The sequence below is a fragment of the Hippocampus guttulatus genome, chromosome 2 (genome assembly GCF_054856545.1).
Source record: "Hippocampus guttulatus isolate MCC_2025c chromosome 2, RoL_Hgut_1.0, whole genome shotgun sequence".
NCBI classification, from domain to species: Eukaryota; Metazoa; Chordata; class Actinopteri; order Syngnathiformes; family Syngnathidae; genus Hippocampus; species Hippocampus guttulatus.
The window spans coordinates 1,249,187-1,393,365 of NC_141262.1; positions in this window are offsets into that span (position 1 = coordinate 1,249,187).

Genomic DNA, 144,179 nt, shown 5'->3' on the forward strand with positions numbered 1-144,179 from the left:
CTGAACTAAATACATGTTGAAGTGTGTGCATAAGTCCTTTGGTTTAGGCGTGACACTCCATTTGAGTTTTTATTGCTTTAAATGCATTTTCAGTCCGAGCTGAGCGCGCTTTCTGACTTTGAATGTATCTTCATAGGAATGAGTTGTGTGGTCAAATTATTGCTCATTTAGGCTTCAGGAGGTCATCCTGAACAAAATACATCTTGAAGTGTGTGCATAAGTCCTTCGGTTTAGGCGTGACACTCAATTTGAGTTTTTATTGCTTTAAATGCATTTTCAGCCCGAGCTGAGCACGTTTTGTGAGTTTGAATGTATCTTCATAGGAATGAGTTGTGTGGTCAAATTAATGCTCATTTAGGCTTCAGGTGGTCATCCTGAACAAAATACATGTTGAAGTGTGTGCATAAGTCCTTTGGTTTAGGCGTGACACTCAATTTGAGTTTTTATTGCTTTAAATGCATTTTCAGCCCGAGCTGAGCACGTTTTGTGAGTTTGAATGTAGCTTCATAGGAATTAGTTGTGTGGTCAAACTATTGCTCATTTAGGCTTCAGGAGGTCATCCTGAACAAAATACACGTTGAAGTGTGTGCATAAGTCCTTTGGTTGAGGCGTGACACTCAATTTGAGTTTTTATTGCTTTAAATGCATTTTCAGCCCGAGTTGAGCACGTTTTGTGAGTTTGAATGTATCTTCATAGGAATGAGTTGTGTGGTCAAATTAATGCTCATTTAGGCTTCAGGTGGTCATCCTGAACAAAATACATGTTGAAGTGTGTGCATAAGTCCTTTGGTTTAGGCGTGACACTCAATTTGAGTTTTTATTGCTTTAAATGCATTTTCAGCCCGAGCTGAGCATGTTTTGTGAGTTTGAATGTATCTTCATAGGAATGAGTTGTGTGGTCAAATTAATGCTCATATAGGCTTCAGGAGGCCATCCTGAACAAAATACATGTTGAAGTGTGTGCATAATCCTTTGGTTTAGGTGTGACACTCAATTTGAGTTTTTATTGCTTTAAATGCATTTTCATTCCGAGCTGAGCACGTTTTGTGAGTTTGAATGTATCTTCATAGGAATGAGTTGTGTGGTCAAATTAATGCTCATTTAGGCTTCAGGTGGTCCTTCTGAACAAAATACATGTTAAAGTGTGTGCATAAATCCTTTGGTTTAGGCGTGACACTCAATTTGAGTTTTTATTGCTTTAAATGCATTTTCAGCCCGAGCTGAGCACGTTTTGTGAGTTTGAATGTATCTTTATAGGAATGAGTTGTGTGGTCAAATTAAAGCTCATATAGGCTTCAGGAGGTCATCCTGAACAAAATACATGTTGAATGTGTGCATAAGTCTTTTGGTTTAGGTGTGACACTCTTTTTGAGTTTTTATTGCTTTAAATGCATTTTCAGCCCGAGCTTGAGCGCGCTTTCTGACTTTGAATGTATCTTCATAGGAATGAGTTGTGTAGTCAAATTAATGCTCATTTAGGCTTCAGGAGGACATCCTGAACAAAATACATGTTGAAGTGTGTGCATAAATCCTCTGGTTTAGGCGTGACACTCAATTTGAGTTTTTATTGCTTTAAATGCATTTGTAGCCTGAGCTGAGCGCGCTTTCTGACTTTGAATGTATCTTCATAGGAATGAGTTGTGTGGTCAAATGAATGCTCATTTAGGCTTCAGGTGGTCATCCTGAACAAAATACATGTTGAAGTGTGTCCATAAGTCCTTTGGTTTAGGTGTGACACTCAATTTGAGTTTTTATTGCTTTAAATGCATTTTCAGCCCGAGCTGAGCACGTTTTGTGAGTTTGAATGTATCTTCATAGGCATGAGTTGTGTGATCAAATTAATGCTCATTTAGGCTTCAGGAGGTCATCCTGAACAAAATACAAGTTGAAGTGTGTGCATAAGTCCTTTGGTAATCAAACAGCACGAAGGTCCGGGACCGAACGGATGCCACCCGCTTGGCCCCGCCGGAGCAGAAGTAAGATCGGGCGGCCCGAGCCCGAGCCCGAGCCCTACCCCTACCCGAACCCGACCGCCCTAAAATGTCCCTCATTGCTTCGGGTTCGGGGCGCACGGCACCCGTACGGCGGAGAGTATCCAGGGTTACCAGTGAAGCGGAGGAACATCTCACGCCCACCCGCGCGAAATGTCGTACCGAGTTGTTTATGCCCACGGCACCGCCGATGCTGCACCGTTTCGGCGCGAGGGACGCTCCAAACGAGGAGTTTGGGTCGAATGTGAATTAAAGTGTTAGGTTTCGTGAGAGATCAATACAAGAACCACACACAGACACCAAAAACGAAGAGGGGTTTTATTGCCAGAAAGTTGGTCAGGTCGAGGTGTAAACAACTGAAAGCTAGTCAAAATGATCACGTTGAGGAGTGCAGAAATGCTGGAGCGTAACGGCGTGGCAGCAGCTAGCTCGGCAGGAAGGATCGCTGACGAACTGGCAACGGGTGGCTGTTCACGCTGTCTTTTATGGTGCAAGTGGCAGATGAGATGAAGACTCGCACGTGTGTAGGGGAGGCAGGTGCACTGATTCGAGAGGCGCCCAGCCCACACTGAAAAAGAGACAAAAAAAGGGAGGGGCGGCACCGTGGACACACAATGGTTTCGAACGCAAAGGGCAGAAAACGTCGGCTTCCAGCCGCGCGACGTTCCGCGAACGAATACTGAATCGTATTGAGACACGTTATCCGTGGCATCATAAACTCCGCGAATTTAAGTCAACATCTCTCTGCTCCCAAATAAAACAATCATCCCTATTCAGTCAACTGTAAACGAAGAAGTCAAGTCTGGGATTTTTTTTATGACCCTCTAAAAATAAGCAACAACATAAAATGTCCGCCCTGTGAACATGAGCTGAAATCGAATCTCAAACCAAATACATGTGAAAGCAAAAAAAATCGAAATATATCAATTTAGAATTCAAAGAACGTCGTGTCCCCATCACACTTTTTAATTGTCTTTTTTCTTTTTTCTTTTTTTTTTTGCATCGACACGCCTCAAAATCCTTCTGATGTGAGCGTTTTTAAAAAATCTTGGCTCTTTTGACTTTTTTGGGGGGTTCTTGGGACGGAAAAAATTGACGATGAATTGACAATATTTGCTGCTCAGAGCTGATGCCACGTTGTGTCACTCTTGTGCTTTCTGAAATGCGAGAGCCCTATTTGTCCATGCACGGCCAGCACTTTACGATAGCCTCTGCTGGTGAGAGTTGGCCATTGCAGCCTTCCATATGATTTCCTGTGACCCTCTAAAAATAATGAGATAAAATGTGCGTTGTGTGAACATGAGCTGCGCTTGAAACTACACCCAAATACAAGGAAAAGCAAAAAACAAAAATCTAAACGCACCAATTCAAAAGATAAATGAATGCCACGCCACCATCACACTTTTTCATGATGATTATTACAATTATTATTAATATCACTGCATAGGCAAGGCTCAAAATCCGCCTCATGTGAGCGTTTTTTCAAAAGATTTTCTTAATCTTGCTACTTCGGACTGGGCTTTTTTTTTGGGATATTGGGACAGAGAAACTTTATTATGTATTGACAGTGTTTGCTCTTCATCTCTTTTTCAACCTGGTGGACGCCCTCTCTTTGGCCGAGCATGACCTGATTTGTAGTCAGACGCCTCATGCATTGCGCCACGAACTCCACGAAATCAAACCACTATTTCTCTGTTCTCCTGTGGGGGAATTTGCCGCTCCCAAAAAGTTATTGTTACCTTTTTCAGTGTGGGATGGGCGCTTCTCTAATCAGTGCACCTGCCTCCCCGACACACCTGCGAGTCATTATCTCATCTGCCACTTGCAGCATAAAAGCCAGCCTGAAGAGCCACCCATTGGCACTTCGTCAGAGATCCTTCCTGCCGTGTCGACGACGCCGTACCGCTCCAGGATTCCTGCACTCCTCGAATTGATCATTTTGACTACCTTTCAGTTGTGACCACCTCGGCCTGTCTCGCTTACTGGCAATAAAACCCTTCTGTGCTTTTTGTGTCTGCGCGTGGTTCCTCTCTTCATCTCTCACGAAGCCGAACACTTTGCTTAACACCCGCGGTTCTCCCAGCGCTCCGCCCCAACATCCTCGTCGGAACAGCCTGAGCGCCGCAGCGGAGCAACTCCGGCTCGGCCGTGGGCAAAAACGGCTCTGTCCGAAATTTCTCACGGGCGGGCGCGAGCTGTTCCTCCGCTTCGCTTATCACACACACCACTCTCGGCCCTACCTGCCCCGCGCAACTCCGGCAGGGCCAAGCGGGTGGCATCGGTTCGGTCCCGGACCTTCGCGCGGTTTGATTCCCAAGTTTTTCTTCCCTTTGATTGCACACCGCGCCCCCTGTCCCTCAAAGCGAGGTGCATCTCTGGCGGAGCCGAGCGGGCAGCAGCTTTGCTCCCGGCAGGTCGTGTTGGTGTGCGCGAGGTCTTCCACCTCTTCGCTTGCAACACTCGCCTTTGCCGGCCCGCCAGGCACGGCGCAGCTCTGGCGGGGCCAAGCGACAGCGTCGGTTAGGTCCCGGGCGCAAAATCAAAAGGGAGGGTCGACACTGTGGACAAACAATGGACCCTAACACAAAGGGCAGAAAACTTCGACGCACACCCGCGCGACATTCTGTGAAGGAAAATACGCCACCCGCCTGACCTCGCCGGAGTTTCGCCGCGCCCGTCGGTCCAACGTGGCCCGGGTTGCAAGCGAAGTGGGTGAAAAGCTCACGGCCATCCTCGCGAAATATCGTACAATGCCGCTGCAAAACACGGCCCGGGCGCGGCTGCTCCTAGCGGATCGCAATGCAGCTCTGATCAGGGGGATCTTGCGGGAAGCCGGGAGGGGCGCGGGTGTCAAGCAACGGGCTAATAAACCTCGTCGAATACGCCCGCGACGGGCCGGTATAGAAGCGATGCCGCCAGTTTGTCCCCGCCGGAGCTCCTCCAAGCCAGGCAGGCCGAAAGTGGCGCGGGTTGACAACACAGGGTCCAAAACTTCAACGCACAACCAAGCGATCGTCCAGCTTTATGCAGCCTTGTACAAATTGTGTTTTCAAATTGTTCGCCCGAAACAGTTTTGTCACTCCCACAAGACAAACAAGCTATTTTTTTTCAGATGGCAGTGGAACTGATGAAGGCCTTCCCCAGACATTCCGTGCATCAATTTTAGAACATTATGTGGCGATGGAAAATAAGAGAACAAGACAATCGTCAGAAATACTGACCACAGCAGGTTTATTGGATGATGATCACCCATGCAAAAAATGTTTAATTGTGGCATCCAGAAATGATGCCAAAGATATATTTTGTTTCAAACTACTTCATGAAGAGGAAGTGTTGATACCAGGGATGAATTCTGAAAGCTTATGAGAAAGTCATTTTTTATGACTTGTACCACAACGAAAAATCTCGTGTTATTCACTGCTCCGATGAAAATAAAATGTCAAGATAAAATTTCAATCCCATATTTACACACTGTGAATTTTAAGTTTAATGTTCACTGATATTCCGTCATGTTGTCGTATTTGTTCTCGCCATGCACTGTGGCATGCTCTAAATGGCAAAACCACCTGGAAAAGGTCCTCTGACAAAACGAGTGATTTTTACAATGGAAGAACACACAATTTATCTTGCATCGACATTGTCTTCATGATGCTTTGCATGCATCATTGAAATTGGGTTGGTTCAAGTAAAAGAAAAAATTTGAATTTTAAAAGCAACTTAGAGTTATCCTGATTGAAATTTCCGAACATATAATCTTGCGATGTTAGGGTTCTCTCCCCCCGGCCCCCTTTTGACGAGACCCAGTGCGAAAGGTGGTACCATGAGCAGTGTCTTGAGAAGAATTTGCATGAATTGAGCGGCCGAAGACTGGTATTGCTGCTGTGAGTGCACATCACAATGTTGGAAGTCATGTAGACCTATATCTAATTTTGTGAGTGTTGTTCTGGAAAAAAATTAATTCTCACAAGAAAATGACAGACATGTCAGCTGCTCAACCCGTATTGTTTTGTGTTTTTTGTTATTGTAAAGTGTCCTTGGGTGTCTTGAAAGGCGCTTATCAATAAAATGTATTATTAGTATTATTATTATTATTAAGTTGCCTACACTGGTAAAGTTTTTTAAAATTTGAGTTTTTATTGCTTTAAATGCATTTTCAGCCCGAGTTGAGCACGTTTTGTGAGTTTGAATGTATCTTCATAGGAATGAGTTGTGTGGTCAAATTAATGCTCATTTAGGCTTCAGGTGGTCATCCTGAACAAAATACATGTTGAAGTGTGTGCATAAGTCCTTTGGTTTAGGCGTGACACTCAATTTGAGTTTTTATTGCTTTAAATGCATTTTCAGCCCGAGCTGAGCACGTTTTGTGAGTTTGAATGTAGCTTCATAGGAATTAGTTGTGTGGTCAAATTAATGCTCATTTAGGCTTCAGGTGGTCATCCTGAACTAAATAAATATTGAAGTGTGTGCATAAGTTCTTTGGTTTGGGCGTGACACTCAATTTGAGTTTTTATTGCTTTAAATGCATTTTCAGCCCGAGTTGAGCACGTTTTGTGAGTTTGAATGTATCTTCATAGGAATGAGTTGTGTGGTCAAATTAATGCTCATTTAGGCTTCAGGTGGTCATCCTGAACAAAATACATGTTGAAGTGTGTGCATAAGTCCTTTGGTTTAGGCGTGACACTCAATTTGAGTTTTTATTGCTTTAAATGCATTTTCAGCCCGAGCTGAGCATGTTTTGTGAGTTTGAATGTATCTTCATAAGAATGAGTTGTGTGGTCAAATTAATGCTCATTTCGGCTTCAGGTGGTCATCCTGAACTAAATACATGTTGAAGTGTGTGCATAAGTCCTTTGGTTTAGGCGTGACACTCCATTTGAGTTTTTATTGCTTTAAATGCATTTTCAGTCCGAGCTGAGCGCGCTTTCTGACTTTGAATGTATCTTCATAGGAATGAGTTGTGTGGTCAAATTATTGCTCATTTAGGCTTCAGGAGGTCATCCTGAACAAAATACATCTTGAAGTGTGTGCATAAGTCCTTCGGTTTAGGCGTGACACTCAATTTGAGTTTTTATTGCTTTAAATGCATTTTCAGCCCGAGCTGAGCACGTTTTGTGAGTTTGAATGTATCTTCATAGGAATGAGTTGTGTGGTCAAATTAATGCTCATTTAGGCTTCAGGTGGTCATCCTGAACAAAATACATGTTGAAGTGTGTGCATAAGTCCTTTGGTTTAGGCGTGACACTCAATTTGAGTTTTTATTGCTTTAAATGCATTTTCAGCCCGAGCTGAGCACGTTTTGTGAGTTTGAATGTAGCTTCATAGGAATTAGTTGTGTGGTCAAACTATTGCTCATTTAGGCTTCAGGAGGTCATCCTGAACAAAATACACGTTGAAGTGTGTGCATAAGTCCTTTGGTTGAGGCGTGACACTCAATTTGAGTTTTTATTGCTTTAAATGCATTTTCAGCCCGAGTTGAGCACGTTTTGTGAGTTTGAATGTATCTTCATAGGAATGAGTTGTGTGGTCAAATTAATGCTCATTTAGGCTTCAGGTGGTCATCCTGAACAAAATACATGTTGAAGTGTGTGCATAAGTCCTTTGGTTTAGGCGTGACACTCAATTTGAGTTTTTATTGCTTTAAATGCATTTTCAGCCCGAGCTGAGCACGTTTTGTGAGTTTGAATGTATCTTCATAGGAATGAGTTGTGTGGTCAAATTAATTCTCATATGGGCTTCAGGAGGTCATCCTGAACAAAATACATGTTGAAGTGTGTGCATAAGTCCTTTGGTTTAGGCCTTACACTCAATTTGAGTTTTGATTGCTTTAAATGCATTTTCAGCCCGAGCTGAGCACGTTTTGTGAGTTTGAATGTATCTTCATAGGAATGAGTTGTGTGGTCAAATTAATGCTCATTTAGGCTTCAGGTGGTCATCCTGAACAAAATACATGTAGAAGTGTATGCATAAGTCCTTTGGTTTAGGCGTGACACTCAATTTGAGTTTTTATTGCTTTAAATGCATTTTCAGCCCGAGTTGAGCACGTTTTGTGAGTTTGAATGTATCTTCATAGGAATGAGTTGTGTGGTCAAATTAATGCTCATTTAGGCTTCAGGTGGTCATCCTGAACAAAATACATGTTGAAGTGTATGCATAAGTCCTTTGGTTTAGGCGTGACACTCAATTTGAGTTTTTATTGCTTTAAATGCATTTTCAGCCCGAGTTGAGCACGTTTTGTGAGTTTGAATGTATCTTCATAGGAATGAGTTGTGTGGTCAAATTAATGCTCATTTAGGCTTCAGGTGGTCATCCTGAACAAAATACATGTTGAAGTGTGTGCATAAGTCCTTTGGTTTAGGCGTGACACTCAATTTGAGTTTTTATTGCTTTAAATGCATTTTCAGCCCGAGCTGAGCACGTTTTGTGAGTTTGAATGTAGCTTCATAGGAATTAGTTGTGTGGTCAAATTAATGCTCATTTAGGCTTCAGGTGGTCATCCTGAACAAAATACATGTTGAAGTGTGTGCATAAGTCCTTTGGTTTAGGCGTGACACTCAATTTGAGTTTTTATTGCTTTAAATGCATTTTCAGCCCGAGTTGAGCACGTTTTGTGAGTTTGAATGTATCTTCATAGGAATGAGTTGTGTGGTCAAATTAATGCTCATATAGGCTTCAGGAGGCCATCCTGAACAAAATACATGTTGAAGTGTGTGCATAATCCTTTGGTTTAGGTGTGACACTCAATTTGAGTTTTTATTGCTTTAAATGCATTTTCATTCCGAGCTGAGCGCGCTTTCTGACTTTGAATGTATCTTCATAGGAATGATTTGTTTAGTCAAATTAATGCTCTTTTAGGCTTCAGGAGGCCATCCTGAACAAAATACATGATGAAGTGTGTGCATAAGTCCTTTGGTTTAGGTGTGACACTCAATTTGAGTTTTTATTGCTTTAAATGCATTTTCAGCCCGAGCTGAGCACGTTTTGTGAGTTTGAATGCATCTTCATAGGCATGAATTGTGTGATCAAATTAATGCTCATTTAGGCTTCAGGTGGTCCTTCTGAACAAAATACATGTTAAAGTGTGTGCATAAATCCTTTGGTTTAGGCGTGACACTCAATTTGAGTTTTTATTGCTTTAAATGCATTTTCAGCCCGAGCTGAGCACGTTTTGTGAGTTTGAATGTATCTTTATAGGAATGAGTTGTGTGGTCAAATTAAAGCTCATATAGGCTTCAGGAGGTCATCCTGAACAAAATACATGTTGAATGTGTGCATAAGTCCTTTGGTTTAGGTGTGACACTCTTTTTGAGTTTTTATTGCTTTAAATGCATTTTCAGCCCGAGCTTGAGCGCGCTTTCTGACTTTGAATGTATCTTCATAGGAATGAGTTGTGTAGTCAAATTAATGCTCATTTAGGCTTCAGGAGGACATCCTGAACAAAATACATGTTGAAGTGTGTGCATAAATCCTCTGGTTTAGGCGTGACACTCAATTTGAGTTTTTATTGCTTTAAATGCATTTGTAGCCTGAGCTGAGCGCGCTTTCTGACTTTGAATGTATCTTCATAGGAATGAGTTGTGTGGTCAAATGAATGCTCATTTAGGCTTCAGGTGGTCATCCTGAACAAAATACATGTTGAAGTGTGTCCATAAGTCCTTTGGTTTAGGTGTGACACTCAATTTGAGTTTTTATTGCTTTAAATGCATTTTCAGCCCGAGCTGAGCACGTTTTGTGAGTTTGAATGCATCTTCATAGGCATGAATTGTGTGATCAAATTAATGCTCATTTAGGCTTCAGGTGGTCCTTCTGAACAAAATACATGTTAAAGTGTGTGCATAAATCCTTTGGTTTAGGCGTGACACTCAATTTGAGTTTTTATTGCTTTAAATGCATTTTCAGCCCGAGCTGAGCACGTTTTGTGAGTTTGAATGTATCTTCATAGGAATGAGTTGTGTGGTCAAATTAAAGCTCATATAGGCTTCAGGAGGTCATCCTGAACAAAATACATGTTGAATGTGTGCATAAGTCCTTTGGTTTAGGTGTGACACTCAATTTGAGTTTTTATTGCTTTAAATGCATTTTCAGCCCGAGCTTGAGCGCGCTTTCTGACTTTGAATGTATCTTCATAGGAATGAGTTGTGTGGTCAAATGAATGCTCATTTAGGCTTCAGGTGGTCATCCTGAACAAAATACATGTTGAAGTGTGTCCATAAGTCCTTTGGTTTAGGTGTGACACTCAATTTGAGTTTTTATTGCTTTAAATGCATTTTCAGCCCGAGCTGAGCACGTTTTGTGAGTTTGAATGTATCTTCATAGGAATTAGTTGTGTGGTCAAATTAATGCTCATTTAGGCTTCAGGTGGTCATCCTGAACTAAATAAATATTGAAGGTTGTGCATAAGTTCTTTGGTTTGGGCGTGACACTCAATTTGAGTTTTTATTGCTTTAAATGCATTTTCAGCCCGAGCTGAGCACTTTTTGTGAGTTTGAATGTATCTTCAGAGGAATGAGTTGTGTGGTCAAATTAATGCTCATTTAGGCTTCAGGAGGACATCCTGAACTAAATACATGTTGAAGTGTGTGCATAAGTCCTTTGGTTTAGGCGTGACACTCAATTTGAGTTTTTATTGCTTTAAATGCATTTTCAGCCCGAGTTGAGCACGTTTTGTGAGTTTGAATGTATCTTCATAGGAATGAGTTGTGTGGTCAAATTAATGCTCATTTAGGCTTCAGGTGGTCATCCTGAACAAAATACATGTTGAAGTGTGTGCATAAGTCCTTTGGTTTAGGCGTGACACTCCATTTGAGTTTTTATTGCTTTAAATGCATTTTCAGTCCGAGCTGAGCATGTTTTGTGAGTTTGAATGTATCTTCATAAGAATGAGTTGTGTGGTCAAATTAATGCTCATTTCGGCTTCAGGTGGTCATCCTGAACTAAATACATGTTGAAGTGTGTGCATAAGTCCTTTGGTTTAGGCGTGACACTCCATTTGAGTTTTTATTGCTATAAATGCATTTTCAGTCCGAGCTGAGCGCGCTTTCTGACTTTGAATGTATCTTCATAGGAATGAGTTGTGTGGTCAAATTAATGCTCATTTAGGCTTCAGGTGGTCATCCTGAACAAAATACATGTTGAAGTGTGTGCATAAGTCCTTCGGTTTAGGCGTGACACTCAATTTGAGTTTTTATTGCTTTAAATGCATTTTCAGCCCGAGCTGAGCACCTTTTGTGAGTTTGAATGTATCTTCATAGGAATGAGTTGTGTGGTCAAATTAATGCTCATATAGGCTTCAGGAGGCCATCCTGAACAAAATACATGTTGAAGTGTGTGCATAATCCTTTGGTTTAGGTGTGACACTCAATTTGAGTTTTTATTGCTTTAAATGCATTTTCAGCCCGAGCTGAGCGCGCTTTCTGACTTTGAATGTATCTTCATAGGAATGATTTGTTTAGTCAAATTAATGCTCTTTTAGGCTTCAGGAGGCCATCCTGAACAAAATACATGATGAAGTGTGTGCATAAGTCCTTTGGTTTAGGTGTGACACTCAATTTGAGTTTTTATTGCTTTAAATGCATTTTCAGCCCGAGCTGAGCACGTTTTGTGAGTTTGAATTAATCTTCATAGGAATGAGTTGTGTGGTCAAATTAAAGCTCAGAGAGGCTTCAGGAGGTCATCCTGAACAAAATACATGTTGAATGTGTGCATAAGTCCTTTGGTTTAGGTGTGACACTCAATTTGAGTTTTTATTGCTTTAAATGCATTTTCAGCCCGAGCTTGAGCGCGCTTTCTGACTTTGAATGTATCTTCATAGGAATGAGTTGTGTAGTCAAATTAATGCTCATTTAGGCTTCAGGAGGACATCCTGAACAAAATACATGTTGAAGTGTGTGCATAAATCCTCTGGTTTAGGCGTGACACTCAATTTGAGTTTTTATTGCTTTAAATGCATTTGTAGCCTGAGCTGAGCGCGCTTTCTGACTTTGAATGTATCTTCATAGGAATGAGTTGTGTGGTCAAATGAATGCTCATTTAGGCTTCAGGTGGTCATCCTGAACAAAATACATGTTGAAGTGTGTCCATAAGTCCTTTGGTTTAGGTGTGACACTCAATTTGAGTTTTTATTGCTTTAAATGCATTTTCAGCCCGAGCTGAGCACGTTTTATGAGTTTGAATGTATCTTCATAGGCATGAGTTGTGTGATCAAATTAATGCTCATTTAGGCTTCAGGAGGTCATCCTGAACAAAATACAAGTTGAAGTGTGTGCATAAGTCCTTTGGTAATCAAACAGCACGAAGGTCCGGGACCGAATGGATGCCACCCGCTTGGCCCCGCCGGAGCAGAAGTAAGATCGGGCGGCCCGAGCCCGAGCCCGAGCCCTACCCCTACCCGAACCCGACCGCCCTAAAATGTCCCTCATTGCTTCGGGTTCGGGGCGCACGGCACCCGTACGGCGGAGAGTATCCAGGGTTACCAGTGAAGCGGAGGAACATCTCACGCCCACCCGCGCGAAATGTCGTACCGAGTTGTTTATGCCCACGGCACCGCCGATGCTGCACCGTTTCGGCGCGAGGGACGCTCCAAACGAGGAGTTTGGGTCGAATGTGAATTAAAGTGTTAGGTTTCGTGAGAGATCAATACAAGAACCACACACAGACACCAAAAACGAAGAGGGGTTTTATTGCCAGAAAGTTGGTCAGGGCGAGGTGTAAACAACTGAAAGCTAGTCAAAATGATCACGTTGAGGAGTGCAGAAATGCTGGAGCGTAACGGCGTGGCAGCAGCTAGCTCGGCAGGAAGGATCGCTGACGAACTGGCAACGGGTGGCTGTTCACGCTGTCTTTTATGGTGCAAGTGGCAGATGAGATGAAGACTCGCACGTGTGTAGGGGAGGCAGGTGCACTGATTCGAGAGGCGCCCAGCCCACACTGAAAAAGAGACAAAAAAAGGGAGGGGCGGCACCGTGGACACACAATGGTTTCGAACGCAAAGGGCAGAAAACGTCGGCTTCCAGCCGCGCGACGTTCCGCGAACGAATACTGAATCGTATTGAGACACGTTATCCGTGGCATCATAAACTCCGCGAATTTAAGTCAACATCTCTCTGCTCCCAAATAAAACAATCATCCCTATTCAGTCAACTGTAAACGAAGAAGTCAAGTCTGGGATTTTTTTTATGACCCTCTAAAAATAAGCAACAACATAAAATGTCCGCCCTGTGAACATGAGCTGAAATCGAATCTCAAACCAAATACATGTGAAAGCAAAAAAAATCGAAATATATCAATTTAGAATTCAAAGAACGTCGTGTCCCCATCACACTTTTTAATTGTCTTTTTTCTTTTTTCTTTTTTTTTTGCATCGACACGCCTCAAAATCCTTCTGATGTGAGCGTTTTTAAAAAATCTTGGCTCTTTTGACTTTTTTGGGGGGTTCTTGGGACGGAAAAAATTGACGATGAATTGACAATATTTGCTGCTCAGAGCTGATGCCACGTTGTGTCACTCTTGTGCTTTCTGAAATGCGAGAGCCCTATTTGTCCATGCACGGCCAGCACTTTACGATAGCCTCTGCTGGTGAGAGTTGGCCATTGCAGCCTTCCATATGATTTCCTGTGACCCTCTAAAAATAATGAGATAAAATGTGCGTTGTGTGAACATGAGCTGCGCTTGAAACTACACCCAAATACAAGGAAAAGCAAAAAACAAAAATCTAAACGCACCAATTCAAAAGATAAATGAATGCCACGCCACCATCACACTTTTTCATGATTATTATTACAATTATTATTAATATCACTGCATAGGCAAGGCTCAAAATCCGCCTCATGTGAGCGTTTTTTCAAAAGATTTTCTTAATCTTGCTACTTCGGACTGGGCTTTTTTTTGGGGATATTGGGACAGAGAAACATTATTATGTATTGACAGTGTTTGCTCTTCATCTCTTTTTCAACCTGGTGGACGCCCTCTCTTTGGCCGAGCATGACCTGATTTGTAGTCAGACGCCTCATGCATTGCGCCACGAACTCCACGAAATCAAACCACTATTTCTCTGTTCTCCTGTGGGGGAATTTGCCGCTCCCAAAAAGTTATTGTTACCTTTTTCAGTGTGGGATGGGCGCTTCTCTAATCAGTGCACCTGCCTCCCCGACACACCTGCGAGTCATTATCTCATCTGCCACTTGCAGCATAAAAGCCAGCCTGAAGAGCCACCCATTGTCACTTCGTCAGAGATCCTTCCTGCCGTGTCGACGACGCCGTACCGCTCCAGGATTCCTGCACTCCTCGAATTGATCATTTTGACTACCTTTCAGTTGTGACCACCTCGGCCTGTCTCGCTTACTGGCAATAAAACCCTTCTGTGCTTTTTGTGTCTGCGCGTGGTTCCTCTCTTCATCTCTCACGAAGCCGAACACTTTGCTTAACACCCGCGGTTCTCCCAGCGCTCCGCCCCAACATCCTCGTCGGAACAGCCTGAGCGCCGCAGCGGAGCAACTCCGGCTCGGCCGTGGGCAAAAACGGCTCTGTCCGAAATTTCTCACGGGCGGGCGTGAGCTGTTCCTCCGCTTCGCTTATCACACACACCACTCTCGGCCCTACCTGCCCCGCGCAACTCCGGCAGGGCCAAGCGGGTGGCATCGGTTCGGTCCCGGACCTTCGCGCGGTTTGATTCCCAAGTTTTTCTTCCCTTTGATTGCACACCGCGCCCCCTGTCCCTCAAAGCGAGGTGCATCTCTGGCGGAGCCGAGCGGGCAGCAGCTTTGCTCCCGGCAGGTCGTGTTGGTGTGCGCGAGGTCTTCCACCTCTTCGCTTGCAACACTCGCCTTTGCCGGCCCGCCAGGCACGGCGCAGCTCTGGCGGGGCCAAGCGACAGCGTCGGTTAGGTCCCGGGCGCAAAATCAAAAGGGAGGGTCGACACTGTGGACAAACAATGGACCCTAACACAAAGGGCAGAAAACTTCGACGCACACCCGCGCGACATTCTGTGAAGGAAAATACGCCACCCGCCTGACCTCGCCGGAGTTCCGCCGCGCCCGTCGGTCCAACGTGGCCCGGGTTGCAAGCGAAGTGGGTGAAAAGCTCACGGCCATCCTCGCGAAATATCGTACAATGCCGCTGCAAAACACGGCCCGGGCGCGGCTGCTCCTAGCGGATCGCAATGCAGCTCTGATCAGGGGGATCTTGCGGGAAGCCGGGAGGGGCGCGGGTGTCAAGCAACGGGCTAATAAACCTCGTCGAATACGCCCGCGACGGGCCGGTATAGAAGCGATGCCGCCAGTTTGTCCCCGCCGGAGCTCCTCCAAGCCAGGCAGGCCGAAAGTGGCGCGGGTTGACAACACAGGGTCCAAAACTTCAACGCACAACCAAGCGATCGTCCAGCTTTATGCAGCCTTGTACAAATTGTGTTTTCAAATTGTTCGCCCGAAACAGTTTTGTCACTCCCACAAGACAAACAAGCTATTTTTTTTCAGATGGCAGTGGAACTGATGAAGGCCTTCCCCAGACATTCCGTGCATCAATTTTAGAACATTATGTGGCGATGGAAAATAAGAGAACAAGACAATCGTCAGAAATACTGACCACAGCAGGTTTATTGGATGATGATCACCCATGCAAAAAATGTTTAATTGTGGCATCCAGAAATGATGCCAAAGATATATTTTGTTTCAAACTACTTCATGAAGAGGAAGTGTTGATACCAGGGATGAATTCTGAAAGCTTATGAGAAAGTCATTTTTTATGACTTGTACCACAACGAAAAATCTCGTGTTATTCACTGCTCCGATGAAAATAAAATGTCAAGATAAAATTTCAATCCCATATTTACACACTGTGAATTTTAAGTTTAATGTTCACTGATATTCCGTCATGTTGTCGTATTTGTTCTCGCCATGCACTGTGGCATGCTCTAAATGGCAAAACCACCTGGAAAAGGTCCTCTGACAAAACGAGTGATTTTTACAATGGAAGAACACACAATTTATCTTGCATCGACATTGTCTTCATGATGCTTTGCATGCATCATTGAAATTGGGTTGGTTCAAGTAAAAGAAAAAATTTGAATTTTAAAAGCAACTTAGAGTTATCCTGATTGAAATTTCCGAACATATAATCTTGCGATGTTAGGGTTCTCTCCCCCCGGCCCCCTTTTGACGAGACCCAGTGCGAAAGGTGGTACCATGAGCAGTGTCTTGAGAAGAATTTGCATGAATTGAGCGGCCGAAGACTGGTATTGCTGCTGTGAGTGCACATCACAATGTTGGAAGTCATGTAGACCTATATCTAATTTTGTGAGTGTTGTTCTGGAAAAAAATTAATTCTCACAAGAAAATGACAGACATGTCAGCTGCTCAACCCGTATTGTTTTGTGTTTTTTGTTATTGTAAAGTGTCCTTGGGTGTCTTGAAAGGCGCTTATCAATAAAATGTATTATTAGTATTATTATTATTATTAAGTTGCCTACACTGGTAAAGTTTTTTAAAATTTGAGTTTTTATTGCTTTAAATGCATTTTCAGCCCGAGTTGAGCACGTTTTGTGAGTTTGAATGTATCTTCATAGGAATGAGTTGTGTGGTCAAATTAATGCTCATTTAGGCTTCAGGTGGTCATCCTGAACAAAATACATGTTGAAGTGTGTGCATAAGTCCTTTGGTTTAGGCGTGACACTCAATTTGAGTTTTTATTGCTTTAAATGCATTTTCAGCCCGAGCTGAGCACGTTTTGTGAGTTTGAATGTATCTTCATAGGAATCAGTTGTGTGGTCAAATTAATGCTCATTTAGGCTTCAGGTGGTCATCCTGAACTAAATAAATATTGAAGTGTGTGCATAAGTTCTTTGGTTTGGGCGTGACACTCAATTTGAGTTTGTATTGCTTTAAATGCATTTTCAGCCCGAGCTGAGCACTTTTTGTGAGTTTGAATGTATCTTCATAGGAATGAGTTGTGTGGTCAAATTAATGCTCATTTAGGCTTCAGGAGGACATCCTGAACTAAATACATGTTGAAGTGTGTGCATAAGTCCTTTGGTTTAGGCGTGACACTCAATTTGAGTTTTTATTGCTTTAAATGCATTTTCAGCCCGAGCTGAGCATGTTTTGTGAGTTTGAATGTATCTTCATAAGAATGAGTTGTGTGGTCAAATTAATGCTCATTTCGGCTTCAGGTGGTCATCCTGAACTAAATACATGTTGAAGTGTGTGCATAAGTCCTTTGGTTTAGGCGTGACACTCCATTTGAGTTTTTATTGCTTTAAATGCATTTTCAGTCCGAGCTGAGCGCGCTTTCTGACTTTGAATGTATCTTCATAGGAATGAGTTGTGTGGTCAAATTATTGCTCATTTAGGCTTCAGGAGGTCATCCTGAACAAAATACATCTTGAAGTGTGTGCATAAGTCCTTCGGTTTAGGCGTGACACTCAATTTGAGTTTTTATTGCTTTAAATGCATTTTCAGCCCGAGCTGAGCACGTTTTGTGAGTTTGAATGTATCTTCATAGGAATGAGTTGTGTGGTCAAATTAATGCTCATTTAGGCTTCAGGTGGTCATCCTGAACAAAATACATGTTGAAGTGTGTGCATAAGTCCTTTGGTTTAGGCGTGACACTCAATTTGAGTTGTTATTGCTTTAAATGCATTTTCAGCCCGAGCTGAGCACGTTTTGTGAGTTTGAATGTAGCTTCATAGGAATTAGTTGTGTGGTCAAACTATTGCTCATTTAGGCTTCAGGAGGTCATCCTGAACAAAATACATGTTGAAGTGTGTGCATAAGTCCTTTGGTTGAGGCGTGACACTCAATTTGAGTTTTTATTGCTTTAAATGCATTTTCAGCCCGAGTTGAGCACGTTTTGTGAGTTTGAATGTATCTTCATAGGAATGAGTTGTGTGGTCAAATTAATGCTCATTTAGGCTTCAGGTGGTCATCCTGAACAAAATACATGTTGAAGTGTGTGCATAAGTCCTTTGGTTTAGGCGTGACACTCAATTTGAGTTTTTATTGCTTTAAATGCATTTTCAGCCCGAGCTGAGCACGTTTTGTGAGTTTGAATGTATCTTCATAGGAATGAGTTGTGTGGTCAAATTAATTCTCATATGGGCTTCAGGAGGTCATCCTGAACAAAATACATGTTGAAGTGTGTGCATAAGTCCTTTGGTTTAGGCCTTACACTCAATTTGAGTTTTGATTGCTTTAAATGCATTTTCAGCCCGAGCTGAGCACGTTTTGTGAGTTTGAATGTATCTTCATAGGAATGAGTTGTGTGGTCAAATTAATGCTCATTTAGGCTTCAGGTGGTCATCCTGAACAAAATACATGTTGAAGTGTATGCATAAGTCCTTTGGTTTAGGCGTGACACTCAATTTGAGTTTTTATTGCTTTAAATGCATTTTCAGCCCGAGTTGAGCACGTTTTGTGAGTTTGAATGTATCTTCATAGGAATGAGTTGTGTGGTCAAATTAATGCTCATTTAGGCTTCAGGTGGTCATCCTGAACAAAATACATGTTGAAGTGTGTGCATAAGTCCTTTGGTTTAGGCGTGACACTCAATTTGAGTTTTTATTGCTTTAAATGCATTTTCAGCCCGAGCTGATTATGTTTTGTGAGTTTGAATGTATCTTCATAGGAATGAGTTGTGTGGTCAAATTAATGCTCATATAGGCTTCAGGAGGCCATCCTGAACAAAATACATGTTGAAGTGTGTGCATAATCCTTTGGTTTAGGTGTGACACTCAATTTGAGTTTTTATTGCTTTAAATGCATTTTCATTCCGAGCTGAGCGCGCTTTCTGACTTTGAATGTATCTTCATAGGAATGATTTGTTTAGTCAAATTAATGCTCTTTTAGGCTTCAGGAGGCCATCCTGAACAAAATACATGATGAAGTGTGTGCATAAGTCCTTTGGTTTAGGTGTGACACTCAATTTGAGTTTTTATTGCTTTAAATTTATTTTCAGCCCGAGCTGAGCACGTTTTGTGAGTTTGAATGCATCTTCATAGGCATGAATTGTGTGATCAAATTAATGCTCATTTAGGCTTCAGGTGGTCCTTCTGAACAAAATACATGTTAAAGTGTGTGCATAAATCCTTTGGTTTAGGCGTGACACTCAATTTGAGTTTTTATTGCTTTAAATGCATTTTCAGCCCGAGCTGAGCACGTTTTGTGAGTTTGAATGTATCTTCATAGGAATGAGTTGTGTGGTCAAATTAAAGCTCATATAGGCTTCAGGAGGTCATCCTGAACAAAATACATGTTGAATGTGTGCATAAGTCCTTTGGTTTAGGTGTGACACTCAATTTGAGTTTTTATTGCTTTAAATGCATTTTCAGCCCGAGCTTGAGCGCGCTTTCTGACTTTGAATGTATCTTCATAGGAATGAGTTGTGTAGTCAAACTAATGCTCATTTAGGCTTCAGGAGGACATCCTGAACAAAATACATGTTGAAGTGTGTGCATAAATCCTCTGGTTTAGGCGTGACACTCAATTTGAGTTTTTATTGCTTTAAATGCATTTGTAGCCTGAGCTGAGCGCGCTTTCTGACTTTGAATGTATCTTCATAGGAATGAGTTGTGTGGTCAAATGAATGCTCATTTAGGCTTCAGGTGGTCATCCTGAACAAAATACATGTTGAAGTGTGTCCATAAGTCCTTTGGTTTAGGTGTGACACTCAATTTGAGTTTTTATTGCTTTAAATGCATTTTCAGCCCGAGCTGAGCACGTTTTGTGAGTTTGAATGTATCTTCATAGGCATGAGTTGTGTGATCAAATTAATGCTCATTTAGGCTTCAGGAGGTCATCCTGAACAAAATACAAGTTGAAGTGTGTGCATAAGTCCTTTGGTTTAGGCCTTACACTCAATTTGAGTTTTGATTGCTTTAAATGCATTTTCAGCCCGAGCTGAGCACGTTTTGTGAGTTTGAATGTATCTTCATAGGAATTAGTTGTGTGGTCAAATTAATGCTCATTTAGGCTTCAGGTGGTCATCCTGAACAAAATACATGTTGAAGTGTATGCATAAATCCTCTGGTTTAGGCGTGACACTCAATTTGAGTTTTTATTGCTTTAAATGCATTTGTAGCCTGAGCTGAGCGCGCTTTCTGACTTTGAATGTATCTTCATAGGAATGAGTTGTGTGGTCAAATTAATGCTCATTTAGGCTTCAGGTGGTCATCCTGAACAAAATACATGTTGAAGTGTATGCATAAGTCCTTTGCTTTAGGCGTGACACTCAATTTGAGTTTTTATTGCTTTAAATGCATTTTCAGCCCGAGTTGAGCACGTTTTGTGAGTTTGAATGTATCTTCATAGGAATGAGTTGTGTGGTCAAATTAATGCTCATATAGGCTTCAGGAGGCCATCCTGAACAAAATACATGTTGAAGTGTGTGCATAATCCTTTGGTTTAGGTGTGACACTCAATTTGAGTTTTTATTGCTTTAAATGCATTTTCATTCCGAGCTGAGCGCGCTTTCTGACTTTGAATGTATCTTCATAGGAATGAGTTGTGTGGTCAAATTAATGCTCTTTTAGGCTTCAGGAGGCCATCCTGAACAAAATACATGATGAAGTGTGTGCATAAGTCCTTTGGTTTAGGTGTGACACTCAATTTGAGTTTTTATTGCTTTAAATGCATTTTCAGCCCGAGCTGAGCGCGCTTTCTGACTTTGAATGTATCTTCATAGGAATGAGTTGTGTGGTCAAATTAATGCTCATTTAGGCTTCAGGTGGTCATCCTGAACAAAATACATGTTGAAGTATGTGCATAAGTCCTTTGGTTTAGGCGTGACACTCAATTTGAGTTTTTATTGCTTTAAATGCATTTTCAGCCCGAGCTGAGCACGTTTTGTGAGTTTGAATGTAGCTTCATAGGAATTAGTTGTGTGGTCAAATTAATGCTCATTTAGGCTTCAGGTGGTCATCCTGAACAAAATACATGTTGAAGTGTGTGCATAAGTCCTTTGGTTTAGGCGTGACACTCAATTTGAGTTTTTATTGCTTTAAATGCATTTTCAGCCCGAGCTGAGCACGTTTTGTGAGTTTGAATGTATCTTCATAGGAATTAGTTGTGTGGTCAAATTAATGCTCATTTAGGCTTCAGGTGGTCATCCTGAACAAAATACATGTTGAAGTGTGTGCATAAGTCCTTTGGTTTAGGCGTGACACTCAATTTGAGTTTTTATTGCTTTAAATGCATTTTCAGTCCGAGCTGAGCGCGCTTTCTGACTTTGAATGTATCTTCATAGGAATGAGTTGTGTGGTCAAATTATTGCTCATTTAGGCTTCAGGAGGTCATCCTGAACAAAATACATCTTGAAGTGTGTGCATAAGTCCTTCGGTTTAGGCGTGACACTCAATTTGAGTTTTTATTGCTTTAAATGCATTTTCAGCCCGAGCTGAGCACGTTTTGTGAGTTTGAATGTATCTTCATAGGAATGAGTTGTGTGGTCAAATTAATGCTCATTTAGGCTTCAGGAGATCATCCTGAACAAAATACATGTTGAAGTGTGTGCATAAGTCCTTCGGTTTAGGCGTGACACTCAATTTGAGTTTTTATTGCTTTAAATGCATTTTCAGCCCGAGCTGAGCACGTTTTGTGAGTTTGAATGTATCTTCATAGGAATGAGTTGTGTGGTCAAATTAATGCTCATTTAGGCTTCAGGAGATCATCCTGAACAAAATACATGTTGAAGTGTGTGCATAAGTCCTTTGGTTGAGGCGTGACACTCAATTTGAGTTTTTATTGCTTTAAATGCATTTTCAGCCCGAGTTGAGCACGTTTTGTGAGTTTGAATGTATCTTCATAGGAATGAGTTGTGTGGTCAAATTAATGCTCATTTAGGCTTCAGGTGGTCATCCTGAACAAAATACATGTTGAAGTGTGTGCATAAGTCCTTTGGTTTAGGCGTGACACTCAATTTGAGTTTTTATTGCTTTAAATGCATTTTCAGCCCGAGCTGAGCACGTTTTGTGAGTTTGAATGTATCTTCATAGGAATGAGTTGTGTGGTCAAATTAATGCTCATTTAGGCTTCAGGAGATCATCCTGAACAAAATACATGTTGAAGTGTGTGCATAAGTCCTTTGGTTGAGGCGTGACACTCAATTTGAGTTTTTATTGCTTTAAATGCATTTTCAGCCCGAGCTGAGCACGTTTTGTGAGTTTGAATGTATCTTCATAGGAATGAGTTGTGTGGTCAAATTAATGCTCATTTAGGCTTCAGGAGATCATCCTGAACAAAATACATGTTGAAGTGTGTGCATAAGTCCTTTGGTTGAGGCGTGACACTCAATTTGAGTTTTTATTGCTTTAAATGCATTTTCAGCCCGAGCTGAGCACGTTTTGTGAGTTTGAATGTAGCTTCATAGGAATTAGTTGTGTGGTCAAATTAATGCTCATTTAGGCTTCAGGTGGTCATCCTGAACTAAATAAATATTGAAGTGTGTGCATAAGTTCTTTGGTTTGGGCGTGACACTCAATTTGAGTTTTTATTGCTTTAAATGCATTTTCAGCCCGAGCTGAGCACTTTTTGTGAGTTTGAATGTATCTTCATAGGAATGAGTTGTGTGGTCAAATTAATGCTCATTTAGGCTTCAGGAGGACATCCTGAACTAAATACATGTTGAAGTGTGTGCATAAGTCCTTTGGTTTAGGCGTGACACTCAATTTGAGTTTTTATTGCTTTAAATGCATTTTCAGCCCGAGTTGAGCACGTTTTGTGAGTTTGAATGTATCTTCATAGGAATGAGTTGTGTGGTCAAATTAATGCTCATTTAGGCTTCAGGTGGTCATCCTGAACAAAATACATGTTGAAGTGTGTGCATAAGTCCTTTGGTTTAGGCGTGACACTCAATTTGAGTTTTTATTGCTTTAAATGCATTTTCAGCCCGAGCTGAGCACGTTTTGTGAGTTTGAATGTATCTTCATAGGAATGAGTTGTGTGGTCAAATTAATGCTCATTTAGGCTTCAGGAGGTCATCCTGAACAAAATACATGTTGAAGTGTGTGCATAAGTCCTTTGGTTTAGGCCTTACACTCAATTTGAGTTTTGATTGCTTTAAATGCATTTTCAGCCCGAGCTGAGCACGTTTTGTGAGTTTGAATGTATCTTCATAGGAATGAGTTGTGTGGTCAAATTAATGCTCATTTAGGCTTCAGGTGGTCATCCTGAACAAAATACATGTTGAAGTGTGTGCATAAGTCCTTTGGTTTAGGCGTGACACTCAATTTGAGTTTTTATTGCTTTAAATGCATTTTCAGCCCGAGCTGAGCACGTTTTGTGAGTTTGAATGTATCTTCATAGGAATGAGTTGTGTGGTCAAATTAATGCTCATTTAGGCTTCAGGAGGTCATCCTGAACAAAATACATGTTGAAGTGTGTGCATAAGTCCTTTGGTTTAGGCCTTACACTCAATTTGAGTTTTGATTGCTTTAAATGCATTTTCAGCCCGAGCTGAGCACGTTTTGTGAGTTTGAATGTATCTTCATAGGAATGAGTTGTGTGGTCAAATTAATGCTCATTTAGGCTTCAGGTGGTCATCCTGAACAAAATACATGTTGAAGTGTGTGCATAAGTCCTTTGGTTTAGGCGTGACACTCAATTTGAGTTTTTATTGCTTTAAATGCATTTTCAGCCCGAGCTGAGCACGTTTTGTGAGTTTGAATGTATCTTCATAGGAATGAGTTGTGTGGTCAAATTAATGCTCATTTAGGCTTCAGGAGATCATCCTGAACAAAATACATGTTGAAGTGTGTGCATAAGTCCTTTGGTTGAGGCGTGACACTCAATTTGAGTTTTTATTGCTTTAAATGCATTTTCAGCCCGAGTTGAGCACGTTTTGTGAGTTTGAATGTATCTTCATAGGAATGAGTTGTGTGGTCAAATTAATGCTCATTTAGGCTTCAGGTGGTCATCCTGAACAAAATACATGTTGAAGTGTGTGCATAAGTCCTTTGGTTTAGGCGTGACACTCAATTTGAGTTTTTATTGCTTTAAATGCATTTTCAGCCCGAGCTGAGCACGTTTTGTGAGTTTGAATGTATCTTCATAGGAATGAGTTGTGTGGTCAAATTAATGCTCATTTAGGCTTCAGGAGGTCATCCTGAACAAAATACATGTTGAAGTGTGTGCATAAGTCCTTTGGTTTAGGCCTTACACTCAATTTGAGTTTTGATTGCTTTAAATGCATTTTCAGCCCGAGCTGAGCACGTTTTGTGAGTTTGAATGTATCTTCATAGGAATGAGTTGTGTGGTCAAATTAATGCTCATTTAGGCTTCAGGTGGTCATCCTGAACAAAATACATGTTGAAGTGTGTGCATAAGTCCTTTGGTTTAGGCGTGACACTCAATTTGAGTTTTTATTGCTTTAAATGCATTTTCAGCCCGAGCTGAGCACGTTTTGTGAGTTTGAATGTATCTTCATAGGAATCAGTTGTGTGGTCAAATTAATGCTCATATGGGCTTCAGGAGGTCATCCTGAACAAAATACATGTTGAAGTGTGTGCATAAGTCCTTTGGTTTAGGCCTTACACTCAATTTGAGTTTTGATTGCTTTAAATGCATTTTCAGCCCGAGCTGAGCACGTTTTGTGAGTTTGAATGTATCTTCATAGGAATGAGTTGTGTGGTCAAATTAATGCTCATTTAGGCTTCAGGTGGTCATCCTGAACAAAATACATGTTGAAGTGTGTGCATAAGTCCTTTGGTTTAGGCGTGACACTCAATTTGAGTTTTTATTGCTTTAAATGCATTTTCAGCCCGAGTTGAGCACGTTTTGTGAGTTTGAATGTATCTTCATAGGAATGAGTTGTGTGGTCAAATTAATGCTCATTTAGGCTTCAGGTGGTCATCCTGAACAAAATACATGTTGAAGTGTGTGCATAAGTCCTTTGGTTTAGGCGTGACACTCAATTTGAGTTTTTATTGCTTTAAATGCATTTTCAGCCCGAGCTGAGCACGTTTTGTGAGTTTGAATGTAGCTTCATAGGAATTAGTTGTGTGGTCAAATTAATGCTCATTTAGGCTTCAGGTGGTCATCCTGAACTAAATAAATATTGAAGTGTGTGCATAAGTTCTTTGGTTTGGGCGTGACACTCAATTTGAGTTTTTATTGCTTTAAATGCATTTTCAGCCCGAGCTGAGCACTTTTTGTGAGTTTGAATGTATCTTCATAGGAATGAGTTGTGTGGTCAAATTAATGCTCATTTAGGCTTCAGGAGGACATCCTGAACTAAATACATGTTGAAGTGTGTGCATAAGTCCTTTGGTTTAGGCGTGACACTCAATTTGAGTTTTTATTGCTTTAAATGCATTTTCAGCCCGAGTTGAGCACGTTTTGTGAGTTTGAATGTATCTTCATAGGAATGAGTTGTGTGGTCAAATTAATGCTCATTTAGGCTTCAGGTGGTCATCCTGAACAAAATACATGTTGAAGTGTGTGCATAAGTCCTTTGGTTTAGGCGTGACACTCAATTTGAGTTTTTATTGCTTTAAATGCATTTTCAGCCCGAGCTGAGCATGTTTTGTGAGTTTGAATGTAATTTCATAAGAATGAGTTGTGTGGTCAAATTAATGCTCATTTCGGCTTCAGGTGGTCATCCTGAACTAAATACATGTTGAAGTGTGTGCATAAGTCCTTTGGTTTAGGCGTGACACTCCATTTGAGTTTTTATTGCTTTAAATGCATTTTCAGCCCGAGCTGAGCACGTTTTGTGAGTTTGAATGCATCTTCATAGGAATGAGTTGTGTGGTCAAATTAATTCTCATATGGGCTTCAGGAGGTCATCCTGAACAAAATACATGTTGAAGTGTGTGCATAAGTCCTTTGGTTTAGGCCTTACACTCAATTTGAGTTTTGATTGCTTTAAATGCATTTTCAGCCCGAGCTGAGCACGTTTTGTGAGTTTGAATGTATCTTCATAGGAATGAGTTGTGTGGTCAAATTAATGCTCATTTAGGCTTCAGGTGGTCATCCTGAACAAAATACATGTTGAAGTGTATGCATAAGTCCTTTGGTTTAGGCGTGACACTCAATTTGAGTTTTTATTGCTTTAAATGCATTTTCAGCCCGAGCTGAGCATGTTTTGTGAGTTTGAATGTATCTTCATAAGAATGAGTTGTGTGGTCAAATTAATGCTCATTTCGGCTTCAGGTGGTCATCCTGAACTAAATACATGTTGAAGTGTGTGCATAAGTCCTTTGGTTTAGGCGTGACACTCCATTTGAGTTTTTATTGCTTTAAATGCATTTTCAGCCCGAGCTGAGCACGTTTTGTGAGTTTGAATGCAGCTTCATAGGCATGAATTGTGTGATCAAATTAATGCTCATTTAGGCTTCAGGTGGTCCTTCTGAACAAAATACATGTTAAAGTGTGTGCATAAATCCTTTGGTTTAGGCGTGACACTCAATTTGAGTTTTTATTGCTTTAAATGCATTTTCAGCCCGAGCTGAGCACGTTTTGTGAGTTTGAATGTATCTTTATAGGAATGAGTTGTGTGGTCAAATTAAAGCTCATATAGGCTTCAGGAGGTCATCCTGAACAAAATACATGTTGAATGTGTGCATAAGTCCTTTGGTTTAGGTGTGACACTCAATTTGAGTTTTTATTGCTTTAAATGCATTTTCAGCCCGAGCTTGAGCGCGCTTTCTGACTTTGAATGTATCTTCATAGGAATGAGTTGTGTGGTCAAATTAATGCTCATTTAGGCTTCAGGAGGTCATCCTGAACAAAATACATGTTGAAGTGTGTGCATAAGTCCTTTGGTTTAGGCGTGACACTCAATTTGAGTTTTTATTGCTTTAAATGCATTTTCAGCCCGAGCTGAGCACGTTTTGTGAGTTTGAATGTATCTTCATAGGAATCAGTTGTGTGGTCAAATTAATGCTCATTTAGGCTTCAGGTGGTCATCCTGAACAAAATACATGTTGAAGTGTGTGCATAAGTCCTTTGGTTTAGGCGTGACACTCAATTTGAGTTTTTATTGCTTTAAATGCATTTTCAGCCCGAGCTGAGCACGTTTTGTGAGTTTGAATGTAGCTTCATAGGAATTAGTTGTGTGGTCAAATTAATGCTCATTTAGGCTTCAGGTGGTCATCCTGAACTAAATAAACATTGAAGGTTGTGCATAAGTTCTTTGGTTTGGGCGTGACACTCAATTTGAGTTTTTATTGCTTTAAATGCATTTTCAGCCCGAGCTGAGCACTTTTTGTGAGTTTGAATGTATCTTCAGAGGAATGAGTTGTGTGGTCAAATTAATGCTCATTTAGGCTTCAGGAGGTCATCCTGAACTAAATACATGTTGAAGTGTGTGCATAAGTCCTTTGGTTTAGGCGTGACACTCCATTTGAGTTTTTATTGCTTTAAATGCATTTTCAGCCCGAGCTGAGCACGTTTTGTGAGTTTGAATGTATCTTCATAAGAATGAGTTGTGTGGTCAAATTAATGCTCATTTCGGCTTCAGGTGGTCATCCTGAACTAAATACATGTTGAAGTGTGTGCATAAGTCCTTTGGTTTAGGCGTGACACTCCATTTGAGTTTTTATTGCTTTAAATGCATTTTCAGCCCGAGCTGAGCATGTTTTGTGAGTTTGAATGTATCTTCATAAGAATGAGTTGTGTGGTCAAATTAATGCTCATTTCGGCTTCAGGTGGTCATCCTGAACTAAATACATGTTGAAGTGTGTGCATAAGTCCTTTGGTTTAGGCGTGACACTCCATTTGAGTTTTTATTGCTTTAAATGCATTTTCAGTCCGAGCTGAGCGCGCTTTCTGACTTTGAATGTATCTTCATAGGAATGAGTTGTGTGGTCAAATTATTGCTCATTTAGGCTTCAGGAGGTCATCCTGAACAAAATACATCTTGAAGTGTGTGCATAAGTCCTTCGGTTTAGGCGTGACACTCAATTTGAGTTTTTATTGCTTTAAATGCATTTTCAGCCCGAGCTGAGCATGGTTTGTGAGTTTGAATGTATCTTCATAAGAATGAGTTGTGTGGTCAAATTAATGCTCATTTCGGCTTCAGGTGGTCATCCTGAACTAAATACATGTTGAAGTGTGTGCATAAGTCCTTTGGTTTAGGCGTGACACTCCATTTGAGTTTTTATTGCTTTAAATGCATTTTCAGTCCGAGCTGAGCGCGCTTTCTGACTTTGAATGTATCTTCATAGGAATGATTTGTTTAGTCACATTAATGCTCTTTTAGGCTTCAGGAGGCCATCCTGAACAAAATACATGATGAAGTGTGTGCATAAGTCCTTTGGTTTAGGTGTGACACTCAATTTGAGTTTTTATTGCTTTAAATGCATTTTCAGCCCGAGCTGAGCACGTTTTGTGAGTTTGAATGTATCTTCATAGGAATGAGTTGTGTGGTCAAATTAAAGCTCATATAGGCTTCAGGAGGTCATCCTGAACAAAATACATGTTGAATGTGTGCATAAGTCCTTTGGTTTAGGTGTGACACTCAATTTGAGTTTTTATTGCTTTAAATGCATTTTCAGCCCGAGCTTGAGCGCGCTTTCTGACTTTGAATGTATCTTCATAGGAATGAGTTGTGTAGTCAAATTAATGCTCATTTAGGCTTCAGGAGGACATCCTGAACAAAATACATGTTGAAGTGTGTGCATAAATCCTCTGGTTTAGGCGTGACACTCAATTTGAGTTTTTATTGCTTTAAATGCATTTGTAGCCTGAGCTGAGCGCGCTTTCTGACTTTGAATGTATCTTCATAGGAATGAGTTGTGTGGTCAAATGAATGCTCATTTAGGCTTCAGGTGGTCATCCTGAACAAAATACATGTTGAAGTGTGTCCATAAGTCCTTTGGTTTAGGTGTGACACTCAATTTGAGTTTTTATTGCTTTAAATGCATTTTCAGCCCGAGCTGAGCACGTTTTGTGAGTTTGAATGTATCTTCATAGGCATGAGTTGTGTGATCAAATTAATGCTCATTTAGGCTTCAGGAGGTCATCCTGAACAAAATACAAGTTGAAGTGTGTGCATAAGTCCTTTGGTAATCAAACAGCACGAAGGTCCGGGACCGAACGGATGCCACCCGCTTGGCCCCGCCGGAGCAGAAGTAAGATCGGGCGGCCCGAGCCCGAGCCCGAGCCCTACCCCTACCCGAACCCGACCGCCCTAAAATGTCCCTCATTGCTTCGGGTTCGGGGCGCACGGCACCCGTACGGCGGAGAGTATCCAGGGTTACCAGTGAAGCGGAGGAACATCTCACGCCCACCCGCGCGAAATGTCGTACCGAGTTGTTTATGCCCACGGCACCGCCGATGCTGCACCGTTTCGGCGCGAGGGACGCTCCAAACGAGGAGTTTGGGTCGAATGTGAATTAAAGTGTTCGGTTTCGTGAGAGATCAATACAAGAACCACACACAGACACCAAAAACGAAGAGGGGTTTTATTGCCAGAAAGTTGGTCAGGTCGAGGTGTAAACAACTGAAAGCTAGTCAAAATGATCACGTTGAGGAGTGCAGAAATGCTGGAGCGTAACGGCGTGGCAGCAGCTAGCTCGGCAGGAAGGATCGCTGACGAACTGGCAACGGGTGGCTGTTCACGCTGTCTTTTATGGTGCAAGTGGCAGATGAGATGAAGACTCGCACGTGTGTAGGGGAGGCAGGTGCACTGATTCGAGAGGCGCCCAGCCCACACTGAAAAAGAGACAAAAAAAGGGAGGGGCGGCACCGTGGACACACAATGGTTTCGAACGCAAAGGGCAGAAAACGTCGGCTTCCAGCCGCGCGACGTTCCGCGAACGAATACTGAATCGTATTGAGACACGTTATCCGTGGCATCATAAACTCCGCGAATTTAAGTCAACATCTCTCTGCTCCCAAATAAAACAATCATCCCTATTCAGTCAACTGTAAACGAAGAAGTCAAGTCTGGGATTTTTTTTATGACCCTCTAAAAATAAGCAACAACATAAAATGTCCGCCCTGTGAACATGAGCTGAAATCGAATCTCAAACCAAATACATGTGAAAGCAAAAAAAATCGAAATATATCAATTTAGAATTCAAAGAACGTCGTGTCCCCATCACACTTTTTAATTGTCTTTTTTCTTTTTTCTTTTTTTTTTTGCATCGACACGCCTCAAAATCCTTCTGATGTGAGCGTTTTTAAAAAATCTTGGCTCTTTTTACTTTTTGGGGGGGTTCTTGGGACGGAAAAAATTGACGATGAATTGACAATATTTGCTGCTCAGAGCTGATGCCACGTTGTGTCACTCTTGTGCTTTCTGAAATGCGAGAGCCCTATTTGTCCATGCACGGCCAGCACTTTACGATAGCCTCTGCTGGTGAGAGTTGGCCATTGCAGCCTTCCATATGATTTCCTGTGACCCTCTAAAAATAATGAGATAAAATGTGCGTTGTGTGAACATGAGCTGCGCTTGAAACTACACCCAAATACAAGGAAAAGCAAAAAACAAAAATCTAAACGCACCAATTCAAAAGATAAATGAATGCCACGCCACCATCACACTTTTTCATGATTATTATTACAATTATTATTAATATCACTGCATAGGCAAGGCTCAAAATCCGCCTCATGTGAGCGTTTTTTCAAAAGATTTTCTTAATCTTGCTACTTCGGACTGGGCTTTTTTTTTTGGGATATTGGGACAGAGAAACTTTATTATGTATTGACAGTGTTTGCTCTTCATCTCTTTTTCAACCTGGTGGACGCCCTCTCTTTGGCCGAGCATGACCTGATTTGTAGTCAGACGCCTCATGCATTGCGCCACGAACTCCACGAAATCAAACCACTATTTCTCTGTTCTCCTGTGGGGGAATTTGCCGCTCCCAAAAAGTTATTGTTACCTTTTTCAGTGTGGGATGGGCGCTTCTCTAATCAGTGCACCTGCCTCCCCGACACACCTGCGAGTCATTATCTCATCTGCCACTTGCAGCATAAAAGCCAGCCTGAAGAGCCACCCATTGTCACTTCGTCAGAGATCCTTCCTGCCGTGTCGACGACGCCGTACCGCTCCAGGATTCCTGCACTCCTCGAATTGATCATTTTGACTACCTTTCAGTTGTGACCACCTCGGCCTGTCTCGCTTACTGGCAATAAAACCCTTCTGTGCTTTTTGTGTCTGCGCGTGGTTCCTCTCTTCATCTCTCACGAAGCCGAACACTTTGCTTAACACCCGCGGTTCTCCCAGCGCTCCGCCCCAACATCCTCGTCGGAACAGCCTGAGCGCCGCAGCGGAGCAACTCCGGCTCGGCCGTGGGCAAAAACGGCTCTGTCCGAAATTTCTCACGGGCGGGCGCGAGCTGTTCCTCCGCTTCGCTTATCACACACACCACTCTCGGCCCTACCTGCCCCGCGCAACTCCGGCAGGGCCAAGCGGGTGGCATCGGTTCGGTCCCGGACCTTCGCGCGGTTTGATTCCCAAGTTTTTCTTCCCTTTGATTGCACACCGCGCCCCCTGTCCCTCAAAGCGAGGTGCATCTCTGGCGGAGCCGAGCGGGCAGCAGCTTTGCTCCCGGCAGGTCGTGTTGGTGTGCGCGAGGTCTTCCACCTCTTCGCTTGCAACACTCGCCTTTGCCGGCCCGCCAGGCACGGCGCAGCTCTGGCGGGGCCAAGCGACAGCGTCGGTTAGGTCCCGGGCGCAAAATCAAAAGGGAGGGTCGACACTGTGGACAAACAATGGACCCTAACACAAAGGGCAGAAAACTTCGACGCACACCCGCGCGACATTCTGTGAAGGAAAATACGCCACCCGCCTGACCTCGCCGGAGTTTCGCCGCGCCCGTCGGTCCAACGTGGCCCGGGTTGCAAGCGAAGTGGGTGAAAAGCTCACGGCCATCCTCGCGAAATATCGTACAATGCCGCTGCAAAACACGGCCCGGGCGCGGCTGCTCCTAGCGGATCGCAATGCAGCTCTGATCAGGGGGATCTTGCGGGAAGCCGGGAGGGGCGCGGGTGTCAAGCAACGGGCTAATAAACCTCGTCGAATACGCCCGCGACGGGCCGGTATAGAAGCGATGCCGCCAGTTTGTCCCCGCCGGAGCTCCTCCAAGCCAGGCAGGCCGAAAGTGGCGCGGGTTGACAACACAGGGTCCAAAACTTCAACGCACAACCAAGCGATCGTCCAGCTTTATGCAGCCTTGTACAAATTGTGTTTTCAAATTGTTCGCCCCCCCGAAACAGTTTTGTCACTCCCACAAGACAAACAAGCTATTTTTTTTCAGATGGCAGTGGAACTGATGAAGGCCTTCCCCAGACATTCCGTGCATCAATTTTAGAACATTATGTGGCGATGGAAAATAAGAGAACAAGACAATCGTCAGAAATACTGACCACAGCAGGTTTATTGGATGATGATCACCCATGCAAAAAATGTTTAATTGTGGCATCCAGAAATGATGCCAAAGATATATTTTGTTTCAAACTACTTCATGAAGAGGAAGTGTTGATACCAGGGATGAATTCTGAAAGCTTATGAGAAAGTCATTTTTTATGACTTGTACCACAACGAAAAATCTCGTGTTATTCACTGCTCCGATGAAAATAAAATGTCAAGATAAAATTTCAATCCCATATTTACACACTGTGAATTTTAAGTTTAATGTTCACTGATATTCCGTCATGTTGTCGTATTTGTTCTCGCCATGCACTGTGGCATGCTCTAAATGGCAAAACCACCTGGAAAAGGTCCTCTGACAAAACGAGTGATTTTTACAATGGAAGAACACACAATTTATCTTTCATCGACATTGTCTTCATGATGCTTTGCATGCATCATTGAAATTGGGTTGGTTCAAGTAAAAGAAAAAATTTGAATTTTAAAAGCAACTTAGAGTTATCCTGATTGAAATTTCCGAACATATAATCTTGCGATGTTAGGGTTCTCTCCCCCCGGCCCCCTTTTGACGAGACCCAGTGCGAAAGGTGGTACCATGAGCAGTGTCTTGAGAAGAATTTGCATGAATTGAGCGGCCGAAGACTGGTATTGCTGCTGTGAGTGCACATCACAATGTTGGAAGTCATGTAGACCTATATCTAATTTTGTGAGTGTTGTTCTGGAAAAAAAATAATTCTCACAAGAAAATGACAGACATGTCAGCTGCTCAACCCGTATTGTTTTGTGTTTTTTGTTATTGTAAAGTGTCCTTGGGTGTCTTGAAAGGCGCTTATCAATAAAATGTATTATTAGTATTATTATTATTAAGTTGCCTACACTGGTAAAGTTTTTTAAAATTTGAGTTTTTATTGCTTTAAATGCATTTTCAGCCCGAGTTGAGCACGTTTTGTGAGTTTGAATGTATCTTCATAGGAATGAGTTGTGTGGTCAAATTAATGCTCATTTAGGCTTCAGGTGGTCATCCTGAACTAAATAAATATTGAAGTGTGTGCATAAGTTCTTTGGTTTGGGCGTGACACTCAATTTGAGTTTTTATTGCTTTAAATGCATTTTCAGCCCGAGCTGAGCACTTTTTGTGAGTTTGAATGTATCTTCATAGGAATGAGTTGTGTGGTCAAATTAATGCTCATTTAGGCTTCAGGTGGTCATCCTGAACTAAATACATGTTGAAGTGTGTGCATAAGTCCTTTGGTTTAGGCGTGACACTCCATTTGAGTTTTTATTGCTTTAAATGCATTTTCAGTCCGAGCTGAGCGCGCTTTCTGACTTTGAATGTATCTTCATAGGAATGAGTTGTGTGGTCAAATTATTGCTCATTTAGGCTTCAGGAGGTCATCCTGAACAAAATACATCTTGAAGTGTGTGCATAAGTCCTTCGGTTTAGGCGTGACACTCAATTTGAGTTTTTATTGCTTTAAATGCATTTTCAGCCCGAGTTGAGCACGTTTTGTGAGTTTGAATGTATCTTCATAGGAATGAGTTGTGTGGTCAAATTAATGCTCATTTAGGCTTCAGGTGGTCATCCTGAACAAAATACATGTTGAAGTGTGTGCATAAGTCCTTTGGTTTAGGCGTGACACTCAATTTGAGTTTTTATTGCTTTAAATGCATTTTCAGCCCGAGCTGAGCACGTTTTGTGAGTTTGAATGTATCTTCATAGGAATCAGTTGTGTGGTCAAATTAATGCTCATTTAGGCTTCAGGTGGTCATCCTGAACAAAATACATGTTGAAGTGTGTGCATAAGTCCTTTGGTTTAGGCGTGACACTCAATTTGAGTTTTGATTGCTTTAAATGCATTTTCAGCCCGAGTTGAGCACGTTTTGTGAGTTTGAATGTATCTTCATAGGAATGAGTTGTGTGGTCAAATTAATGCTCATTTAGGCTTCAGGTGGTCATCCTGAACAAAATACATGTTGAAGTGTGTGCATAAGTCCTTTGGTTTAGGCGTGACACTCAATTTGAGTTTTTATTGCTTTAAATGCATTTTCAGCCCGAGCTGAGCATGTTTTGTGAGTTTGAATGTATCTTCATAAGAATGAATTGTGTGGTCAAATTAATGCTCATTTCGGCTTCAGGTGGTCATCCTGAACTAAATACATGTTGAAGTGTGTGCATAAGTCCTTTGGTTTAGGCGTGACACTCCATTTGAGTTTTTATTGCTTTAAATGCATTTTCAGTCCGAGCTGAGCGCGCTTTCTGACTTTGAATGTATCTTCATAGGAATGAGTTGTGTGGTCAAATTATTGCTCATTTAGGCTTCAGGAGGTCATCCTGAACAAAATACATCTTGAAGTGTGTGCATAAGTCCTTTGGTTTAGGCCTTACACTCAATTTGAGTTTTGATTGCTTTAAATGCATTTTCAGCCCGAGCTGAGCACGTTTTGTGAGTTTGAATGTATCTTCATAGGAATGAGTTGTGTGGTCAAATTAATGCTCATTTAGGCTTCAGGTGGTCATCCTGAACAAAATACATGTTGAAGTGTGTGCATAAGTCCTTTGGTTTAGGCGTGACACTCAATTTGAGTTTTTATTGCTTTAAATGCATTTTCAGCCCGAGCTGAGCACGTTTTGTGAGTTTGAATGTATCTTCATAGGAATGAGTTGTGTGGTCAAATTAATTCTCATATGGGCTTCAGGAGGTCATCCTGAACAAAATACATGTTGAAGTGTGTGCATAAGTCCTTTGGTTTAGGCCTTACACTCAATTTGAGTTTTGATTGCTTTAAATGCATTTTCAGCCCGAGCTGAGCACGTTTTGTGAGTTTGAATGTATCTTCATAGGAATGAGTTGTGTGGTCAAATTAATGCTCATTTAGGCTTCAGGTGGTCATCCTGAACAAAATACATGTTGAAGTGTATGCATAAGTCCTTTGGTTTAGGCGTGACACTCAATTTGAGTTTTTATTGCTTTAAATGCATTTTCAGCCCGAGTTGAGCACGTTTTGTGAGTTTGAATGTATCTTCATAGGAATGAGTTGTGTGGTCAAATTAATGCTCATTTAGGCTTCAGGTGGTCATCCTGAACAAAATACATGTTGAAGTGTGTGCATAAGTCCTTTGGTTTAGGCGTGACACTCAATTTAAGTTTTTATTGCTTTAAATGCATTTTCAGCCCGAGCTGAGCACGTTTTGTGAGTTTGAATGTATCTTCATAGGAATGAGTTGTGTGGTCAAATTAATTCTCATATGGGCTTCAGGAGGTCATCCTGAACAAAATACATGTTGAAGTGTGTGCATAAGTCCTTTGGTTTAGGCCTTACACTCAATTTGAGTTTTTATTGCTTTAAATGCATTTTCAGCCCGAGTTGAGCACGTTTTGTGAGTTTGAATGTATCTTCATAGGAATGAGTTGTGTGGTCAAATTAATGCTCATTTAGGCTTCAGGTGGTCATCCTGAACAAAATACATGTTGAAGTGTGTGCATAAGTCCTTTGGTTTAGGCGTGACACTCAATTTGAGTTTTTATTGCTTTAAATGCATTTTCAGCCCAAGCTGAGCATGTTTTGTGAGTTTGAATGTATCTTCATAAGAATGAGTTGTGTGGTCAAATTAATGCTCATTTCGGCTTCAGGTGGTCATCCTGAACTAAATACATGTTGAAGTGTGTGCATAAGTCCTTTGGTTTAGGCGTGACACTCCATTTGAGTTTTTATTGCTTTAAATGCATTTTCAGCCCGAGCTGAGCACGTTTTGTGAGTTTGAATGTATCTTCATAGGAATGAGTTGTGTGGTCAAATTAATGCTCATTTAGGCTTCAGGTGGTCATCCTGAACAAAATACATGTTGAAGTGTGTGCATAAGTCCTTTGGTTTAGGCCTTACACTCAATTTGAGTTTTGATTGCTTTAAATGCATTTTCAGCCCGAGCTGAGCACGTTTTGTGAGTTTGAATGTATCTTCATAGGAATGAGTTGTGTGGTCAAATTAATGCTCATTTAGGCTTCAGGTGGTCATCCTGAACAAAATACATGTTGAAGTGTATGCATAAGTCCTTTGGTTTAGGCGTGACACTCAATTTGAGTTTTTATTGCTTTAAATGCATTTTCAGCCCGAGTTGAGCACGTTTTGTGAGTTTGAATGTATCTTCATAGGAATGAGTTGTGTGGTCAAATTAATGCTCATTTAGGCTTCAGGTGGTCATCCTGAACAAAATACATGTTGAAGTGTGTGCATAAGTCCTTTGGTTTAGGCGTGACACTCAATTTGAGTTTTTATTGCTTTAAATGCATTTTCAGCCCGAGCTGAGCACGTTTTGTGAGTTTGAATGTATCTTCATAGGAATGAGTTGTGTGGTCAAATTAATGCTCATATAGGCTTCAGGAGGCCATCCTGAACAAAATACATGTTGAAGTGTGTGCATAATCCTTTGGTTTAGGTGTGACACTCAATTTGAGTTTTTATTGCTTTAAATGCATTTTCATTCCGAGCTGAGCGCGCTTTCTGACTTTGAATGTATCTTCATAGGAATGATTTGTTTAGTCAAATTAATGCTCTTTTAGGCTTCAGGAGGCCATCCTGAACAAAATACATGATGAAGTGTGTGCATAAGTCCTTTGGTTTAGGTGTGACACTCAATTTGAGTTTTTATTGCTTTAAATGCATTTTCAGCCCGAGCTGAGCACGTTTTGTGAGTTTGAATGCATCTTCATAGGCATGAATTGTGTGATCAAATTAATGCTCATTTAGGCTTCAGGTGGTCCTTCTGAACAAAATACATGTTAAAGTGTGTGCATAAATCCTTTGGTTTAGGCGTGACACTCAATTTGAGTTTTTATTGCTTTAAATGCATTTTCAGCCCGAGCTGAGCACGTTTTGTGAGTTTGAATGTATCTTCATAGGCATGAGTTGTGTGATCAAATTAATGCTCATTTAGGCTTCAGGAGGTCATCCTGAACAAAATACAAGTTGAAGTGTGTGCATAAGTCCTTTGGTAATCAAACAGCACGAAGGTCCGGGACCGAACGGATGCCACCCGCTTGGCCCCGCCGGAGCAGAAGTATGATCGGGCGGCCCGAGCCCGAGCCCGAGCCCTACCCCTACCCGAACCCGACCGCCCTAAAATGTCCCTCATTGCTTCGGGTTCGGGGCGCACGGCACCCGTACGGCGGAGAGTATCCAGGGTTACCAGTGAAGCGGAGGAACATCTCACGCCCACCCGCGCGAAATGTCGTACCGAGTTGTTTATGCCCACGGCACCGCCGATGCTGCACCGTTTCGGCGCGAGGGACGCTCCAAACGAGGAGTTTGGGTCGAATGTGAATTAAAGTGTTAGGTTTCGTGAGAGATCAATACAAGAACCACACACAGACACCAAAAACGAAGAGGGGTTTTATTGCCAGAAAGTTGGTCAGGTCGAGGTGTAAACAACTGAAAGCTAGTCAAAATGATCACGTTGAGGAGTGCAGAAATGCTGGAGCGTAACGGCGTGGCAGCAGCTAGCTCGGCAGGAAGGATCGCTGACGAACTGGCAACGGGTGGCTGTTCACGCTGTCTTTTATGGTGCAAGTGGCAGATGAGATGAAGACTCGCACGTGTGTAGGGGAGGCAGGTGCACTGATTCGAGAGGCGCCCAGCCCACACTGAAAAAGAGACAAAAAAAGGGAGGGGCGGCACCGTGGACACACAATGGTTTCGAACGCAAAGGGCAGAAAACGTCGGCTTCCAGCCGCGCGACGTTCCGCGAACGAATACTGAATCGTATTGAGACACGTTATCCGTGGCATCATAAACTCCGCGAATTTAAGTCAACATCTCTCTGCTCCCAAATAAAACAATCATCCCTATTCAGTCAACTGTAAACGAAGAAGTCAAGTCTGGGATTTTTTTTATGACCCTCTAAAAATAAGCAACAACATAAAATGTCCGCCCTGTGAACATGAGCTGAAATCGAATCTCAAACCAAATACATGTGAAAGCAAAAAAAATCGAAATATATCAATTTAGAATTCAAAGAACGTCGTGTCCCCATCACACTTTTTAATTGTCTTTTTTCTTTTTTCTTTTTGCATCGACACGCCTCAAAATCCTTCTGATGTGAGCGTTTTTAAAAAATCTTGGCTCTTTTGACTTTTTTGGGGGGTTCTTGGGACGGAAAAAATTGACGATGAATTGACAATATTTGCTGCTCAGAGCTGATGCCACGTTGTGTCACTCTTGTGCTTTCTGAAATGCGAGAGCCCTATTTGTCCATGCACGGCCAGCACTTTACGATAGCCTCTGCTGGTGAGAGTTGGCCATTGCAGCCTTCCATATGATTTCCTGTGACCCTCTAAAAATAATGAGATAAAATGTGCGTTGTGTGAACATGAGCTGCGCTTGAAACTACACCCAAATACAAGGAAAAGCAAAAAACAAAAATCTAAACGCACCAATTCAAAAGATAAATGAATGCCACGCCACCATCACACTTTTTCATGATTATTATTACAATTATTATTAATATCACTGCATAGGCAAGGCTCAAAATCCGCCTCATGTGAGCGTTTTTTCAAAAGATTTTCTTAATCTTGCTACTTCGGACTGGGCTTTTTTTTTTGGATATTGGGACAGAGAAACTTTATTATGTATTGACAGTGTTTGCTCTTCATCTCTTTTTCAACCTGGTGGACGCCCTCTCTTTGGCCGAGCATGACCTGATTTGTAGTCAGACGCCTCATGCATTGCGCCACGAACTCCACGAAATCAAACCACTATTTCTCTGTTCTCCTGTGGGGGAATTTGCCGCTCCCAAAAAGTTATTGTTACCTTTTTCAGTGTGGGATGGGCGCTTCTCTAATCAGTGCACCTGCCTCCCCGACACACCTGCGAGTCATTATCTCATCTGCCACTTGCAGCATAAAAGCCAGCCTGAAGAGCCACCCATTGTCACTTCGTCAGAGATCCTTCCTGCCGTGTCGACGACGCCGTACCGCTCCAGGATTCCTGCACTCCTCGAATTGATCATTTTGACTACCTTTCAGTTGTGACCACCTCGGCCTGTCTCGCTTACTGGCAATAAAACCCTTCTGTGCTTTTTGTGTCTGCGCGTGGTTCCTCTCTTCATCTCTCACGAAGCCGAACACTTTGCTTAACACCCGCGGTTCTCCCAGCGCTCCGCCCCAACATCCTCGTCGGAACAGCCTGAGCGCCGCAGCGGAGCAACTCCGGCTCGGCCGTGGGCAAAAACGGCTCTGTCCGAAATTTCTCACGGGCGGGCGCGAGCTGTTCCTCCGCTTCGCTTATCACACACACCACTCTCGGCCCTACCTGCCCCGCGCAACTCCGGCAGGGCCAAGCGGGTGGCATCGGTTCGGTCCCGGACCTTCGCGCGGTTTGATTCCCAAGTTTTTCTTCCCTTTGATTGCACACCGCGCCCCCTGTCCCTCAAAGCGAGGTGCATCTCTGGCGGAGCCGAGCGGGCAGCAGCTTTGCTCCCGGCAGGTCGTGTTGGTGTGCGCGAGGTCTTCCACCTCTTCGCTTGCAACACTCGCCTTTGCCGGCCCGCCAGGCACGGCGCAGCTCTGGCGGGGCCAAGCGACAGCGTCGGTTAGGTCCCGGGCGCAAAATCAAAAGGGAGGGTCGACACTGTGGACAAACAATGGACCCTAACACAAAGGGCAGAAAACTTCGACGCACACCCGCGCGACATTCTGTGAAGGAAAATACGCCACCCGCCTGACCTCGCCGGAGTTTCGCCGCGCCCGTCGGTCCAACGTGGCCCGGGTTGCAAGCGAAGTGGGTGAAAAGCTCACGGCCATCCTCGCGAAATATCGTACAATGCCGCTGCAAAACACGGCCCGGGCGCGGCTGCTCCTAGCGGATCGCAATGCAGCTCTGATCAGGGGGATCTTGCGGGAAGCCGGGAGGGGCGCGGGTGTCAAGCAACGGGCTAATAAACCTCGTCGAATACGCCCGCGACGGGCCGGTATAGAAGCGATGCCGCCAGTTTGTCCCCGCCGGAGCTCCTCCAAGCCAGGCAGGCCGAAAGTGGCGCGGGTTGACAACACAGGGTCCAAAACTTCAACGCACAACCAAGCGATCGTCCAGCTTTATGCAGCCTTGTACAAATTGTGTTTTCAAATTGTTCGCCCGAAACAGTTTTGTCACTCCCACAAGACAAACAAGCTATTTTTTTTCAGATGGCAGTGGAACTGATGAAGGCCTTCCCCAGACATTCCGTGCATCAATTTTAGAACATTATGTGGCGATGGAAAATAAGAGAACAAGACAATCGTCAGAAATACTGACCACAGCAGGTTTATTGGATGATGATCACCCATGCAAAAAATGTTTAATTGTGGCATCCAGAAATGATGCCAAAGATATATTTTGTTTCAAACTACTTCATGAAGAGGAAGTGTTGATACCAGGGATGAATTCTGAAAGCTTATGAGAAAGTCATTTTTTATGACTTGTACCACAACGAAAAATCTCGTGTTATTCACTGCTCCGATGAAAATAAAATGTCAAGATAAAATTTCAATCCCATATTTACACACTGTGAATTTTAAGTTTAATGTTCACTGATATTCCGTCATGTTGTCGTATTTGTTCTCGCCATGCACTGTGGCATGCTCTAAATGGCAAAACCACCTGGAAAAGGTCCTCTGACAAAACGAGTGATTTTTACAATGGAAGAACACACAATTTATCTTGCATCGACATTGTCTTCATGATGCTTTGCATGCATCATTGAAATTGGGTTGGTTCAAGTAAAAGAAAAAATTTGAATTTTAAAAGCAACTTAGAGTTATCCTGATTGAAATTTCCGAACATATAATCTTGCGATGTTAGGGTTCTCTCCCCCCGGCCCCCTTTTGACGAGACCCAGTGCGAAAGGTGGTACCATGAGCAGTGTCTTGAGAAGAATTTGCATGAATTGAGCGGCCGAAGACTGGTATTGCTGCTGTGAGTGCACATCACAATGTTGGAAGTCATGTAGACCTATATCTAATTTTGTGAGTGTTGTTCTGGAAAAAAATTAATTCTCACAAGAAAATGACAGACATGTCAGCTGCTCAACCCGTATTGTTTTGTGTTTTTTGTTATTGTAAAGTGTCCTTGGGTGTCTTGAAAGGCGCTTATCAATAAAATGTATTATTAGTATTATTATTATTATTAAGTTGCCTACACTGGTAAAGTTTTTTAAAATTTGAGTTTTTATTGCTTTAAATGCATTTTCAGCCCGAGTTGAGCACGTTTTGTGAGTTTGAATGTATCTTCATAGGAATGAGTTGTGTGGTCAAATTAATGCTCATTTAGGCTTCAGGTGGTCATCCTGAACAAAATACATGTTGAAGTGTGTGCATAAGTCCTTTGGTTTAGGCGTGACACTCAATTTGAGTTTTTATTGCTTTAAATGCATTTTCAGCCCGAGCTGAGCACGTTTTGTGAGTTTGAATGTATCTTCATAGGAATCAGTTGTGTGGTCAAATTAATGCTCATTTAGGCTTCAGGTGGTCATCCTGAACTAAATAAATATTGAAGTGTGTGCATAAGTCCTTTGGTTTAGGCGTGACACTCAATTTGAGTTTTTATTGCTTTAAATGCATTTTCAGCCCGAGCTGAGCATGTTTTGTGAGTTTGAATGTATCTTCATAAGAATGAATTGTGTGGTCAAATTAATGCTCATTTCGGCTTCAGGAGGTCATCCTGAACAAAATACATGTTGAAGTGTGTGCATAAGTCCTTTGGTTTAGGCCTTACACTCAATTTGAGTTTTGATTGCTTTAAATGCATTTTCAGCCTGAGCTGAGCACGTTTTGTGAGTTTGAATGTATCTTCATAGGAATGAGTTGTGTGGTCAAATTAATGCTCATTTAGGCTTCAGGTGGTCATCCTGAACAAAATACATGTTGAAGTGTGTGCATAAGTCCTTTGGTTTAGGCGTGACACTCAATTTGAGTTTTTATTGCTTTAAATGCATTTTCAGCCCGAGCTGAGCATGTTTTGTGAGTTTGAATGTATCTTCATAAGAATGAATTGTGTGGTCAAATTAATGCTCATTTCGGCTTCAGGTGGTCATCCTGAACTAAATACATGTTGAAGTGTGTGCATAAGTCCTTTGGTTTAGGCGTGACACTCCATTTGAGTTTTTATTGCTTTAAATGCATTTTCAGTCCGAGCTGAGCGCGCTTTCTGACTTTGAATGTATCTTCATAGGAATGAGTTGTGTGGTCAAATTATTGCTCATTTAGGCTTCAGGAGGTCATCCTGAACAAAATACATCTTGAAGTGTGTGCATAAGTCCTTCGGTTTAGGCGTGACACTCAATTTGAGTTTTTATTGCTTTAAATGCATTTTCAGCCCGAGCTGAGCACGTTTTGTGAGTTTGAATGTATCTTCATAGGAATGAGTTGTGTGGTCAAATTAATGCTCATTTAGGCTTCAGGTGGTCATCCTGAACAAAATACATGTTGAAGTGTGTGCATAAGTCCTTTGGTTTAGGCGTGACACTCAATTTGAGTTTTTATTGCTTTAAATGCATTTTCAGCCCGAGCTGAGCACGTTTTGTGAGTTTGAATGTATCTTCATAGGAATGAGTTGTGTGGTCAAATTAATTCTCATATGGGCTTCAGGAGGTCATCCTGAACAAAATACATGTTGAAGTGTGTGCATAAGTCCTTTGGTTTAGGCCTTACACTCAATTTGAGTTTTGATTGCTTTAAATGCATTTTCAGCCCGAGCTGAGCACGTTTTGTGGGTTTGAATGTATCTTCATAGGAATGAGTTGTGTGGTCAAATTAATGCTCATTTAGGCTTCAGGTGGTCATCCTGAACAAAATACATGTTGAAGTGTATGCATAAGTCCTTTGGTTTAGGCGTGACACTCAATTTGAGTTTTTATTGCTTTAAATGCATTTTCAGCCCGAGTTGAGCACGTTTTGTGAGTTTGAATGTATCTTCATAGGAATGAGTTGTGTGGTCAAATTAATGCTCATTTAGGCTTCAGGTGGTCATCCTGAACAAAATACATGTTGAAGTGTGTGCATAAGTCCTTTGGTTTAGGCGTGACACTCAATTTGAGTTTTTATTGCTTTAAATGCATTTTCAGCCCGAGCTGAGCACGTTTTGTGAGTTTGAATGTATCTTCATAGGAATGAGTTGTGTGGTCAAATTAATTCTCATATGGGCTTCAGGAGGTCATCCTGAACAAAATACATGTTGAAGTGTGTGCATAAGTCCTTTGGTTTAGGCCTTACACTCAATTTGAGTTTTGATTGCTTTAAATGCATTTTCAGCCCGAGCTGAGCACGTTTTGTGGGTTTGAATGTATCTTCATAGGAATGAGTTGTGTGGTCAAATTAATGCTCATTTAGGCTTCAGGTGGTCATCCTGAACAAAATACATGTTGAAGTGTATGCATAAGTCCTTTGGTTTAGGCGTGACACTCAATTTGAGTTTTTATTGCTTTAAATGCATTTTCAGCCCGAGTTGAGCACGTTTTGTGAGTTTGAATGTATCTTCATAGGAATGAGTTGTGTGGTCAAATTAATGCTCATTTAGGCTTCAGGTGGTCATCCTGAACAAAATACATGTTGAAGTGTGTGCATAAGTCCTTTGGTTTAGGCGTGACACTCAATTTGAGTTTTTATTGCTTTAAATGCATTTTCAGCCCGAGCTGAGCACGTTTTGTGAGTTTGAATGTATCTTCATAGGAATGAGTTGTGTGGTCAAATTAATTCTCATATGGGCTTCAGGAGGTCATCCTGAACAAAATACATGTTGAAGTGTGTGCATAAGTCCTTTGGTTTAGGCCTTACACTCAATTTGAGTTTTGATTGCTTTAAATGCATTTTCAGCCCGAGTTGAGCACGTTTTGTGAGTTTGAATGTATCTTCATAGGAATGAGTTGTGTGGTCAAATTAATGCTCATTTAGGCTTCAGGTGGTCATCCTGAACAAAATACATGTTGAAGTGTGTGCATAAGTCCTTTGGTTTAGGCGTGACACTCAATTTGAGTTTTTATTGCTTTAAATGCATTTTCAGTCCGAGCTGAGCATGTTTTGTGAGTTTGAATGTATCTTCATAGGAATGAGTTGTGTGGTCAAATTAATGCTCATATAGGCTTCAGGAGGCCATCCTGAACAAAATACATGTTGAAGTGTGTGCATAATCCTTTGGTTTAGGTGTGACACTCAATTTGAGTTTTTATTGCTTTAAATGCATTTTCATTCCGAGCTGAGCGCGCTTTCTGACTTTGAATGTATCTTCATAGGAATGATTTGTTTAGTCAAATTAATGCTCTTTTAGGCTTCAGGAGGCCATCCTGAACAAAATACATGATGAAGTGTGTGCATAAGTCCTTTGGTTTAGGTGTGACACTCAATTTGAGTTTTTATTGCTTTAAATGCATTTTCAGCCCGAGCTGAGCACGTTTTGTGAGTTTGAATGCATCTTCATAGGCATGAATTGTGTGATCAAATTAATGCTCATTTAGGCTTCAGGTGGTCCTTCTGAACAAAATACATGTTAAAGTGTGTGCATAAATCCTTTGGTTTAGGCGTGACACTCAATTTGAGTTTTTATTGCTTTAAATGCATTTTCAGCCCTAGCTGAGCACGTTTTGTGAGTTTGAATGTATCTTCATAGGAATGAGTTGTGTGGTCAAATTAAAGCTCATATAGGCTTCAGGAGGTCATCCTGAACAAAATACATGTTGAATGTGTGCATAAGTCCTTTGGTTTAGGTGTGACACTCAATTTGAGTTTTTATTGCTTTAAATGCATTTTCAGCCTGAGCTTGAGCGCGCTTTCTGACTTTGAATGTATCTTCATAGGAATGAGTTGTGTAGTCAAATTAATGCTCATTTAGGCTTCAGGAGGACATCCTGAACAAAATACATGTTGAAGTGTGTGCATAAATCCTCTGGTTTAGGCGTGACACTCAATTTGAGTTTTTATTGCTTTAAATGCATTTTCAGCCCGAGCTGAGCACGTTTTGTGAGTTTGAATGTATCTTCATAGGAATGAGTTGTGTAGTCAAATTAATGCTCATTTAGGCTTCAGGAGGTCATCCTGAACAAAATACAAGTTGAAGTGTGTGCATAAGTCCTTTGGTAATCAAACAGCACGAAGGTCCGGGACCGAACGGATGCCACCCGCTTGGCCCCGCCGGAGCAGAAGTAAGATCGGGCGGCCCGAGCCCGAGCCCGAGCCCTACCCCTACCCGAACCCGACCGCCCTAAAATGTCCCTCATTGCTTCGGGTTCGGGGCGCACGGCACCCGTACGGCGGAGAGTATCCAGGGTTACCAGTGAAGCGGAGGAACATCTCACGCCCACCCGCGCGAAATGTCGTACCGAGTTGTTTATGCCCACGGCACCGCCGATGCTGCACCGTTTCGGCGCGAGGGACGCTCCAAACGAGGAGTTTGGGTCGAATGTGAATTAAAGTGTTAGGTTTCGTGAGAGATCAATACAAGAACCACACACAGACACCAAAAACGAAGAGGGGTTTTATTGCCAGAAAGTTGGTCAGGTCGAGGTGTAAACAACTGAAAGCTAGTCAAAATGATCACGTTGAGGAGTGCAGAAATGCTGGAGCGTAACGGCGTGGCAGCAGCTAGCTCGGCAGGAAGGATCGCTGACGAACTGGCAACGGGTGGCTGTTCACGCTGTCTTTTATGGTGCAAGTGGCAGATGAGATGAAGACTCGCACGTGTGTAGGGGAGGCAGGTGCACTGATTCGAGAGGCGCCCAGCCCACACTGAAAAAGAGACAAAAAAAGGGAGGGGCGGCACCGTGGACACACAATGGTTTCGAACGCAAAGGGCAGAAAACGTCGGCTTCCAGCCGCGCGACGTTCCGCGAACGAATACTGAATCGTATTGAGACACGTTATCCGTGGCATCATAAACTCCGCGAATTTAAGTCAACATCTCTCTGCTCCCAAATAAAACAATCATCCCTATTCAGTCAACTGTAAACGAAGAAGTCAAGTCTGGGATTTTTTTTATGACCCTCTAAAAATAAGCAACAACATAAAATGTCCGCCCTGTGAACATGAGCTGAAATCGAATCTCAAACCAAATACATGTGAAAGCAAAAAAAATCGAAATATATCAATTTAGAATTCAAAGAACGTCGTGTCCCCATCACACTTTTTAATTGTCTTTTTTCTTTTTTCTTTTTTTTTTTGCATCGACACGCCTCAAAATCCTTCTGATGTGAGCGTTTTTAAAAAATCTTGGCTCTTTTGACTTTTTTGGGGACGGAAAAAAATTGACGATGAATTGACAATATTTGCTGCTCAGAGCTGATGCCACGTTGTGTCACTCTTGTGCTTTCTGAAATGCGAGAGCCCTATTTGTCCATGCACGGCCAGCACTTTACGATAGCCTCTGCTGGTGAGAGTTGGCCATTGCAGCCTTCCATATGATTTCCTGTGACCCTCTAAAAATAATGAGATAAAATGTGCGTTGTGTGAACATGAGCTGCGCTTGAAACTACACCCAAATACAAGGAAAAGCAAAAAACAAAAATCTAAACGCACCAATTCAAAAGATAAATGAATGCCACGCCACCATCACACTTTTTCATGATTATTATTACAATTATTATTAATATCACTGCATAGGCAAGGCTCAAAATCCGCCTCATGTGAGCGTTTTTTCAAAAGATTTTCTTAATCTTGCTACTTCGGACTGGGCTTTTTTTTTTGGATATTGGGACAGAGAAACTTTATTATGTATTGACAGTGTTTGCTCTTCATCTCTTTTTCAACCTGGTGGACGCCCTCTCTTTGGCCGAGCATGACCTGATTTGTAGTCAGACGCCTCATGCATTGCGCCACGAACTCCACGAAATCAAACCACTATTTCTCTGTTCTCCTGTGGGGGAATTTGCCGCTCCCAAAAAGTTATTGTTACCTTTTTCAGTGTGGGATGGGCGCTTCTCTAATCAGTGCACCTGCCTCCCCGACACACCTGCGAGTCATTATCTCATCTGCCACTTGCAGCATAAAAGCCAGCCTGAAGAGCCACCCATTGTCACTTCGTCAGAGATCCTTCCTGCCGTGTCGACGACGCCGTACCGCTCCAGGATTCCTGCACTCCTCGAATTGATCATTTTGACTACCTTTCAGTTGTGACCACCTCGGCCTGTCTCGCTTACTGGCAATAAAACCCTTCTGTGCTTTTTGTGTCTGCGCGTGGTTCCTCTCTTCATCTCTCACGAAGCCGAACACTTTGCTTAACACCCGCGGTTCTCCCAGCGCTCCGCCCCAACATCCTCGTCGGAACAGCCTGAGCGCCGCAGCGGAGCAACTCCGGCTCGGCCGTGGGCAAAAACGGCTCTGTCCGAAATTTCTCACGGGCGGGCGCGAGCTGTTCCTCCGCTTCGCTTATCACACACACCACTCTCGGCCCTACCTGCCCCGCGCAACTCCGGCAGGGCCAAGCGGGTGGCATCGGTTCGGTCCCGGACCTTCGCGCGGTTTGATTCCCAAGTTTTTCTTCCCTTTGATTGCACACCGCGCCCCCTGTCCCTCAAAGCGAGGTGCATCTCTGGCGGAGCCGAGCGGGCAGCAGCTTTGCTCCCGGCAGGTCGTGTTGGTGTGCGCGAGGTCTTCCACCTCTTCGCTTGCAACACTCGCCTTTGCCGGCCCGCCAGGCACGGCGCAGCTCTGGCGGGGCCAAGCGACAGCGTCGGTTAGGTCCCGGGCGCAAAATCAAAAGGGAGGGTCGACACTGTGGACAAACAATGGACCCTAACACAAAGGGCAGAAAACTTCGACGCACACCCGCGCGACATTCTGTGAAGGAAAATACGCCACCCGCCTGACCTCGCCGGAGTTTCGCCGCGCCCGTCGGTCCAACGTGGCCCGGGTTGCAAGCGAAGTGGGTGAAAAGCTCACGGCCATCCTCGCGAAATATCGTACAATGCCGCTGCAAAACACGGCCCGGGCGCGGCTGCTCCTAGCGGATCGCAATGCAGCTCTGATCAGGGGGATCTTGCGGGAAGCCGGGAGGGGCGCGGGTGTCAAGCAACGGGCTAATAAACCTCGTCGAATACGCCCGCGACGGGCCGGTATAGAAGCGATGCCGCCAGTTTGTCCCCGCCGGAGCTCCTCCAAGCCAGGCAGGCCGAAAGTGGCGCGGGTTGACAACACAGGGTCCAAAACTTCAACGCATTCAATGCATTTTCAGCCCGAGCTGAGCACGTTTTGTGAGTTTGAATGTATCTTCATAGGAATGAGTTGTGTGGTCAAATTAATGCTCATTTAGGCTTCAGGAGGTCATCCTGAACAAAATACATCTTGAAGTGTGTGCATAAGTCCTTCGGTTTAGGCGTGACACTCAATTTGAGTTTTTATTGCTTTAAATGCATTTTCAGCCCGAGCTGAGCACGTTTTGTGAGTTTGAATGTATCTTCATAGGAATGAGTTGTGTGGTCAAATTAATGCTCATTTAGGCTTCAGGAGATCATCCTGAACAAAATACATGTTGAAGTGTGTGCATAAGTCCTTCGGTTTAGGCGTGACACTCAATTTGAGTTTTTATTGCTTTAAATGCATTTTCAGCCCGAGCTGAGCACGTTTTGTGAGTTTGAATGTATCTTCATAGGAATGAGTTGTGTGGTCAAATTAATGCTCATTTAGGCTTCAGGAGATCATCCTGAACAAAATACATGTTGAAGTGTGTGCATAAGTCCTTTGGTTGAGGCGTGACACTCAATTTGAGTTTTTATTGCTTTAAATGCATTTTCAGCCCGAGTTGAGCACGTTTTGTGAGTTTGAATGTATCTTCATAGGAATGAGTTGTGTGGTCAAATTAATGCTCATTTAGGCTTCAGGTGGTCATCCTGAACAAAATACATGTTGAAGTGTGTGCATAAGTCCTTTGGTTTAGGCGTGACACTCAATTTGAGTTTTTATTGCTTTAAATGCATTTTCAGCCCGAGCTGAGCACGTTTTGTGAGTTTGAATGTATCTTCATAGGAATGAGTTGTGTGGTCAAATTAATGCTCATTTAGGCTTCAGGAGGTCATCCTGAACAAAATACATGTTGAAGTGTGTGCATAAGTCCTTTGGTTTAGGCCTTACACTCAATTTGAGTTTTGATTGCTTTAAATGCATTTTCAGCCCGCGCTGAGCACGTTTTGTGAGTTTGAATGTATGTTCATAGGAATGAGTTGTGTGGTCAAATTAATGCTCATTTAGGCTTCAGGTGGTCATCCTGAACAAAATACATGTTGAAGTGTGTGCATAAGTCCTTTGGTTTAGGCGTGACACTCAATTTGAGTTTTTATTGCTTTAAATGCATTTTCAGCCCGAGCTGAGCACGTTTTGTGAGTTTGAATGTATCTTCATAGGAATGAGTTGTGTGGTCAAATTAATGCTCATTTAGGCTTCAGGAGGTCATCCTGAACAAAATACATGTTGAAGTGTGTGCATAAGTCCTTTGGTTTAGGCCTTACACTCAATTTGAGTTTTGATTGCTTTAAATGCATTTTCAGCCCGAGCTGAGCACGTTTTGTGAGTTTGAATGTATCTTCATAGGAATGAGTTGTGTGGTCAAATTAATGCTCATTTAGGCTTCAGGTGGTCATCCTGAACAAAATACACGTTGAAGTGTGTGCATAAGTCCTTTGGTTTAGGCGTGACACTCAATTTGAGTTTTTATTGCTTTAAATGCATTTTCAGCCCGAGCTGAGCACGTTTTGTGAGTTTGAATGTATCTTCATAGGAATGAGTTGTGTGGTCAAATTAATGCTCATTTAGGCTTCAGGAGATCATCCTGAACAAAATACATGTTGAAGTGTGTGCATAAGTCCTTTGGTTGAGGCGTGACACTCAATTTGAGTTTTTATTGCTTTAAATGCATTTTCAGCCCGAGCTGAGCACGTTTTGTGAGTTTGAATGTATCTTCATAGGAATGAGTTGTGTGGTCAAATTAATGCTCATTTAGGCTTCAGGAGGTCATCCTGAACAAAATACATGTTGAAGTGTGTGCATAAGTCCTTTGGTTTAGGCCTTACACTCAATTTGAGTTTTGATTGCTTTAAATGCATTTTCAGCCCGAGCTGAGCACGTTTTGTGAGTTTGAATGTATCTTCATAGGAATGAGTTGTGTGGTCAAATTAATGCTCATTTAGGCTTCAGGTGGTCATCCTGAACAAAATACATGTTGAAGTGTGTGCATAAGTCCTTTGGTTTAGGCGTGACACTCAATTTGAGTTTTTATTGCTTTAAATGCATTTTCAGCCCGAGCTGAGCACGTTTTGTGAGTTTGAATGTATCTTCATAGGAATCAGTTGTGTGGTCAAATTAATGCTCATATGGGCTTCAGGAGGTCATCCTGAACAAAATACATGTTGAAGTGTGTGCATAAGTCCTTTGGTTTAGGCCTTACACTCAATTTGAGTTTTGATTGCTTTAAATGCATTTTCAGCCCGAGCTGAGCACGTTTTGTGAGTTTGAATGTATCTTCATAGGAATGAGTTGTGTGGTCAAATTAATGCTCATTTAGGCTTCAGGTGGTCATCCTGAACAAAATACATGTTGAAGTGTGTGCATAAGTCCTTTGGTTTAGGCGTGACACTCAATTTGAGTTTTTATTGCTTTAAATGCATTTTCAGCCCGAGTTGAGCACGTTTTGTGAGTTTGAATGTATCTTCATAGGAATGAGTTGTGTGGTCAAATTAATGCTCATTTAGGCTTCAGGTGGTCATCCTGAACAAAATACATGTTGAAGTGTGTGCATAAGTCCTTTGGTTTAGGCGTGACACTCAATTTGAGTTTTTATTGCTTTAAATGCATTTTCAGCCCAAGCTGAGCACGTTTTGTGAGTTTGAATGTAGCTTCATAGGAATTAGTTGTGTGGTCAAATTAATGCTCATTTAGGCTTCAGGTGGTCATCCTGAACTAAATAAATATTGAAGTGTGTGCATAAGTTCTTTGGTTTGGGCGTGACACTCAATTTGAGTTTTTATTGCTTTAAATGCATTTTCAGCCCGAGCTGAGCACTTTTTGTGAGTTTGAATGTATCTTCATAGGAATGAGTTGTGTGGTCAAATTAATGCTCATTTAGGCTTCAGGAGGACATCCTGAACTAAATACATGTTGAAGTGTGTGCATAAGTCCTTTGGTTTAGGCGTGACACTCAATTTGAGTTTTTATTGCTTTAAATGCATTTTCAGCCCGAGTTGAGCACGTTTTGTGAGTTTGAATGTATCTTCATAGGAATGAGTTGTGTGGTCAAATTAATGCTCATTTAGGCTTCAGGTGGTCATCCTGAACAAAATACATGTTGAAGTGTGTGCATAAGTCCTTTGGTTTAGGCGTGACACTCAATTTGAGTTTTTATTGCTTTAAATGCATTTTCAGCCCGAGCTGAGCATGTTTTGTGAGTTTGAATGTATCTTCATAAGAATGAGTTGTGTGGTCAAATTAATGCTCATTTCGGCTTCAGGTGGTCATCCTGAACTAAATACATGTTGAAGTGTGTGCATAAGTCCTTTGGTTTAGGCGTGACACTCCATTTGAGTTTTTATTGCTTTAAATGCATTTTCAGCCCGAGCTGAGCACGTTTTGTGAGTTTGAATGCATCTTCATAGGCATGAATTGTGTGATCAAATTAATGCTCATTTAGGCTTCAGGTGGTCCTTCTGAACAAAATACATGTTAAAGTGTGTGCATAAATCCTTTGGTTTAGGCGTGACACTCAATTTGAGTTTTTATTGCTTTAAATGCATTTTCAGCCCGAGCTGAGCACGTTTTGTGAGTTTGAATGTATCTTCATAGGAATGAGTTGTGTAGTCAAATTAATGCTCATTTAGGCTTCAGGAGGACATCCTGAACAAAATACATGTTGAAGTGTGTGCATAAATCCTCTGGTTTAGGCGTGACACTCAATTTGAGTTTTTATTGCTTTAAATGCATTTGTAGCCTGAGCTGAGCGCGCTTTCTGACTTTGAATGTATCTTCATAGGAATGAGTTGTGTGGTCAAATTAATTCTCATATGGGCTTCAGGAGGTCATCCTGAACAAAATACATGTTGAAGTGTGTGCATAAGTCCTTTGGTTTAGGCCTTACACTCAATTTGAGTTTTGATTGCTTTAAATGCATTTTCAGCCCGAGCTGAGCACGTTTTGTGAGTTTGAATGTATCTTCATAGGAATGAGTTGTGTGGTCAAATTAATGCTCATTTAGGCTTCAGGTGGTCATCCTGAACAAAATACATGTTGAAGTGTGTGCATAAGTCCTTTGGTTTAGGCGTGACACTCAATTTGAGTTTTTATTGCTTTAAATGCATTTTCAGCCCGAGCTGAGCATGTTTTGTGAGTTTGAATGTATCTTCATAAGAATGAGTTGTGTGGTCAAATTAATGCTCATTTCGGCTTCAGGTGGTCATCCTGAACTAAATACATGTTGAAGTGTGTGCATAAGTCCTTTGGTTTAGGCGTGACACTCCATTTGAGTTTTTATTGCTTTAAATGCATTTTCAGCCCGAGCTGAGCACGTTTTGTGAGTTTGAATGCATCTTCATAGGCATGAATTGTGTGATCAAATTAATGCTCATTTAGGCTTCAGGTGGTCCTTCTGAACAAAATACATGTTAAAGTGTGTGCATAAATCCTTTGGTTTAGGCGTGACACTCAATTTGAGTTTTTATTGCTTTAAATGCATTTTCAGCCCGAGCTGAGCACGTTTTGTGAGTTTGAATGTATCTTCATAGGAATCAGTTGTGTGGTCAAATTAATGCTCATTTAGGCTTCAGGTGGTCATCCTGAACAAAATACATGTTGAAGTGTGTGCATAAGTCCTTTGGTTTAGGCGTGACACTCAATTTGAGTTTTTATTGCTTTAAATGCATTTTCAGCCCGAGCTGAGCACGTTTTGTGAGTTTGAATGTAGCTTCATAGGAATTAGTTGTGTGGTCAAATTAATGCTCATTTAGGCTTCAGGTGGTCATCCTGAACTAAATAAATATTGAAGGTTGTGCATAAGTTCTTTGGTTTGGGCGTGACACTCAATTTGAGTTTTTATTGCTTTAAATGCATTTTCAGCCCGAGCTGAGCACTTTTTGTGAGTTTGAATGTATCTTCAGAGGAATGAGTTGTGTGGTCAAATTAATGCTCATTTAGGCTTCAGGAGGACATCCTGAACTAAATACATGTTGAAGTGTGTGCATAAGTCCTTTGGTTTAGGCGTGACACTCAATTTGAGTTTTTATTGCTTTAAATGCATTTTCAGCCCGAGTTGAGCACGTTTTGTGAGTTTGAATGTATCTTCATAGGAATGAGTTGTGTGGTCAAATTAATGCTCATTTAGGCTTCAGGTGGTCATCCTGAACAAAATACATGTTGAAGTGTGTGCATAAGTCCTTTGGTTTAGGCGTGACACTCAATTTGAGTTTTTATTGCTTTAAATGCATTTTCAGCCCGAGCTGAGCACGTTTTGTGAGTTTGAATGTATCTTCATAGGAATGAGTTGTGTGGTCAAATTAATGCTCATTTAGGCTTCAGGAGGACATCCTGAACTAAATACATGTTGAAGTGTATGCATAAGTCCTTTGGTTTAGGCGTGGCACTCAATTTGAGTTTTTATTGCTTTAAATGCATTTTCAGCCCGAGCTGAGCATGTTTTGTGAGTTTGAATGTATCTTCATAAGAATGAGTTGTGTGGTCAAATTAATGCTCATTTCGGCTTCAGGTGGTCATCCTGAACTAAATACATGTTGAAGTGTGTGCATAAGTCCTTTGGTTTAGGCGTGACACTCCATTTGAGTTTTTATTGCTTTAAATGCATTTTCAGTCCGAGCTGAGCGCGCTTTCTGACTTTGAATGTATCTTCATAGGAATGAGTTGTGTGGTCAAATTATTGCTCATTTAGGCTTCAGGAGGTCATCCTGAACAAAATACATCTTGAAGTGTGTGCATAAGTCCTTCGGTTTAGGCGTGACACTCAATTTGAGTTTTTATTGCTTTAAATGCATTTTCAGCCCGAGCTGAGCACCTTTTGTGAGTTTGAATGTATCTTCATAGGAATGAGTTGTGTGGTCGAATTAATGCTCATATAGGCTTCAGGAGGCCATCCTGAACAAAATAAATGTTGAAGTGTGTGCATAATCCTTTGGTTTAGGTGTGACACTCAATTTGAGTTTTTATTGCTTTAAATGCATTTTCAGCCCGAGCTGAGCGCGCTTTCTGACTTTGAATGTATCTTCATAGGAATGATTTGTTTAGTCAAATTAATGCTCTTTTAGGCTTCAGGAGGCCATCCTGAACAAAATACATGATGAAGTGTGTGCATAAGTCCTTTGGTTTAGGTGTGACACTCAATTTGAGTTTTTATTGCTTTAAATGCATTTTCAGCCCGAGCTTGAGCGCGCTTTCTGACTTTGAATGTATCTTCATAGGAATGAGTTGTGTAGTCAAATTAATGCTCATTTAGGCTTCAGGAGGACATCCTGAACAAAATACATGTTGAAGTGTGTGCATAAATCCTCTGGTTTAGGTGTGACACTCAATTTGAGTTTTTATTGCTTTAAATGCATTTTCAGCCCGAGCTTGAGCGCGCTTTCTGACTTTGAATGTATCTTCATAGGAATGAGTTGTGTAGTCAAATTAATGCTCATTTAGGCTTCAGGAGGACATCCTGAACAAAATACATGTTGAAGTGTGTGCATAAATCCTCTGGTTTAGGCGTGACACTCAATTTGAGTTTTTATTGCTTTAAATGCATTTTCAGCCCGAGCTGAGCGCGCTTTCTGACTTTGAATGTATCTTCATAGGAATGATTTGTTTAGTCAAATTAATGCTCTTTTAGGCTTCAGGTGGTCATCCTGAACAAAATACATGTTGAAGTGTGTGCATAAGTCCTTTGGTTTAGGCGTGACACTCAATTTGAGTTTTTATTGCTTTAAATGCATTTTCAGCCCGAGCTGAGCACGTTTTGTGAGTTTGAATGTAGCTTCATAGGAATTAGTTGTGTGGTCAAACTATTGCTCATTTAGGCTTCAGGAGGTCATCCTGAACAAAATACACGTTGAAGTGTGTGCATAAGTCCTTTGGTTGAGGCGTGACACTCAATTTGAGTTTTTATTGCTTTAAATGCATTTTCAGCCCGAGTTGAGCACGTTTTGTGAGTTTGAATGTATCTTCATAGGAATGAGTTGTGTGGTCAAATTAATGCTCATTTAGGCTTCAGGTGGTCATCCTGAACAAAATACATGTTGAAGTGTGTGCATAAGTCCTTTGGTTTAGGCGTGACACTCAATTTGAGTTTTTATTGCTCTAAATGCATTTTCAGCCCGAGCTGAGCACGTTTTGTGAGTTTGAATGTATCTTCATAGGAATGAGTTGTGTGGTCAAATTAATTCTCATATGGGCTTCAGGAGGTCATCCTGAACAAAATACATGTTGAAGTGTGTGCATAAGTCCTTTGGTTTAGGCCTTACACTCAATTTGAGTTTTGATTGCTTTAAATGCATTTTCAGCCCGAGCTGAGCACGTTTTGTGAGTTTGAATGTATCTTCATAGGAATGAGTTGTGTGGTCAAATTAATGCTCATTTAGGCTTCAGGTGGTCATCCTGAACAAAATACATGTTGAAGTGTGTGCATAAGTCCTTTGGTTTAGGCGTGACACTCAATTTGAGTTTTTATTGCTTTAAATGCATTTTCAGCCCGAGCTGAGCACGTTTTGTGAGTTTGAATGTAGCTTCATAGGAATTAGTTGTGTGGTCAAACTATTGCTCATTTAGGCTTCAGGAGGTCATCCTGAACAAAATACACGTTGAAGTGTGTGCATAAGTCCTTTGGTTGAGGCGTGACACTCAATTTGAGTTTTTATTGCTTTAAATGCATTTTCAGCCCGAGTTGAGCACGTTTTGTGAGTTTGAATGTATCTTCATAGGAATGAGTTGTGTGGTCAAATTAATGCTCATTTAGGCTTCAGGTGGTCATCCTGAACAAAATACATGTTGAAGTGTGTGCATAAGTCCTTTGGTTTAGGCGTGACACTCAATTTGAGTTTTTATTGCTCTAAATGCATTTTCAGCCCGAGCTGAGCACGTTTTGTGAGTTTGAATGTATCTTCATAGGAATGAGTTGTGTGGTCAAATTAATTCTCATATGGGCTTCAGGAGGTCATCCTGAACAAAATACATGTTGAAGTGTGTGCATAAGTCCTTTGGTTTAGGCCTTACACTCAATTTGAGTTTTGATTGCTTTAAATGCATTTTCAGCCCGAGCTGAGCACGTTTTGTGAGTTTGAATGTATCTTCATAGGAATGAGTTGTGTGGTCAAATTAATGCTCATTTAGGCTTCAGGTGGTCATCCTGAACAAAATACATGTTGAAGTGTGTGCATAAGTCCTTTGGTTTAGGCGTGACACTCAATTTGAGTTTTTATTGCTTTAAATGCATTTTCAGCCCGAGCTGAGCACGTTTTGTGAGTTTGAATGTATCTTCATAGGAATGAGTTGTGTGGTCAAATTAATTCTCATATGGGCTTCAGGAGGTCATCCTGAACAAAATACATGTTGAAGTGTGTGCATAAGTCCTTTAGTTTAGGCCTTACACTCAATTTGAGTTTTGATTGCTTTAAATGCATTTTCAGCCCGAGCTGAGCACGTTTTGTGAGTTTGAATGTATCTTCATAGGAATGAGTTGTGTGGTCAAATTAATGCTCATTTAGGCTTCAGGTGGTCATCCTGAACAAAATACATGTTGAAGTGTATGCATAAGTCCTTTGGTTTAGGCGTGACACTCAATTTGAGTTTTTATTGCTTTAAATGCATTTTCAGCCCGAGTTGAGCACGTTTTGTGAGTTTGAATGTATCTTCATAGGAATGAGTTGTGTGGTCAAATTAATGCTCATTTAGGCTTCAGGTGGTCATCCTGAACAAAATACATGTTGAAGTGTGTGCATAAGTCCTTTGGTTTAGGCGTGACACTCAATTTGAGTTTTTATTGCTTTAAATGCATTTTCAGCCCGAGCTGAGCATGTTTTGTGAGTTTGAATGTATCTTCATAGGAATAAGTTGTGTGGTCAAATTAATGCTCATATAGGCTTCAGGAGGCCATCCTGAACAAAATACATGTTGAAGTGTGTGCATAATCCTTTGGTTTAGGTGTGACACTCAATTTGAGTTTTTATTGCTTTAAATGCATTTTCATTCCGAGCTGAGCGCGCTTTCTGACTTTGAATGTATCTTCATAGGAATGATTTGTTTAGTCAAATTAATGCTCTTTTAGGCTTCAGGAGGCCATCCTGAACAAAATACATGATGAAGTGTGTGCATAAGTCCTTTGGTTTAGGTGTGACACTCAATTTGAGTTTTTATTGCTTTAAATGCATTTTCAGCCCGAGCTGAGCACGTTTTGTGAGTTTGAATGCATCTTCATAGGCATGAATTGTGTGATCAAATTAATGCTCATTTAGGCTTCAGGTGGTCCTTCTGAACAAAATACATGTTAAAGTGTGTGCATAAATCCTTTGGTTTAGGCGTGACACTCAATTTGAGTTTTTATTGCTTTAAATGCATTTTCAGCCCGAGCTGAGCACGTTTTGTGAGTTTGAATGTATCTTCATAGGAATCAGTTGTGTGGTCAAATTAATGCTCATTTAGGCTTCAGGTGGTCATCCTGAACAAAATACATGTTGAAGTGTGTGCATAAGTCCTTTGGTTTAGGCGTGACACTCAATTTGAGTTTTTATTGCTTTAAATGCATTTTCAGCCCGAGCTGAGCACGTTTTGTGAGTTTGAATGTATCTTCATAGGAATCAGTTGTGTGGTCAAATTAATGCTCATTTAGGCTTCAGGTGGTCATCCTGAACTAAATAAATATTGAAGTGTGTGCATAAGTCCTTTGGTTTAGGCGTGACACTCAATTTGAGTTTTTATTGCTTTAAATGCATTTTCAGCCCGAGCTGAGCATGTTTTGTGAGTTTGAATGTATCTTCATAGGAATGAGTTGTGTGGTCAAATTAATGCTCATTTAGGCTTCAGGTGGTCATCCTGAACAAAATACATGTTGAAGTGTGTGCATAAGTCCTTTGGTTTAGGCGTGACACTCAATTTGAGTTTTTATTGCTTTAAATGCATTTTCAGCCCGAGCTGAGCACGTTTTGTGAGTTTGAATGTAGCTTCATAGGAATTAGTTGTGTGGTCAAATTAATGCTCATTTAGGCTTCAGGTGGTCATCCTGAACTAAATAAATATTGAAGTGTGTGCATAAGTTCTTTGGTTTGGGCGTGACACTCAATTTGAGTTTTTATTGCTTTAAATGCATTTTCAGCCCGAGCTGAGCACTTTTTGTGAGTTTGAATGTATCTTCATAGGAATGAGTTGTGTGGTCAAATTAATGCTCATTTAGGCTTCAGGAGGACATCCTGAACTAAATACATGTTGAAGTGTGTGCATAAGTCCTTTGGTTTAGGCGTGACACTCAATTTGAGTTTTTATTGCTTTAAATGCATTTTCAGCCCGAGTTGAGCACGTTTTGTGAGTTTGAATGTATCTTCATAGGAATGAGTTGTGTGGTCAAATTAATGCTCATTTAGGCTTCAGGTGGTCATCCTGAACAAAATACATGTTGAAGTGTGTGCATAAGTCCTTTGGTTTAGGCGTGACACTCAATTTGAGTTTTTATTGCTTTAAATGCATTTTCAGCCCGAGCTGAGCATGTTTTGTGAGTTTGAATGTATCTTCATAAGAATGAGTTGTGTGGTCAAATTAATGCTCATTTCGGCTTCAGGTGGTCATCCTGAACTAAATACATGTTGAAGTGTGTGCATAAGTCCTTTGGTTTAGGCGTGACACTCCATTTGAGTTTTTATTGCTTTAAATGCATTTTCAGTCCGAGCTGAGCGCGCTTTCTGACTTTGAATGTATCTTCATAGGAATGAGTTGTGTGGTCAAATTATTGCTCATTTCGGCTTCAGGTGGTCATCCTGAACTAAATACATGTTGAAGTGTGTGCATAAGTCCTTTGGTTTAGGCGTGACACTCCATTTGAGTTTTTATTGCTTTAAATGCATTTTCAGTCCGAGCTGAGCGCGCTTTCTGACTTTGAATGTATCTTCATAGGAATGAGTTGTGTGGTCAAATTATTGCTCATTTAGGCTTCAGGAGGTCATCCTGAACAAAATACATCTTGAAGTGTGTGCATAAGTCCTTCGGTTTAGGCGTGACACTCAATTTGAGTTTTTATTGCTTTAAATGCATTTTCAGCCCGAGCTGAGCACGTTTTGTGAGTTTGAATGTAGCTTCATAGGAATTAGTTGTGTGGTCAAACTATTGCTCATTTAGGCTTCAGGAGGTCATCCTGAACAAAATACACGTTGAAGTGTGTGCATAAGTCCTTTGGTTTAGGCGTGACACTCAATTTGAGTTTTTATTGCTTTAAATGCATTTTCAGCCCGAGCTGAGCATGTTTTGTGAGTTTGAATGTATCTTCATAAGAATGAGTTGTGTGGTCAAATTAATGCTCATTTCGGCTTCAGGTGGTCATCCTGAACTAAATACATGTTGAAGTGTGTGCATAAGTCCTTTGGTTTAGGCGTGACACTCCATTTGAGTTTTTATTGCTTTAAATGCATTTTCAGTCCGAGCTGAGCATGTTTTGTGAGTTTGAATGTATCTTCATAAGAATGAGTTGTGTGGTCAAATTAATGCTCATTTCGGCTTCAGGTGGTCATCCTGAACTAAATACATGTTGAAGTGTGTGCATAAGTCCTTTGGTTTAGGCGTGACACTCCATTTGAGTTTTTATTGCTTTAAATGCATTTTCAGTCCGAGCTGAGCGCGCTTTCTGACTTTGAATGTATCTTCATAGCAATGAGTTGTGTGGTCAAATTAATGCTCATTTAGGCTTCAGGTGGTCATCCTGAACAAAATACATGTTGAAGTGTGTGCATAAGTCCTTCGGTTTAGGCGTGACACTCAATTTGAGTTTTTATTGCTTTAAATGCATTTTCAGCCCGAGCTGAGCACGTTTTGTGAGTTTGAATGTATCTTCATAGGAATGAGTTGTGTGGTCAAATTAATGCTCATATAGGCTTCAGGAGGCCATCCTGAACAAAATACATGTTGAATGTGTGCATAAGTCCTTTGGTTTAGGTGTGACACTCAATTTGAGTTTTTATTGCTTTAAATGCATTTTCAGCCCGAGCTTGAGCGCGCTTTCTGACTTTGAATGTATCTTCATAGGAATGAGTTGTGTAGTCAAATTAATGCTCATTTAGGCTTCAGGAGGACATCCTGAACAAAATACATGTTGAAGTGTGTGCATAAATCCTCTGGTTTAGGCGTGACACTCAATTTGAGTTTTTATTGCTTTAAATGCATTTGTAGCCTGAGCTGAGCGCGCTTTCTGACTTTGAATGTATCTTCATAGGAATGAGTTGTGTGGTCAAATGAATGCTCATTTAGGCTTCAGGTGGTCATCCTGAACAAAATACATGTTGAAGTGTGTCCATAAGTCCTTTGGTTTAGGTGTGACACTCAATTTGAGTTTTTATTGCTTTAAATGCATTTTCAGCCCGAGCTGAGCACGTTTTATGAGTTTGAATGTATCTTCATAGGCATGAGTTGTGTGATCAAATTAATGCTCATTTAGGCTTCAGGAGGTCATCCTGAACAAAATACAAGTTGAAGTGTGTGCATAAGTCCTTTGGTAATCAAACAGCACGAAGGTCCGGGACCGAACGGATGCCACCCGCTTGGCCCCGCCGGAGCAGAAGTAAGATCGGGCGGCCCGAGCCCGAGCCCGAGCCCTACCCCTACCCGAACCCGACCGCCCTAAAATGTCCCTCATTGCTTCGGGTTCGGGGCGCACGGCACCCGTACGGCGGAGAGTATCCAGGGTTACCAGTGAAGCGGAGGAACATCTCACGCCCACCCGCGCGAAATGTCGTACCGAGTTGTTTATGCCCACGGCACCGCCGATGCTGCACCGTTTCGGCGCGAGGGACGCTCCAAACGAGGAGTTTGGGTCGAATGTGAATTAAAGTGTTCGGTTTCGTGAGAGATCAATACAAGAACCACACACAGACACCAAAAACGAAGAGGGGTTTTATTGCCAGAAAGTTGGTCAGGTCGAGGTGTAAACAACTGAAAGCTAGTCAAAATGATCACGTTGAGGAGTGCAGAAATGCTGGAGCGTAACGGCGTGGCAGCAGCTAGCTCGGCAGGAAGGATCGCTGACGAACTGGCAACGGGTGGCTGTTCACGCTGTCTTTTATGGTGCAAGTGGCAGATGAGATGAAGACTCGCACGTGTGTAGGGGAGGCAGGTGCACTGATTCGAGAGGCGCCCAGCCCACACTGAAAAAGAGACAAAAAAAGGGAGGGGCGGCACCGTGGACACACAATGGTTTCGAACGCAAAGGGCAGAAAACGTCGGCTTCCAGCCGCGCGACGTTCCGCGAACGAATACTGAATCGTATTGAGACACGTTATCCGTGGCATCATAAACTCCGCGAATTTAAGTCAACATCTCTCTGCTCCCAAATAAAACAATCATCCCTATTCAGTCAACTGTAAACGAAGAAGTCAAGTCTGGGATTTTTTTTATGACCCTCTAAAAATAAGCAACAACATAAAATGTCCGCCCTGTGAACATGAGCTGAAATCGAATCTCAAACCAAATACATGTGAAAGCAAAAAAAATCGAAATATATCAATTTAGAATTCAAAGAACGTCGTGTCCCCATCACACTTTTTAATTGTCTTTTTTCTTTTTTCTTTTTTTTTTTGCATCGACACGCCTCAAAATCCTTCTGATGTGAGCGTTTTTAAAAAATCTTGGCTCTTTTGACTTTTTGGGGGGGTTCTTGGGACGGAAAAAAATTGACGATGAATTGACAATATTTGCTGCTCAGAGCTGATGCCACGTTGTGTCACTCTTGTGCTTTCTGAAATGCGAGAGCCCTATTTGTCCATGCACGGCCAGCACTTTACGATAGCCTCTGCTGGTGAGAGTTGGCCATTGCAGCCTTCCATATGATTTCCTGTGACCCTCTAAAAATAATGAGATAAAATGTGCGTTGTGTGAACATGAGCTGCGCTTGAAACTACACCCAAATACAAGGAAAAGCAAAAAACAAAAATCTAAACGCACCAATTCAAAAGATAAATGAATGCCACGCCACCATCACACTTTTTCATGATTATTATTACAATTATTATTAATATCACTGCATAGGCAAGGCTCAAAATCCGCCTCATGTGAGCGTTTTTTCAAAAGATTTTCTTAATCTTGCTACTTCGGACTGGGCTTTTTTTTTGGGATATTGGGACAGAGAAACTTTATTATGTATTGACAGTGTTTGCTCTTCATCTCTTTTTCAACCTGGTGGACGCCCTCTCTTTGGCCGAGCATGACCTGATTTGTAGTCAGACGCCTCATGCATTGCGCCACGAACTCCACGAAATCAAACCACTATTTCTCTGTTCTCCTGTGGGGGAATTTGCCGCTCCCAAAAAGTTATTGTTACCTTTTTCAGTGTGGGATGGGCGCTTCTCTAATCAGTGCACCTGCCTCCCCGACACACCTGCGAGTCATTATCTCATCTGCCACTTGCAGCATAAAAGCCAGCCTGAAGAGCCACCCATTGTCACTTCGTCAGAGATCCTTCCTGCCGTGTCGACGACGCCGTACCGCTCCAGGATTCCTGCACTCCTCGAATTGATCATTTTGACTACCTTTCAGTTGTGACCACCTCGGCCTGTCTCGCTTACTGGCAATAAAACCCTTCTGTGCTTTTTGTGTCTGCGCGTGGTTCCTCTCTTCATCTCTCACGAAGCCGAACACTTTGCTTAACACCCGCGGTTCTCCCAGCGCTCCGCCCCAACATCCTCGTCGGAACAGCCTGAGCGCCGCAGCGGAGCAACTCCGGCTCGGCCGTGGGCAAAAACGGCTCTGTCCGAAATTTCTCACGGGCGGGCGCGAGCTGTTCCTCCGCTTCGCTTATCACACACACCACTCTCGGCCCTACCTGCCCCGCGCAACTCCGGCAGGGCCAAGCGGGTGGCATCGGTTCGGTCCCGGACCTTCGCGCGGTTTGATTCCCAAGTTTTTCTTCCCTTTGATTGCACACCGCGCCCCCTGTCCCTCAAAGCGAGGTGCATCTCTGGCGGAGCCGAGCGGGCAGCAGCTTTGCTCCCGGCAGGTCGTGTTGGTGTGCGCGAGGTCTTCCACCTCTTCGCTTGCAACACTCGCCTTTGCCGGCCCGCCAGGCACGGCGCAGCTCTGGCGGGCCCAAGCGACAGCGTCGGTTAGGTCCCGGGCGCAAAATCAAAAGGGAGGGTCGACACTGTGGACAAACAATGGACCCTAACACAAAGGGCAGAAAACTTCGACGCACACCCGCGCGACATTCTGTGAAGGAAAATACGCCACCCGCCTGACCTCGCCGGAGTTTCGCCGCGCCCGTCGGTCCAACGTGGCCCGGGTTGCAAGCGAAGTGGGTGAAAAGCTCACGGCCATCCTCGCGAAATATCGTACAATGCCGCTGCAAAACACGGCCCGGGCGCGGCTGCTCCTAGCGGATCGCAATGCAGCTCTGATCAGGGGGATCTTGCGGGAAGCCGGGAGGGGCGCGGGTGTCAAGCAACGGGCTAATAAACCTCGTCGAATACGCCCGCGACGGGCCGGTATAGAAGCGATGCCGCCAGTTTGTCCCCGCCGGAGCTCCTCCAAGCCAGGCAGGCCGAAAGTGGCGCGGGTTGACAACACAGGGTCCAAAACTTCAACGCACAACCAAGCGATCGTCCAGCTTTATGCAGCCTTGTACAAATTGTGTTTTCAAATTGTTCGCCCGAAACAGTTTTGTCACTCCCACAAGACAAACAAGCTATTTTTTTTCAGATGGCAGTGGAACTGATGAAGGCCTTCCCCAGACATTCCGTGCATCAATTTTAGAACATTATGTGGCGATGGAAAATAAGAGAACAAGACAATCGTCAGAAATACTGACCACAGCAGGTTTATTGGATGATGATCACCCATGCAAAAAATGTTTAATTGTGGCATCCAGAAATGATGCCAAAGATATATTTTGTTTCAAACTACTTCATGAAGAGGAAGTGTTGATACCAGGGATGAATTCTGAAAGCTTATGAGAAAGTCATTTTTTATGACTTGTACCACAACGAAAAATCTCGTGTTATTCACTGCTCCGATGAAAATAAAATGTCAAGATAAAATTTCAATCCCATATTTACACACTGTGAATTTTAAGTTTAATGTTCACTGATATTCCGTCATGTTGTCGTATTTGTTCTCGCCATGCACTGTGGCATGCTCTAAATGGCAAAACCACCTGGAAAAGGTCCTCTGACAAAACGAGTGATTTTTACAATGGAAGAACACACAATTTATCTTGCATCGACATTGTCTTCATGATGCTTTGCATGCATCATTGAAATTGGGTTGGTTCAAGTAAAAGAAAAAATTTGAATTTTAAAAGCAACTTAGAGTTATCCTGATTGAAATTTCCGAACATATAATCTTGCGATGTTAGGGTTCTCTCCCCCCGGCCCCCTTTTGACGAGACCCAGTGCGAAAGGTGGTACCATGAGCAGTGTCTTGAGAAGAATTTGCATGAATTGAGCGGCCGAAGACTGGTATTGCTGCTGTGAGTGCACATCACAATGTTGGAAGTCATGTAGACCTATATCTAATTTTGTGAGTGTTGTTCTGGAAAAAAATTAATTCTCACAAGAAAATGACAGACATGTCAGCTGCTCAACCCGTATTGTTTTGTGTTTTTTGTTATTGTAAAGTGTCCTTGGGTGTCTTGAAAGGCGCTTATCAATAAAATGTATTATTAGTATTATTATTATTATTAAGTTGCCTACACTGGTAAAGTTTTTTAAAATTTGAGTTTTTATTGCTTTAAATGCATTTTCAGCCCGAGTTGAGCACGTTTTGTGAGTTTGAATGTATCTTCATAGGAATGAGTTGTGTGGTCAAATTAATGCTCATTTAGGCTTCAGGTGGTCATCCTGAACAAAATACATGTAGAAGTGTGTGCATAAGTCCTTTGGTTTAGGCGTGACACTCAATTTGAGTTTTTATTGCTTTAAATGCATTTTCAGCCCGAGCTGAGCACGTTTTGTGAGTTTGAATGTATCTTCATAGGAATCAGTTGTGTGGTCAAATTAATGCTCATTTAGGCTTCAGGTGGTCATCCTGAACTAAATAAATATTGAAGTGTGTGCATAAGTTCTTTGGTTTGGGCGTGACACTCAATTTGAGTTTTTATTGCTTTAAATGCATTTTCAGCCCGAGCTGAGCACTTTTTGTGAGTTTGAATGTATCTTCATAGGAATGAGTTGTGTGGTCAAATTAATGCTCATTTAGGCTTCAGGAGGACATCCTGAACTAAATACATGTTGAAGTGTGTGCATAAGTCCTTTGGTTTAGGCGTGACACTCAATTTGAGTTTTTATTGCTTTAAATGCATTTTCAGCCCGAGTTGAGCACGTTTTGTGAGTTTGAATGTATCTTCATAGGAATGAGTTGTGTGGTCAAATTAATGCTCATTTAGGCTTCAGGTGGTCATCCTGAACAAAATACATGTTGAAGTGTGTGCATAAGTCCTTTGGTTTAGGCGTGACACTCAATTTGAGTTTTTATTGCTTTAAATGCATTTTCAGCCCGAGCTGAGCATGTTTTGTGAGTTTGAATGTATCTTCATAAGAATGAGTTGTGTGGTCAAATTAATGCTCATTTCGGCTTCAGGTGGTCATCCTGAACTAAATACATGTTGAAGTGTGTGCATAAGTCCTTTGGTTTAGGCGTGACACTCCATTTGAGTTTTTATTGCTTTAAATGCATTTTCAGGCCGAGCTGAGCACGTTTTGTGAGTTTGAATGCATCTTCATAGGCATGAATTGTGTGATCAAATTAATGCTCATTTAGGCTTCAGGTAGTCCTTCTGAACAAAATACATGTTAAAGTGTGTGCATAAATCCTTTGGTTTAGGCGTGACACTCAATTTGAGTTTTTATTGCTTTAAATGCATTTTCAGCCCGAGCTGAGCACGTTTTGTGAGTTTGAATGTATCTTCATAGGAATGAGTTGTGTAGTCAAATTAATGCTCATTTAGGCTTCAGGAGGACATCCTGAACAAAATACATGTTGAAGTGTGTGCATAAATCCTCTGGTTTAGGCGTGACACTCAATTTGAGTTTTTATTGCTTTAAATGCATTTGTAGCCTGAGCTGAGCGCGCTTTCTGACTTTGAATGTATCTTCATAGGAATGAGTTGTGTGGTCAAATTAATTCTCATATGGGCTTCAGGAGGTCATCCTGAACAAAATACATGTTGAAGTGTGTGCATAAGTCCTTTGGTTTAGGCCTTACACTCAATTTGAGTTTTGATTGCTTTAAATGCATTTTCAGCCCGAGCTGAGCACGTTTTGTGAGTTTGAATGTATCTTCATAGGAATGAGTTGTGTGGTCAAATTAATGCTCATTTAGGCTTCAGGTGGTCATCCTGAACAAAATACATGTTGAAGTGTATGCATAAGTCCTTTGGTTTAGGCGTGACACTCAATTTGAGTTTTTATTGCTTTAAATGCATTTTCAGCCCGAGCTGAGCATGTTTTGTGAGTTTGAATGTATCTTCATAAGAATGAGTTGTGTGGTCAAATTAATGCTCATTTCGGCTTCAGGTGGTCATCCTGAACTAAATACATGTTGAAGTGTGTGCATAAGTCCTTTGGTTTAGGCGTGACACTCCATTTGAGTTTTTATTGCTTTAAATGCATTTTCAGCCCGAGCTGAGCACGTTTTGTGAGTTTGAATGCATCTTCATAGGCATGAATTGTGTGATCAAATTAATGCTCATTTAGGCTTCAGGTGGTCCTTCTGAACAAAATACATGTTAAAGTGTGTGCATAAATCCTTTGGTTTAGGCGTGACACTCAATTTGAGTTTTTATTGCTTTAAATGCATTTTCAGCCCGAGCTGAGCACGTTTTGTGAGTTTGAATGTATCTTTATAGGAATGAGTTGTGTGGTCAAATTAAAGCTCATATAGGCTTCAGGAGGTCATCCTGAACAAAATACATGTTGAATGTGTGCATAAGTCCTTTGGTTTAGGTGTGACACTCAATTTGAGTTTTTATTGCTTTAAATGCATTTTCAGCCCGAGCTTGAGCGCGCTTTCTGACTTTGAATGTATCTTCATAGGAATGAGTTGTGTGGTCAAATTAATGCTCATTTAGGCTTCAGGAGGTCATCCTGAACAAAATACATGTTGAAGTGTGTGCATAAGTCCTTTGGTTTAGGCCTTACACTCAATTTGAGTTTTTATTGCTTTAAATGCATTTTCAGCCCGAGCTGAGCACGTTTTGTGAGTTTGAATGTATCTTCATAGGAATCAGTTGTGTGGTCAAATTAATGCTCATTTAGGCTTCAGGTGGTCATCCTGAACAAAATACATGTTGAAGTGTGTGCATAAGTCCTTTGGTTTAGGCGTGACACTCAATTTGAGTTTTTATTGCTTTAAATGCATTTTCAGCCCGAGCTGAGCACGTTTTGTGAGTTTGAATGTAGCTTCATAGGAATTAGTTGTGTGGTCAAATTAATGCTCATTTAGGCTTCAGGTGGTCATCCTGAACTAAATAAATATTGAAGGTTGTGCATAAGTTCTTTGGTTTGGGCGTGACACTCAATTTGAGTTTTTATTGCTTTAAATGCATTTTCAGCCCGAGCTGAGCACTTTTTGTGAGTTTGAATGTATCTTCAGAGGAATGAGTTGTGTGGTCAAATTAATGCTCATTTAGGCTTCAGGAGGTCATCCTGAACTAAATACATGTTGAAGTGTGTGCATAAGTCCTTTGGTTTAGGCGTGACACTCCATTTGAGTTTTTATTGCTTTAAATGCATTTTCAGCCCGAGCTGAGCACGTTTTGTGAGTTTGAATGTATCTTCATAAGAATGAGTTGTGTGGTCAAATTAATGCTCATTTCGGCTTCAGGTGGTCATCCTGAACTAAATACATGTTGAAGTGTGTGCATAAGTCCTTTGGTTTAGGCGTGACACTCCATTTGAGTTTTTATTGCTTTAAATGCATTTTCAGTCCGAGCTGAGCGCGCTTTCTGACTTTGAATGTATCTTCATAGGAATGAGTTGTGTGGTCAAATTATTGCTCATTTAGGCTTCAGGAGGTCATCCTGAACAAAATACATCTTGAAGTGTGTGCATAAGTCCTTCGGTTTAGGCCTTACACTCAATTTGAGTTTTGATTGCTTTAAATGCATTTTCAGCCTGAGCTGAGCACGTTTTGTGAGTTTGAATGTATCTTCATAGGAATCAGTTGTGTGGTCAAATTAATGCTCATTTAGGCTTCAGGTGGTCATCCTGAACAAAATACATGTTGAAGTGTGTGCATAAGTCCTTTGGTTTAGGCGTGACACTCAAGTTGAGTTTTTATTGCTTTAAATGCATTTTCAGCCCGAGCTGAGCACGTTTTGTGAGTTTGAATGTAGCTTCATAGGAATGAGTTGTGTGGTCAAATTAATGCTCATTTAGGCTTCAGGTGGTCATCCTGAACTAAATAAATATTGAAGTGTGTGCATAAGTTCTTTGGTTTGGGCGTGACACTCAATTTGAGTTTTTATTGCTTTAAATGCATTTTCAGCCCGAGCTGAGCACTTTTTGTGAGTTTGAATGTATCTTCATAGGAATGAGTTGTGTGGTCAAATTAATGCTCATTTAGGCTTCAGGAGGACATCCTGAACTAAATACATGTTGAAGTGTGTGCATAAGTCCTTTGGTTTAGGCGTGACACTCAATTTGAGTTTTTATTGCTTTAAATGCATTTTCAGCCCGAGTTTAGCACGTTTTGTGAGTTTGAATGTATCTTCATAGGAATGAGTTGTGTGGTCAAATTAATGCTCATTTAGGCTTCAGGTGGTCATCCTGAACAAAATACATGTTGAAGTGTGTGCATAAGTCCTTTGGTTTAGGCGTGACACTCAATTTGAGTTTTTATTGCTTTAAATGCATTTTCAGCCCGAGCTGAGCATGTTTTGTGAGTTTGAATGTATCTTCATAAGAATGAGTTGTGTGGTCAAATTAATGCTCATTTCGGCTTCAGGTGGTCATCCTGAACTAAATACATGTTGAAGTGTGTGCATAAGTCCTTTGGTTTAGGCGTGACACTCCATTTGAGTTTTTATTGCTTTAAATGCATTTTCAGTCCGAGCTGAGCGCGCTTTCTGACTTTGAATGTATCTTCATAGGAATGAGTTGTGTGGTCAAATTATTGCTCATTTAGGCTTCAGGAGGTCATCCTGAACAAAATACATCTTGAAGTGTGTGCATAAGTCCTTCGGTTTAGGCGTGACACTCAATTTGAGTTTTTATTGCTTTAAATGCATTTTCAGCCCGAGCTGAGCACGTTTTGTGAGTTTGAATGTATCTTCATAGGAATGAGTTGTGTGGTCAAATTAATTCTCATATGGGCTTCAGGAGGTCATCCTGAACAAAATACATGTTGAAGTGTGTGCATAAGTCCTTTGGTTTAGGCCTTACACTCAATTTGAGTTTTGATTGCTTTAAATGCATTTTCAGCCCGAGCTGAGCACGTTTTGTGAGTTTGAATGTATCTTCATAGGAATGAGTTGTGTGGTCAAATTAATGCTCATTTAGGCTTCAGGTGGTCATCCTGAACAAAATACATGTTGAAGTGTATGCATAAGTCCTTTGGTTTAGGCGTGACACTCAATTTGAGTTTTTATTGCTTTAAATGCATTTTCAGCCCGAGTTGAGCACGTTTTGTGAGTTTGAATGTATCTTCATAGGAATGAGTTGTGTGGTCAAATTAATGCTCATATAGGCTTCAGGAGGCCATCCTGAACAAAATACATGTTGAAGTGTGTGCATAATCCTATGGTTTAGGTGTGACACTCAATTTGAGTTTTTATTGCTTTAAATGCATTTTCATTCCGAGCTGAGCGCGCTTTCTGACTTTGAATGTATCTTCATAGGAATGATTTGTTTAGTCAAATTAATGCTCTTTTAGGCTTCAGGAGGCCATCCTGAACAAAATACATGATGAAGTGTGTGCATAAGTCCTTTGGTTTAGGTGTGACACTCAATTTGAGTTTTTATTGCTTTAAATGCATTTTCAGCCCGAGCTGAGCACGTTTTGTGAGTTTGAATGCATCTTCATAGGCATGAATTGTGTGATCAAATTAATGCTCATTTAGGCTTCAGGTGGTCCTTCTGAACAAAATACATGTTAAAGTGTGTGCATAAATCCTTTGGTTTAGGCGTGACACTCAATTTGAGTTTTTATTGCTTTAAATGCATTTTCAGCCCGAGCTGAGCACGTTTTGTGAGTTTGAATGTATCTTCATAGGAATGAGTTGTGTGGTCAAATTAAAGCTCATATAGGCTTCAGGAGGTCATCCTGAACAAAATACATGTTGAATGTGTGCATAAGTCCTTTGGTTTAGGTGTGACACTCTTTTTGAGTTTTTATTGCTTTAAATGCATTTTCAGCCCGAGCTTGAGCGCGCTTTCTGACTTTGAATGTATCTTCATAGGAATGAGTTGTGTAGTCAAATTAATGCTCATTTAGGCTTCAGGAGGACATCCTGAACAAAATACATGTTGAAGTGTGTGCATAAATCCTCTGGTTTAGGCGTGACACTCAATTTGAGTTCTTATTGCTTTAAATGCATTTGTAGCCTGAGCTGAGCGCGCTTTCTGACTTTGAATGTATCTTCATAGGAATGAGTTGTGTGGTCAAATGAATGCTCATTTAGGCTTCAGGTGGTCATCCTGAACAAAATACATGTTGAAGTGTGTCCATAAGTCCTTTGGTTTAGGTGTGACACTCAATTTGAGTTTTTATTGCTTTAAATGCATTTTCAGCCCGAGCTGAGCACGTTTTGTGAGTTTGAATGTATCTTCATAGGCATGAGTTGTGTGATCAAATTAATGCTCATTTAGGCTTCAGGAGGTCATCCTGAACAAAATACAAGTTGAAGTGTGTGCATAAGTCCTTTGGTAATCAAACAGCACGAAGGTCCGGGACCGAACGGATGCCACCCGCTTGGCCCCGCCGGAGCAGAAGTAAGATCGGGCGGCCCGAGCCCGAGCCCGAGCCCTACCCCTACCCGAACCCGACCGCCCTAAAATGTCCCTCATTGCTTCGGGTTCGGGGCGCACGGCACCCGTACGGCGGAGAGTATCCAGGGTTACCAGTGAAGCGGAGGAACATCTCACGCCCACCCGCGCGAAATGTCGTACCGAGTTGTTTATGCCCACGGCACCGCCGATGCTGCACCGTTTCGGCGCGAGGGACGCTCCAAACGAGGAGTTTGGGTCGAATGTGAATTAAAGTGTTCGGTTTCGTGAGAGATCAATACAAGAACCACACACAGACACCAAAAACGAAGAGGGGTTTTATTGCCAGAAAGTTGGTCAGGTCGAGGTGTAAACAACTGAAAGCTAGTCAAAATGATCACGTTGAGGAGTGCAGAAATGCTGGAGCGTAACGGCGTGGCAGCAGCTAGCTCGGCAGGAAGGATCGCTGACGAACTGGCAACGGGTGGCTGTTCACGCTGTCTTTTATGGTGCAAGTGGCAGATGAGATGAAGACTCGCACGTGTGTAGGGGAGGCAGGTGCACTGATTCGAGAGGCGCCCAGCCCACACTGAAAAAGAGACAAAAAAAGGGAGGGGCGGCACCGTGGACACACAATGGTTTCGAACGCAAAGGGCAGAAAACGTCGGCTTCCAGCCGCGCGACGTTCCGCGAACGAATACTGAATCGTATTGAGACACGTTATCCGTGGCATCATAAACTCCGCGAATTTAAGTCAACATCTCTCTGCTCCCAAATAAAACAATCATCCCTATTCAGTCAACTGTAAACGAAGAAGTCAAGTCTGGGATTTTTTTTATGACCCTCTAAAAATAAGCAACAACATAAAATGTCCGCCCTGTGAACATGAGCTGAAATCGAATCTCAAACCAAATACATGTGAAAGCAAAAAAAATCGAAATATATCAATTTAGAATTCAAAGAACGTCGTGTCCCCATCACACTTTTTAATTGTCTTTTTTCTTTTTTCTTTTTGCATCGACACGCCTCAAAATCCTTCTGATGTGAGCGTTTTTAAAAAATCTTGGCTCTTTTGACTTTTTTGGGGGGTTCTTGGGACGGAAAAAATTGACGATGAATTGACAATATTTGCTGCTCAGAGCTGATGCCACGTTGTGTCACTCTTGTGCTTTCTGAAATGCGAGAGCCCTATTTGTCCATGCACGGCCAGCACTTTACGATAGCCTCTGCTGGTGAGAGTTGGCCATTGCAGCCTTCCATATGATTTCCTGTGACCCTCTAAAAATAATGAGATAAAATGTGCGTTGTGTGGACATGAGCTGCGCTTGAAACTACACCCAAATACAAGGAAAAGCAAAAAACAAAAATCTAAACGCACCAATTCAAAAGATAAATGAATGCCACGCCACCATCACACTTTTTCATGATTATTATTACAATTATTATTAATATCACTGCATAGGCAAGGCTCAAAATCCGCCTCATGTGAGCGTTTTTTCAAAAGATTTTCTTAATCTTGCTACTTCGGACTGGGCTTTTTTTTTTGGATATTGGGACAGAGAAACTTTATTATGTATTGACAGTGTTTGCTCTTCATCTCTTTTTCAACCTGGTGGACGCCCTCTCTTTGGCCGAGCATGACCTGATTTGTAGTCAGACGCCTCATGCATTGCGCCACGAACTCCACGAAATCAAACCACTATTTCTCTGTTCTCCTGTGGGGGAATTTGCCGCTCCCAAAAAGTTATTGTTACCTTTTTCAGTGTGGGATGGGCGCTTCTCTAATCAGTGCACCTGCCTCCCCGACACACCTGCGAGTCATTATCTCATCTGCCACTTGCAGCATAAAAGCCAGCCTGAAGAGCCACCCATTGTCACTTCGTCAGAGATCCTTCCTGCCGTGTCGACGACGCCGTACCGCTCCAGGATTCCTGCACTCCTCGAATTGATCATTTTGACTACCTTTCAGTTGTGACCACCTCGGCCTGTCTCGCTTACTGGCAATAAAACCCTTCTGTGCTTTTTGTGTCTGCGCGTGGTTCCTCTCTTCATCTCTCACGAAGCCGAACACTTTGCTTAACACCCGCGGTTCTCCCAGCGCTCCGCCCCAACATCCTCGTCGGAACAGCCTGAGCGCCGCAGCGGAGCAACTCCGGCTCGGCCGTGGGCAAAAACGGCTCTGTCCGAAATTTCTCACGGGCGGGCGCGAGCTGTTCCTCCGCTTCGCTTATCACACACACCACTCTCGGCCCTACCTGCCCCGCGCAACTCCGGCAGGGCCAAGCGGGTGGCATCGGTTCGGTCCCGGACCTTCGCGCGGTTTGATTCCCAAGTTTTTCTTCCCTTTGATTGCACACCGCGCCCCCTGTCCCTCAAAGCGAGGTGCATCTCTGGCGGAGCCGAGCGGGCAGCAGCTTTGCTCCCGGCAGGTCGTGTTGGTGTGCGCGAGGTCTTCCACCTCTTCGCTTGCAACACTCGCCTTTGCCGGCCCGCCAGGCACGGCGCAGCTCTGGCGGGGCCAAGCGACAGCGTCGGTTAGGTCCCGGGCGCAAAATCAAAAGGGAGGGTCGACACTGTGGACAAACAATGGACCCTAACACAAAGGGCAGAAAACTTCGACGCACACCCGCGCGACATTCTGTGAAGGAAAATACGCCACCCGCCTGACCTCGCCGGAGTTTCGCCGCGCCCGTCGGTCCAACGTGGCCCGGGTTGCAAGCGAAGTGGGTGAAAAGCTCACGGCCATCCTCGCGAAATATCGTACAATGCCGCTGCAAAACACGGCCCGGGCGCGGCTGCTCCTAGCGGATCGCAATGCAGCTCTGATCAGGGGGATCTTGCGGGAAGCCGGGAGGGGCGCGGGTGTCAAGCAACGGGCTAATAAACCTCGTCGAATACGCCCGCGACGGGCCGGTATAGAAGCGATGCCGCCAGTTTGTCCCCGCCGGAGCTCCTCCAAGCCAGGCAGGCCGAAAGTGGCGCGGGTTGACAACACAGGGTCCAAAACTTCAACGCACAACCAAGCGATCGTCCAGCTTTATGCAGCCTTGTACAAATTGTGTTTTCAAATTGTTCGCCCCCCCGAAACAGTTTTGTCACTCCCACAAGACAAACAAGCTATTTTTTTTCAGATGGCAGTGGAACTGATGAAGGCCTTCCCCAGACATTCCGTGCATCAATTTTAGAACATTATGTGGCGATGGAAAATAAGAGAACAAGACAATCGTCAGAAATACTGACCACAGCAGGTTTATTGGATGATGATCACCCATGCAAAAAATGTTTAATTGTGGCATCCAGAAATGATGCCAAAGATATATTTTGTTTCAAACTACTTCATGAAGAGGAAGTGTTGATACCAGGGATGAATTCTGAAAGCTTATGAGAAAGTCATTTTTTATGACTTGTACCACAACGAAAAATCTCGTGTTATTCACTGCTCCGATGAAAATAAAATGTCAAGATAAAATTTCAATCCCATATTTACACACTGTGAATTTTAAGTTTAATGTTCACTGATATTCCGTCATGTTGTCGTATTTGTTCTCGCCATGCACTGTGGCATGCTCTAAATGGCAAAACCACCTGGAAAAGGTCCTCTGACAAAACGAGTGATTTTTACAATGGAAGAACACACAATTTATCTTGCATCGACATTGTCTTCATGATGCTTTGCATGCATCATTGAAATTGGGTTGGTTCAAGTAAAAGAAAAAATTTGAATTTTAAAAGCAACTTAGAGTTATCCTGATTGAAATTTCCGAACATATAATCTTGCGATGTTAGGGTTCTCTCCCCCCGGCCCCCTTTTGACGAGACCCAGTGCGAAAGGTGGTACCATGAGCAGTGTCTTGAGAAGAATTTGCATGAATTGAGCGGCCGAAGACTGGTATTGCTGCTGTGAGTGCACATCACAATGTTGGAAGTCATGTAGACCTATATCTAATTTTGTGAGTGTTGTTCTGGAAAAAAATTAATTCTCACAAGAAAATGACAGACATGTCAGCTGCTCAACCCGTATTGTTTTGTGTTTTTTGTTATTGTAAAGTGTCCTTGGGTGTCTTGAAAGGCGCTTATCAATAAAATGTATTATTAGTATTATTATTATTATTAAGTTGCCTACACTGGTAAAGTTTTTTAAAATTTGAGTTTTTATTGCTTTAAATGCATTTTCAGCCCGAGTTGAGCACGTTTTGTGAGTTTGAATGTATCTTCATAGGAATGAGTTGTGTGGTCAAATTAATGCTCATTTAGGCTTCAGGTGGTCATCCTGAACAAAATACATGTAGAAGTGTGTGCATAAGTCCTTTGGTTTAGGCGTGACACTCAATTTGAGTTTTTATTGCTTTAAATGCATTTTCAGCCCGAGCTGAGCACGTTTTGTGAGTTTGAATGTATCTTCATAGGAATGAGTTGTGTGGTCAAATTAATTCTCATATGGGCTTCAGGAGGTCATCCTGAACAAAATACATGTTGAAGTGTGTGCATAAGTCCTTTGGTTTAGGCCTTACACTCAATTTGAGTTTTGATTGCTTTAAATGCATTTACAGCCCGAGCTGAGCACTTTTTGTGAGTTTGAATGTATCTTCATAGGAATGAGTTGTGTGGTCAAATTAATGCTCATTTAGGCTTCAGGTGGTCATCCTGAACAAAATACATGTTGAAGTGTATGCATAAGTCCTTTGGTTTAGGCGTGACACTCAATTTGAGTTTTTATTGCTTTAAATGCATTTTCAGCCCGAGTTGAGCACGTTTTGTGAGTTTGAATGTATCTTCATAGGAATGAGTTGTGTGGTCAAATTAATGCTCATATAGGCTTCAGGAGGCCATCCTGAACAAAATACATGTTGAAGTGTGTGCATAATCCTTTGGTTTAGGTGTGACACTCAATTTGAGTTTTTATTGCTTTAAATGCATTTTCATTCCGAGCTGAGCGCGCTTTCTGACTTTGAATGTATCTTCATAGGAATGATTTGTTTAGTCAAATTAATGCTCTTTTAGGCTTCAGGAGGCCATCCTGAACAAAATACATGATGAAGTGTGTGCATAAGTCCTTTGGTTTAGGTGTGACACTCAATTTGAGTTTTTATTGCTTTAAATGCATTTTCAGCCCGAGCTGAGCACGTTTTGTGAGTTTGAATGTATCTTCATAGGAATGAGTTGTGTGGTCAAATTAATGCTCATTTAGGCTTCAGGAGGTCATCCTGAACAAAATACATCTTGAAGTGTGTGCATAAGTCCTTCGGTTTAGGCGTGACACTCAATTTGAGTTTTTATTGCTTTAAATGCATTTTCAGCCCGAGCTGAGCACGTTTTGTGAGTTTGAATGTATCTTCATAGGAATGAGTTGTGTGGTCAAATTAATGCTCATATAGGCTTCAGGAGGCCATCCTGAACAAAATACATGTTGAAGTGTGTGCATAATCCTTTGGTTTAGGTGTGACACTCAATTTGAGTTTTTATTGCTTTAAATGCATTTTCAGTCCGAGCTGAGCACGTTTTGTGAGTTTGAATGTATCTTCATAGGAATGAGTTGTGTGGTCAAATTAATGCTCATTTAGGCTTCAGGTGGTCCTTCTGAACAAAATACATGTTAAAGTGTGTGCATAAATCCTTTGGTTTAGGCGTGACACTCAATTTGAGTTTTTATTGCTTTAAATGCATTTTCAGCCCGAGCTGAGCACGTTTTGTGAGTTTGAATGTATCTTCATAGGAATGAGTTGTGTGGTCAAATTAAAGCTCATATAGGCTTCAGGAGGTCATCCTGAACAAAATACATGTTGAATGTGTGCATAAGTCCTTTGGTTTAGGTGTGACACTCAATTTGAGTTTTTATTGCTTTAAATGCATTTTCAGCCCGAGCTTGAGCGCGCTTTCTGACTTTGAATGTATCTTCATAGGAATGAGTTGTGTAGTCAAATTAATGCTCATTTAGGCTTCAGGAGGACATCCTGAACAAAATACATGTTGAAGTGTGTGCATAAATCCTCTGGTTTAGGCGTGACACTCAATTTGAGTTTTTATTGCTTTAAATGCATTTGTAGCCTGAGCTTAGCGCGCTTTCTGACTTTGAATGTATCTTCATAGGAATGAGTTGTGTGGTCAAATGAATGCTCATTTAGGCTTCAGGTGGTCATCCTGAACAAAATACATGTTGAAGTGTGTGCATAAGTCCTTTGGTTTAGGTGTGACACTCAATTTGAGTTTTTATTGCTTTAAATGCATTTTCAGCCCGAGCTGAGCACGTTTTGTGAGTTTGAATGTATCTTCATAGGCATGAGTTGTGTGATCAAATTAATGCTCATTTAGGCTTCAGGAGGTCATCCTGAACAAAATACAAGTTCAAGTGTGTGCATAAGTCCTTTGGTAATCAAACAGCACGAAGGTCCGGGACCGAACGGATGCCACCCGCTTGGCCCCGCCGGAGCAGAAGTAAGATCGGGCGGCCCGAGCCCGAGCCCGAGCCCTACCCCTACCCGAACCCGACCGCCCTAAAATGTCCCTCATTGCTTCGGGTTCGGGGCGCACGGCACCCGTACGGCGGAGAGTATCCAGGGTTACCAGTGAAGCGGAGGAACATCTCACGCCCACCCGCGCGAAATGTCGTACCGAGTTGTTTATGCCCACGGCACCGCCGATGCTGCACCGTTTCGGCGCGAGGGACGCTCCAAACGAGGAGTTTGGGTCGAATGTGAATTAAAGTGTTAGGTTTCGTGAGAGATCAATACAAGAACCACACACAGACACCAAAAACGAAGAGGGGTTTTATTGCCAGAAAGTTGGTCAGGTCGAGGTGTAAACAACTGAAAGCTAGTCAAAATGATCACGTTGAGGAGTGCAGAAATGCTGGAGCGTAACGGCGTGGCAGCAGCTAGCTCGGCAGGAAGGATCGCTGACGAACTGGCAACGGGTGGCTGTTCACGCTGTCTTTTATGGTGCAAGTGGCAGATGAGATGAAGACTCGCACGTGTGTAGGGAAGGCAGGTGCACTGATTCGAGAGGCGCCCAGCCCACACTGAAAAAGAGACAAAAAAAGGGAGGGGCGGCACCGTGGACACACAATGGTTTCGAACGCAAAGGGCAGAAAACGTCGGCTTCCAGCCGCGCGACGTTCCGCGAACGAATACTGAATCGTATTGAGACACGTTATCCGTGGCATCATAAACTCCGCGAATTTAAGTCAACATCTCTCTGCTCCCAAATAAAACAATCATCCCTATTCAGTCAACTGTAAACGAAGAAGTCAAGTCTGGGATTTTTTTTATGACCCTCTAAAAATAAGCAACAACATAAAATGTCCGCCCTGTGAACATGAGCTGAAATCGAATCTCAAACCAAATACATGTGAAAGCAAAAAAAAATCGAAATATATCAATTTAGAATTCAAAGAACGTCGTGTCCCCATCACACTTTTTAATTGTCTTTTTTCTTTTTTCTTTTTTTTGCATCGACACGCCTCAAAATCCTTCTGATGTGAGCGTTTTTAAAAAATCTTGGCTCTTTTGACTTTTTTGGGGGGTTCTTGGGACGGAAAAAATTTACGATGAATTGACAATATTTGCTGCTCAGAGCTGATGCCACGTTGTGTCACTCTTGTGCTTTCTGGAATGCGAGAGCCCTATTTGTCCATGCACGGCCAGCACTTTACGATAGCCTCTGCTGGTGAGAGTTGGCCATTGCAGCCTTCCATATGATTTCCTGTGACCCTCTAAAAATAATGAGATAAAATGTGCGTTGTGTGAACATGAGCTGCGCTTGAAACTACACCCAAATACAAGGAAAAGCAAAAAACAAAAATCTAAACGCACCAATTCAAAAGATAAATGAATGCCACGCCACCATCACACTTTTTCATGATTATTATTACAATTATTATTAATATCACTGCATAGGCAAGGCTCAAAATCCGCCTCATGTGAGCGTTTTTTCAAAAGATTTTCTTAATCTTGCTACTTCGGACTGGGCTTTTTTTTTGGATATTGGGACAGAGAAACTTTATTATGTATTGACAGTGTTTGCTCTTCATCTCTTTTTCAACCTGGTGGACGCCCTCTCTTTGGCCGAGCATGACCTGATTTGTAGTCAGACGCCTCATGCATTGCGCCACGAACTCCACGAAATCAAACCACTATTTCTCTGTTCTCCTGTGGGGGAATTTGCCGCTCCCAAAAAGTTATTGTTACCTTTTTCAGTGTGGGATGGGCGCTTCTCTAATCAGTGCACCTGCCTCCCCGACACACCTGCGAGTCATTATCTCATCTGCCACTTGCAGCATAAAAGCCAGCCTGAAGAGCCACCCATTGGCACTTCGTCAGAGATCCTTCCTGCCGTGTCGACGACGCCGTACCGCTCCAGGATTCCTGCACTCCTCGAATTGATCATTTTGACTACCTTTCAGTTGTGACCACCTCGGCCTGTCTCGCTTACTGGCAATAAAACCCTTCTGTGCTTTTTGTGTCTGCGCGTGGTTCCTCTCTTCATCTCTCACGAAGCCGAACACTTTGCTTAACACCCGCGGTTCTCCCAGCGCTCCGCCCCAACATCCTCGTCGGAACAGCCTGAGCGCCGCAGCGGAGCAACTCCGGCTCGGCCGTGGGCAAAAACGGCTCTGTCCGAAATTTCTCACGGGCGGGCGTGAGCTGTTCCTCCGCTTCGCTTATCACACACACCACTCTCGGCCCTACCTGCCCCGCGCAACTCCGGCAGGGCCAAGCGGGGGGCATCGGTTCGTTCCCGGACCTTCGCGCGGTTTGATTCCCAAGTTTTTCTTCCCTTTGATTGCACACCGCGCCCCCTGTCCCTCAAAGCGAGGTGCATCTCTGGCGGAGCCGAGCGGGCAGCAGCTTTGCTCCCGGCAGGTCGTGTTGGTGTGCGCGAGGTCTTCCACCTCTTCGCTTGCAACACTCGCCTTTGCCGGCCCGCCAGGCACGGCGCAGCTCTGGCGGGGCCAAGCGACAGCGTCGGTTAGGTCCCGGGCGCAAAATCAAAAGGGAGGGTCGACACTGTGGACAAACAATGGACCCTAACACAAAGGGCAGAAAACTTCGACGCACACCCGCGCGACATTCTGTGAAGGAAAATACGCCACCCGCCTGACCTCGCCGGAGTTCCGCCGCGCCCGTCGGTCCAACGTGGCCCGGGTTGCAAGCGAAGTGGGTGAAAAGCTCACGGCCATCCTCGCGAAATATCGTACAATGCCGCTGCAAAACACGGCCCGGGCGCGGCTGCTCCTAGCGGATCGCAATGCAGCTCTGATCAGGGGGATCTTGCGGGAAGCCGGGAGGGGCGCGGGTGTCAAGCAACGGGCTAATAAACCTCGTCGAATACGCCCGCGACGGGCCGGTATAGAAGCGATGCCGCCAGTTTGTCCCCGCCGGAGCTCCTCCAAGCCAGGCAGGCCGAAAGTGGCGCGGGTTGACAACACAGGGTCCAAAACTTCAACGCACAACCAAGCGATCGTCCAGCTTTATGCAGCCTTGTACAAATTGTGTTTTCAAATTGTTCGCCCGAAACAGTTTTGTCACTCCCACAAGACAAACAAGCTATTTTTTTTCAGATGGCAGTGGAACTGATGAAGGCCTTCCCCAGACATTCCGTGCATCAATTTTAGAACATTATGTGGCGATGGAAAATAAGAGAACAAGACAATCGTCAGAAATACTGACCACAGCAGGTTTATTGGATGATGATCACCCATGCAAAAAATGTTTAATTGTGGCATCCAGAAATGATGCCAAAGATATATTTTGTTTCAAACTACTTCATGAAGAGGAAGTGTTGATACCAGGGATGAATTCTGAAAGCTTATGAGAAAGTCATTTTTTATGACTTGTACCACAACGAAAAATCTCGTGTTATTCACTGCTCCGATGAAAATAAAATGTCAAGATAAAATTTCAATCCCATATTTACACACTGTGAATTTTAAGTTTAATGTTCACTGATATTCCGTCATGTTGTCGTATTTGTTCTCGCCATGCACTGTGGCATGCTCTAAATGGCAAAACCACCTGGAAAAGGTCCTCTGACAAAACGAGTGATTTTTACAATGGAAGAACACACAATTTATCTTGCATCGACATTGTCTTCATGATGCTTTGCATGCATCATTGAAATTGGGTTGGTTCAAGTAAAAGAAAAAATTTGAATTTTAAAAGCAACTTAGAGTTATCCTGATTGAAATTTCCGAACATATAATCTTGCGATGTTAGGGTTCTCTCCCCCCGGCCCCCTTTTGACGAGACCCAGTGCGAAAGGTGGTACCATGAGCAGTGTCTTGAGAAGAATTTGCATGAATTGAGCGGCCGAAGACTGGTATTGCTGCTGTGAGTGCACATCACAATGTTGGAAGTCATGTAGACCTATATCTAATTTTGTGAGTGTTGTTCTGGAAAAAAATTAATTCTCACAAGAAAATGACAGACATGTCAGCTGCTCAACCCGTATTGTTTTGTGTTTTTTGTTATTGTAAAGTGTCCTTGGGTGTCTTGAAAGGCGCTTATCAATAAAATGTATTATTAGTATTATTATTATTATTAAGTTGCCTACACTGGTAAAGTTTTTTAAAATTTGAGTTTTTATTGCTTTAAATGCATTTTCAGCCCGAGTTGAGCACGTTTTGTGAGTTTGAATGTATCTTCATAGGAATGAGTTGTGTGGTCAAATTAATGCTCATTTAGGCTTCAGGTGGTCATCCTGAACAAAATACATGTTGAAGTGTGTGCATAAGTCCTTTGGTTTAGGCGTGACACTCAATTTGAGTTTTTATTGCTTTAAATGCATTTTCAGCCCGAGCTGAGCACGTTTTGTGAGTTTGAATGTAGCTTCATAGGAATCAGTTGTGTGGTCAAATTAATGCTCATTTAGGCTTCAGGAGGTCATCCTGAACAAAATACATCTTGAAGTGTGTGCATAAGTCCTTCGGTTTAGGCGTGACACTCAATTTGAGTTTTTATTGCTTTAAATGCATTTTCAGCCCGAGCTGAGCACGTTTTGTGAGTTTGAATGTATCTTCATAGGAATGAGTTGTGTGGTAAAATTAATGCTCATTTAGGCTTCAGGAGGTCATCCTGAACAAAATACATGTTGAAGTGTGTGCATAAGTCCTTTGGTTGAGGCGTGACACTCAATTTGAGTTTTTATTGCTTTAAATGCATTTTCAGTCCGAGCTGAGCGCGCTTTCTGACTTTGAATGTATCTTCATAGGAATGAGTTGTGTGGTCAAATTATTGCTCATTTAGGCTTCAGGAGGTCATCCTGAACAAAATACATCTTGAAGTGTGTGCATAAGTCCTTCGGTTTAGGCGTGACACTCAATTTGAGTTTTTATTGCTTTAAATGCATTTTCAGCCCGAGCTGAGCACGTTTTGTGAGTTTGAATGTATCTTCATAGGAATGAGTTGTGTGGTCAAATTAATGCTCATTTAGGCTTCAGGAGGTCATCCTGAACAAAATACATGTTGAAGTGTGTGCATAAGTCCTTTGGTTGAGGCGTGACACTCAATTTGAGTTTTTATTGCTTTAAATGCATTTTCAGCCCGAGTTGAGCACGTTTTGTGAGTTTGAATGTATCTTCATAGGAATGAGTTGTGTGGTCAAATTAATGCTCATTTAGGCTTCAGGTGGTCATCCTGAACAAAATACATGTTGAAGTGTGTGCATAAGTCCTTTGGTTTAGGCGTGACACTCAATTTGAGTTTTTATTGCTTTAAATGCATTTTCAGCCCGAGCTGAGCACGTTTTGTGAGTTTGAATGTATCTTCATAGGAATCAGTTGTGTGGTCAAATTAATGCTCATTTAGGCTTCAGGTGGTCATCCTGAACAAAATACATGTTGAAGTATGTGCATAAGTCCTTTGGTTTAGGCGTGACACTCAATTTGAGTTTTTATTGCTTTAAATGCATTTTCAGCCCGAGCTGAGCACGTTTTGTGAGTTTGAATGTAGCTTCATAGGAATTAGTTGTGTGGTCAAATTAATGCTCATTTAGGCTTCAGGTGGTCATCCTGAACAAAATACATGTTGAAGTGTGTGCATAAGTCCTTTGGTTTAGGCGTGACACTCAATTTGAGTTTTTATTGCTTTAAATGCATTTTCAGCCCGAGCTGAGCACGTTTTGTGAGTTTGAATGTATCTTCATAGGAATTAGTTGTGTGGTCAAATTAATGCTCATTTAGGCTTCAGGTGGTCATCCTGAACAAAATACATGTTGAAGTGTGTGCATAAGTCCTTTGGTTTAGGCGTGACACTCAATTTGAGTTTTTATTGCTTTAAATGCATTTTCAGTCCGAGCTGAGCGCGCTTTCTGACTTTGAATGTATCTTCATAGGAATGAGTTGTGTGGTCAAATTATTGCTCATTTAGGCTTCAGGAGGTCATCCTGAACAAAATACATCTTGAAGTGTGTGCATAAGTCCTTCGGTTTAGGCGTGACACTCAATTTGAGTTTTTATTGCTTTAAATGCATTTTCAGCCCGAGCTGAGCACGTTTTGTGAGTTTGAATGTATCTTCATAGGAATGAGTTGTGTGGTCAAATTAATGCTCATTTAGGCTTCAGGAGATCATCCTGAACAAAATACATGTTGAAGTGTGTGCATAAGTCCTTCGGTTTAGGCGTGACACTCAATTTGAGTTTTTATTGCTTTAAATGCATTTTCAGCCCGAGCTGAGCACGTTTTGTGAGTTTGAATGTATCTTCATAGGAATGAGTTGTGTGGTCAAATTAATGCTCATTTAGGCTTCAGGAGATCATCCTGAACAAAATACATGTTGAAGTGTGTGCATAAGTCCTTTGGTTGAGGCGTGACACTCAATTTGAGTTTTTATTGCTTTAAATGCATTTTCAGCCCGAGTTGAGCACGTTTTGTGAGTTTGAATGTATCTTCATAGGAATGAGTTGTGTGGTCAAATTAATGCTCATTTAGGCTTCAGGAGGTCATCCTGAACAAAATACATGTTGAAGTGTGTGCATAAGTCCTTTGGTTGAGGCGTGACACTCAATTTGAGTTTTTATTGCTTTAAATGCATTTTCAGCCCGAGCTGAGCACGTTTTGTGAGTTTGAATGTATCTTCATAGGAATGAGTTGTGTGGTCAAATTAATGCTCATTTAGGCTTCAGGAGGTCATCCTGAACAAAATACATGTTGAAGTGTGTGCATAAGTCCTTTGGTTTAGGCCTTACACTCAATTTGAGTTTTGATTGCTTTAAATGCATTTTCAGCCCGAGCTGAGCACGTTTTGTGAGTTTGAATGTATCTTCATAGGAATGAGTTGTGTGGTCAAATTAATGCTCATTTAGGCTTCAGGTGGTCATCCTGAACAAAATACATGTTGAAGTGTGTGCATAAGTCCTTTGGTTTAGGCGTGACACTCAATTTGAGTTTTTATTGCTTTAAATGCATTTTCAGCCCGAGCTGAGCACGTTTTGTGAGTTTGAATGTATCTTCATAGGAATGAGTTGTGTGGTCAAATTAATGCTCATTTAGGCTTCAGGAGGTCATCCTGAACAAAATACATGTTGAAGTGTGTGCATAAGTCCTTTGGTTTAGGCCTTACACTCAATTTGAGTTTTGATTGCTTTAAATGCATTTTCAGCCCGAGCTGAGCACGTTTTGTGAGTTTGAATGTATCTTCATAGGAATGAGTTGTGTGGTCAAATTAATGCTCATTTAGGCTTCAGGTGGTCATCCTGAACAAAATACATGTTGAAGTGTGTGCATAAGTCCTTTGGTTTAGGCGTGACACTCAATTTGAGTTTTTATTGCTTTAAATGCATTTTCAGCCCGAGCTGAGCACGTTTTGTGAGTTTGAATGTATCTTCATAGGAATGAGTTGTGTGGTCAAATTAATGCTCATTTAGGCTTCAGGAGATCATCCTGAACAAAATACATGTTGAAGTGTGTGCATAAGTCCTTTGGTTGAGGCGTGACACTCAATTTGAGTTTTTATTGCTTTAAATGCATTTTCAGCCCGAGCTGAGCACGTTTTGTGAGTTTGAATGTAGCTTCATAGGAATTAGTTGTGTGGTCAAATTAATGCTCATTTAGGCTTCAGGTGGTCATCCTGAACTAAATAAATATTGAAGTGTGTGCATAAGTTCTTTGGTTTGGGCGTGACACTCAATTTGAGTTTTTATTGCTTTAAATGCATTTTCAGCCCGAGCTGAGCACTTTTTGTGAGTTTGAATGTATCTTCATAGGAATGAGTTGTGTGGTCAAATTAATGCTCATTTAGGCTTCAGGAGGACATCCTGAACTAAATACATGTTGAAGTGTGTGCATAAGTCCTTTGGTTTAGGCGTGACACTCAATTTGAGTTTTTATTGCTTTAAATGCATTTTCAGCCCGAGTTGAGCACGTTTTGTGAGTTTGAATGTATCTTCATAGGAATGAGTTGTGTGGTCAAATTAATGCTCATTTAGGCTTCAGGTGGTCATCCTGAACAAAATACATGTTGAAGTGTGTGCATAAGTCCTTTGGTTTAGGCGTGACACTCAATTTGAGTTTTTATTGCTTTAAATGCATTTTCAGCCCGAGCTGAGCACGTTTTGTGAGTTTGAATGTATCTTCATAGGAATGAGTTGTGTGGTCAAATTAATGCTCATTTAGGCTTCAGGAGGTCATCCTGAACAAAATACATGTTGAAGTGTGTGCATAAGTCCTTTGGTTTAGGCCTTACACTCAATTTGAGTTTTGATTGCTTTAAATGCATTTTCAGCCCGAGCTGAGCACGTTTTGTGAGTTTGAATGTATCTTCATAGGAATGAGTTGTGTGGTCAAATTAATGCTCATTTAGGCTTCAGGTGGTCATCCTGAACAAAATACATGTTGAAGTGTGTGCATAAGTCCTTTGGTTTAGGCGTGACACTCAATTTGAGTTTTTATTGCTTTAAATGCATTTTCAGCCCGAGCTGAGCACGTTTTGTGAGTTTGAATGTATCTTCATAGGAATGAGTTGTGTGGTCAAATTAATGCTCATTTAGGCTTCAGGAGGTCATCCTGAACAAAATACATGTTGAAGTGTGTGCATAAGTCCTTTGGTTTAGGCCTTACACTCAATTTGAGTTTTGATTGCTTTAAATGCATTTTCAGCCCGAGCTGAGCACGTTTTGTGAGTTTGAATGTATCTTCATAGGAATGAGTTGTGTGGTCAAATTAATGCTCATTTAGGCTTCAGGTGGTCATCCTGAACAAAATACATGTTGAAGTGTGTGCATAAGTCCTTTGGTTTAGGCGTGACACTCAATTTGAGTTTTTATTGCTTTAAATGCATTTTCAGCCCGAGCTGAGCACGTTTTGTGAGTTTGAATGTATCTTCATAGGAATCAGTTGTGTGGTCAAATTAATGCTCATATGGGCTTCAGGAGGTCATCCTGAACAAAATACATGTTGAAGTGTGTGCATAAGTCCTTTGGTTTAGGCCTTACACTCAATTTGAGTTTTGATTGCTTTAAATGCATTTTCAGCCCGAGCTGAGCACGTTTTGTGAGTTTGAATGTATCTTCATAGGAATGAGTTGTGTGGTCAAATTAATGCTCATTTAGGCTTCAGGTGGTCATCCTGAACAAAATACATGTTGAAGTGTGTGCATAAGTCCTTTGGTTTAGGCGTGACACTCAATTTGAGTTTTTATTGCTTTAAATGCATTTTCAGCCCGAGTTGAGCACGTTTTGTGAGTTTGAATGTATCTTCATAGGAATGAGTTGTGTGGTCAAATTAATGCTCATTTAGGCTTCAGGTGGTCATCCTGAACAAAATACATGTTGAAGTGTGTGCATAAGTCCTTTGGTTTAGGCGTGACACTCAATTTGAGTTTTTATTGCTTTAAATGCATTTTCAGCCCGAGCTGAGCACGTTTTGTGAGTTTGAATGTAGCTTCATAGGAATTAGTTGTGTGGTCAAATTAATGCTCATTTAGGCTTCAGGTGGTCATCCTGAACTAAATAAATATTGAAGTGTGTGCATAAGTTCTTTGGTTTGGGCGTGACACTCAATTTGAGTTTTTATTGCTTTAAATGCATTTTCAGCCCGAGCTGAGCACTTTTTGTGAGTTTGAATGTATCTTCATAGGAATGAGTTGTGTGGTCAAATTAATGCTCATTTAGGCTTCAGGAGGACATCCTGAACTAAATACATGTTGAAGTGTGTGCATAAGTCCTTTGGTTTAGGCGTGACACTCAATTTGAGTTTTTATTGCTTTAAATGCATTTTCAGCCCGAGTTGAGCACGTTTTGTGAGTTTGAATGTATCTTCATAGGAATGAGTTGTGTGGTCAAATTAATGCTCATTTAGGCTTCAGGTGGTCATCCTGAACAAAATACATGTTGAAGTGTGTGCATAAGTCCTTTGGTTTAGGCGTGACACTCAATTTGAGTTTTTATTGCTTTAAATGCATTTTCAGCCCGAGCTGAGCATGTTTTGTGAGTTTGAATGTATCTTCATAAGAATGAGTTGTGTGGTCAAATTAATGCTCATTTCGGCTTCAGGTGGTCATCCTGAACTAAATACATGTTGAAGTGTGTGCATAAGTCCTTTGGTTTAGGCGTGACACTCCATTTGAGTTTTTATTGCTTTAAATGCATTTTCAGCCCGAGCTGAGCACGTTTTGTGAGTTTGAATGCATCTTCATAGGCATGAATTGTGTGATCAAATTAATGCTCATTTAGGCTTCAGGTGGTCCTTCTGAACAAAATACATGTTAAAGTGTGTGCATAAATCCTTTGGTTTAGGCGTGACACTCAATTTGAGTTTTTATTGCTTTAAATGCATTTTCAGCCCGAGCTGAGCACGTTTTGTGAGTTTGAATGTATCTTCATAGGAATGAGTTGTGTAGTCAAATTAATGCTCATTTAGGCTTCAGGAGGACATCCTGAACAAAATACATGTTGAAGTGTGTGCATAAATCCTCTGGTTTAGGCGTGACACTCAATTTGAGTTTTTATTGCTTTAAATGCATTTGTAGCCTGAGCTGAGCGCGCTTTCTGACTTTGAATGTATCTTCATAGGAATGAGTTGTGTGGTCAAATTAATTCTCATATGGGCTTCAGGAGGTCATCCTGAACAAAATACATGTTGAAGTGTGTGCATAAGTCCTTTGGTTTAGGCCTTACACTCAATTTTAGTTTTGATTGCTTTAAATGCATTTTCAGCCCGAGCTGAGCACGTTTTGTGAGTTTGAATGTATCTTCATAGGAATGAGTTGTGTGGTCAAATTAATGCTCATTTAGGCTTCAGGTGGTCATCCTGAACAAAATACATGTTGAAGTGTATGCATAAGTCCTTTGGTTTAGGCGTGACACTCAATTTGAGTTTTTATTGCTTTAAATGCATTTTCAGCCCGAGCTGAGCATGTTTTGTGAGTTTGAATGTATCTTCATAAGAATGAGTTGTGTGGTCAAATTAATGCTCATTTCGGCTTCAGGTGGTCATCCTGAACTAAATACATGTTGAAGTGTGTGCATAAGTCCTTTGGTTTAGGCGTGACACTCCATTTGAGTTTTTATTGCTTTAAATGCATTTTCAGCCCGAGCTGAGCACGTTTTGTGAGTTTGAATGCATCTTCATAGGCATGAATTGTGTGATCAAATTAATGCTCATTTAGGCTTCAGGTGGTCCTTCTGAACAAAATACATGTTAAAGTGTGTGCATAAATCCTTTGGTTTAGGCGTGACACTCAATTTGAGTTTTTATTGCTTTAAATGCATTTTCAGCCCGAGCTGAGCACGTTTTGTGAGTTTGAATGTATCTTTATAGGAATGAGTTGTGTGGTCAAATTAAAGCTCATATAGGCTTCAGGAGGTCATCCTGAACAAAATACATGTTGAATGTGTGCATAAGTCCTTTGGTTTAGGTGTGACACTCAATTTGAGTTTTTATTGCTTTAAATGCATTTTCAGCCCGAGCTTGAGCGCGCTTTCTGACTTTGAATATATCTTCATAGGAATGAGTTGTGTGGTCAAATTAATGCTCATTTAGGCTTCAGGAGGTCATCCTGAACAAAATACATGTTGAAGTGTGTGCATAAGTCCTTTGGTTTAGGCCTTACACTCAATTTGAGTTTTTATTGCTTTAAATGCATTTTCAGCCCGAGCTGAGCACGTTTTGTGAGTTTGAATGTATCTTCATAGGAATCAGTTGTGTGGTCAAATTAATGCTCATTTAGGCTTCAGGTGGTCATCCTGAACAAAATACATGTTGAAGTGTGTGCATAAGTCCTTTGGTTTAGGCGTGACACTCAATTTGAGTTTTTATTGCTTTAAATGCATTTTCAGCCCGAGCTGAGCACGTTTTGTGAGTTTGAATGTAGCTTCATAGGAATTAGTTGTGTGGTCAAATTAATGCTCATTTAGGCTTCAGGTGGTCATCCTGAACTAAATAAATATTGAAGGTTGTGCATAAGTTCTTTGGTTTGGGCGTGACACTCAATTTGAGTTTTTATTGCTTTAAATGCATTTTCAGCCCGAGCTGAGCACTTTTTGTGAGTTTGAATGTATCTTCAGAGGAATGAGTTGTGTGGTCAAATTAATGCTCATTTAGGCTTCAGGAGGTCATCCTGAACTAAATACATGTTGAAGTGTGTGCATAAGTCCTTTGGTTTAGGCGTGACACTCCATTTGAGTTTTTATTGCTTTAAATGCATTTTCAGCCCGAGCTGAGCACGTTTTGTGAGTTTGAATGTATCTTCATAAGAATGAGTTGTGTGGTCAAATTAATGCTCATTTCGGCTTCAGGTGGTCATCCTGAACTAAATACATGTTGAAGTGTGTGCATAAGTCCTTTGGTTTAGGCGTGACACTCCATTTGAGTTTTTATTGCTTTAAATGCATTTTCAGCCCGAGCTGAGCATGTTTTGTGAGTTTGAATGTATCTTCATAAGAATGAGTTGTGTGGTCAAATTAATGCTCATTTCGGCTTCAGGTGGTCATCCTGAACTAAATACATGTTGAAGTGTGTGCATAAGTCCTTTGGTTTAGGCGTGACACTCCATTTGAGTTTTTATTGCTTTAAATGCATTTTCAGTCCGAGCTGAGCGCGCTTTCTGACTTTGAATGTATCTTCATAGGAATGAGTTGTGTGGTCAAATTAATGCTCATTTAGGCTTCAGGTGGTCATCCTGAACAAAATACATGTTGAAGTGTGTGCATAAGTCCTTTGGTTTAGGCGTGACACTCAATTTGAGTTTTTATTGCTTTAAATGCATTTTCAGCCCGAGCTGAGCACGTTTTGTGAGTTTGAATGTAGCTTCATAGGAATTAGTTGTGTGGTCAAATTAATGCTCATTTAGGCTTCAGGTGGTCATCCTGAACTAAATAAATATTGAAGTGTGTGCATAAGTTCTTTGGTTTGGGCGTGACACTCAATTTGAGTTTTTATTGCTTTAAATGCATTTTCAGCCCGAGCTGAGCACTTTTTGTGAGTTTGAATGTATCTTCATAGGAATGAGTTGTGTGGTCAAATTAATGCTCATTTAGGCTTCAGGAGGACATCCTGAACTAAATACATGTTGAAGTGTGTGCATAAGTCCTTTGGTTTAGGCGTGACACTCAATTTGAGTTTTTATTGCTTTAAATGCATTTTCAGCCCGAGTTGAGCACGTTTTGTGAGTTTGAATGTATCTTCATAGGAATGAGTTGTGTGGTCAAATTAATGCTCATTTAGGCTTCAGGTGGTCATCCTGAACAAAATACATGTTGAAGTGTGTGCATAAGTCCTTTGGTTTAGGCGTGACACTCAATTTGAGTTTTTATTGCTTTAAATGCATTTTCAGCCCGAGCTGAGCATGTTTTGTGAGTTTGAATGTATCTTCATAAGAATGAGTTGTGTGGTCAAATTAATGCTCATTTCGGCTTCAGGTGGTCATCCTGAACTAAATACATGTTGAAGTGTGTGCATAAGTCCTTTGGTTTAGGCGTGACACTCCATTTGAGTTTTTATTGCTTTAAATGCATTTTCAGCCCGAGCTGAGCACGTTTTGTGAGTTTGAATGCATCTTCATAGGCATGAATTGTGTGATCAAATTAATGCTCATTTAGGCTTCAGGTGGTCCTTCTGAACAAAATACATGTTAAAGTGTGTGCATAAATCCTTTGGTTTAGGCGTGACACTCAATTTGAGTTTTTATTGCTTTAAATGCATTTTCAGCCCGAGCTGAGCACGTTTTGTGAGTTTGAATGTATCTTCATAGGAATGAGTTGTGTAGTCAAATTAATGCTCATTTAGGCTTCAGGAGGACATCCTGAACAAAATACATGTTGAAGTGTGTGCATAAATCCTCTGGTTTAGGCGTGACACTCAATTTGAGTTTTTATTGCTTTAAATGCATTTGTAGCCTGAGCTGAGCGCGCTTTCTGACTTTGAATGTATCTTCATAGGAATGAGTTGTGTGGTCAAATTAATTCTCATATGGGCTTCAGGAGGTCATCCTGAACAAAATACATGTTGAAGTGTGTGCATAAGTCCTTTGGTTTAGGCCTTACACTCAATTTTAGTTTTGAATGCTTTAAATGCATTTTCAGCCCGAGCTGAGCACGTTTTGTGAGTTTGAATGTATCTTCATAGGAATGAGTTGTGTGGTCAAATTAATGCTCATTTAGGCTTCAGGTGGTCATCCTGAACAAAATACATGTTGAAGTGTATGCATAAGTCCTTTGGTTTAGGCGTGACACTCAATTTGAGTTTTTATTGCTTTAAATGCATTTTCAGCCCGAGCTGAGCATGTTTTGTGAGTTTGAATGTATCTTCATAAGAATGAGTTGTGTGGTCAAATTAATGCTCATTTCGGCTTCAGGTGGTCATCCTGAACTAAATACATGTTGAAGTGTGTGCATAAGTCCTTTGGTTTAGGCGTGACACTCCATTTGAGTTTTTATTGCTTTAAATGCATTTTCAGCCCGAGCTGAGCACGTTTTGTGAGTTTGAATGCATCTTCATAGGCATGAATTGTGTGATCAAATTAATGCTCATTTAGGCTTCAGGTGGTCCTTCTGAACAAAATACATGTTAAAGTGTGTGCATAAATCCTTTGGTTTAGGCGTGACACTCAATTTGAGTTTTTATTGCTTTAAATGCATTTTCAGCCCGAGCTGAGCACGTTTTGTGAGTTTGAATGTATCTTTATAGGAATGAGTTGTGTGGTCAAATTAAAGCTCATATAGGCTTCAGGAGGTCATCCTGAACAAAATACATGTTGAATGTGTGCATAAGTCCTTTGGTTTAGGTGTGACACTCAATTTGAGTTTTTATTGCTTTAAATGCATTTTCAGCCCGAGCTTGAGCGCGCTTTCTGACTTTGAATATATCTTCATAGGAATGAGTTGTGTGGTCAAATTAATGCTCATTTAGGCTTCAGGAGGTCATCCTGAACAAAATACATGTTGAAGTGTGTGCATAAGTCCTTTGGTTTAGGCCTTACACTCAATTTGAGTTTTTATTGCTTTAAATGCATTTTCAGCCCGAGCTGAGCACGTTTTGTGAGTTTGAATGTATCTTCATAGGAATCAGTTGTGTGGTCAAATTAATGCTCATTTAGGCTTCAGGTGGTCATCCTGAACAAAATACATGTTGAAGTGTGTGCATAAGTCCTTTGGTTTAGGCGTGACACTCAATTTGAGTTTTTATTGCTTTAAATGCATTTTCAGCCCGAGCTGAGCACGTTTTGTGAGTTTGAATGTAGCTTCATAGGAATTAGTTGTGTGGTCAAATTAATGCTCATTTAGGCTTCAGGTGGTCATCCTGAACTAAATAAATATTGAAGGTTGTGCATAAGTTCTTTGGTTTGGGCGTGACACTCAATTTGAGTTTTTATTGCTTTAAATGCATTTTCAGCCCGAGCTGAGCACTTTTTGTGAGTTTGAATGTATCTTCAGAGGAATGAGTTGTGTGGTCAAATTAATGCTCATTTAGGCTTCAGGAGGTCATCCTGAACTAAATACATGTTGAAGTGTGTGCATAAGTCCTTTGGTTTAGGCGTGACACTCCATTTGAGTTTTTATTGCTTTAAATGCATTTTCAGCCCGAGCTGAGCACGTTTTGTGAGTTTGAATGTATCTTCATAAGAATGAGTTGTGTGGTCAAATTAATGCTCATTTCGGCTTCAGGTGGTCATCCTGAACTAAATACATGTTGAAGTGTGTGCATAAGTCCTTTGGTTTAGGCGTGACACTCCATTTGAGTTTTTATTGCTTTAAATGCATTTTCAGCCCGAGCTGAGCATGTTTTGTGAGTTTGAATGTATCTTCATAAGAATGAGTTGTGTGGTCAAATTAATGCTCATTTCGGCTTCAGGTGGTCATCCTGAACTAAATACATGTTGAAGTGTGTGCATAAGTCCTTTGGTTTAGGCGTGACACTCCATTTGAGTTTTTATTGCTTTAAATGCATTTTCAGTCCGAGCTGAGCGCGCTTTCTGACTTTGAATGTATCTTCATAGGAATGAGTTGTGTGGTCAAATTATTGCTCATTTAGGCTTCAGGAGGTCATCCTGAACAAAATACATCTTGAAGTGTGTGCATAAGTCCTTCGGTTTAGGCGTGACACTCAATTTGAGTTTTTATTGCTTTAAATGCATTTTCAGCCCGAGCTGAGCATGTTTTGTGAGTTTGAATGTATCTTCATAAGAATGAGTTGTGTGGTCAAATTAATGCTCATTTCGGCTTCAGGTGGTCATCCTGAACAAAATACATGTTGAAGTGTGTGCATAAGTCCTTTGGTTTAGGCGTGACACTCAATTTGAGTTTTTATTGCTTTAAATGCATTTTCAGCCCGAGCTGAGCACGTTTTGTGAGTTTGAATGTATCTTCATAGGAATGAGTTGTGTGGTCAAATTAAAGCTCATATAGGCTTCAGGAGGTCATCCTGAACAAAATACATGTTGAATGTGTGCATAAGTCCTTTGGTTTAGGTGTGACACTCAATTTGAGTTTTTATTGCTTTAAATGCATTTTCAGCCCGAGCTTGAGCGCGCTTTCTGACTTTGAATGTATCTTCATAGGAATGAGTTGTGTAGTCAAATTAATGCTCATTTAGGCTTCAGGAGGACATCCTGAACAAAATACATGTTGAAGTGTGTGCATAAATCCTCTGGTTTAGGCGTGACACTCAATTTGAGTTTTTATTGCTTTAAATGCATTTTCAGCCCGAGCTGAGCACGTTTTGTGAGTTTGAATGTATCTTCATAGGCATGAGTTGTGTGATCAAATTAATGCTCATTTAGGCTTCAGGAGGTCATCCTGAACAAAATACAAGTTGAAGTGTGTGCATAAGTCCTTTGGTAATCAAACAGCACGAAGGTCCGGGACCGAACGGATGCCACCCGCTTGGCCCCGCCGGAGCAGAAGTAAGATCGGGCGGCCCGAGCCCGAGCCCGAGCCCGAGCCCTACCCCTACCCGAACCCGAACCCGACCGCCCTAAAATGTCCCTCATTGCTTCGGGTTCGGGGCGCACGGCACCCGTACGGCGGAGAGTATCCAGGGTTACCAGTGAAGCGGAGGAACATCTCACGCCCACCCGCGCGAAATGTCGTACCGAGTTGTTTATGCCCACGGCACCGCCGATGCTGCACCGTTTCGGCGCGAGGGACGCTCCAAACGAGGAGTTTGGGTCGAATGTGAATTAAAGTGTTCGGTTTCGTGAGAGATCAATACAAGAACCACACACAGACACCAAAAACGAAGAGGGGTTTTATTGCCAGAAAGTTGGTCAGGTCGAGGTGTAAACAACTGAAAGCTAGTCAAAATGATCACGTTGAGGAGTGCAGAAATGCTGGAGCGTAACGGCGTGGCAGCAGCTAGCTCGGCAGGAAGGATCGCTGACGAACTGGCAACGGGTGGCTGTTCACGCTGTCTTTTATGGTGCAAGTGGCAGATGAGCTGAAGACTCGCACGTGTGTAGGGGAGGCAGGTGCACTGATTCGAGAGGCGCCCAGCCCACACTGAAAAAGAGACAAAAAAAGGGAGGGGCGGCACCGTGGACACACAATGGTTTCGAACGCAAAGGGCAGAAAACGTCGGCTTCCAGCCGCGCGACGTTCCGCGAACGAATACTGAATCGTATTGAGACACGTTATCCGTGGCATCATAAACTCCGCGAATTTAAGTCAACATCTCTCTGCTCCCAAATAAAACAATCATCCCTATTCAGTCAACTGTAAACGAAGAAGTCAAGTCTGGGATTTTTTTTATGACCCTCTAAAAATAAGCAACAACATAAAATGTCCGCCCTGTGAACATGAGCTGAAATCGAATCTCAAACCAAATACATGTGAAAGCAAAAAAAATCGAAATATATCAATTTAGAATTCAAAGAACGTCGTGTCCCCATCACACTTTTTAATTGTCTTTTTTCTTTTTTCTTTTTTTTTTTGCATCGACACGCCTCAAAATCCTTCTGATGTGAGCGTTTTTAAAAAATCTTGGCTCTTTTGACTTTTTTGGGGGGTTCTTGGGACGGAAAAAATTGACGATGAATTGACAATATTTGCTGCTCAGAGCTGATGCCACGTTGTGTCACTCTTGTGCTTTCTGAAATGCGAGAGCCCTATTTGTCCATGCACGGCCAGCACTTTACGATAGCCTCTGCTGGTGAGAGTTGGCCATTGCAGCCTTCCATATGATTTCCTGTGACCCTCTAAAAATAATGAGATAAAATGTGCGTTGTGTGAACATGAGCTGCGCTTGAAACTACACCCAAATACAAGGAAAAGCAAAAAACAAAAATCTAAACGCACCAATTCAAAAGATAAATGAATGCCACGCCACCATCACACTTTTTCATGATTATTATTACAATTATTATTAATATCACTGCATAGGCAAGGCTCAAAATCCGCCTCATGTGAGCGTTTTTTCAAAAGATTTTCTTAATCTTGCTACTTCGGACTGGGCTTTTTTTTTGGGATATTGGGACAGAGAAACTTTATTATGTATTGACAGTGTTTGCTCTTCATCTCTTTTTCAACCTGGTGGACGCCCTCTCTTTGGCCGAGCATGACCTGATTTGTAGTCAGACGCCTCATGCATTGCGCCACGAACTCCACGAAATCAAACCACTATTTCTCTGTTCTCCTGTGGGGGAATTTGCCGCTCCCAAAAAGTTATTGTTACCTTTTTCAGTGTGGGATGGGCGCTTCTCTAATCAGTGCACCTGCCTCCCCGACACACCTGCGAGTCATTATCTCATCTGCCACTTGCAGCATAAAAGCCAGCCTGAAGAGCCACCCATTGTCACTTCGTCAGAGATCCTTCCTGCCGTGTCGACGACGCCGTACCGCTCCAGGATTCCTGCACTCCTCGAATTGATCATTTTGACTACCTTTCAGTTGTGACCACCTCGGCCTGTCTCGCTTACTGGCAATAAAACCCTTCTGTGCTTTTTGTGTCTGCGCGTGGTTCCTCTCTTCATCTCTCACGAAGCCGAACACTTTGCTTAACACCCGCGGTTCTCCCAGCGCTCCGCCCCAACATCCTCGTCGGAACAGCCTGAGCGCCGCAGCGGAGCAACTCCGGCTCGGCCGTGGGCAAAAACGGCTCTGTCCGAAATTTCTCACGGGCGGGCGCGAGCTGTTCCTCCGCTTCGCTTATCACACACACCACTCTCGGCCCTACCTGCCCCGCGCAACTCCGGCAGGGCCAAGCGGGTGGCATCGGTTCGGTCCCGGACCTTCGCGCGGTTTGATTCCCAAGTTTTTCTTCCCTTTGATTGCACACCGCGCCCCCTGTCCCTCAAAGCGAGGTGCATCTCTGGCGGAGCCGAGCGGGCAGCAGCTTTGCTCCCGGCAGGTCGTGTTGGTGTGCGCGAGGTCTTCCACCTCTTCGCTTGCAACACTCGCCTTTGCCGGCCCGCCAGGCACGGCGCAGCTCTGGCGGGGCCAAGCGACAGCGTCGGTTAGGTCCCGGGCGCAAAATCAAAAGGGAGGGTCGACACTGTGGACAAACAATGGACCCTAACACAAAGGGCAGAAAACTTCGACGCACACCCGCGCGACATTCTGTGAAGGAAAATACGCCACCCGCCTGACCTCGCCGGAGTTTCGCCGCGCCCGTCGGTCCAACGTGGCCCGGGTTGCAAGCGAAGTGGGTGAAAAGCTCACGGCCATCCTCGCGAAATATCGTACAATGCCGCTGCAAAACACGGCCCGGGCGCGGCTGCTCCTAGCGGATCGCAATGCAGCTCTGATCAGGGGGATCTTGCGGGAAGCCGGGAGGGGCGCGGGTGTCAAGCAACGGGCTAATAAACCTCGTCGAATACGCCCGCGACGGGCCGGTATAGAAGCGATGCCGCCAGTTTGTCCCCGCCGGAGCTCCTCCAAGCCAGGCAGGCCGAAAGTGGCGCGGGTTGACAACACAGGGTCCAAAACTTCAACGCACAACCAAGCGATCGTCCAGCTTTATGCAGCCTTGTACAAATTGTGTTTTCAAATTGTTCGCCCGAAACAGTTTTGTCACTCCCACAAGACAAACAAGCTATTTTTTTTCAGATGGCAGTGGAACTGATGAAGGCCTTCCCCAGACATTCCGTGCATCAATTTTAGAACATTATGTGGCGATGGAAAATAAGAGAACAAGACAATCGTCAGAAATACTGACCACAGCAGGTTTATTGGATGATGATCACCCATGCAAAAAATGTTTAATTGTGGCATCCAGAAATGATGCCAAAGATATATTTTGTTTCAAACTACTTCATGAAGAGGAAGTGTTGATACCAGGGATGAATTCTGAAAGCTTATGAGAAAGTCATTTTTTATGACTTGTACCACAACGAAAAATCTCGTGTTATTCACTGCTCCGATGAAAATAAAATGTCAAGATAAAATTTCAATCCCATATTTACACACTGTGAATTTTAAGTTTAATGTTCACTGATATTCCGTCATGTTGTCGTATTTGTTCTCGCCATGCACTGTGGCATGCTCTAAATGGCAAAACCACCTGGAAAAGGTCCTCTGACAAAACGAGTGATTTTTACAATGGAAGAACACACAATTTATCTTGCATCGACATTGTCTTCATGATGCTTTGCATGCATCATTGAAATTGGGTTGGTTCAAGTAAAAGAAAAAATTTGAATTTTAAAAGCAACTTAGAGTTATCCTGATTGAAATTTCCGAACATATAATCTTGCGATGTTAGGGTTCTCTCCCCCCGGCCCCCTTTTGACGAGACCCAGTGCGAAAGGTGGTACCATGAGCAGTGTCTTGAGAAGAATTTGCATGAATTGAGCGGCCGAAGACTGGTATTGCTGCTGTGAGTGCACATCACAATGTTGGAAGTCATGTAGACCTATATCTAATTTTGTGAGTGTTGTTCTGGAAAAAAATTAATTCTCACAAGAAAATGACAGACATGTCAGCTGCTCAACCCGTATTGTTTTGTGTTTTTTGTTATTGTAAAGTGTCCTTGGGTGTCTTGAAAGGCGCTTATCAATAAAATGTATTATTAGTATTATTATTATTATTAAGTTGCCTACACTGGTAAAGTTTTTTTAAAATTTGAGTTTTTATTGCTTTAAATGCATTTTCAGCCCGAGTTGAGCACGTTTTGTGAGTTTGAATGTATCTTCATAGGAATGAGTTGTGTGGTCAAATTAATGCTCATTTAGGCTTCAGGTGGTCATCCTGAACAAAATACATGTTGAAGTGTGTGCATAAGTCCTTTGGTTTAGGCGTGACACTCAATTTGAGTTTTTATTGCTTTAAATGCATTTTCAGCCCGAGCTGAGCACGTTTTGTGAGTTTGAATGTAGCTTCATAGGAATTAGTTGTGTGGTCAAATTAATGCTCATTTAGGCTTCAGGTGGTCATCCTGAACTAAATAAATATTGAAGTGTGTGCATAAGTTCTTTGGTTTGGGCGTGACACTCAATTTGAGTTTTTATTGCTTTAAATGCATTTTCAGCCCGAGCTGAGCACTTTTTGTGAGTTTGAATGTATCTTCATAGGAATGAGTTGTGTGGTCAAATTAATGCTCATTTCGGCTTCAGGTGGTCATCCTGAACTAAATACATGTTGAAGTGTGTGCATAAGTCCTTTGGTTTAGGCGTGACACTCCATTTGAGTTTTTATTGCTTTAAATGCATTTTCAGTCCGAGCTGAGCGCGCTTTCTGACTTTGAATGTATCTTCATAGGAATGAGTTGTGTGGTCAAATTATTGCTCATTTAGGCTTCAGGAGGTCATCCTGAACAAAATACATCTTGAAGTGTGTGCATAAGTCCTTCGGTTTAGGCGTGACACTCAATTTGAGTTTTTATTGCTTTAAATGCATTTTCAGCCCGAGCTGAGCACGTTTTGTGAGTTTGAATGTATCTTCATAGGAATGAGTTGTGTGGTCAAATTAATGCTCATTTAGGCTTCAGGTGGTCATCCTGAACAAAATACATGTTGAAGTGTGTGCATAAGTCCTTTGGTTTAGGCGTGACACTCAATTTGAGTTTTTATTGCTTTAAATGCATTTTCAGCCCGAGCTGAGCACGTTTTGTGAGTTTGAATGTATCTTCATAGGAATGAGTTGTGTGGTCAAATTAATTCTCATATGGGCTTCAGGAGGTCATCCTGAACAAAATACATGTTGAAGTGTGTGCATAAGTCCTTTGGTTTAGGCCTTACACTCAATTTGAGTTTTGATTGCTTTAAATGCATTTTCAGCCCGAGCTGAGCACGTTTTGTGGGTTTGAATGTATCTTCATAGGAATGAGTTGTGTGGTCAAATTAATGCTCATTTAGGCTTCAGGTGGTCATCCTGAACAAAATACATGTTGAAGTGTATGCATAAGTCCTTTGGTTTAGGCGTGACACTCAATTTGAGTTTTTATTGCTTTAAATGCATTTTCAGCCCGAGTTGAGCACGTTTTGTGAGTTTGAATGTATCTTCATAGGAATGAGTTGTGTGGTCAAATTAATGCTCATTTAGGCTTCAGGTGGTCATCCTGAACAAAATACATGTTGAAGTGTGTGCATAAGTCCTTTGGTTTAGGCGTGACACTCAATTTGAGTTTTTATTGCTTTAAATGCATTTTCAGCCCGAGCTGAGCACGTTTTGTGAGTTTGAATGTATCTTCATAGGAATGAGTTGTGTGGTCAAATTAATGCTCATTTAGGCTTCAGGTGGTCATCCTGAACTAAATACATGTTGAAGTGTGTGCATAAGTCCTTTGGTTTAGGCGTGACACTCAATTTGAGTTTTTATTGCTTTAAATGCATTTTCAGCCCGAGCTGAGCATGTTTTGTGAGTTTGAATGTATCTTCATAAGAATGAATTGTGTGGTCAAATTAATGCTCATTTCGGCTTCAGGTGGTCATCCTGAACTAAATACATGTTGAAGTGTGTGCATAAGTCCTTTGGTTTAGGCGTGACACTCCATTTGAGTTTTTATTGCTTTAAATGCATTTTCAGTCCGAGCTGAGCACGCTTTCTGACTTTGAATGTATCTTCATAGGAATGAGTTGTGTGGTCAAATTATTGCTCATTTAGGCTTCAGGAGGTCATCCTGAACAAAATACATCTTGAAGTGTGTGCATAAGTCCTTCGGTTTAGGCGTGACACTCAATTTGAGTTTTTATTGCTTTAAATGCATTTTCAGCCCGAGCTGAGCACGTTTTGTGGGTTTGAATGTATCTTCATAGGAATGAGTTGTGTGGTCAAATTAATGCTCATTTAGGCTTCAGGTGGTCATCCTGAACAAAATACATGTTGAAGTGTATGCATAAGTCCTTTGGTTTAGGCGTGACACTCAATTTGAGTTTTTATTGCTTTAAATGCATTTTCAGCCCGAGTTGAGCACGTTTTGTGAGTTTGAATGTATCTTCATAGGAATGAGTTGTGTGGTCAAATTAATGCTCATTTAGGCTTCAGGTGGTCATCCTGAACAAAATACACGTTGAAGTGTGTGCATAAGTCCTTTGGTTTAGGCGTGACACTCAATTTGAGTTTTTATTGCTTTAAATGCATTTTCAGCCCGAGCTGAGCACGTTTTGTGAGTTTGAATGTATCTTCATAGGAATGAGTTGTGTGGTCAAATTAATTCTCATATGGGCTTCAGGAGGTCATCCTGAACAAAATACATGTTGAAGTGTGTGCATAAGTCCTTTGGTTTAGGCCTTACACTCAATTTGAGTTTTTATTGCTTTAAATGCATTTTCAGCCCGAGTTGAGCACGTTTTGTGAGTTTGAATGTATCTTCATAGGAATGAGTTGTGTGGTCAAATTATTGCTCATTTAGGCTTCAGGAGGTCATCCTGAACAAAATACATCTTGAAGTGTGTGCATAAGTCCTTCGGTTTAGGCGTGACACTCAATTTGAGTTTTTATTGCTTTAAATGCATTTTCAGCCCGAGCTGAGCACGTTTTGTGAGTTTGAATGTATCTTCATAGGAATGAGTTGTGTGGTCAAATTAATGCTCATTTAGGCTTCAGGTGGTCATCCTGAACAAAATACATGTTGAAGTGTGTGCATAAGTCCTTTGGTTTAGGCGTGACACTCAATTTGAGTTTTTATTGCTTTAAATGCATTTTCAGCCCGAGCTGAGCACGTTTTGTGAGTTTGAATGTATCTTCATAGGAATGAGTTGTGTGGTCAAATTAATTCTCATATGGGCTTCAGGAGGTCATCCTGAACAAAATACATGTTGAAGTGTGTGCATAAGTCCTTTGGTTTAGGCCTTACACTCAATTTGAGTTTTGATTGCTTTAAATGCATTTTCAGCCCGAGCTGAGCACGTTTTGTGAGTTTGAATGTATCTTCATAGGAATGAGTTGTGTGGTCAAATTAATGCTCATTTAGGCTTCAGGTGGTCATCCTGAACAAAATACATGTTGAAGTGTATGCATAAGTCCTTTGGTTTAGGCGTGACACTCAATTTGAGTTTTTATTGCTTTAAATGCATTTTCAGCCCGAGTTGAGCACGTTTTGTGAGTTTGAATGTATCTTCATAGGAATGAGTTGTGTGGTCAAATTAATGCTCATTTAGGCTTCAGGTGGTCATCCTGAACAAAATACATGTTGAAGTGTGTGCATAAGTCCTTTGGTTTAGGCGTGACACTCAATTTGAGTTTTTATTGCTTTAAATGCATTTTCAGCCCGAGCTGAGCACGTTTTGTGAGTTTGAATGTGTCTTCATAGGAATGAGTTGTGTGGTCAAATTAATTCTCATATGGGCTTCAGGAGGTCATCCTGAACAAAATACATGTTGAAGTGTGTGCATAAGTCCTTTGGTTTAGGCCTTACACTCAATTTGAGTTTTTATTGCTTTAAATGCATTTTCAGCCCGAGTTGAGCACGTTTTGTGAGTTTGAATGTATCTTCATAGGAATGAGTTGTGTGGTCAAATTAATGCTCATTTAGGCTTCAGGTGGTCATCCTGAACAAAATACATGTTGAAGTGTGTGCATAAGTCCTTTGGTTTAGGCGTGACACTCAATTTGAGTTTTTATTGCTTTAAATGCATTTTCAGCCCGAGCTGAGCACGTTTTGTGAGTTTGAATGTATCTTCATAGGAATGAGTTGTGTGGTCAAATTAAAGCTCATATAGGCTTCAGGAGGTCATCCTGAACAAAATACATGTTGAATGTGTGCATAAGTCCTTTGGTTTAGGTGTGACACTCAATTTGAGTTTTTATTGCTTTAAATGCATTTTCAGCCCGAGCTGAGCACGTTTTGTGAGTTTGAATGTATCTTCATAGGCATGAGTTGTGTGATCAAATTAATGCTCATTTAGGCTTCAGGAGGTCATCCTGAACAAAATACAAGTTGAAGTGTGTGCATAAGTCCTTTGGTAATCAAACAGCACGAAGGTGCGGGACCGAACGGATGCCACCCGCTTGGCCCCGCCGGAGCAGAAGTAAGATCGGGCGGCCCGAGCCCGAGCCCGAGCCCTACCCCTACCCGAACCCGACCGCCCTAAAATGTCCCTCATTGCTTCGGGTTCGGGGCGCACGGCACCCGTACGGCGGAGAGTATCCAGGGTTACCAGTGAAGCGGAGGAACATCTCACGCCCACCCGCGCGAAATGTCGTACCGAGTTGTTTATGCCCACGGCACCGCCGATGCTGCACCGTTTCGGCGCGAGGGACGCTCCAAACGAGGAGTTTGGGTCGAATGTGAATTAAAGTGTTAGGTTTCGTGAGAGATCAATACAAGAACCACACACAGACACCAAAAACGAAGAGGGGTTTTATTGCCAGAAAGTTGGTCAGGTCGAGGTGTAAACAACTGAAAGCTAGTCAAAATGATCACGTTGAGGAGTGCAGAAATGCTGGAGCGTAACGGCGTGGCAGCAGCTAGCTCGGCAGGAAGGATCGCTGACGAACTGGCAACGGGTGGCTGTTCACGCTGTCTTTTATGGTGCAAGTGGCAGATGAGATGAAGACTCGCACGTGTGTAGGGGAGGCAGGTGCACTGATTCGAGAGGCGCCCAGCCCACACTGAAAAAGAGACAAAAAAAGGGAGGGGCGGCACCGTGGACACACAATGGTTTCGAACGCAAAGGGCAGAAAACGTCGGCTTCCAGCCGCGCGACGTTCCGCGAACGAATACTGAATCGTATTGAGACACGTTATCCGTGGCATCATAAACTCCGCGAATTTAAGTCAACATCTCTCTGCTCCCAAATAAAACAATCATCCCTATTCAGTCAACTGTAAACGAAGAAGTCAAGTCTGGGATTTTTTTTATGACCCTCTAAAAATAAGCAACAACATAAAATGTCCGCCCTGTGAACATGAGCTGAAATCGAATCTCAAACCAAATACATGTGAAAGCAAAAAAAATCGAAATATATCAATTTAGAATTCAAAGAACGTCGTGTCCCCATCACACTTTTTAATTGTCTTTTTTCTTTTTTCTTTTTTTTTTTTGCATCGACACGCCTCAAAATCCTTCTGATGTGAGCGTTTTTAAAAAATCTTGGCTCTTTTGACTTTTTGGGGGGGTTCTTGGGACGGAAAAAAATTGACGATGAATTGACAATATTTGCTGCTCAGAGCTGATGCCACGTTGTGTCACTCTTGTGCTTTCTGAAATGCGAGAGCCCTATTTGTCCATGCACGGCCAGCACTTTACGATAGCCTCTGCTGGTGAGAGTTGGCCATTGCAGCCTTCCATATGATTTCCTGTGACCCTCTAAAAATAATGAGATAAAATGTGCGTTGTGTGAACATGAGCTGCGCTTGAAACTACACCCAAATACAAGGAAAAGCAAAAAACAAAAATCTAAACGCACCAATTCAAAAGATAAATGAATGCCACGCCACCATCACACTTTTTCATGATTATTATTACAATTATTATTAATATCACTGCATAGGCAAGGCTCAAAATCCGCCTCATGTGAGCGTTTTTTCAAAAGATTTTCTTAATCTTGCTACTTCGGACTGGGCTTTTTTTTTTGGGATATTGGGACAGAGAAACTTTATTATGTATTGACAGTGTTTGCTCTTCATCTCTTTTTCAACCTGGTGGACGCCCTCTCTTTGGCCGAGCATGACCTGATTTGTAGTCAGACGCCTCATGCATTGCGCCACGAACTCCACGAAATCAAACCACTATTTCTCTGTTCTCCTGTGGGGGAATTTGCCGCTCCCAAAAAGTTATTGTTACCTTTTTCAGTGTGGGATGGGCGCTTCTCTAATCAGTGCACCTGCCTCCCCGACACACCTGCGAGTCATTATCTCATCTGCCACTTGCAGCATAAAAGCCAGCCTGAAGAGCCACCCATTGTCACTTCGTCAGAGATCCTTCCTGCCGTGTCGACGACGCCGTACCGCTCCAGGATTCCTGCACTCCTCGAATTGATCATTTTGACTACCTTTCAGTTGTGACCACCTCGGCCTGTCTCGCTTACTGGCAATAAAACCCTTCTGTGCTTTTTGTGTCTGCGCGTGGTTCCTCTCTTCATCTCTCACGAAGCCGAACACTTTGCTTAACACCCGCGGTTCTCCCAGCGCTCCGCCCCAACATCCTCGTCGGAACAGCCTGAGCGCCGCAGCGGAGCAACTCCGGCTCGGCCGTGGGCAAAAACGGCTCTGTCCGAAATTTCTCACGGGCGGGCGCGAGCTGTTCCTCCGCTTCGCTTATCACACACACCACTCTCGGCCCTACCTGCCCCGCGCAACTCCGGCAGGGCCAAGCGGGTGGCATTGGTTCGGTCCCGGACCTTCGCGCGGTTTGATTCCCAAGTTTTTCTTCCCTTTGATTGCACACCGCGCCCCCTGTCCCTCAAAGCGAGGTGCATCTCTGGCGGAGCCGAGCGGGCAGCAGCTTTGCTCCCGGCAGGTCGTGTTGGTGTGCGCGAGGTCTTCCACCTCTTCGCTTGCAACACTCGCCTTTGCCGGCCCGCCAGGCACGGCGCAGCTCTGGCGGGGCCAAGCGACAGCGTCGGTTAGGTCCCGGGCGCAAAATCAAAAGGGAGGGTCGACACTGTGGACAAACAATGGACCCTAACACAAAGGGCAGAAAACTTCGACGCACACCCGCGCGACATTCTGTGAAGGAAAATACGCCACCCGCCTGACCTCGCCGGAGTTTCGCCGCGCCCGTCGGTCCAACGTGGCCCGGGTTGCAAGCGAAGTGGGTGAAAAGCTCACGGCCATCCTCGCGAAATATCGTACAATGCCGCTGCAAAACACGGCCCGGGCGCGGCTGCTCCTAGCGGATCGCAATGCAGCTCTGATCAGGGGGATCTTGCGGGAAGCCGGGAGGGGCGCGGGTGTCAAGCAACGGGCTAATAAACCTCGTCGAATACGCCCGCGACGGGCCGGTATAGAAGCGATGCCGCCAGTTTGTCCCCGCCGGAGCTCCTCCAAGCCAGGCAGGCCGAAAGTGGCGCGGGTTGACAACACAGGGTCCAAAACTTCAACGCACAACCAAGCGATCGTCCAGCTTTATGCAGCCTTGTACAAATTGTGTTTTCAAATTGTTCGCCCCCCCGAAACAGTTTTGTCACTCCCACAAGACAAACAAGCTATTTTTTTTCAGATGGCAGTGGAACTGATGAAGGCCTTCCCCAGACATTCCGTGCATCAATTTTAGAACATTATGTGGCGATGGAAAATAAGAGAACAAGACAATCGTCAGAAATACTGACCACAGCAGGTTTATTGGATGATGATCACCCATGCAAAAAATGTTTAATTGTGGCATCCAGAAATGATGCCAAAGATATATTTTGTTTCAAACTACTTCATGAAGAGGAAGTGTTGATACCAGGGATGAATTCTGAAAGCTTATGAGAAAGTCATTTTTTATGACTTGTACCACAACGAAAAATCTCGTGTTATTCACTGCTCCGATGAAAATAAAATGTCAAGATAAAATTTCAATCCCATATTTACACACTGTGAATTTTAAGTTTAATGTTCACTGATATTCCGTCATGTTGTCGTATTTGTTCTCGCCATGCACTGTGGCATGCTCTAAATGGCAAAACCACCTGGAAAAGGTCCTCTGACAAAACGAGTGATTTTTACAATGGAAGAACACACAATTTATCTTGCATCGACATTGTCTTCATGATGCTTTGCATGCATCATTGAAATTGGGTTGGTTCAAGTAAAAGAAAAAATTTGAATTTTAAAAGCAACTTAGAGTTATCCTGATTGAAATTTCCGAACATATAATCTTGCGATGTTAGGGTTCTCTCCCCCCGGCCCCCTTTTGACGAGACCCAGTGCGAAAGGTGGTACCATGAGCAGTGTCTTGAGAAGAATTTGCATGAATTGAGCGGCCGAAGACTGGTATTGCTGCTGTGAGTGCACATCACAATGTTGGAAGTCATGTAGACCTATATCTAATTTTGTGAGTGTTGTTCTGGAAAAAAATTAATTCTCACAAGAAAATGACAGACATGTCAGCTGCTCAACCCGTATTGTTTTGTGTTTTTTGTTATTGTAAAGTGTCCTTGGGTGTCTTGAAAGGCGCTTATCAATAAAATGTATTATTAGTATTAGTATTATTATTAAGTTGCCTACACTGGTAAAGTTTTTTAAAATTTGAGTTTTTATTGCTTTAAATACATTTTCAGCCCGAGTTGAGCACGTTTTGTGAGTTTGAATGTATCTTCATAGGAATGAGTTGTGTGGTCAAATTAATGCTCATTTAGGCTTCAGGTGGTCATCCTGAACAAAATACATGTTGAAGTGTGTGCATAAGTCCTTTGGTTTAGGCGTGACACTCAATTTGAGTTTTTATTGCTTTAAATGCATTTTCAGCCCGAGCTGAGCACGTTTTGTGAGTTTGAATGTATCTTCATAGGAATCAGTTGTGTGGTCAAATTAATGCTCATTTAGGCTTCAGGTGGTCATCCTGAACAAAATACATGTTGAAGTGTGTGCATAAGTCCTTTGGTTTAGGCGTGACACTCAATTTGAGTTTTTATTGCTTTAAATGCATTTTCAGCCCGAGCTGAGCACGTTTTGTGAGTTTGAATGTAGCTTCATAGGAATTAGTTGTGTGGTCAAATTAATGCTCATTTAGGCTTCAGGTGGTCATCCTGAACTAAATAAATATTGAAGTGTGTGCATAAGTTCTTTGGTTTAGGCGTGACACTCAATTTGAGTTTTTATTGCTTTAAATGCATTTTCAGCCCGAGTTGAGCACGTTTTGTGAGTTTGAATGCATCTTCATAGGCATGAATTGTGTGATCAAATTAATGCTCATTTAGGCTTCAGGAGGTCATCCTGAACAAAATACATGTTGAAGTGTGTGCATAAGTCCTTTGGTTTAGGCGTGACACTCAATTTGAGTTTTTATTGCTTTAAATGCATTTTCAGCCCGAGCTGAGCACGTTTTGTGAGTTTGAATGTAGCTTCATAGGAATTAGTTGTGTGGTCAAATTAATGCTCATTTAGGCTTCAGGAGGACATCCTGAACTAAATACATGTTGAAGTGTGTGCATAAGTCCTTTGGTTTAGGCGTGACACTCAATTTGAGTTTTTATTGCTTTAAATGCATTTTCAGCCCGAGTTGAGCACGTTTTGTGAGTTTGAATGCATCTTCATAGGCATGAATTGTGTGATCAAATTAATGCTCATTTAGGCTTCAGGAGGTCATCCTGAACAAAATACATGTTAAAGTGTGTGCATAAATCCTTTGGTTTAGGCGTGACACTCAATTTGAGTTTTTATTGCTTTAAATGCATTTTCAGCCCGAGCTGAGCACGTTTTGTGAGTTTGAATGTATCTTCATAGGAATGAGTTGTGTGATCAAATTAATGCTCATTTAGGCTTCAGGTGGTCCTTCTGAACAAAATACATGTTAAAGTGTGTGCATAAATCCTTTGGTTTAGGCGTGACACTCAATTTGAGTTTTTATTGCTTTAAATGCATTTTCAGCCCGAGCTGAGCACGTTTTGTGAGTTTGAATGTATCTTCATAGGAATGAGTTGTGTGATCAAATTAATGCTCATTTAGGCTTCAGGTGGTCCTTCTGAACAAAATACATGTTAAAGTGTGTGCATAAATCCTTTGGTTTAGGCGTGACACTCAATTTGAGTTTTTATTGCTTTAAATGCATTTTCAGCCCGAGCTGAGCATGTTTTGTGAGTTTGAATGTATCTTCATAAGAATGAGTTGTGTGGTCAAATTAATGCTCATTTCGGCTTCAGGTGGTCATCCTGAACTAAATACATGTTGAAGTGTGTGCATAAGTCCTTTGGTTTAGGCGTGACACTCCATTTGAGTTTTTATTGCTTTAAATGCATTTTCAGCCCGAGCTGAGCACGTTTTGTGAGTTTGAATGCATCTTCATAGGCATGAATTGTGTGATCAAATTAATGCTCATTTAGGCTTCAGGTGGTCCTTCTGAACAAAATACATGTTAAAGTGTGTGCATAAATCCTTTGGTTTAGGCGTGACACTCAATTTGAGTTTTTATTGCTTTAAATGCATTTTCAGCCCGAGCTGAGCACGTTTTGTGAGTTTGAATTTATCTTCATAGGAATGAGTTGTGTGGTCAAATTAAAGCTCATATAGGCTTCAGGAGGTCATCCTGAACAAAATACATGTTGAATGTGTGCATAAGTCCTTTGGTTTAGGTGTGACACTCAATTTGAGTTTTTATTGCTTTAAATGCATTTTCAGCCCGAGCTTGAGCGCGCTTTCTGACTTTGAATGTATCTTCATAGGAATGAGTTGTGTAGTCAAATTAATGCTCATTTAGGCTTCAGGAGGACATCCTGAACAAAATACATGTTGAAGTGTGTGCATAAATCCTCTGGTTTAGGCGTGACACTCAATTTGAGTTTTTATTGCTTTAAATGCTTTTGTAGCCTGAGCTGAGCGCGCTTTCTGACTTTGAATGTATCTTCATAGGAATGAGTTGTGTGGTCAAATGAATGCTCATTTAGGCTTCAGGTGGTCATCCTGAACAAAATACATGTTGAAGTGTGTCCATAAGTCCTTTGGTTTAGGTGTGACACTCAATTTGAGTTTTTATTGCTTTAAATGCATTTTCAGCCCGAGCTGAGCACGTTTTGTGAGTTTGAATGTATCTTCATCGGCATGAGTTGTGTGATCAAATTAATGCTCATTTAGGCTTCAGGAGGTCATCCTGAACAAAATACAAGTTGAAGTGTGTGCATAAGTCCTTTGGTAATCAAACAGCACGAAGGTCCGGGACCGAACGGATGCCACCCGCTTGGCCCCGCCGGAGCAGAAGTAAGATCGGGCGGCCCGAGCCCGAGCCCGAGCCCTACCCCTACCCGAACCCGACCGCCCTAAAATGTCCCTCATTGCTTCGGGTTCGGGGCGCACGGCACCCGTACGGCGGAGAGTATCCAGGGTTACCAGTGAAGCGGAGGAACATCTCACGCCCACCCGCGCGAAATGTCGTACCGAGTTGTTTATGCCCACGGCACCGCCGATGCTGCACCGTTTCGGCGCGAGGGACGCTCCAAACGAGGAGTTTGGGTCGAATGTGAATTAAAGTGTTAGGTTTCGTGAGAGATCAATACAAGAACCACACACAGACACCAAAAACGAAGAGGGGTTTTATTGCCAGAAAGTTGGTCAGGTCGAGGTGTAAACAACTGAAAGCTAGTCAAAATGATCACGTTGAGGAGTGCAGAAATGCTGGAGCGTAACGGCGTGGCAGCAGCTAGCTCGGCAGGAAGGATCGCTGACGAACTGGCAACGGGTGGCTGTTCACGCTGTCTTTTATGGTGCAAGTGGCAGATGAGATGAAGACTCGCACGTGTGTAGGGGAGGCAGGTGCACTGATTCGAGAGGCGCCCAGCCCACACTGAAAAAGAGACAAAAAAAGGGAGGGGCGGCACCGTGGACACACAATGGTTTCGAACGCAAAGGGCAGAAAACGTCGGCTTCCAGCCGCGCGACGTTCCGCGAACGAATACTGAATCGTATTGAGACACGTTATCCGTGGCATCATAAACTCCGCGAATTTAAGTCAACATCTCTCTGCTCCCAAATAAAACAATCATCCCTATTCAGTCAACTGTAAACGAAGAAGTCAAGTCTGGGATTTTTTTTATGACCCTCTAAAAATAAGCAACAACATAAAATGTCCGCCCTGTGAACATGAGCTGAAATCGAATCTCAAACCAAATACATGTGAAAGCAAAAAAAATCGAAATATATCAATTTAGAATTCAAAGAACGTCGTGTCCCCATCACACTTTTTAATTGTCTTTTTTCTTTTTTCTTTTTTTTTTTTCATCGACACGCCTCAAAATCCTTCTGATGTGAGCGTTTTTAAAAAATCTTGGCTCTTTTGACTTTTTGGGGGGGTTCTTGGGACGGAAAAAATTGACGATGAATTGACAATATTTGCTGCTCAGAGCTGATGCCACGTTGTGTCACTCTTGTGCTTTCTGAAATGCGAGAGCCCTATTTGTCCATGCACGGCCAGCACTTTACGATAGCCTCTGCTGGTGAGAGTTGGCCATTGCAGCCTTCCATATGATTTCCTGTGACCCTCTAAAAATAATGAGATAAAATGTGCGTTGTGTGAACTTGAGCTGCGCTTGAAACTACACCCAAATACAAGGAAAAGCAAAAAACAAAAATCTAAACGCACCAATTCAAAAGATAAATGAATGCCACGCCACCATCACACTTTTTCATGATTATTATTACAATTATTATTAATATCACTGCATAGGCAAGGCTCAAAATCCGCCTCATGTGAGCGTTTTTTCAAAAGATTTTCTTAATCTTGCTACTTCGGACTGGGCTTTTTTTTTTGGGATATTGGGACAGAGAAACTTTATTATGTATTGACAGTGTTTGCTCTTCATCTCTTTTTCAACCTGGTGGACGCCCTCTCTTTGGCCGAGCATGACCTGATTTGTAGTCAGACGCCTCATGCATTGCGCCACGAACTCCACGAAATCAAACCACTATTTCTCTGTTCTCCTGTGGGGGAATTTGCCGCTCCCAAAAAGTTATTGTTACCTTTTTCAGTGTGGGATGGGCGCTTCTCTAATCAGTGCACCTGCCTCCCCGACACACCTGCGAGTCATTATCTCATCTGCCACTTGCAGCATAAAAGCCAGCCTGAAGAGCCACCCATTGTCACTTCGTCAGAGATCCTTCCTGCCGTGTCGACGACGCCGTACCGCTCCAGGATTCCTGCACTCCTCGAATTGATCATTTTGACTACCTTTCAGTTGTGACCACCTCGGCCTGTCTCGCTTACTGGCAATAAAACCCTTCTGTGCTTTTTGTGTCTGCGCGTGGTTCCTCTCTTCATCTCTCACGAAGCCGAACACTTTGCTTAACACCCGCGGTTCTCCCAGCGCTCCGCCCCAACATCCTCGTCGGAACAGCCTGAGCGCCGCAGCGGAGCAACTCCGGCTCGGCCGTGGGCAAAAACGGCTCTGTCCGAAATTTCTCACGGGCGGGCGCGAGCTGTTCCTCCGCTTCGCTTATCACACACACCACTCTCGGCCCTACCTGCCCCGCGCAACTCCGGCAGGGCCAAGCGGGTGGCATCGGTTCGGTCCCGGACCTTCGCGCGGTTTGATTCCCAAGTTTTTCTTCCCTTTGATTGCACACCGCGCCCCCTGTCCCTCAAAGCGAGGTGCATCTCTGGCGGAGCCGAGCGGGCAGCAGCTTTGCTCCCGGCAGGTCGTGTTGGTGTGCGCGAGGTCTTCCACCTCTTCGCTTGCAACACTCGCCTTTGCCGGCCCGCCAGGCACGGCGCAGCTCTGGCGGGGCCAAGCGACAGCGTCGGTTAGGTCCCGGGCGCAAAATCAAAAGGGAGGGTCGACACTGTGGACAAACAATGGACCCTAACACAAAGGGCAGAAAACTTCGACGCACACCCGCGCGACATTCTGTGAAGGAAAATACGCCACCCGCCTGACCTCGCCGGAGTTCCGCCGCGCCCGTCGGTCCAACGTGGCCCGGGTTGCAAGCGAAGTGGGTGAAAAGCTCACGGCCATCCTCGCGAAATATCGTACAATGCCGCTGCAAAACACGGCCCGGGCGCGGCTGCTCCTAGCGGATCGCAATGCAGCTCTGATCAGGGGGATCTTGCGGGAAGCCGGGAGGGGCGCGGGTGTCAAGCAACGGGCTAATAAACCTCGTCGAATACGCCCGCGACGGGCCGGTATAGAAGCGATGCCGCCAGTTTGTCCCCGCCGGAGCTCCTCCAAGCCAGGCAGGCCGAAAGTGGCGCGGGTTGACAACACAGGGTCCAAAACTTCAACGCACAACCAAGCGATCGTCCAGCTTTATGCAGCCTTGTACAAATTGTGTTTTCAAATTGTTCGCCCGAAACAGTTTTGTCACTCCCACAAGACAAACAAGCTATTTTTTTTCAGATGGCAGTGGAACTGATGAAGGCCTTCCCCAGACATTCCGTGCATCAATTTTAGAACATTATGTGGCGATGGAAAATAAGAGAACAAGACAATCGTCAGAAATACTGACCACAGCAGGTTTATTGGATGATGATCACCCATGCAAAAAATGTTTAATTGTGGCATCCAGAAATGATGCCAAAGATATATTTTGTTTCAAACTACTTCATGAAGAGGAAGTGTTGATACCAGGGATGAATTCTGAAAGCTTATGAGAAAGTCATTTTTTATGACTTGTACCACAACGAAAAATCTCGTGTTATTCACTGCTCCGATGAAAATAAAATGTCAAGATAAAATTTCAATCCCATATTTACACACTGTGAATTTTAAGTTTAATGTTCACTGATATTCCGTCATGTTGTCGTATTTGTTCTCGCCATGCACTGTGGCATGCTCTAAATGGCAAAACCACCTGGAAAAGGTCCTCTGACAAAACGAGTGATTTTTACAATGGAAGAACACACAATTTATCTTGCATCGACATTGTCTTCATGATGCTTTGCATGCATCATTGAAATTGGGTTGGTTCAAGTAAAAGAAAAAATTTGAATTTTAAAAGCAACTTAGAGTTATCCTGATTGAAATTTCCGAACATATAATCTTGCGATGTTAGGGTTCTCTCCCCCCGGCCCCCTTTTGACGAGACCCAGTGCGAAAGGTGGTACCATGAGCAGTGTCTTGAGAAGAATTTGCATGAATTGAGCGGCCGAAGACTGGTATTGCTGCTGTGAGTGCACATCACAATGTTGGAAGTCATGTAGACCTATATCTAATTTTGTGAGTGTTGTTCTGGAAAAAAATTAATTCTCACAAGAAAATGACAGACATGTCAGCTGCTCAACCCGTATTGTTTTGTGTTTTTTGTTATTGTAAAGTGTCCTTGGGTGTCTTGAAAGGCGCTTATCAATAAAATGTATTATTAGTATTATTATTATTATTAAGTTGCCTACACTGGTAAAGTTTTTTAAAATTTGAGTTTTTATTGCTTTAAATGCATTTTCAGCCCGAGTTGAGCACGTTTTGTGAGTTTGAATGTATCTTCATAGGAATGAGTTGTGTGGTCAAATTAATGCTCATTTAGGCTTCAGGTGGTCATCCTGAACAAAATACATGTTGAAGTGTGTGCATAAGTCCTTTGGTTTAGGCGTGACACTCAATTTGAGTTTTTATTGCTTTAAATGCATTTTCAGCCCGAGCTGAGCACGTTTTGTGAGTTTGAATGTAGCTTCATAGGAATCAGTTGTGTGGTCAAATTAATGCTCATTTAGGCTTCAGGAGGTCATCCTGAACAAAATACATCTTGAAGTGTGTGCATAAGTCCTTCGGTTTAGGCGTGACACTCAATTTGAGTTTTTATTGCTTTAAATGCATTTTCAGCCCGAGCTGAGCACGTTTTGTGAGTTTGAATGTATCTTCATAGGAATGAGTTGTGTGGTCAAATTAATGCTCATTTAGGCTTCAGGAGGTCATCCTGAACAAAATACATGTTGAAGTGTGTGCATAAGTCCTTTGGTTGAGGCGTGACACTCAATTTGAGTTTTTATTGCTTTAAATGCATTTTCAGTCCGAGCTGAGCGCGCTTTCTGACTTTGAATGTATCTTCATAGGAATGAGTTGTGTGGTCAAATTATTGCTCATTTAGGCTTCAGGAGGTCATCCTGAACAAAATACATCTTGAAGTGTGTGCATAAGTCCTTCGGTTTAGGCGTGACACTCAATTTGAGTTTTTATTGCTTTAAATGCATTTTCAGCCCGAGCTGAGCACGTTTTGTGAGTTTGAATGTATCTTCATAGGAATGAGTTGTGTGGTCAAATTAATGCTCATTTAGGCTTCAGGAGGTCATCCTGAACAAAATACATGTTGAAGTGTGTGCATAAGTCCTTTGGTTGAGGCGTGACACTCAATTTGAGTTTTTATTGCTTTAAATGCATTTTCAGCCCGAGTTGAGCACGTTTTGTGAGTTTGAATGTATCTTCATAGGAATGAGTTGTGTGGTCAAATTAATGCTCATTTAGGCTTCAGGTGGTCATCCTGAACAAAATACATGTTGAAGTGTGTGCATAAGTCCTTTGGTTTAGGCGTGACACTCAATTTGAGTTTTTATTGCTTTAAATGCATTTTCAGCCCGAGCTGAGCACGTTTTGTGAGTTTGAATGTATCTTCATAGGAATCAGTTGTGTGGTCAAATTAATGCTCATTTAGGCTTCAGGTGGTCATCCTGAACAAAATACATGTTGAAGTATGTGCATAAGTCCTTTGGTTTAGGCGTGACACTCAATTTGAGTTTTTATTGCTTTAAATGCATTTTCAGCCCGAGCTGAGCACGTTTTGTGAGTTTGAATGTAGCTTCATAGGAATTAGTTGTGTGGTCAAATTAATGCTCATTTAGGCTTCAGGTGGTCATCCTGAACAAAATACATGTTGAAGTGTGTGCATAAGTCCTTTGGTTTAGGCGTGACACTCAATTTGAGTTTTTATTGCTTTAAATGCATTTTCAGCCCGAGCTGAGCACGTTTTGTGAGTTTGAATGTATCTTCATAGGAATTAGTTGTGTGGTCAAATTAATGCTCATTTAGGCTTCAGGTGGTCATCCTGAACAAAATACATGTTGAAGTGTGTGCATAAGTCCTTTGGTTTAGGCGTGACACTCAATTTGAGTTTTTATTGCTTTAAATGCATTTTCAGTCCGAGCTGAGCGCGCTTTCTGACTTTGAATGTATCTTCATAGGAATGAGTTGTGTGGTCAAATTATTGCTCATTTAGGCTTCAGGAGGTCATCCTGAACAAAATACATCTTGAAGTGTGTGCATAAGTCCTTCGGTTTAGGCGTGACACTCAATTTGAGTTTTTATTGCTTTAAATGCATTTTCAGCCCGAGCTGAGCACGTTTTGTGAGTTTGAATGTATCTTCATAGGAATGAGTTGTGTGGTCAAATTAATGCTCATTTAGGCTTCAGGAGATCATCCTGAACAAAATACATGTTGAAGTGTGTGCATAAGTCCTTCGGTTTAGGCGTGACACTCAATTTGAGTTTTTATTGCTTTAAATGCATTTTCAGCCCGAGCTGAGCACGTTTTGTGAGTTTGAATGTATCTTCATAGGAATGAGTTGTGTGGTCAAATTAATGCTCATTTAGGCTTCAGGAGGTCATCCTGAACAAAATACATGTTGAAGTGTGTGCATAAGTCCTTTGGTTTAGGCCTTACACTCAATTTGAGTTTTGATTGCTTTAAATGCATTTTCAGCCCGAGCTGAGCACGTTTTGTGAGTTTGAATGTATCTTCATAGGAATGAGTTGTGTGGTCAAATTAATGCTCATTTAGGCTTCAGGTGGTCATCCTGAACAAAATACATGTTGAAGTGTGTGCATAAGTCCTTTGGTTTAGGCGTGACACTCAATTTGAGTTTTTATTGCTTTAAATGCATTTTCAGCCCGAGCTGAGCACGTTTTGTGAGTTTGAATGTATCTTCATAGGAATGAGTTGTGTGGTCAAATTAATGCTCATTTAGGCTTCAGGAGGACATCCTGAACTAAATACATGTTGAAGTGTGTGCATAAGTCCTTTGGTTTAGGCGTGACACTCAATTTGAGTTTTTATTGCTTTAAATGCATTTTCAGCCCGAGTTGAGCACGTTTTGTGAGTTTGAATGTATCTTCATAGGAATGAGTTGTGTGGTCAAATTAATGCTCATTTAGGCTTCAGGTGGTCATCCTGAACAAAATACATGTTGAAGTGTGTGCATAAGTCCTTTGGTTTAGGCGTGACACTCAATTTGAGTTTTTATTGCTTTAAATGCATTTTCAGCCCGAGCTGAGCATGTTTTGTGAGTTTGAATGTATCTTCATAAGAATGAATTGTGTGGTCAAATTAATGCTCATTTCGGCTTCAGGTGGTCATCCTGAACTAAATACATGTTGAAGTGTGTGCATAAGTCCTTTGGTTTAGGCGTGACACTCCATTTGAGTTTTTATTGCTTTAAATGCATTTTCAGTCCGAGCTGAGCGCGCTTTCTGACTTTGAATGTATCTTCATAGGAATGAGTTGTGTGGTCAAATTATTGCTCATTTAGGCTTCAGGAGGTCATCCTGAACAAAATACATCTTGAAGTGTGTGCATAAGTCCTTCGGTTTAGGCGTGACACTCAATTTGAGTTTTTATTGCTTTAAATGCATTTTCAGCCCGAGCTGAGCACGTTTTGTGAGTTTGAATGTATCTTCATAGGAATGAGTTGTGTGGTCAAATTAATGCTCATTTAGGCTTCAGGTGGTCATCCTGAACAAAATACATGTTGAAGTGTGTGCATAAGTCCTTTGGTTTAGGCGTGACACTCAATTTGAGTTTTTATTGCTTTAAATGCATTTTCAGCCCGAGCTGAGCACGTTTTGTGAGTTTGAATGTATCTTCATAGGAATGAGTTGTGTGGTCAAATTAATTCTCATATGGGCTTCAGGAGGTCATCCTGAACAAAATACATGTTGAAGTGTATGCATAAGTCCTTTGGTTTAGGCGTGACACTCAATTTGAGTTTTTATTGCTTTAAATGCATTTTCAGCCCGAGTTGAGCACGTTTTGTGAGTTTGAATGTATCTTCATAGGAATGAGTTGTGTGGTCAAATTAATGCTCATTTAGGCTTCAGGTGGTCATCCTGAACAAAATACACGTTGAAGTGTGTGCATAAGTCCTTCGGTTTAGGCGTGACACTCAATTTGAGTTTTTATTGCTTTAAATGCATTTTCAGCCCGAGCTGAGCACGTTTTGTGAGTTTGAATGTATCTTCATAGGAATGAGTTGTGTGGTCAAATTAATGCTCATTTAGGCTTCAGGTGGTCATCCTGAACAAAATACATGTTGAAGTGTGTGCATAAGTCCTTTGGTTTAGGCGTGACACTCAATTTGAGTTTTTATTGCTTTAAATGCATTTTCAGCCCGAGCTGAGCACGTTTTGTGAGTTTGAATGTATCTTCATAGGAATGAGTTGTGTGGTCAAATTAATTCTCATATGGGCTTCAGGAGGTCATCCTGAACAAAATACATGTTGAAGTGTGTGCATAAGTCCTTTGGTTTAGGCCTTACACTCAATTTGAGTTTTGATTGCTTTAAATGCATTTTCAGCCCGAGCTGAGCACGTTTTGTGAGTTTGAATGTATCTTCATAGGAATGAGTTGTGTGGTCAAATTAATGCTCATTTAGGCTTCAGGTGGTCATCCTGAACAAAATACATGTTGAAGTGTATGCATAAGTCCTTTGGTTTAGGCGTGACACTCAATTTGAGTTTTTATTGCTTTAAATGCATTTTCAGCCCGAGTTGAGCACGTTTTGTGAATTTGAATGTATCTTCATAGGAATGAGTTGTGTGGTCAAATTAATGCTCATTTAGGCTTCAGGTGGTCATCCTGAACAAAATACATGTTGAAGTGTGTGCATAAGTCCTTTGGTTTAGGCGTGACACTCAATTTGAGTTTTTATTGCTTTAAATGCATTTTCAGCCCGAGCTGAGCACGTTTTGTGAGTTTGAATGTGTCTTCATAGGAATGAGTTGTGTGGTCAAATTAATTCTCATATGGGCTTCAGGAGGTCATCCTGAACAAAATACATGTTGAAGTGTGTGCATAAGTCCTTTGGTTTAGGCCTTACACTCAATTTGAGTTTTTATTGCTTTAAATGCATTTTCAGCCCGAGTTGAGCACGTTTTGTGAGTTTGAATGTATCTTCATAGGAATGAGTTGTGTGGTCAAATTAATGCTCATTTAGGCTTCAGGTGGTCATCCTGAACAAAATACATGTTGAAGTGTGTGCATAAGTCCTTTGGTTTAGGCGTGACACTCAATTTGAGTTTTTATTGCTTTAAATGCATTTTCAGCCCGAGTTGAGCACGTTTTGTGAGTTTGAATGTATCTTCATAAGAATGAGTTGTGTGGTCAAATTAATGCTCATTTCGGCTTCGGGTGGTCATCCTGAACTAAATACATGTTGAAGTGTGTGCATAAGTCCTTTGGTTTAGGCGTGACACTCCATTTGAGTTTTTATTGCTTTAAATGCATTTTCAGCCCGAGCTGAGCACGTTTTGTGAGTTTGAATGCATCTTCATAGGCATGAATTGTGTGATCAAATTAATGCTCATTTAGGCTTCAGGTGGTCCTTCTGAACAAAATACATGTTAAAGTGTGTGCATAAATCCTTTGGTTTAGGCGTGACACTCAATTTGAGTTTTTATTGCTTTAAATGCATTTTCAGCCCGAGCTGAGCACGTTTTGTGAGTTTGAATGTATCTTCATAGGAATGAGTTGTGTGGTCAAATTAAAGCTCATATAGGCTTCAGGAGGTCATCCTGAACAAAATACATGTTGAATGTGTGCATAAGTCCTTTGGTTTAGGTGTGACACTCAATTTGAGTTTTTATTGCTTTAAATGCATTTTCAGCCCGAGCTTGAGCGCGCTTTCTGACTTTGAATGTATCTTCATAGGAATGAGTTGTGTAGTCAAATTAATGCTCATTTAGGCTTCAGGAGGACATCCTGAACAAAATACATGTTGAAGTGTGTGCATAAATCCTCTGGTTTAGGCGTGACACTCAATTTGAGTTTTTATTGCTTTAAATGCATTTTCAGCCCGAGCTGAGCACGTTTTGTGAGTTTGAATGTATCTTCATAGGAATGAGTTGTGTAGTCAAATTAATGCTCATTTAGGCTTCAGGAGGACATCCTGAACAAAATACATGTTGAAGTGTGTGCATAAATCCTCTGGTTTAGGCGTGACACTCAATTTGAGTTTTTATTGCTTTAAATGCATTTGTAGCCTGAGCTGAGCGCGCTTTCTGACTTTGAATGTATCTTCATAGGAATGAGTTGTGTGGTCAAATTAATTCTCATATGGGCTTCAGGAGGTCATCCTGAACAAAATACATGTTGAAGTGTGTGCATAAGTCCTTTGGTTTAGGCCTTACACTCAATTTGAGTTTTGATTGCTTTAAATGCATTTTCAGCCCGAGCTGAGCACGTTTTGTGAGTTTGAATGTATCTTCATAGGAATGAGTTGTGTGGTCAAATTAATGCTCATTTAGGCTTCAGGTGGTCATCCTGAACAAAATACATGTTGAAGTGTATGCATAAGTCCTTTGGTTTAGGCGTGACACTCAATTTGAGTTTTTATTGCTTTAAATGCATTTTCAGCCCGAGCTGAGCATGTTTTGTGAGTTTGAATGTATCTTCATAAGAATGAGTTGTGTGGTCAAATTAATGCTCATTTCGGCTTCAGGTGGTCATCCTGAACTAAATACATGTTGAAGTGTGTGCATAAGTCCTTTGGTTTAGGCGTGACACTCCATTTGAGTTTTTATTGCTTTAAATGCATTTTCAGCCCGAGCTGAGCACGTTTTGTGAGTTTGAATGCATCTTCATAGGCATGAATTGTGTGATCAAATTAATGCTCATTTAGGCTTCAGGTGGTCCTTCTGAACAAAATACATGTTAAAGTGTGTGCATAAATCCTTTGGTTTAGGCGTGACACTCAATTTGAGTTTTTATTGCTTTAAATGCATTTTCAGCCCGAGCTGAGCACGTTTTGTGAGTTTGAATGTATCTTTATAGGAATGAGTTGTGTGGTCAAATTAAAGCTCATATAGGCTTCAGGAGGTCATCCTGAACAAAATACATGTTGAATGTGTGCATAAGTCCTTTGGTTTAGGTGTGACACTCAATTTGAGTTTTTATTGCTTTAAATGCATTTTCAGCCCGAGCTTGAGCGCGCTTTCTGACTTTGAATGTATCTTCATAGGAATGAGTTGTGTGGTCAAATTAATGCTCATTTAGGCTTCAGGAGGTCATCCTGAACAAAATACATGTTGAAGTGTGTGCATAAGTCCTTTGGTTTAGGCCTTACACTCAATTTGAGTTTTTATTGCTTTAAATGCATTTTCAGCCCGAGCTGAGCACGTTTTGTGAGTTTGAATGTATCTTCATAGGAATCAGTTGTGTGGTCAAATTAATGCTCATTTAGGCTTCAGGTGGTCATCCTGAACTAAATAAATATTGAAGGTTGTGCATAAGTTCTTTGGTTTGGGCGTGACACTCAATTTGAGTTTTTATTGCTTTAAATGCATTTTCAGCCCGAGCTGAGCACTTTTTGTGAGTTTGAATGTATCTTCAGAGGAATGAGTTGTGTGGTCAAATTAATGCTCATTTAGGCTTCAGGAGGTCATCCTGAACTAAATACATGTTGAAGTGTGTGCATAAGTCCTTTGGTTTAGGCGTGACACTCCATTTGAGTTTTTATTGCTTTAAATGCATTTTCAGCCCGAGCTGAGCACGTTTTGTGAGTTTGAATGTATCTTCATAAGAATGAGTTGTGTGGTCAAATTAATGCTCATTTCGGCTTCAGGTGGTCATCCTGAACTAAATACATGTTGAAGTGTGTGCATAAGTCCTTTGGTTTAGGCGTGACACTCCATTTGAGTTTTTATTGCTTTAAATGCATTTTCAGTCCGAGCTGAGCGCGCTTTCTGACTTTGAATGTATCTTCATAGGAATGAGTTGTGTGGTCAAATTATTGCTCATTTAGGCTTCAGGAGGTCATCCTGAACAAAATACATCTTGAAGTGTGTGCATAAGTCCTTCGGTTTAGGCGTGACACTCAATTTGAGTTTTTATTGCTTTAAATGCATTTTCAGCCCGAGCTGAGCATGTTTTGTGAGTTTGAATGTATCTTCATAAGAATGAGTTGTGTGGTCAAATTAATGCTCATTTCGGCTTCAGGTGGTCATCCTGAACTAAATACATGTTGAAGTGTGTGCATAAGTCCTTTGGTTTAGGCGTGACACTCCATTTGAGTTTTTATTGCTTTAAATGCATTTTCAGTCCGAGCTGAGCGCGCTTTCTGACTTTGAATGTATCTTCATAGGAATGATTTGTTTAGTCAAATTAATGCTCTTTTAGGCTTCAGGAGGCCATCCTGAACAAAATACATGATGAAGTGTGTGCATAAGTCCTTTGGTTTAGGTGTGACACTCAATTTGAGTTTTTATTGCTTTAAATGCATTTTCAGCCCGAGCTGAGCACGTTTTGTGAGTTTGAATGTATCTTCATAGGAATGAGTTGTGTGGTCAAATTAAAGCTCATATAGGCTTCAGGAGGTCATCCTGAACAAAATACATGTTGAATGTGTGCATAAGTCCTTTGGTTTAGGTGTGACACTCAATTTGAGTTTTTATTGCTTTAAATGCATTTTCAGCCCGAGCTTGAGCGCGCTTTCTGACTTTGAATGTATCTTCATAGGAATGAGTTGTGTAGTCAAATTAATGCTCATTTAGGCTTCAGGAGGACATCCTGAACAAAATACATGTTGAAGTGTGTGCATAAATCCTCTGGTTTAGGCGTGACACTCAATTTGAGTTTTTATTGCTTTAAATGCATTTGTAGCCTGAGCTGAGCGCGCTTTCTGACTTTGAATGTATCTTCATGGGAATGAGTTGTGTGGTCAAATGAATGCTCATTTAGGCTTCAGGTGGTCATCCTGAACAAAATACATGTTGAAGTGTGTGCATAAGTCCTTTGGTTTAGGTGTGACACTCAATTTGAGTTTTTATTGCTTTAAATGCATTTTCAGCCCGAGCTGAGCACGTTTTGTGAGTTTGAATGTATCTTCATAGGCATGAGTTGTGTGATCAAATTAATGCTCATTTAGGCTTCAGGAGGTCATCCTGAACAAAATACAAGTTCAAGTGTGTGCATAAGTCCTTTGGTAATCAAACAGCACGAAGGTCCGGGACCGAACGGATGCCACCCGCTTGGCCCCGCCGGAGCAGAAGTAAGATCGGGCGGCCCGAGCCCGAGCCCGAGCCCTACCCCTACCCGAACCCGACCGCCCTAAAATGTCCCTCATTGCTTCGGGTTCGGGGCGCACGGCACCCGTACGGCGGAGAGTATCCAGGGTTACCAGTGAAGCGGAGGAACATCTCACGCCCACCCGCGCGAAATGTCGTACCGAGTTGTTTATGCCCACGGCACCGCCGATGCTGCACCGTTTCGGCGCGAGGGACGCTCCAAACGAGGAGTTTGGGTCGAATGTGAATTAAAGTGTTAGGTTTCGTGAGAGATCAATACAAGAACCACACACAGACACCAAAAACGAAGAGGGGTTTTATTGCCAGAAAGTTGGTCAGGTCGAGGTGTAAACAACTGAAAGCTAGTCAAAATGATCACGTTGAGGAGTGCAGAAATGCTGGAGCGTAACGGCGTGGCAGCAGCTAGCTCGGCAGGAAGGATCGCTGACGAACTGGCAACGGGTGGCTGTTCACGCTGTCTTTTATGGTGCAAGTGGCAGATGAGATGAAGACTCGCACGTGTGTAGGGGAGGCAGGTGCACTGATTCGAGAGGCGCCCAGCCCACACTGAAAAAGAGACAAAAAAAGGGAGGGGCGGCACCGTGGACACACAATGGTTTCGAACGCAAAGGGCAGAAAACGTCGGCTTCCAGCCGCGCGACGTTCCGCGAACGAATACTGAATCGTATTGAGACACGTTATCCGTGGCATCATAAACTCCGCGAATTTAAGTCAACATCTCTCTGCTCCCAAATAAAACAATCATCCCTATTCAGTCAACTGTAAACGAAGAAGTCAAGTCTGGGATTTGTTTTATGACCCTCTAAAAATAAGCAACAACATAAAATGTCCGCCCTGTGAACATGAGCTGAAATCGAATCTCAAACCAAATACATGTGAAAGCAAAAAAAAATCGAAATATATCAATTTAGAATTCAAAGAACGTCGTGTCCCCATCACACTTTTTAATTGTCTTTTTTCTTTTTTCTTTTTTTTGCATCGACACGCCTCAAAATCCTTCTGATGTGAGCGTTTTTAAAAAATCTTGGCTCTTTTGACTTTTTTGGGGGGTTCTTGGGACGGAAAAAATTTACGATGAATTGACAATATTTGCTGCTCAGAGCTGATGCCACGTTGTGTCACTCTTGTGCTTTCTGGAATGCGAGAGCCCTATTTGTCCATGCACGGCCAGCACTTTACGATAGCCTCTGCTGGTGAGAGTTGGCCATTGCAGCCTTCCATATGATTTCCTGTGACCCTCTAAAAATAATGAGATAAAATGTGCGTTGTGTGAACATGAGCTGCGCTTGAAACTACACCCAAATACAAGGAAAAGCAAAAAACAAAAATCTAAACGCACCAATTCAAAAGATAAATGAATGCCACGCCACCATCACACTTTTTCATGATTATTATTACAATTATTATTAATATCACTGCATAGGCAAGGCTCAAAATCCGCCTCATGTGAGCGTTTTTTCAAAAGATTTTCTTAATCTTGCTACTTCGGACTGGGCTTTTTTTTTGGATATTGGGACAGAGAAACTTTATTATGTATTGACAGTGTTTGCTCTTCATCTCTTTTTCAACCTGGTGGACGCCCTCTCTTTGGCCGAGCATGACCTGATTTGTAGTCAGACGCCTCATGCATTGCGCCACGAACTCCACGAAATCAAACCACTATTTCTCTGTTCTCCTGTGGGGGAATTTGCCGCTCCCAAAAAGTTATTGTTACCTTTTTCAGTGTGGGATGGGCGCTTCTCTAATCAGTGCACCTGCCTCCCCGACACACCTGCGAGTCATTATCTCATCTGCCACTTGCAGCATAAAAGCCAGCCTGAAGAGCCACCCATTGGCACTTCGTCAGAGATCCTTCCTGCCGTGTCGACGACGCCGTACCGCTCCAGGATTCCTGCACTCCTCGAATTGATCATTTTGACTACCTTTCAGTTGTGACCACCTCGGCCTGTCTCGCTTACTGGCAATAAAACCCTTCTGTGCTTTTTGTGTCTGCGCGTGGTTCCTCTCTTCATCTCTCACGAAGCCGAACACTTTGCTTAACACCCGCGGTTCTCCCAGCGCTCCGCCCCAACATCCTCGTCGGAACAGCCTGAGCGCCGCAGCGGAGCAACTCCGGCTCGGCCGTGGGCAAAAACGGCTCTGTCCGAAATTTCTCACGGGCGGGCGTGAGCTGTTCCTCCGCTTCGCTTATCACACACACCACTCTCGGCCCTACCTGCCCCGCGCAACTCCGGCAGGGCCAAGCGGGGGGCATCGGTTCGTTCCCGGACCTTCGCGCGGTTTGATTCCCAAGTTTTTCTTCCCTTTGATTGCACACCGCGCCCCCTGTCCCTCAAAGCGAGGTGCATCTCTGGCGGAGCCGAGCGGGCAGCAGCTTTGCTCCCGGCAGGTCGTGTTGGTGTGCGCGAGGTCTTCCACCTCTTCGCTTGCAACACTCGCCTTTGCCGGCCCGCCAGGCACGGCGCAGCTCTGGCGGGGCCAAGCGACAGCGTCGGTTAGGTCCCGGGCGCAAAATCAAAAGGGAGGGTCGACACTGTGGACAAACAATGGACCCTAACACAAAGGGCAGAAAACTTCGACGCACACCCGCGCGACATTCTGTGAAGGAAAATACGCCACCCGCCTGACCTCGCCGGAGTTCCGCCGCGCCCGTCGGTCCAACGTGGCCCGGGTTGCAAGCGAAGTGGGTGAAAAGCTCACGGCCATCCTCGCGAAATATCGTACAATGCCGCTGCAAAACACGGCCCGGGCGCGGCTGCTCCTAGCGGATCGCAATGCAGCTCTGATCAGGGGGATCTTGCGGGAAGCCGGGAGGGGCGCGGGTGTCAAGCAACGGGCTAATAAACCTCGTCGAATACGCCCGCGACGGGCCGGTATAGAAGCGATGCCGCCAGTTTGTCCCCGCCGGAGCTCCTCCAAGCCAGGCAGGCCGAAAGTGGCGCGGGTTGACAACACAGGGTCCAAAACTTCAACGCACAACCAAGCGATCGTCCAGCTTTATGCAGCCTTGTACAAATTGTGTTTTCAAATTGTTCGCCCGAAACAGTTTTGTCACTCCCACAAGACAAACAAGCTATTTTTTTTCAGATGGCAGTGGAACTGATGAAGGCCTTCCCCAGACATTCCGTGCATCAATTTTAGAACATTATGTGGCGATGGAAAATAAGAGAACAAGACAATCGTCAGAAATACTGACCACAGCAGGTTTATTGGATGATGATCACCCATGCAAAAAATGTTTAATTGTGGCATCCAGAAATGATGCCAAAGATATATTTTGTTTCAAACTACTTCATGAAGAGGAAGTGTTGATACCAGGGATGAATTCTGAAAGCTTATGAGAAAGTCATTTTTTATGACTTGTACCACAACGAAAAATCTCGTGTTATTCACTGCTCCGATGAAAATAAAATGTCAAGATAAAATTTCAATCCCATATTTACACACTGTGAATTTTAAGTTTAATGTTCACTGATATTCCGTCATGTTGTCGTATTTGTTCTCGCCATGCACTGTGGCATGCTCTAAATGGCAAAACCACCTGGAAAAGGTCCTCTGACAAAACGAGTGATTTTTACAATGGAAGAACACACAATTTATCTTGCATCGACATTGTCTTCATGATGCTTTGCATGCATCATTGAAATTGGGTTGGTTCAAGTAAAAGAAAAAATTTGAATTTTAAAAGCAACTTAGAGTTATCCTGATTGAAATTTCCGAACATATAATCTTGCGATGTTAGGGTTCTCTCCCCCCGGCCCCCTTTTGACGAGACCCAGTGCGAAAGGTGGTACCATGAGCAGTGTCTTGAGAAGAATTTGCATGAATTGAGCGGCCGAAGACTGGTATTGCTGCTGTGAGTGCACATCACAATGTTGGAAGTCATGTAGACCTATATCTAATTTTGTGAGTGTTGTTCTGGAAAAAAATTAATTCTCACAAGAAAATGACAGACATGTCAGCTGCTCAACCCGTATTGTTTTGTGTTTTTTGTTATTGTAAAGTGTCCTTGGGTGTCTTGAAAGGCGCTTATCAATAAAATGTATTATTAGTATTATTATTATTATTAAGTTGCCTACACTGGTAAAGTTTTTTAAAATTTGAGTTTTTATTGCTTTAAATGCATTTTCAGCCCGAGTTGAGCACGTTTTGTGAGTTTGAATGTATCTTCATAGGAATGAATTGTGTGGTCAAATTAATGCTCATTTAGGCTTCAGGTGGTCATCCTGAACAAAATACATGTTGAAGTGTGTGCATAAGTCCTTTGGTTTAGGCGTGACACTCAATTTGAGTTTTTATTGCTTTAAATGCATTTTCAGCCCGAGCTGAGCACGTTTTGTGAGTTTGAATGTAGCTTCATAGGAATCAGTTGTGTGGTCAAATTAATGCTCATTTAGGCTTCAGGAGGTCATCCTGAACAAAATACATCTTGAAGTGTGTGCATAAGTCCTTCGGTTTAGGCGTGACACTCAATTTGAGTTTTTATTGCTTTAAATGCATTTTCAGCCCGAGCTGAGCACGTTTTGTGAGTTTGAATGTATCTTCATAGGAATGAGTTGTGTGGTAAAATTAATGCTCATTTAGGCTTCAGGAGGTCATCCTGAACAAAATACATGTTGAAGTGTGTGCATAAGTCCTTTGGTTGAGGCGTGACACTCAATTTGAGTTTTTATTGCTTTAAATGCATTTTCAGTCCGAGCTGAGCGCGCTTTCTGACTTTGAATGTATCTTCATAGGAATGAGTTGTGTGGTCAAATTATTGCTCATTTAGGCTTCAGGAGGTCATCCTGAACAAAATACATCTTGAAGTGTGTGCATAAGTCCTTCGGTTTAGGCGTGACACTCAATTTGAGTTTTTATTGCTTTAAATGCATTTTCAGCCCGAGCTGAGCACGTTTTGTGAGTTTGAATGTATCTTCATAGGAATGAGTTGTGTGGTCAAATTAATGCTCATTTAGGCTTCAGGAGGTCATCCTGAACAAAATACATGTTGAAGTGTGTGCATAAGTCCTTTGGTTGAGGCGTGACACTCAATTTGAGTTTTTATTGCTTTAAATGCATTTTCAGCCCGAGTTGAGCACGTTTTGTGAGTTTGAATGTATCTTCATAGGAATGAGTTGTGTGGTCAAATTAATGCTCATTTAGGCTTCAGGTGGTCATCCTGAACAAAATACATGTTGAAGTGTGTGCATAAGTCCTTTGGTTTAGGCGTGACACTCAATTTGAGTTTTTATTGCTTTAAATGCATTTTCAGCCCGAGCTGAGCACGTTTTGTGAGTTTGAATGTATCTTCATAGGAATCAGTTGTGTGGTCAAATTAATGCTCATTTAGGCTTCAGGTGGTCATCCTGAACAAAATACATGTTGAAGTATGTGCATAAGTCCTTTGGTTTAGGCGTGACACTCAATTTGAGTTTTTATTGCTTTAAATGCATTTTCAGCCCGAGCTGAGCACGTTTTGTGAGTTTGAATGTAGCTTCATAGGAATTAGTTGTGTGGTCAAATTAATGCTCATTTAGGCTTCAGGTGGTCATCCTGAACAAAATACATGTTGAAGTGTGTGCATAAGTCCTTTGGTTTAGGCGTGACACTCAATTTGAGTTTTTATTGCTTTAAATGCATTTTCAGCCCGAGCTGAGCACGTTTTGTGAGTTTGAATGTATCTTCATAGGAATTAGTTGTGTGGTCAAATTAATGCTCATTTAGGCTTCAGGTGGTCATCCTGAACAAAATACATGTTGAAGTGTGTGCATAAGTCCTTTGGTTTAGGCGTGACACTCAATTTGAGTTTTTATTGCTTTAAATGCATTTTCAGTCCGAGCTGAGCGCGCTTTCTGACTTTGAATGTATCTTCATAGGAATGAGTTGTGTGGTCAAATTATTGCTCATTTAGGCTTCAGGAGGTCATCCTGAACAAAATACATCTTGAAGTGTGTGCATAAGTCCTTCGGTTTAGGCGTGACACTCAATTTGAGTTTTTATTGCTTTAAATGCATTTTCAGCCCGAGCTGAGCACGTTTTGTGAGTTTGAATGTATCTTCATAGGAATGAGTTGTGTGGTCAAATTAATGCTCATTTAGGCTTCAGGAGATCATCCTGAACAAAATACATGTTGAAGTGTGTGCATAAGTCCTTCGGTTTAGGCGTGACACTCAATTTGAGTTTTTATTGCTTTAAATGCATTTTCAGCCCGAGCTGAGCACGTTTTGTGAGTTTGAATGTATCTTCATAGGAATGAGTTGTGTGGTCAAATTAATGCTCATTTAGGCTTCAGGAGATCATCCTGAACAAAATACATGTTGAAGTGTGTGCATAAGTCCTTTGGTTGAGGCGTGACACTCAATTTGAGTTTTTATTGCTTTAAATGCATTTTCAGCCCGAGTTGAGCACGTTTTGTGAGTTTGAATGTATCTTCATAGGAATGAGTTGTGTGGTCAAATTAATGCTCATTTAGGCTTCAGGAGGTCATCCTGAACAAAATACATGTTGAAGTGTGTGCATAAGTCCTTTGGTTGAGGCGTGACACTCAATTTGAGTTTTTATTGCTTTAAATGCATTTTCAGCCCGAGCTGAGCACGTTTTGTGAGTTTGAATGTATCTTCATAGGAATGAGTTGTGTGGTCAAATTAATGCTCATTTAGGCTTCAGGAGGTCATCCTGAACAAAATACATGTTGAAGTGTGTGCATAAGTCCTTTGGTTTAGGCCTTACACTCAATTTGAGTTTTGATTGCTTTAAATGCATTTTCAGCCCGAGCTGAGCACGTTTTGTGAGTTTGAATGTATCTTCATAGGAATGAGTTGTGTGGTCAAATTAATGCTCATTTAGGCTTCAGGTGGTCATCCTGAACAAAATACATGTTGAAGTGTGTGCATAAGTCCTTTGGTTTAGGCGTGACACTCAATTTGAGTTTTTATTGCTTTAAATGCATTTTCAGCCCGAGCTGAGCACGTTTTGTGAGTTTGAATGTATCTTCATAGGAATGAGTTGTGTGGTCAAATTAATGCTCATTTAGGCTTCAGGAGGTCATCCTGAACAAAATACATGTTGAAGTGTGTGCATAAGTCCTTTGGTTTAGGCCTTACACTCAATTTGAGTTTTGATTGCTTTAAATGCATTTTCAGCCCGAGCTGAGCACGTTTTGTGAGTTTGAATGTATCTTCATAGGAATGAGTTGTGTGGTCAAATTAATGCTCATTTAGGCTTCAGGTGGTCATCCTGAACAAAATACATGTTGAAGTGTGTGCATAAGTCCTTTGGTTTAGGCGTGACACTCAATTTGAGTTTTTATTGCTTTAAATGCATTTTCAGCCCGAGCTGAGCACGTTTTGTGAGTTTGAATGTATCTTCATAGGAATGAGTTGTGTGGTCAAATTAATGCTCATTTAGGCTTCAGGAGATCATCCTGAACAAAATACATGTTGAAGTGTGTGCATAAGTCCTTTGGTTGAGGCGTGACACTCAATTTGAGTTTTTATTGCTTTAAATGCATTTTCAGCCCGAGCTGAGCACGTTTTGTGAGTTTGAATGTAGCTTCATAGGAATTAGTTGTGTGGTCAAATTAATGCTCATTTAGGCTTCAGGTGGTCATCCTGAACTAAATAAATATTGAAGTGTGTGCATAAGTTCTTTGGTTTGGGCGTGACACTCAATTTGAGTTTTTATTGCTTTAAATGCATTTTCAGCCCGAGCTGAGCACTTTTTGTGAGTTTGAATGTATCTTCATAGGAATGAGTTGTGTGGTCAAATTAATGCTCATTTAGGCTTCAGGAGGACATCCTGAACTAAATACATGTTGAAGTGTGTGCATAAGTCCTTTGGTTTAGGCGTGACACTCAATTTGAGTTTTTATTGCTTTAAATGCATTTTCAGCCCGAGTTGAGCACGTTTTGTGAGTTTGAATGTATCTTCATAGGAATGAGTTGTGTGGTCAAATTAATGCTCATTTAGGCTTCAGGTGGTCATCCTGAACAAAATACATGTTGAAGTGTGTGCATAAGTCCTTTGGTTTAGGCGTGACACTCAATTTGAGTTTTTATTGCTTTAAATGCATTTTCAGCCCGAGCTGAGCACGTTTTGTGAGTTTGAATGTATCTTCATAGGAATGAGTTGTGTGGTCAAATTAATGCTCATTTAGGCTTCAGGAGGTCATCCTGAACAAAATACATGTTGAAGTGTGTGCATAAGTCCTTTGGTTTAGGCCTTACACTCAATTTGAGTTTTGATTGCTTTAAATGCATTTTCAGCCCGAGCTGAGCACGTTTTGTGAGTTTGAATGTATCTTCATAGGAATGAGTTGTGTGGTCAAATTAATGCTCATTTAGGCTTCAGGTGGTCATCCTGAACAAAATACATGTTGAAGTGTGTGCATAAGTCCTTTGGTTTAGGCGTGACACTCAATTTGAGTTTTTATTGCTTTAAATGCATTTTCAGCCCGAGCTGAGCACGTTTTGTGAGTTTGAATGTATCTTCATAGGAATGAGTTGTGTGGTCAAATTAATGCTCATTTAGGCTTCAGGAGGTCATCCTGAACAAAATACATGTTGAAGTGTGTGCATAAGTCCTTTGGTTTAGGCCTTACACTCAATTTGAGTTTTGATTGCTTTAAATGCATTTTCAGCCCGAGCTGAGCACGTTTTGTGAGTTTGAATGTATCTTCATAGGAATCAGTTGTGTGGTCAAATTAATGCTCATATGGGCTTCAGGAGGTCATCCTGAACAAAATACATGTTGAAGTGTGTGCATAAGTCCTTTGGTTTAGGCCTTACACTCAATTTGAGTTTTGATTGCTTTAAATGCATTTTCAGCCCGAGCTGAGCACGTTTTGTGAGTTTGAATGTATCTTCATAGGAATGAGTTGTGTGGTCAAATTAATGCTCATTTAGGCTTCAGGTGGTCATCCTGAACAAAATACATGTTGAAGTGTGTGCATAAGTCCTTTGGTTTAGGCGTGACACTCAATTTGAGTTTTTATTGCTTTAAATGCATTTTCAGCCCGAGTTGAGCACGTTTTGTGAGTTTGAATGTATCTTCATAGGAATGAGTTGTGTGGTCAAATTAATGCTCATTTAGGCTTCAGGTGGTCATCCTGAACAAAATACATGTTGAAGTGTGTGCATAAGTCCTTTGGTTTAGGCGTGACACTCAATTTGAGTTTTTATTGCTTTAAATGCATTTTCAGCCCGAGCTGAGCACGTTTTGTGAGTTTGAATGTAGCTTCATAGGAATTAGTTGTGTGGTCAAATTAATGCTCATTTAGGCTTCAGGTGGTCATCCTGAACTAAATAAATATTGAAGTGTGTGCATAAGTTCTTTGGTTTGGGCGTGACACTCAATTTGAGTTTTTATTGCTTTAAATGCATTTTCAGCCCGAGCTGAGCACTTTTTGTGAGTTTGAATGTATCTTCATAGGAATGAGTTGTGTGGTCAAATTAATGCTCATTTAGGCTTCAGGAGGACATCCTGAACTAAATACATGTTGAAGTGTGTGCATAAGTCCTTTGGTTTAGGCGTGACACTCAATTTGAGTTTTTATTGCTTTAAATGCATTTTCAGCCCGAGTTGAGCACGTTTTGTGAGTTTGAATGTATCTTCATAGGAATGAGTTGTGTGGTCAAATTAATGCTCATTTAGGCTTCAGGTGGTCATCCTGAACAAAATACATGTTGAAGTGTGTGCATAAGTCCTTTGGTTTAGGCGTGACACTCAATTTGAGTTTTTATTGCTTTAAATGCATTTTCAGCCCGAGCTGAGCATGTTTTGTGAGTTTGAATGTATCTTCATAAGAATGAGTTGTGTGGTCAAATTAATGCTCATTTCGGCTTCAGGTGGTCATCCTGAACTAAATACATGTTGAAGTGTGTGCATAAGTCCTTTGGTTTAGGCGTGACACTCCATTTGAGTTTTTATTGCTTTAAATGCATTTTCAGCCCGAGCTGAGCACGTTTTGTGAGTTTGAATGCATCTTCATAGGCATGAATTGTGTGATCAAATTAATGCTCATTTAGGCTTCAGGTGGTCCTTCTGAACAAAATACATGTTAAAGTGTGTGCATAAATCCTTTGGTTTAGGCGTGACACTCAATTTGAGTTTTTATTGCTTTAAATGCATTTTCAGCCCGAGCTGAGCACGTTTTGTGAGTTTGAATGTATCTTCATAGGAATGAGTTGTGTAGTCAAATTAATGCTCATTTAGGCTTCAGGAGGACATCCTGAACAAAATACATGTTGAAGTGTGTGCATAAATCCTCTGGTTTAGGCGTGACACTCAATTTGAGTTTTTATTGCTTTAAATGCATTTGTAGCCTGAGCTGAGCGCGCTTTCTGACTTTGAATGTATCTTCATAGGAATGAGTTGTGTGGTCAAATTAATTCTCATATGGGCTTCAGGAGGTCATCCTGAACAAAATACATGTTGAAGTGTGTGCATAAGTCCTTTGGTTTAGGCCTTACACTCAATTTGAGTTTTGATTGCTTTAAATGCATTTTCAGCCCGAGCTGAGCACGTTTTGTGAGTTTGAATGTATCTTCATAGGAATGAGTTGTGTGGTCAAATTAATGCTCATTTAGGCTTCAGGTGGTCATCCTGAACAAAATACATGTTGAAGTGTATGCATAAGTCCTTTGGTTTAGGCGTGACACTCAATTTGAGTTTTTATTGCTTTAAATGCATTTTCAGCCCGAGCTGAGCATGTTTTGTGAGTTTGAATGTATCTTCATAAGAATGAGTTGTGTGGTCAAATTAATGCTCATTTCGGCTTCAGGTGGTCATCCTGAACTAAATACATGTTGAAGTGTGTGCATAAGTCCTTTGGTTTAGGCGTGACACTCCATTTGAGTTTTTATTGCTTTAAATGCATTTTCAGCCCGAGCTGAGCACGTTTTGTGAGTTTGAATGCATCTTCATAGGCATGAATTGTGTGATCAAATTAATGCTCATTTAGGCTTCAGGTGGTCCTTCTGAACAAAATACATGTTAAAGTGTGTGCATAAATCCTTTGGTTTAGGCGTGACACTCAATTTGAGTTTTTATTGCTTTAAATGCATTTTCAGCCCGAGCTGAGCACGTTTTGTGAGTTTGAATGTATCTTTATAGGAATGAGTTGTGTGGTCAAATTAAAGCTCATATAGGCTTCAGGAGGTCATCCTGAACAAAATACATGTTGAATGTGTGCATAAGTCCTTTGGTTTAGGTGTGACACTCAATTTGAGTTTTTATTGCTTTAAATGCATTTTCAGCCCGAGCTTGAGCGCGCTTTCTGACTTTGAATGTATCTTCATAGGAATGAGTTGTGTGGTCAAATTAATGCTCATTTAGGCTTCAGGAGGTCATCCTGAACAAAATACATGTTGAAGTGTGTGCATAAGTCCTTTGGTTTAGGCCTTACACTCAATTTGAGTTTTTATTGCTTTAAATGCATTTTCAGCCCGAGCTGAGCACGTTTTGTGAGTTTGAATGTATCTTCATAGGAATCAGTTGTGTGGTCAAATTAATGCTCATTTAGGCTTCAGGTGGTCATCCTGAACAAAATACATGTTGAAGTGTGTGCATAAGTCCTTTGGTTTAGGCGTGACACTCAATTTGAGTTTTTATTGCTTTAAATGCATTTTCAGCCCGAGCTGAGCACGTTTTGTGAGTTTGAATGTAGCTTCATAGGAATTAGTTGTGTGGTCAAATTAATGCTCATTTAGGCTTCAGGTGGTCATCCTGAACTAAATAAATATTGAAGGTTGTGCATAAGTTCTTTGGTTTGGGCGTGACACTCAATTTGAGTTTTTATTGCTTTAAATGCATTTTCAGCCCGAGCTGAGCACTTTTTGTGAGTTTGAATGTATCTTCAGAGGAATGAGTTGTGTGGTCAAATTAATGCTCATTTAGGCTTCAGGAGGTCATCCTGAACTAAATACATGTTGAAGTGTGTGCATAAGTCCTTTGGTTTAGGCGTGACACTCCATTTGAGTTTTTATTGCTTTAAATGCATTTTCAGCCCGAGCTGAGCACGTTTTGTGAGTTTGAATGTATCTTCATAAGAATGAGTTGTGTGGTCAAATTAATGCTCATTTCGGCTTCAGGTGGTCATCCTGAACTAAATACATGTTGAAGTGTGTGCATAAGTCCTTTGGTTTAGGCGTGACACTCCATTTGAGTTTTTATTGCTTTAAATGCATTTTCAGTCCGAGCTGAGCGCGCTTTCTGACTTTGAATGTATCTTCATAGGAATGAGTTGTGTGGTCAAATTATTGCTCATTTAGGCTTCAGGAGGTCATCCTGAACAAAATACATCTTGAAGTGTGTGCATAAGTCCTTCGGTTTAGGCGTGACACTCAATTTGAGTTTTTATTGCTTTAAATGCATTTTCAGCCCGAGCTGAGCATGTTTTGTGAGTTTGAATGTATCTTCATAAGAATGAGTTGTGTGGTCAAATTAATGCTCATTTCGGCTTCAGGTGGTCATCCTGAACTAAATACATGTTGAAGTGTGTGCATAAGTCCTTTGGTTTAGGCGTGACACTCCATTTGAGTTTTTATTGCTTTAAATGCATTTTCAGTCCGAGCTGAGCGCGCTTTCTGACTTTGAATGTATCTTCATAGGAATGATTTGTTTAGTCAAATTAATGCTCTTTTAGGCTTCAGGAGGCCATCCTGAACAAAATACATGATGAAGTGTGTGCATAAGTCCTTTGGTTTAGGTGTGACACTCAATTTGAGTTTTTATTGCTTTAAATGCATTTTCAGCCCGAGCTGAGCACGTTTTGTGAGTTTGAATGTATCTTCATAGGAATGAGTTGTGTGGTCAAATTAAAGCTCATATAGGCTTCAGGAGGTCATCCTGAACAAAATACATGTTGAATGTGTGCATAAGTCCTTTGGTTTAGGTGTGACACTCAATTTGAGTTTTTATTGCTTTAAATGCATTTTCAGCCCGAGCTTGAGCGCGCTTTCTGACTTTGAATGTATCTTCATAGGAATGAGTTGTGTAGTCAAATTAATGCTCATTTAGGCTTCAGGAGGACATCCTGAACAAAATACATGTTGAAGTGTGTGCATAAATCCTCTGGTTTAGGCGTGACACTCAATTTGAGTTTTTATTGCTTTAAATGCATTTGTAGCCTGAGCTGAGCGCGCTTTCTGACTTTGAATGTATCTTCATAGGAATGAGTTGTGTGGTCAAATGAATGCTCATTTAGGCTTCAGGTGGTCATCCTGAACAAAATACATGTTGAAGTGTGTCCATAAGTCCTTTGGTTTAGGTGTGACACTCAATTTGAGTTTTTATTGCTTTAAATGCATTTTCAGCCCGAGCTGAGCACGTTTTGTGAGTTTGAATGTATCTTCATAGGCATGAGTTGTGTGATCAAATTAATGCTCATTTAGGCTTCAGGAGGTCATCCTGAACAAAATACAAGTTGAAGTGTGTGCATAAGTCCTTTGGTAATCAAACAGCACGAAGGTCCGGGACCGAACGGATGCCACCCGCTTGGCCCCGCCGGAGCAGAAGTAAGATCGGGCGGCCCGAGCCCGAGCCCGAACCCTACCCCTACCCGAACCCGACCGCCCTAAAATGTCCCTCATTGCTTCGGGTTCGGGGCGCACGGCACCCGTACGGCGGAGAGTATCCAGGGTTACCAGTGAAGCGGAGGAACATCTCACGCCCACCCGCGCGAAATGTCGTACCGAGTTGTTTATGCCCACGGCACCGCCGATGCTGCACCGTTTCGGCGCGAGGGACGCTCCAAACGAGGAGTTTGGGTCGAATGTGAATTAAAGTGTTCGGTTTCGTGAGAGATCAATACAAGAACCACACACAGACACCAAAAACGAAGAGGGGTTTTATTGCCAGAAAGTTGGTCAGGTCGAGGTGTAAACAACTGAAAGCTAGTCAAAATGATCACGTTGAGGAGTGCAGAAATGCTGGAGCGTAACGGCGTGGCAGCAGCTAGCTCGGCAGGAAGGATCGCTGACGAACTGGCAACGGGTGGCTGTTCACGCTGTCTTTTATGGTGCAAGTGGCAGATGAGATGAAGACTCGCACGTGTGTAGGGGAGGCAGGTGCACTGATTCGAGAGGCGCCCAGCCCACACTGAAAAAGAGACAAAAAAAGGGAGGGGCGGCACCGTGGACACACAATGGTTTCGAACGCAAAGGGCAGAAAACGTCGGCTTCCAGCCGCGCGACGTTCCGCGAACGAATACTGAATCGTATTGAGACACGTTATCCGTGGCATCATAAACTCCGCGAATTTAAGTCAACATCTCTCTGCTCCCAAATAAAACAATCATCCCTATTCAGTCAACTGTAAACGAAGAAGTCAAGTCTGGGATTTTTTTTATGACCCTCTAAAAATAAGCAACAACATAAAATGTCCGCCCTGTGAACATGAGCTGAAATCGAATCTCAAACCAAATACATGTGAAAGCAAAAAAAATCGAAATATATCAATTTAGAATTCAAAGAACGTCGTGTCCCCATCACACTTTTTAATTGTCTTTTTTCTTTTTTCTTTTTTTTTTTGCATCGACACGCCTCAAAATCCTTCTGATGTGAGCGTTTTTAAAAAATCTTGGCTCTTTTGACTTTTTGGGGGGGTTCTTGGGACGGAAAAAATTGACGATGAATTGACAATATTTGCTGCTCAGAGCTGATGCCACGTTGTGTCACTCTTGTGCTTTCTGAAATGCGAGAGCCCTATTTGTCCATGCACGGCCAGCACTTTACGATAGCCTCTGCTGGTGAGAGTTGGCCATTGCAGCCTTCCATATGATTTCCTGTGACCCTCTAAAAATAATGAGATAAAATGTGCGTTGTGTGAACATGAGCTGCGCTTGAAACTACACCCAAATACAAGGAAAAGCAAAAAACAAAAATCTAAACGCACCAATTCAAAAGATAAATGAATGCCACGCCACCATCACACTTTTTCATGATTATTATTACAATTATTATTAATATCACTGCATAGGCAAGGCTCAAAATCCGCCTCATGTGAGCGTTTTTTCAAAAGATTTTCTTAATCTTGCTACTTCGGACTGGGCTTTTTTTTTGGGATATTGGGACAGAGAAACTTTATTATGTATTGACAGTGTTTGCTCTTCATCTCTTTTTCAACCTGGTGGACGCCCTCTCTTTGGCCGAGCATGACCTGATTTGTAGTCAGACGCCTCATGCATTGCGCCACGAACTCCACGAAATCAAACCACTATTTCTCTGTTCTCCTGTGGGGGAATTTGCCGCTCCCAAAAAGTTATTGTTACCTTTTTCAGTGTGGGATGGGCGCTTCTCTAATCAGTGCACCTGCCTCCCCGACACACCTGCGAGTCATTATCTCATCTGCCACTTGCAGCATAAAAGCCAGCCTGAAGAGCCACCCATTGTCACTTCGTCAGAGATCCTTCCTGCCGTGTCGACGACGCCGTACCGCTCCAGGATTCCTGCACTCCTCGAATTGATCATTTTGACTACCTTTCAGTTGTGACCACCTCGGCCTGTCTCGCTTACTGGCAATAAAACCCTTCTGTGCTTTTTGTGTCTGCGCGTGGTTCCTCTCTTCATCTCTCACGAAGCCGAACACTTTGCTTAACACCCGCGGTTCTCCCAGCGCTCCGCCCCAACATCCTCGTCGGAACAGCCTGAGCGCCGCAGCGGAGCAACTCCGGCTCGGCCGTGGGCAAAAACGGCTCTGTCCGAAATTTCTCACGGGCGGGCGCGAGCTGTTCCTCCGCTTCGCTTATCACACACACCACTCTCGGCCCTACCTGCCCCGCGCAACTCCGGCAGGGCCAAGCGGGTGGCATCGGTTCGGTCCCGGACCTTCGCGCGGTTTGATTCCCAAGTTTTTCTTCCCTTTGATTGCACACCGCGCCCCCTGTCCCTCAAAGCGAGGTGCATCTCTGGCGGAGCCGAGCGGGCAGCAGCTTTGCTCCCGGCAGGTCGTGTTGGTGTGCGCGAGGTCTTCCACCTCTTCGCTTGCAACACTCGCCTTTGCCGGCCCGCCAGGCACGGCGCAGCTCTGGCGGGGCCAAGCGACAGCGTCGGTTAGGTCCCGGGCGCAAAATCAAAAGGGAGGGTCGACACTGTGGACAAACAATGGACCCTAACACAAAGGGCAGAAAACTTCGACGCACACCCGCGCGACATTCTGTGAAGGAAAATACGCCACCCGCCTGACCTCGCCGGAGTTTCGCCGCGCCCGTCGGTCCAACGTGGCCCGGGTTGCAAGCGAAGTGGGTGAAAAGCTCACGGCCATCCTCGCGAAATATCGTACAATGCCGCTGCAAAACACGGCCCGGGCGCGGCTGCTCCTAGCGGATCGCAATGCAGCTCTGATCAGGGGGATCTTGCGGGAAGCCGGGAGGGGCGCGGGTGTCAAGCAACGGGCTAATAAACCTCGTCGAATACGCCCGCGACGGGCCGGTATAGAAGCGATGCCGCCAGTTTGTCCCCGCCGGAGCTCCTCCAAGCCAGGCAGGCCGAAAGTGGCGCGGGTTGACAACACAGGGTCCAAAACTTCAACGCACAACCAAGCGATCGTCCAGCTTTATGCAGCCTTGTACAAATTGTGTTTTCAAATTGTTCGCCCGAAACAGTTTTGTCACTCCCACAAGACAAACAAGCTATTTTTTTCAGATGGCAGTGGAACTGATGAAGGCCTTCCCCAGACATTCCGTGCATCAATTTTAGAACATTATGTGGCGATGGAAAATAAGAGAACAAGACAATCGTCAGAAATACTGACCACAGCAGGTTTATTGGATGATGATCACCCATGCAAAAAATGTTTAATTGTGGCATCCAGAAATGATGCCAAAGATATATTTTGTTTCAAACTACTTCATGAAGAGGAAGTGTTGATACCAGGGATGAATTCTGAAAGCTTATGAGAAAGTCATTTTTTATGACTTGTACCACAACGAAAAATCTCGTGTTATTCACTGCTCCGATGAAAATAAAATGTCAAGATAAAATTTCAATCCCATATTTACACACTGTGAATTTTAAGTTTAATGTTCACTGATATTCCGTCATGTTGTCGTATTTGTTCTCGCCATGCACTGTGGCATGCTCTAAATGGCAAAACCACCTGGAAAAGGTCCTCTGACAAAACGAGTGATTTTTACAATGGAAGAACACACAATTTATCTTGCATCGACATTGTCTTCATGATGCTTTGCATGCATCATTGAAATTGGGTTGGTTCAAGTAAAAGAAAAAATTTGAATTTTAAAAGCAACTTAGAGTTATCCTGATTGAAATTTCCGAACATATAATCTTGCGATGTTAGGGTTCTCTCCCCCCGGCCCCCTTTTGACGAGACCCAGTGCGAAAGGTGGTACCATGAGCAGTGTCTTGAGAAGAATTTGCATGAATTGAGCGGCCGAAGACTGGTATTGCTGCTGTGAGTGCACATCACAATGTTGGAAGTCATGTAGACCTATATCTAATTTTGTGAGTGTTGTTCTGGAAAAAAATTAATTCTCACAAGAAAATGACAGACATGTCAGCTGCTCAACCCGTATTGTTTTGTGTTTTTTGTTATTGTAAAGTGTCCTTGGGTGTCTTGAAAGGCGCTTATCAATAAAATGTATTATTAGTATTATTATTATTATTAAGTTGCCTACACTGGTAAAGTTTTTTTAAAATTTGAGTTTTTATTGCTTTAAATGCATTTTCAGCCCGAGTTGAGCACGTTTTGTGAGTTTGAATGTATCTTCATAGGAATGAGTTGTGTGGTCAAATTAATGCTCATTTAGGCTTCAGGTGGTCATCCTGAACAAAATACATGTTGAAGTGTGTGCATAAGTCCTTTGGTTTAGGCGTGACACTCAATTTGAGTTTTTATTGCTTTAAATGCATTTTCAGCCCGAGCTGAGCACGTTTTGTGAGTTTGAATGTAGCTTCATAGGAATTAGTTGTGTGGTCAAATTAATGCTCATTTAGGCTTCAGGTGGTCATCCTGAACTAAATAAATATTGAAGTGTGTGCATAAGTTCTTTGGTTTGGGCGTGACACTCAATTTGAGTTTTTATTGCTTTAAATGCATTTTCAGCCCGAGCTGAGCACTTTTTGTGAGTTTGAATGTATCTTCATAGGAATGAGTTGTGTGGTCAAATTAATGCTCATTTCGGCTTCAGGTGGTCATCCTGAACTAAATACATGTTGAAGTGTGTGCATAAGTCCTTTGGTTTAGGCGTGACACTCCATTTGAGTTTTTATTGCTTTAAATGCATTTTCAGTCCGAGCTGAGCGCGCTTTCTGACTTTGAATGTATCTTCATAGGAATGAGTTGTGTGGTCAAATTATTGCTCATTTAGGCTTCAGGAGGTCATCCTGAACAAAATACATCTTGAAGTGTGTGCATAAGTCCTTCGGTTTAGGCGTGACACTCAATTTGAGTTTTTATTGCTTTAAATGCATTTTCAGCCCGAGCTGAGCACGTTTTGTGAGTTTGAATGTATCTTCATAGGAATGAGTTGTGTGGTCAAATTAATGCTCATTTAGGCTTCAGGTGGTCATCCTGAACAAAATACATGTTGAAGTGTGTGCATAAGTCCTTTGGTTTAGGCGTGACACTCAATTTGAGTTTTTATTGCTTTAAATGCATTTTCAGCCCGAGCTGAGCACGTTTTGTGAGTTTGAATGTATCTTCATAGGAATGAGTTGTGTGGTCAAATTAATTCTCATATGGGCTTCAGGAGGTCATCCTGAACAAAATACATGTTGAAGTGTGTGCATAAGTCCTTTGGTTTAGGCCTTACACTCAATTTGAGTTTTGATTGCTTTAAATGCATTTTCAGCCCGAGCTGAGCACGTTTTGTGGGTTTGAATGTATCTTCATAGGAATGAGTTGTGTGGTCAAATTAATGCTCATTTAGGCTTCAGGTGGTCATCCTGAACAAAATACATGTTGAAGTGTATGCATAAGTCCTTTGGTTTAGGCGTGACACTCAATTTGAGTTTTTATTGCTTTAAATGCATTTTCAGCCCGAGTTGAGCACGTTTTGTGAGTTTGAATGTATCTTCATAGGAATGAGTTGTGTGGTCAAATTAATGCTCATTTAGGCTTCAGGTGGTCATCCTGAACAAAATACATGTTGAAGTGTGTGCATAAGTCCTTTGGTTTAGGCGTGACACTCAATTTGAGTTTTTATTGCTTTAAATGCATTTTCAGCCCGAGCTGAGCACGTTTTGTGAGTTTGAATGTATCTTCATAGGAATGAGTTGTGTGGTCAAATTAATTCTCATATGGGCTTCAGGAGGTCATCCTGAACAAAATACATGTTGAAGTGTGTGCATAAGTCCTTTGGTTTAGGCCTTACACTCAATTTGAGTTTTGATTGCTTTAAATGCATTTTCAGCCCGAGCTGAGCACGTTTTGTGGGTTTGAATGTATCTTCATAGGAATGAGTTGTGTGGTCAAATTAATGCTCATTTAGGCTTCAGGTGGTCATCCTGAACAAAATACATGTTGAAGTGTATGCATAAGTCCTTTGGTTTAGGCGTGACACTCAATTTGAGTTTTTATTGCTTTAAATGCATTTTCAGCCCGAGTTGAGCACGTTTTGTGAGTTTGAATGTATCTTCATAGGAATGAGTTGTGTGGTCAAATTAATGCTCATTTAGGCTTCAGGTGGTCATCCTGAACAAAATACATGTTGAAGTGTGTGCATAAGTCCTTTGGTTTAGGCGTGACACTCAATTTGAGTTTTTATTGCTTTAAATGCATTTTCAGCCCGAGCTGAGCACGTTTTGTGAGTTTGAATGTATCTTCATAGGAATGAGTTGTGTGGTCAAATTAATTCTCATATGGGCTTCAGGAGGTCATCCTGAACAAAATACATGTTGAAGTGTGTGCATAAGTCCTTTGGTTTAGGCCTTACACTCAATTTGAGTTTTGATTGCTTTAAATGCATTTTCAGCCCGAGTTGAGCACGTTTTGTGAGTTTGAATGTATCTTCATAGGAATGAGTTGTGTGGTCAAATTAATGCTCATTTAGGCTTCAGGTGGTCATCCTGAACAAAATACATGTTGAAGTGTGTGCATAAGTCCTTTGGTTTAGGCGTGACACTCAATTTGAGTTTTTATTGCTTTAAATGCATTTTCAGTCCGAGCTGAGCATGTTTTGTGAGTTTGAATGTATCTTCATAGGAATGAGTTGTGTGGTCAAATTAATGCTCATATAGGCTTCAGGAGGCCATCCTGAACAAAATACATGTTGAAGTGTGTGCATAATCCTTTGGTTTAGGTGTGACACTCAATTTGAGTTTTTATTGCTTTAAATGCATTTTCATTCCGAGCTGAGCGCGCTTTCTGACTTTGAAAATATCTTCATAGGAATGATTTGTTTAGTCAAATTAATGCTCTTTTAGGCTTCAGGAGGCCATCCTGAACAAAATACATGATGAAGTGTGTGCATAAGTCCTTTGGTTTAGGTGTGACACTCAATTTGAGTTTTTATTGCTTTAAATGCATTTTCAGCCCGAGCTGAGCACGTTTTGTGAGTTTGAATGCATCTTCATAGGCATGAATTGTGTGATCAAATTAATGCTCATTTAGGCTTCAGGAGGACATCCTGAACTAAATACATGTTGAAGTGTGTGCATAAGTCCTTTGGTTTAGGCGTGACACTCAATTTGAGTTTTTATTGCTTTAAATGCATTTTCAGCCCGAGCTGAGCACTTTTTGTGAGTTTGAATGTATCTTCATAGGAATGAGTTGTGTGGTCAAATTAATGCTCATTTAGGCTTCAGGAGGACATCCTGAACTAAATACATGTTGAAGTGTGTGCATAAGTCCTTTGGTTTAGGCGTGACACTCAATTTGAGTTTTTATTGCTTTAAATGCATTTTCAGCCCGAGTTGAGCACGTTTTGTGAGTTTGAATGTATCTTCATAGGAATGAGTTGTGTGGTCAAATTAATGCTCATTTAGGCTTCAGGTGGTCATCCTGAACTAAATACATGTTGAAGTGTGTGCATAAGTCCTTTGGTTTAGGCGTGACACTCAATTTGAGTTTTTATTGCTTTAAATGCATTTTCAGCCCGAGCTGAGCATGTTTTGTGAGTTTGAATGTATCTTCATAAGAATGAATTGTGTGGTCAAATTAATGCTCATTTCGGCTTCAGGTGGTCATCCTGAACTAAATACATGTTGAAGTGTGTGCAT